The sequence below is a fragment of the Oryctolagus cuniculus genome, chromosome 15 (assembly GCF_964237555.1).
Source record: "Oryctolagus cuniculus chromosome 15, mOryCun1.1, whole genome shotgun sequence".
NCBI classification, from domain to species: Eukaryota; Metazoa; Chordata; class Mammalia; order Lagomorpha; family Leporidae; genus Oryctolagus; species Oryctolagus cuniculus.
In genome coordinates this window covers 30,326,286-30,457,036 of record NC_091446.1, presented here as the reverse complement: position 1 = coordinate 30,457,036, position 130,751 = coordinate 30,326,286, and the positions used below count along the sequence as shown (strand labels likewise).

At 44.6% G+C, this 130,751-nt stretch overlaps 3 protein-coding genes, 1 long non-coding RNA gene and 1 pseudogene across 13 annotated transcripts; 3 read left to right on the top strand and 2 right to left on the bottom strand.

The window, feature by feature from the left end:
• Positions 1-21,482: 21,482 nt before the first annotated feature.
• On the top strand, positions 21,483-67,325 carry ENTPD7 (ectonucleoside triphosphate diphosphohydrolase 7). Its single transcript, XM_008270324.4, has 13 exons — positions 21,483-21,654; positions 21,951-22,052; positions 23,062-23,244; positions 38,311-38,516; positions 38,754-38,904; positions 45,386-45,489; positions 48,953-49,009; positions 49,143-49,276; positions 55,345-55,511; positions 57,718-58,042; positions 60,678-60,763; positions 62,959-63,120; positions 64,861-67,325. The coding sequence occupies exons 2-13, from the start codon at positions 22,045-22,047 to the stop codon at positions 65,090-65,092; spliced, it is 1,815 nt and encodes a 604-aa protein (XP_008268546.1). The 5' UTR covers positions 21,483-21,654; positions 21,951-22,044; the 3' UTR covers positions 65,093-67,325.
• LOC138845323 (uncharacterized) lies at positions 52,028-54,480 on the bottom strand. Its single transcript, XR_011382330.1, has 2 exons — positions 54,371-54,480; positions 52,028-52,137 (listed from the first exon to the last, which is right to left on the bottom strand). It is a non-coding gene; the product is annotated as an uncharacterized lncRNA (long non-coding RNA).
• A 6,311-nt stretch (positions 67,326-73,636) lies between the features above and the next one.
• COX15 (cytochrome c oxidase assembly homolog COX15) lies at positions 73,637-88,712 on the bottom strand. 2 transcript variants are annotated; one of them, XM_070057421.1, is made up of 9 exons: positions 88,499-88,712; positions 86,918-87,108; positions 84,194-84,316; positions 82,749-82,935; positions 79,571-79,738; positions 78,613-78,694; positions 77,151-77,305; positions 75,532-75,645; positions 73,637-74,315 (listed from the first exon to the last, which is right to left on the bottom strand). In XM_070057421.1, exons 1-9 carry the CDS (start codon positions 88,586-88,588, stop codon positions 74,184-74,186), a joined length of 1,242 nt encoding a protein of 413 aa, XP_069913522.1. In that variant the 5' UTR covers positions 88,589-88,712; the 3' UTR covers positions 73,637-74,183. The 2 variants fall into 2 exon arrangements, with proteins under 2 accessions (XP_069913522.1, XP_069913523.1); XM_070057422.1 differs by having other exon boundaries at positions 88,227-88,705.
• Positions 88,713-88,724: 12 nt separating this feature from the next.
• On the top strand, positions 88,725-122,395 carry CUTC (cutC copper transporter). Of its 9 annotated transcripts, none has more exons than XM_002718638.5 (9): positions 88,725-88,920; positions 92,361-92,432; positions 95,941-96,000; positions 102,181-102,390; positions 103,018-103,053; positions 106,086-106,219; positions 115,532-115,559; positions 120,780-120,885; positions 121,935-122,395. In XM_002718638.5, the coding sequence occupies exons 1-9, from the start codon at positions 88,860-88,862 to the stop codon at positions 122,047-122,049; spliced, it is 822 nt and encodes a 273-aa protein (XP_002718684.1). In that variant the 5' UTR covers positions 88,725-88,859; the 3' UTR covers positions 122,050-122,395. The 9 variants fall into 9 exon arrangements, with proteins under 9 accessions (XP_002718684.1, XP_069913524.1, XP_069913526.1 ...); XM_070057423.1 differs by having other exon boundaries at positions 88,788-88,920; positions 102,181-102,246; XM_008270321.4 differs by having other exon boundaries at positions 88,806-88,929; positions 102,181-102,246.
• LOC138845476 (phosphatidylinositol-glycan biosynthesis class F protein pseudogene) lies at positions 106,884-109,207 on the top strand (annotated as a pseudogene).
• Positions 122,396-130,751: the final 8,356 nt, after the last annotated feature.

Sequence of the window (130,751 nt, the reverse complement as noted above, 5' to 3'; positions counted from 1 at the left end):
TTATTTATTTGAAGGAGTTTGACACCGAGAGATAAGGAGGGAGGGGAGAGGTCTTCCATCTGTTGGTTCACTCCCAATTGTCTGCAATTACTGGAGCTGCACCAATCCAAAGCCAGGATCTTCTTCTGGGTCTCCCGCATGGGTGCAGGGGCCCAAGGACTTGGGCCATCTTCTATTGCCTTCCCAGGCTGCAGCAGAGAGCTGGATTGGAAGTGGAGCATCCAGGACTCAAACCAGCACCCATATGGGATACTGGCACTGTAGGCAGCATCTTTACCCACTATGCCACAGTGCGGGCCCCATTAACTCTGATTCTGGTAGGGCATATGGGCATCGCAGAGATTTAGCTGCTCCAAACATCTGCCCTCCTTTTTTCCTTCTCATTCAGTGGTCACAGATGGCGTATCCAAATCCAGTGATCTTTTTCTTATTCCCCCTTTTCTTGACTGAGAGATAGTGCTTGCTTCCCTTCGAACCATCCCTTCACTGAAACTTCTTGCTAGCTTTAGAAATCACTGTTTCATTCTGTCTTTTAGAATTCTCAAACTCAGCACTTCTGTAGCCATTGAGGTGAAACATTCATCAAGGTTTAATGCTTCTTGTTTGTTTCTAATGCAAGAACTTTGCCAATTCAAAACTGACTTCCTATCAGAGCCCTATCACTAGTTCCCTTGTGAAATACTTTTTAACAGATGTTTTCATACAACATCCCTTTGGTAAATACTGAGTATCAGTTTGTGCCTGGCACTGCACGTGAAGCCGGGGATACAGGACAGAGTCAGTGCTCTCATGGTGCCTACTTTTTAATGGGGAAGGGGACAGGGGACAGAAAAACAAAAATATTAGATAGTTTGGTTAGCAGAGTTGGGTGGGGTCCTTCATACAAGGAAGAATTCAGATGTGAGACAGAGAAGAGTGGTAAGCAAGGTAGAAGGATTTTATGGAGTAGGACACCTATCAGAACAGATGGGACAGAATCAGAGAGAGTGCCCAGTCACTCAGACTGGGGGAAAGCAAGGTTCAATGGAGAGAATGCACCCAGCAGGCCAGGCAGGTGGCTCAGCAGAGAGCTGAGTGCTGAGAGCACAGTCTGTATTCAGATGGGGTTTATAAGGGGAAGGGGTCCAGTGCTTCCCTCCCGCTTCTTCATTCTCCTCCAGGACAAAGGGTTTGCTGAGTGTGAATTAGGTGAAATTCTTCCCAAGGTTTCACAACTCAGTGCTGTCAGACTGGGGAGCCCCCTGGCTGGGCAGAGGAGCCTCCCCTACTGAACTACCTTGGAGGAAGGATGTAAAGGTTTTATTGCTCCATGTTATCTGGCCAGGTGACCCGCTTGGTGCTGAGGAGAGAGGATGCTCCCTTGTGAGACCACCTGTAAGTTATCAGGGTCTGGGAAGGACTTTGGAGTGTAAAGTCCTGGGCTGCTTCCAAGCTTCTGCAGAGGCTTTGTTTTCCTCAGGCCCCTCACACACACAGGCCAATATCTAACTTCCTACCTCTCAGTTCTAGGTGCTATGCGGTCAATGGAACTAGAGCACTGTGCTGAAGTGTGACTACTGAGAGGCTACATTTGGACGGCCAGAGGACATGGTGCATTCGGAATGACTGGCAGGAACCAGTCATGACAGACGTGGAGAAGAGCATTCCAGGAGAAGAAACAGTAGATGCAACAATCCTGAGAATAAGGTTGGTGCGTGAACCAGTGAGAAGGCCAGCGTGGCCCGAGCATGATGAGTGTGGGGGAAGGTGATACCAGATGAGGTTGGAAAGAAAAGCAGGCGGTGAGTATCTGCCTTAATACTGACTCAGAGTGTCCATTCCAAATTCATTCATTCTACTCGCCCGTCCATCTCTGTCTCACCCCACTGTAACTCATGTTTTTTTTTTTTCCTTTTTAGTGATTTATTTATTTACTTGAAAGAGTTACAAGGCAAAGAGAGAGAGAGCGCGCGTGCGAGAGAGAGGTCTTCCATCTGCTGGTTCACTCCCCAGATGACTGCAGTGCCTGGGGCTGGGCCAGCTGAAGCCAGGAGCCAGGAGCTTCATCTGGGTCTCCCTTGTGGGAGCAGGAGCCCGAGGACTTGGCCATCTTCCTCTGCTTTCTCAGGTGCACTAGTGGGGAGCTGGATCAGAAGGAGAGCGCCAGACTCAAACAGACACCCACAGGAGAGTTGCTGCAGGCAGCGGCTTTACCTGCTACACCATTGCATCCAATGCTTAACTCTTTCAAATAGTTACAGAGAGAGGAGAGACACAGGAGAAATCTCACATCTGCTGATTCACTTCCCAGATGGCTACAGTTGCCCAGACTAGGTCTGGTTGAAGCCAGGAGCCAGGAACTTGATACGGGTCTCTCAAGTGAGTGCAGGTGCCCAAACACTTCGGCCATCTTCCACTTCTTTTATTAGGCCAGTAGCAGGGAGTTGGGACAGAAGTGGAGCAGCCAGGACTCAAACGAGCACCCATATGGGATGTAGGCACTGCAGGTGGCGGCTTTACCCACTATGCCGTAGCTGGATTTAAATCCTAAGCAACACATGCTCTTCCCTAGAATGTATTTCTTCCTTTGTTCTTTTCAAAATTCTCATTTTTGAAGGTCCAAAATTGGTCCCACTTTCACCTCTAGCTTACATTACCCTGTTTTCCTGAACTGCTATCACACATGGCTTGAGGTATCAGTGTGGTATTGAATGATATTGAGGAGTGGGTGTTTGGCACAGTAGTTAAGTCGTAGCTCGGGATACCTGCATATTGGAGTGCCTAGTTCAAGTCCTGGCTACCTGATTTCCAATCCACCTTTCTGCTAGTTTGCACTCAAGGGAGCAGTAGGATGCTGGATCAAATACTTGTATCCCTGACTCCCATGTGGGAGACCCAGATTGAGTTCTGGGCTCCTGGCTTTGGCCTGGCCCAACCCTGGCTGTTAGGAGCATTTAGGGAGAGAACCAGCAGATGGAAAATCTGTTTCTGTCTGTCTTTCTGTATGTGTCTCCCTCCTACTAATAAAATGAAAATAAAGAATTTTAATGAGATTGATTCCAGCAGCTGTACTTAAAAATAAGACTGATTTCTTCCTAGCCACTTAGAGAAATTGATTCCTAAAGGAGAATGAGTAGACCATGAGTGCAGTAGGAATTCCTGGGGCAATCAATGAGGATTGAAGGGCTTAGGAGATAGCATTATGTGTTTCGGCAGTTTTCTTTTTCTTTTCTTTTCTTTTTTTTTTTTTTTTTTTTTTTACAGGCAGAGTGGACAGTGAGAGAGAGAGACAGAGAGAAAGGTCTTCCTTTGCCGTTGGTTCACCCTCCAATGGCCGCCACGGCCAGCGCACCGTGCTGGTCCGAAGGCAGGAGCCAGGTGCTTCTCCTGGTCTCCCATGGGGTGCAGGGCCCAAGCACCTGGGCCATCCTCACTGCACTCCTGGGCCACAGTAGAAGGCTGGCCTGGAAGAGGGGCAACCAGGACAGAATCCGGTGCCCCGACCGGGACTAGAACCCAGTGTGCCGGCGCCGCAAGGCAGAGGATTAGCCTATTGAGCCGTGGCGAGGGCCTTTTTTTTTTTTTTTTTTAATAAAGATTTATTTATTTATTTGAAAGACAGAGTTACACAGAAAGAGGAGAGGCAGAGAGAGAGAGAGAGTGGTCTTCCATCCAATGATTCATTCCCCAATTGGCCTCAACGGCCGGAGCTGCACCCATCCGAAGCCAGGAGCTTCTTCCAGGTCTCCCACACAGGTGCAGGGGCCCAAGGACTTGGGCCATCTTCTACTGCTTTCCCAGGCCATAGCAGAGAGCTGAATGGGAAGTGGAGCAGCTGGGTCTTGAACCCATATGGGATGCCAGCGCTTCAGGCCAGGGCATTAACCCGTTGCACCACGGCGCTGGCCCCTCGGCAGTTTTCAAACTGGATTGTGTGTACAGAAAGACTTTTCAAGGGACATGTGGAGAACAAAGCTTCAACAAATCAATTTGCTACTCCACGTTTGCATGTATTCTTTTATATAACTCATTTCCTGAAAAAGCAGTCGAGACGGTTCATTCCTTCCCCCCCCTGCCCAGGCTGTCCTCCCACCTTACAAAAAAGGTATGATGTCACCCATCCTCCATCTCACTCTGGCTGATTCCCCAGGTACATAACAATCTCCAGGTTGTTAGACAAGTCTGGTGTTGACAAAGCCTCAGTCAGTCAGAGTGGAACCAGAGACTTCATATCTTTTCCTGACTTAACTCTATTTCTGTTAAGGGTAAAACAAGGCTTTAAAGAATGCATGTTTTGGTCCTTGTGGGATATTACATGTATGTATAACTGTACAGTGGAAGAGTGGGGTTTTAGTTAACTACATCAGCCATTCCAACCCCTGTCTGTTGTCAAAGAATATCTTGCTTCCGAGGGGGTTACCCAGACAGCAGAGCCAAGAAAGCATAATTACTTGTTAAAGATGGTAAAGCCTTATATCATTCAGGTGGCACACACGAGGCAAGGTCTGTGCTTTATCCATCTTGGGACTCAAATATTCAAGATTCATCATTTTTAGTTTCATGCTGGGAAGTAATAATGTGGAACACAATGAAGTTTTCCCTCTCATCAGAAACAAAGAGGGGTGGGCATTTGGCACAGTTGTTAAACTACTGCTTAGGACTTCTGCATCCCATATCAGAGTCCCTGCGTTCAAGTCCTGGCTCCACTTCTGAAACAGCTTCCTGCTAATGTGTACCGTGGGAGGTAATGGATAACGGCTCAAGTACTTGGGTCCCTGCTACCCACGTTGGAGACCCAGATTGAGTTTCTAGCTCTCGGTTTCAGCCTGACCCAGCCCTGGCTTTGTAGGCATTTGGGGAGTGAACCAGTGGGTGGAAAAAATCTCTGTGTCTATCTGTTTCTCTCTCTGACTCTTTCAAATAAAATGAAAATAAGTCTAAATAAAACCCTTTCCTTTACAAATAAAAAAGAATCAAGAAAGTGCAGAGTGATAGGCTATTTCTCATTTACTCATATCTCAACTTGGGTCTCAAGTTTATATATTTTGCATTACTTCTAGAATTATAGAGAAAACATGTGTTTACATGTTTCACAGATCAACACCATTCCTTTAAGTAAAAGGAAACAATGTCAAAGGTAAATTTATATTTTATATTTTCTTGAATATTCAGGCTTGCAGTAAAGATATTTTCATTTTCCCTCATCGAAAGATTATCAGTTATATCACTTCATACTCACTAGAATATTTATAATCAACAAACAAAACAATTGTTGAAAGGTAACAAACATTGAGAATGTCAGGAAATTGCTGGTAGGAATGCAAAAATCATTCATCCATTGTGGAAAAGTTTGGTGGTGCCTCAAAAAGTTACACATAGAATCACCATATGACACAGCAGTTTCACTCGTAGGTAGACATCCAGAAGAACTGAAAATAGGTATTCTGTACATGTACATGCATGTTCATAACAGCACTTTTCACAGCAGACAAAAATGAAAACAGCCCAAGTGTCCATCACATAAGAATGGATAAATTGTGTGTGTGTATGTGTGTGTATATGAAATGAATATTATTTAGCCACAGAAAGGAATGAAGTAGTGATACATGTTATAATGTGAATGAACCTTGAAAACCTCAAGTGAAGGCAGCCAAATTCATACAGTTACATGTGACTCTGCTTATGTGAAATATCTGGTATAGGTATTATCTATAGACCCAGAATGCATATTGGTGGTCCAGAGATAATATGGACTGAGGAGTGGGAATAACTGCTTAATGAGTATGGGATTTCCTTTTGTAGAGATGAAATGTGTTGGAAGTTGGTAGCAGTAGTGGTTGCACAGCATTATGAATGTACTCAGTGCCACTGACATGTCCAATTTAAGCTGGTTATATTATGCGAATTTCACCTCAATTAAAAAATGGAAAGATTGACTAGTACCCAGAGATGAGCTGAATATCCTTTCAAATGCCTCTGTAACTCAAAGAACAGCTCTAAGCCAGTCATAATATCACTCCTGGGTTGCCTTGCATCAGTCTTCAAGAATGATCTACAAGGTGATCGCGAAGACTTCTTTTTGATTGATGAAAATGTTTAAGAAGTATATTGTGGTGATGTTTGTACAACCCTTGTCTATATCAAAGCCCATTGAGTTAGGTGAATTTTATGATATGTGAATTACATTTCAATAAAGCTTTTTTTAAGTGAAGATCTAATTGGAATACATTGACAGTATCTTTTGGAACTTTAACTTCATCACATTTTAAGAAATAAACTGTTTCTTTGCAAGTCTTTTTAGGGGGGATGGTTACTGCAGTCATACCATAACCCTTTTTTAGAAGTTTCTCCAAAATGAACTTTTTTAAAAAATTTATTCAAGAGGCAGAAAGATAAAACGAGAGAAACGGAGACAGAGAGACACAGTGAGCTCCCATCCAGTGGTTCACTTCCCAAATGCTCAGAGTGGCCAGGGTTGGGCTAAGTCAAATATTGGAACCCAATCCAAGTCTCCCTCATGGGTGGCAGGAGCCGAGTTACTTGAGCCACCACCTGCTGCCTCCCAGTGTCTGCATTAGCAGAAAGCTGGACTCAGGAGCTAGAGCCAGGAATCAAATCCAGGCATTCTGGTATGGGACACAGGACTGGTGTCTTAAGGCTTGACAAAGAAAGCTACCAATTTTGATCTAAGAAATAGATTTCATATCACTTAGGGCTCACAGACAAAAATCTAGGAAAATTAGTTCAGCTTCATTGTGCTTGTCAGGTAGGGAGTTTCAGTTCATTTCATAACCATTCTCAAGTCACTACACATATAGTTAGGGGGAAATTAGATGATTTAGTAAATCCATAGTCATTTAGGCACAAAGTTTCTCACTGCCACTTTTATTCTGTTGATTTATTCATTTCTGTAATAGTCATATTATCTTGATGAAACCTGTTAATTCTACAAATAATGCCCCCAAATAATTTTTTATACCTATTTGTAAGATTTGTACCTACTAGTCACATAATAGTATCTCTTCTTTTTTTCTTTTCACCAAGAAGATAAAACTGCTTTCTTTAAAGTACTTACTTATGTACCTAGCAAGACAAAATGTCTCCAAAGTACAGTATAGGATAAACTTCCCTGAACTTTAAAAAACCATTTCACTGGCCGGCGCCGCGGCTCACTAGGCTAACCCTCCGCCTTGCCGCGCCGGCACACCGGGTTCTAGTCCCGGTCGGGGCACCAGATTCTGTCCCAGTTGCCCCTCTTCCAGGCCAGCTCTCTGCTGTGGCCAGGGAGTGCAGTGGAGGATGGCCCAAGTGCTTGGGCCCTGCACCCCATGGGAGACCAGGAGAAGTACCTGGCTCCTGCCATCGGATCAGCGTGGTGTGCCGGCTGCAGCGCGCCGGCCACGGCGTCCATTGGAGGGTGAACCAACGGCAAAGGAAGACCTTTCTCTCTGTCTCTCTCTCTCTCACTGTCCACTCTGCCTGTCCAAAAAAAAAAAAAAAAAAAAAAACCATTTCACTGAGAATTCATTACTCCTCAGATGTTGTGTTCTGTTAAATTATAACATTTAATGTCGAGCTTATGAGTTAAGTATTGAATTTATAAATCAGTAGGTAATATTATTATGCTACTAGTTTCTTCACATCTGTAATCTCTTCTTAGCACTTTAAAATGACCTAAATTATTGAAATAGGACTTTGTTCACAGTCAACAAGAAAAATCGTGAAATGCATAGATTCCAATTTTATAGGGTTTGTAACCTAAATTTCATCTAATTTTAGCTACCAAATCAAAATGCTTTTAAATGAAACAGTAACAAGAACAATAATCATCACTTGACAAGTTTTGATAAAAAATTATTCTCAGAGATTCATTTACTCATTTGAAAGACAGGCTTACAGAAAAAGAGGGAGAGACAGACAGATAGATCTTCCATCTGCTGGTTCACTCCCCACATGGCTGTCATGGCTGGGGCAGGAACAAGCAAAAGGCAGGATCCAGGAACTCCATCAGGGTCTCTCAGGTGGGTGGCAGGGGCCCAAGCACTTGGGCCATCTTCCCTTGCCTTTCCAGGCACATTAGCCAGGAGCTGGGTTAGAAATCAAGCGGCCAGGACTCCAGTCGGTGCTCATATGGGATGTCAGCATTGCAGGCAGCAGCTTAACCAACCGCACCACAATGCTGTCCCCTGGTAAAATCTTTTGGGTGATATTTCCAGAGGTAAAGTGGCTATTCCAGTGCATTTGTATTGTTCTGACAGAAGAATTGAGTGAACAGATTTGGCAAAACTCCATCCATTTACTCATTTGTGTCAAAAGTCCTTGGTATTCACAGCTATAATTCAAAAAAAAAGTTGAAATAGAACTCTATTTCACTTTAGCAAAAGAAAACAGTCACCTAATGGTCCATGATATAATTTATAATGTTTCAAAAGCCTCATCCATCTATTAAGAGTGTGGTTCATTAAAATTTTACTTTTTATATAGATAATTATTCATCAAAGTCTTAATTTGATTTTGATGAATAGTTATCTTAGTTACATTATCTTCCCATTATTTTCATGATCTCCCTAACTTGACTGTTCTCTCAGCATATGCCTCAGGCATTCTCTTTTATAGAGCTTACAATGTTGTAGTTTTGCATGTTTTTTAAAGTTACTTCATTAAGATTGGTATCACCAATAGCAAGGCCCATCAGGGAGAGGAACTTTTTTTTTTTTTTTTTTTTTTTTTTTTTTTTTTTTTTACGGGCAGAGTTAAGCAGTGTGAGAGAGAGACAGAGGAGACAGAGAGAAAAGTCTTCCTTCTGTTGGTTCACCCCCCCAGATGGCTGCTACGGCCGGCACGCTGCGCCGATCCAAAGCTAGGAGCCAGGTGCTTCCTCCTGGTCTCTCATGCGGTGCAGGGCCCAAGCACTTGCACCATCCTCCACTGCCCTCCCGGGCCACAGCAGAGAGCTGGACTGGAAGAGGAGCAACTGGAACAGAACTGGCACCCCAACCGGGACTAGAACCCAGAGTACTGGCGCCACAGGCAGTAGTGAGCCGCGGTGCCAGGCTGAGAGGAACATTTTAAAAAAAAAAAATGGTTGTTTATTTATGTTTATCTACTTGAAATGCAGAGTGATAGAGAAAGAGAGAGAATCTTCCATCTATTGGTTCACTCTTCAAATGCCTACAACAGGCAAGTTTGGGCCAGGCCAAAACAAAAAGCCTGGAATTCCATAAGGGTCTCTCACCTGGGTGATCAGGATCAAAGCACTCAAGTCATCATCTGTTGCCTCCCAGGATGTATTAGCAAGAAGCTGGGTCAGAGTGGAGGAGCCAGAGCTCAAACCAGGAACTCCAATATGAGCTGAGAGTGTCCAAGCCTAACTTTCTGTACCAGGACATCCATCCGAGAACATCTTTCTTACTTATTTTCCCCCCTTGCACCATTTTATCCTCAGAATAGCATAGAACTTGATACATTGTAAATCCTCAGAGGAATTTTTTTGTGTTAATAAATAATGAATGAAATACTCATGGAACCCGAGTCTGAGCTGCTATCTCTCCCCTTAGATGGTGGCAATGACTGGTCCAATGAGCTCCATTTTCCACCCCCTCCCCCCAATCCCATCCTAACCTTCCTAGATGTCCTGCAGTAGTAACCAGGAACACCACCCAGAAGAAAGCAGGGAGCAAAACTCATCCCTTTTCTAATGTTGGCCTTAATTCTGGGAAGTTCTCTTGAAAGTAATAGGCCCAACAGTAAGTTCAGGAGGTAGTATTAGAAATAGAGCCCTGCCAGACCAGGAAAAGCACCTGGCTCCTGGCTCCTGCCATCGGATCAGCGCGGTGCGCCAGCCGCAGCGCGCCGGCCGCGCCAGCCATTGGAGGGTGAACCAACGGCAAAGGAAGACCTTTCTCTCTGTCTCTCTCTCTCACTGTCCACTCTGCCTGTCAAAAAAAAAATAATAAAAAAAAAAGAAAAAAGAAATAGAGCCCTGCCCTACCACCACTCTGTGAGAGTTTATTAAAAAGTAGAGACACTACAAATCCATTTTTTCCCTTTTCTTACCCATGGTTCTCAGAGTACCCATGTGATTTGTAAACATGTAAATATCTAGACCCTTTCTTAGATCTGACCTAACAAGTCATACATCTGGGGGTGAGGAACGGGAATATACAATCTTCTTTTTAAAAATTTATTTATTTGGGCCAGCGCCGCAGCTCAATAGGCTAATCCTCCGCCTGAGGCGCTGGCACACTGGGTTCTAGTCCCAGTCGGGGTGCCGGATTCTGTCCCGGTTGCCCCTCTTCCAGGCCAGCTCTCTGCTGTGGCCCAAAAGTGCAGTGGAGGATGGCCCAAGTGCTTGGGCCCTGCATCCCATGGGAGACCAGAAGAAGCACCTGGATCCTGCCTTCGGACCAGCCCGGTGCACCGGCCGCAGCACGCCAGCCGCAGCGGCCATTGGAGGGTGAACCAACGGCAAAGGAAGACCTTTCTCTCTGTCTCTCTCTCTCAGTGTCCACTCTGCCTGTCAAAAAAAAATTATTTATTTGAAAGGCAGAATTGTAGAGAGAAAAGGAAGCAGAGAAAATCTTCCATCTACTGGTTCACTTCCCAAATGGCAGCAATGGCTAAAGTCAGGAGGCTGAAACTCCATGCAGGTCTGGCACAGGGATGGCAGGTGATCAAGTACTTGGAGCATCTTCCACTGCTTTGCCAGGCATATCAGCAGAGGGAGCTGGATCTTGTGGAGCAGCTGGGTCTCAAACTGGTGCCCATATGTGAAGCTGATGTGGCAGGTAGCAGCTTAACCTGCTGTGCATTTTACACACAAGTTATCCTAAAATAGGTGATCCACAAACCACACTTTGAGAAATACTGCTTTGTTGTCACCATACCAGATCTAAACACCTGGTTTGGCTATGACTCAGCAGGGCCAGCAAAGCTCAGTGGTGTTAGCCAATTCACTTAGTCTTTCCAACAGCATGTTCAAGGTTTGAACTAGGTGCTGAGGATACAAGGATGAGCAAATCTACACAACCCCTAGTAGAGCTGAGAGTCTGCTGAGGAAGACAGGCACCAACCAGACTCACAAAAGTAAAATTACAACTATAGGGGTGGTGGTGGGGTGTTGGGCAGCTCTGTGGCGTAGCTAGTAAAACTGCCACCTGCAGTGCCGGCGTCCCATATGGGCATCGGAAAATCCCACTACTCCATTTCCCATCCAGCTCTCTGCTATGGCCTGGGAAAGAGTAGAAGATAGCTCAAGTCCTTGTGCCCTACACCCGGGTGGGACACCTGGAAGAAACTCCTGGCTGCTGGCTTTGGATCGGCCCAGTTCCAGCTGTTCCAGTCATTTGGGGAATGAACAACCAGGCAATGGAAGGTTTTCTCTCTCTCTCTCTCTCTCTCTCTCTGTCTCCCTCTCTGTAACTCTGCCTTTCAAATAAATAAATATTAAAAATTAAAAAAAATTGAATGGGATGTTTTTAAAAATATTACCACTGGGATGTGTGCAAGGAAGGAAGGCACATAAATGTAGTACATGATAAACTGACATTCACTGTGAAGGTGATGTAGTCTTGGAATTTATGTCATTCAGAGAAATTGGCATTTGAAATAAGATTTTAGAGCTAAAAAGGGTTAATTAGGTTATGTCAGATAGAGGGGAGGTAAAAGGGATAAGAGAGGCAGAATTTTCTGGACAAAAAGAACATTTTCTTGCAAAAGACCTGTAATGAGAGGATATGGTCAGTGTTTAGGAGGCCAGGGGAAGCGTAATTTGAGCTGAGTCCTAGGAAGTAGGTAGGGCCAAACCATGAGAGGCTTTGAAAATAATGTTTAGGGGATCAGTTCATATCTTAGGAACAATGGGATCCCATTGTGGAATTTTAAGTTGGAGTTGGATAACATAGTCACTTTTTCATTTTGAAAAGGTCATTTTGGTTGATGCGGGAAAAGAGTGAGGGCAGCATTTCTAGAAGTTGGTTGGTTATTCTGAAATAAGGATGTTACATAAGGAACGAACTCTAAGGAACACAACTTCCTCAAGGTCACACAGCTGGTAAGTGGTAAAGCCAGGCTTGAAACACAGATCTGCCTGACTTCAGAGAATAGACTGTTAAATACACTGTCTACTGCCTCTCTAATCAAGATAATAAATCCCCAAAATGGAGTTAGTCAAAATAAGGTTTTTTGTTTTTTTTTTTAAAGAAGAAACAGAAAACCTTATCTCTGACTCATCCCACCCTTGCCACCTTGTAGCCCTGCCTCCTTCTTCAGACAGCTAAAGTTCCCTTCACTGACCTACATTTGTAAAATGATAATAGTAATAAATAAGATATCATTGGATTGAGGATTTGATTTAAAAAGGAATATTAAGTGATTAGTATACTATTAGGCATGTAGTTAGAACTCAACAAATGCCGATTGTTATTATTACTTATTTTTCATTTATAAGTATCCATCCACCATCACAGAAATCAACAGTTGTCTAACATCTGAGCAAGAAACGCAGATGTCCACCACTAGTCCCAACCTTTTACTTGTTTACACAATCAACTTGTTGCTAAACTGCAGCACCAAATGTAGGATAGCTCACAAATAAACCTCCTTTTCTCATAATAACATCCTTATTTTGTGCCCACTGTCAAATGTGATTTAATTATTGTCAGAACTTTGTATTGTGAGAAGTAGACTATATCCTTAAGTAGAATGGCTAGAATAACAAAGCTTTCCTTGAATGTAATGGTCTGTTGTCCTTGACATACAAAGAAGATAAGCTATCTGCAGGGGACTAAAGTTTGAGTTATTTACGTAACTAGATATGATGTATTTGTAATGCTCTGTGGTACTGAGTTCTTTTATTTTATTTTACTTATTTGACAGATAGAGTTAGACAGAGAGAGAGACAGAGAGAAAGGTCTTCCTTCCCTTGGTTCACCCCCCAAATGGCCGCCACGGCCAGAGCTATGCCAATCTGAAGACAGGAGCCAGGTACTTCTTCCTGGTTGCCAGTGTGGGTGCAGGCACCCAAGCAGTTGAGCCATCCTCCACTGCCTTCCCGGGTCACAGCAGAGAGCTGGACTGGAAGAGGAGCAACCGGGACTAGAACCCAACGCCCATATGGGATGCCGGCGCCTCCGGAGGATTAACTAAGTGAGCCACGTTGCCAGCCCCCTGAGTTCTTTATAAATACAGGATGCATTATCAATGGAGGCAGCAAACATTGACAATAATGATAGCATCATCACTAACAGAACCTGTAAGCCTTAGTCCCTGTGTTGTCTGTGTGTGTGATTTTCTTGGCTGATCTTCAGGTCCTATTCCAATTTTTTTTTTTTTTTTTACTACATTTTATTACAGGCACTTTCCTGACCCTGTTACCTGATCTGCCCTATGCAGTACTCATTTCTATATTACCACCTTTTAATCTGCCAGCTCATTCTCTTTATACCTTTATTTTTCTTTCCTTTACAGATTAGTCATTATAGACTAGTATATGAAAGCTCAGGCAGTCACATCAACTGTACCAAAAGGTAATCAAATGTTTTAAAATGAAAAACTATCTTCACAGTGACAAAGGGACAGAAAATCACCTTTGTGTTTAATTCACTCACCTCAAGAGTTACTTACTGGGCTCTTGTTATATATGTGCCCACGACTGTACTAAGGGGTTGAGAAGGATGAAGAAGCACAGAGAGTGCATGATTTGGCTCCTAAGTTAATGGTACTAAGAGGATGTGAACTTAATTCAATGATGGTGTTTAGGAGCTGGTCCTAGTGGGAAGTCCTTAGGTTATTAGAAGTATACCCTTGGAAGGTAGTTTTCAAAAGAAGGTTCATATAAAACCTGAGTTGGGCCCAGCTGCTCTTTATGCTTCCTGACTCACCATGTGAGCCCACAAGTGTTCTGCCCTACTCATCTACCACTCATCAGAGACCAAACAACGGGGACACCCAACTTTGGACTTGAACCTCCAGAACTATGAGCCAAATAAACCTTGTTCCTTCATAAGTAGCTAGTCTCAAGTGTTTTCTTATAAAAATGAACGCTAATACAAGTTGTGGCATGACCTTTTCTCGAGTTAAAGGTGCATGGTGATTAGTATTCAGAACAGATGACTAGGGGCACGGGTAGAAGCATGAATACCCGTTCACAGGCTGCTGTGATAGTTGTGATAGTCTGAACCAGAGTGGCAGCAATGAGGCTAGTGAGAAATGGTTGGATTCATTTTAAAGATCATGCCAACAGGTTTTGCTGATGGACTGGACGTAGAACATGAAAGGAAGAAAAGAATTAAGGATAACTCCAAGAGTTTGGGTCTCAGCATCTGGAAGAATAGTGTTTTTACCCCATTCACCAACAGTGTATTCTCAAACATGTTAGTCTTTACCAGCATGGTAGTTGAAAATGGTATCAAGTATAGGTTTCCCCCTACATTTTAATTGTGAAAATTGCCAAGCATACAAAAATGGGAAGAAAGTACTCATCTCATGTTGATTTAAATAATAAGATATTTATTAGCTCAAATAATTGAATGTCCAGAGATAGAGTAGGTTTGGTTTGACTCAGTGGCTTAACCATGTCAATAAAAATCTGGTGGTTGGAGTAGCTAGAGGAAAAAGGAAGGGAAATTTTCCCTTCCTATACTGTCTAATAAAAGCAAACACATTTTTTTTATTTGCCCCAGAAAACAGATCTCCATCTGGAATTGGGCTATGTGCCCACTCCTGAGATAATAGCTGTGACCAAGGGATGATGGGATTTTGCCTGTTTCCTTCGGTTCAGTTTGCATGTCCCACTCTAAGAGCTAGGAGAGTAATCAGAATCTTCAAGTGACATGAACTACACATAAAGAAGGTTGCAAATAAAATAGAGATGGATATCAAGAGAAGGCAGTATATGTCTTTACCATGCCTCTGTTCCAAGAACTATGGGCATTTTAGAGTTTGTCACACTGAATCCCCATCCCAACCCCCCTGGGCCTGCTCTCTTCAAGGAGGGGTCTTTCACTTCTAATGTCTTGTGGCATTGATTTCCTGCATTTGTCAAATATTTGATCATCCTAGTTTTAATTTTCTTCCTACAGTTGTCCTTATTTATTTTTGCACTGCTGCACTTTCATTGCTTTAAGTAGCGCAACACTGGCTTTGGTGTTATTAGATTTTATTGAAGTTTGCGATCATGGAGAGAATTATAACATAGTACAGAACTCAAAAAACTGGATACTACATGTCAACGTCATTATCCAACCTCCCTTGCTGACCATCGTGATTTAAAACATATATCTGCAAATTGCTTGATAATTCTCCCTTTACAGGGTGTAGCCTAATTCCCTCCTCTTGAACCTGTGCTGGGAGTTAGTGACTCACTTTTAACAAATACTACATGGCAGAAGTAAGATTTCTGAGGCCAGATCATAAAAAAGCTAGAGCTTCCACCTGGCTGGCTCCCTTTATGGGATCACTCTGGGAGAAAGCAGCTGGCATGTCATGGAGACACTCAAGCAGCCCTGGGAGAGTCTCCTGTGAAGAGGACATGACGCCTCCCCCAACAGCCAGCGTTAACTTGCCAACCATGCCGCTATTCCATCTTTGAAGCATAGCCTATGGTTGCAGCTAAAACGTCAAGGGGCTATAATCCCAGTTGCCTGCCTGCCTCCCTCCCTCCCTCCCTCCCTTCCTTCCATTTATTTATTTATTTTGAAATGGCAGAGTTACAGGGGAAGAGAGAGAGAGAGGAAGAGAGAGAGCTTCCATCTTTCATCTGCTGGTTCATACCCCAAATGGCTGCAATGGCCAGGACTGGACCAGGCTGAAGCCAGGGGTCAGCAGCTCCATCTGGATTTCTCACGTAGGTGGCAGGGACCCACACACATTAGCAGGGAGCTGGATTGAAAGTGCAATAGCTGGGACACCTATGGAATGCCAGCATAGTAGGTGGTGGTTTAACCCACTGTGCCACAACAACTGTCCCTCTTTTCAATTGAAATTAAATTTATTTATTTGAAGGGATGGGGGAAAGAGAGAGCCAGATCTTCCATATGCTGGTTCACTCCCCAAATGCCAGGCTGAAGCAGGAGCCAGGAACTACATTTGGGTCTCCCACATGGGTGCCAGGGGCCAAAGTACTTGACCTACTGCTATCATCTGCTGCCTCCCAGGATGCACATAAGCAGGAAGCTGATCAGAAGCAGTGAGGGGACTCAGTGCCAGACACTCCTATAGGGGAGGTGGGTGTCCCATGCTGTGGCTTAACTGGTTGGACCACAATGCCTGTCCCAAGGTATCACATTCCTTTAAAAAAAAAAAAGTTGTATTTATTTGAGAGGTAGAGTTTCAGAGAGAGGGAGAGACAGAAAGGTCTTCTATCTGCTGGTTCACTCCCCAAATGGCTGCAAGAGCCGGAGCTGAGCTGATCCGAAGCCAGGAACTAGGAGCTCCTTCCGGTTCTTGCATGCAGGTGCAGGGACCCAAGCACTTGGGCCATCCTTCGCTGGTTTCCCAGGCCATAGCAGAGAGCTGGATCAGAAGAGGAGCAGCTGGGACTAGAACCGGAACCCATATGGAATGCTGGCACCGCAGGTGGAGACTTAGCCTGCTACACCACAGCACTGGACCATATTCTTCCCTCCCCTTCCCTCCCCTCCTCTCCTCTTCTCTAATATTTATTTATTTGAAAGCTAGAGCCACAAAGAGAGTGGTCTTCCGTCCACTGGTTCACTCCTCAAATGGTTGCAAGGCCGCAGCTGTGCCGATCTGAAGCCAGGAGCCGGGAGCTTCCTCTTGGTACAGGGGTCCAAGGACTTGGGCCATCCTCCACTGCTTTCCAGGCCACAGCAGAGAGCTGGATTGGAAATGGAGCAACCGGGACTCAAACCAGCACCCACATGGGAAGCTGGCACTGCAGGTGGCAGCTTCACCTGCTATGCCACGGTGCTGGCCCTTGGACTATATTCTTAAGATTATTTCTGGAGGCAGAAAAGAGGGCCTTTCCTTTATCATTATGTAAGCTTTATGGACTTACAGGAGGGCACTTCAAAAAGTTTGTGGAAAATGGAATGAAAAGATAATGCACATTTTGCATGAAGCTTTTGAAACTCCCACTTGTGTCTCTTTTTAAGAGGAAGAAACCTTTCCCAGAAATGTCTTCCCTCCTGCCTGCCATTCCCCTCAACAATGGACTTCTCTTCAATATAATTGGCTAAAACAGTTATATACTCATGTTTACACCAATATTTGATAAGGATATGGGCACCCCTGCGTTGATTTACACAAATTACAGTTTACTCCCTGGGGCTGGGGTCAGAAGCCTGTATTCTTCAAACATATGGTCAAGCCCTGGAGTGTGGCTACTCAACAAGTTAACAAAATGGGAGAGTACTGGCTTTTTGGTAGGCAGTCAGCAGAACCTGCTACACAGTACCAAGGAAATTTGGACTAAATCCCATTGGGATGTGAAACCACTGAAGGAATTTTAAACCAGGATGTAGTACGACTAGGTTTCACAGTGACATGGGAATGGAGGGACACCCAGGAGGGGCTTGGGTCTGAAAGCAGGGTCATCAGCTAGATGGCTTTGTACAAACATTTGGGAGAGAACTTTAGGCACTTGAATTTAGAATGCCCAGGGACAAACTGGATGGAAACAGAAAAAGAACATAGAATGAAGAGATTCTGGAATTACTCCCTTCCAGGTATATGCTTGGGTGAATCACAGGGTATTTTGTCAAGGATGAGGAAAAGGATGGAGGAGATTTGGATGGATGAGAGCGGACAAAGAAGTACCTTCAAGACATAGCAAGACAGATAAGTAAACTTGGAAGAGTGAAGGCCACATCAGAGGTTAGGACAGGATGGGATATTGAAGGAAGGTGAATGCAAAAGGGGCAGTGACATGAAGCATTCAGCTGACATCTTGTATGGGGTTAGTGTGGGTGATTCTGCTCAGGGCCTGGTATCAAGCACATCTTGAGAAAATTGGCAGGGCCAGCACTGTGGCATAGCAGGTGAGACTACCGCCTGCAGTGCTGGCATCCTATATGGGTGCCGGTTCAAGTCCTGGCTGCTCCACTTACAATCCAACTCTGCTGTGGCCTGGGAAAGCTATGGAAGATGGCCCAAGTTCTTGGGCCCCTTCACCCAGAAGAAGCTGCTGGCTCCTGGCTTTGAATTGGCGCAGCTCTGGCCATTGCAGCCATCTGGGGAGTGAACCAGCGGATGGAAGACCTCTCTCTCTCTCTCTCTCTCTCTCTCTCTCTCTGCCTCTGCTCTCAGTAACTCTGCCTTTCAAATAAATAAATAAATAAATAAAAATTGGAAGTGCAGTTGCAGACAGCCTTTAAAGAGCAGTTAAAAACCTGTTTTGAAATATGGGTTTCTATAATTTGTTTCAACATGTTGAGTTGCAGTAAACGAAATAGAGAAATGGTCTCAACCCTTTTTAATTTGGTCTGCTGACTGGAAACCTCAGAGCTCAGCTCTGTGAACTGTTAATCAGATAAAGATTGAAGGTTTTTGTAAAAACTCATGCTTAACAAATGCCTGAAGGTATATGGAGTTATTACAGGAAGTATTGTCCAAGCCAGATTGTTAAAGTTTTATGAAGAAAATGTAATGAGAAAGTGTTGGCATTAAAATATAGGTTTCGGTTCTGTTTTTATGACAGTGATTACATTTACATGTCCTGAATGTAAATTAGAGGGTGTTTCAAGGTACCTTGGAATTTTAACTTAATGTGATTCATAAACCATATGAATTAAGCATTGTTTAAAAAACAAGAATTCTATTTCTATTCAAAAGCACCTGTTTTGTGCACTGGAGTTTGAACTATACATAGGTTACAAGTTAGAACTCAAAGAAGGCAGCTTTCAGGAATTTCAAAAAATATTCTGGGGCTGACACTTAGGAGGTGGCTTAGCAGGTAAAGCAGCTGCCTGCAGTGCTGGCATCCCATATTGGTGCTGGTTCAAGTCCTGGCTGCTCCACTTCCGATCCAGCTCTCTGCTGTGGCTTGGGAAAGCAGCAGAAGATGGCTTAAGTGCGTGGGCCCCTGCACCCCTGTGGGAGACCCAGAAGAAGCTCCTGGCTTCTGACTTCAGATAGGTGCAGCTCTGACCACTGAGGCCAACTGGGGAGTGAACCAGAGGATGGAAGACCTCTCTCTCTGCCTTTCCTTCTCTCTCTGTGTAACTCTTTTTTTTTTACAGGCAGAGTGGACAGTGAGAGAGAGAGACATTTAGAAAGGTCTTCCTTTTGCCGTTGGTTCACCCTCCAATGGACGCCGCGGCCGGCGCGCTGCGGCTGGTGCACCGCGCTGATCCGATGGCAGGAGCCAGGTGCTTCTTCTGGTCTCCCATGGGATGCAGGGCCCAAGCACTTGGGACATCCTCCACTGCACTCCCGGGCCACAGCAGAGAGCTGGCCTGGAAGAGGGGCAACCGGGACAGAATCCGGCGCCCCGACCGGGACTAGAATCCCGTGTGCCGGCGCAGCAAGGCGGAGGGTTAGCCTAGTGAGCCGCGCGCCAGCCCGTGTGTAACTCTTTCAAATAAATAAATAAACAAACAAACAAACCCTTACTGATACAAATTCGTAGTTAATTCCTACTCTGTGCAACTACTCAATGTGGATTCTGGGTGCGCAGATAAAACATAACACTTGAAGCAGAGTGGGCAGTTGATGGGGGGAACCTTAAGAACTCAGAATTAAAGAAGAAAGGCAAGTTAGAAAGCCCAACCAGGTTGGGAGACAAGTAAAGGGGGAAAAAAACAACAGCCACGAGCAACTGAACATGCAAACCACGGCCAGATCTTCTAGGACAATTGAACTCCGACCCACAACCTTTACAGCAGTCATCCAAGACGCAGAGGACCGCGGCCAGCCACTGGCAGTCTCCCTCCAGCCTTTGCCTTCTCCTCCCTTAAGCTTAGGAGCTACTGGAGACAGCCTGATCCGATCTGCTCGCTGAACCTATCTCCTAAGATGTCTGCTTCTGGTTTGCTGGCCTCCAGCTTCCCCTGGTTGACACTCTCAAGTGAGAGCATAAACAGATTTTTTATTTTTATTTTTTTGACAGGCAGAGTGGACAGTGAGAAAGAGACAGAGAGAAAGGTCTTCCTTTACCGTTGGTTCACCCCACAAATGGCTGCTACGGCCGGCGCGCTGCGCCAATCCGAGGCCAGGAGTCAGGTGCTTCTCCTGGTCTCCCATGCGGGTGCAGGGCCCAAGGGCTTGGGCCATCCTCCACTGCACTCCCGGGCCACAGCAGAGAGCTGGCCTGGAAGAGGAGCAACCGGGACAGAATCCGGCGCCCCGACCGGGACTAGAACCCGGGGTGCTGGTGCCTCAGGCAGAGGATTAGCCTAGTGAGCCGCAGCGCTGGCCCAGATCTTTTATTTTTATTTATTTATTTTTTACTATTAAACTTTCCCGATCCCCTGAGAGTCCTTGGGTCTCCGCAAATGCAAATGATGGCGACTGCCTCCCTCATTTATAGCAAGCTTTGAATAAACAAACGCTTCGTCCTCATTTGGGTGGTCTTCCTCGTTTCCTGTCAAGCTTTCGCTTACTGATCTAGCGTTTGGCGTGTGTGGAGGCAGACAGTCTCCGCCTCCAAGGACATGCTGTCTAGTGGGACAGTCACCTCCTTGTCACTAAGATTCGGGGTGGTGGGGCCAAGGGCACGCACAGGGGAGCTGCAGTCGAGCACGGCTCTTCGAGGAAGAGGGCCCTACGGCCGAGCCGGAGTCGGTCTGGCTCAGAGGCAGGCGGGGACGGTAACTCAAGGCCCCGGGCGGCAGACGGAAGCCACCAGGGTGCGTTGCTGGCGCAGGTACGCGGGGAAGACGCGACGGGGGCGGGTCGCGGGCGGTGGACTCTATGCCGTCCAAGGGGCTCCCTCGTGGGAACGGCAGGCGTGGGCAACATTAAGGAGCCGTGGCCTCCGTCCGTGGGGCTGGAAGTCCGGGAGGCCAGCGACACTCAGGTTGGACACACACGGCAGACATTCGCTGGATGCTGACTGAACGTGTGCACGCGCTTTGCTGTACACGTCCCCGTCTGCGATGCGTCTGTTTTTCCGCACGGGAGAAGACAGTGAGGCTGGGGCCTCAGGGAGGGCGACGTGGGCGGTATGAGGTGGCCCAACTGCCATTCTGCGGGTGGGCACGAACCTCCAAGAGGGTGTGGGCAGGGGACGCATTTCTGTGGCGAGCACCCCGAGGTCGGACCCAGCGGAGCGGCGCGGCCCCGGCAGCCGCAGCCGCAGCCGCAGCGCAGGAGCAGCCGGCAGGGAATTCGCGCCACCGTGAGGGCGGCTGGCGCGCTACCGCGAAGCCCGTCTCAGCCCGCCCGCCCCTCTAGGCAGGGCCTCGGCACGACGGCTTTCCGATTGGGCGAGCCCCGAAACCCCGGGGCGGGCATTAGAGGCCAAGTGCTCTTAGCGATTGGCCATCGCGACGGACGGACGTGCTGCCGGCCGAGCTGGTTCGCCCGCGGGGCCGCTGCGTGGCGGGGCGGACCTCTCTGGCGAGTCCCTTGTCAGTCATTGGTTCCGTTCGGTTTCCTTGGGGACGTGGCGGCGCCGCCGGCTCGGGCCCTCCTTCCGGCTGGGATGCAGGCAGTGGAGAGAATCTCTGCACCAAATGGAGCGGTGCAGACTGTGCCGGCGGGCCGCTTGATCCCGTGAGTGCGATCGCGGGAGGGTGGCGGGACCAGGAGGAACGGGGAGAGGGAGCAGGGACACACCCCCCCCCACACCCCTCGCGCGCCATCCCGAGGAACGGCCGGTTCCTGGAGGACAGAGCTGGCCACGAGATCGCCCCGCTCCCAAGATGCCAGGTCTCTGGGCCTGAGGAGCGAGAGCGGGTGGATCCAGAGTGGGAGCCCGGGGAGCGAGTGGCTGCCGTGGAATTCTCGCGGAGGGCAAGTCTCATGGGCACTGGTAGAGCTAAGTCTGAAACCCAGCCAACTCTCTGCAGGCTGCAGACATAGGAGATGCCGGGGACGAGGAGGCCACCTTCTCAGGGCAAAAGGAAAAGGAGGTGACAGGCATTGAGACGGCTGAAGGGACCCATGGCTAGGTAAGGCTTCCTGCACTTTCCCGGGCTGGGGGCCCTGCGGGCAAGTCGGAGACTGTGACAGGTGAGATTTGCCCAGGGGTGCACCTGCACTTTGCATCCTGGTCGGGTGGATGCACAGGTGATCAAAGTTGTGGTCTTTTGAGGGCAGCCAGTGACCCCCAGGGTGGTGGAGTGAGTCTGCTCGTTCGGCTCTGCAAAACGCGGGGTTGTAGTTTTCAAATTTCCACCTGAGTGGAATTTGGTTCGCCCTCAAGAATGTTAAACAAGGAGGGGTTTTTTTTTTCTTCGTTTTTGTCGTGAACTTTAAAAGCAGATGGACTGAGGTGCTTTTGAATCAATATAGGAAGTGAAGTTTGCGGCTGCTCACACGTACTCTGAAGCTTTTAGAGAAGATGGGTGTGAGTCTCTGTGCACAGCTGTCCAAGGGGGAGGGAACCGGAGGTATGGTACACTTAACGTCTGTGTGAGACCGAGGGAATGGCGACGCTCAGACACAGTGCCCTGGAAAGCACACGTATATTTACGTCGGCAACTGGGTGGCAGTGGTTACCTCAGAGAGCGTGAAGTCAGCACAAAAGGTGGATTTGTCACTGCATAGTTTTAAACGGATTTTTTCTTTTAAAAAGCTCATTCGTATTAAAAGATTCTAAAGCATCAGCTGAATGAGTGTTCTGACTCTCCAGTCTCTTTCATGCCAGCACTTCTGCGGGGAACGGTACAGCCGCGGGATTCTCCGGGTTCCCTTGGGTGATATGTTCTTTTCATTAGCATGAAATAAATTCGTTGAATTGCACTCAGAAGTGCGGTTTGGAAGAAGAGCAGACGCAGCTTTTCTGATTTATACAGTAGACGCATCAGGAGCAATATAGATCCTTTTCTCAAATTCAAGACTGAGGAACACTTAGACTTTTGTTGGCACAAATTTTTGCCTTTATGAGGAGGTCTTTTGTGCAACGTAAAAGCCCGTGGTGGAGACTTTGCAGACTTACTGATGCTTGTGTCATTTCAGGATCAGTTTTTCCTTCCTCTGCCCAGCCTCCTGGTACTTCACTGTGCCCACGGTGAGCCCCTTTCTCCGTCAGCGGGTAGCGCTGCTAGGGCTCTTCTGCATATCCTGTCTCCTCTTACTTATGTTCATCATGGACTTTCGACATTGGGGTGCTTCATTACCACGGGACAGGCAGTATGAGAGGTGAGTCAGCTTTAATCACTTTGATCAGCTTTGGCACTGAAGTTGTAAATATTTTGATAAGCTGTTTAACCTTTGATCCTTTTGGGGGATCCTCTACTTTTATGAGTGAACTTGCATGCTATTTCTGACAGAATGAAGATCTCAGTCCCCATTTTGATGACGTGCAGTGTGGCTCAGGAATGCACATACTGCATTTTAACCATGAAAGGCGCCTTTCTGTTCCCTTGTTTGGGTGGACTGAGACTTTTCGGGTGTATAAATGTTTAGGATTGCTATATAGTCTTAATGAATTGTCCCCTTTGTCAATGGTAAGTGATTCTCTTTGTCCTTTGTTTTATTCTTTGCTCTGAAATCTACTAGTCTGATCTTAAGATAGCAATTTCAGGGGCTGGTGCTGTGGCATAGCGGGCTAAGCACCGTCTGTGACATTGGCATCCATTATGAGTGCTGGTATGAGTCTCAGCCGCTCCATTTCCCATCCAGCTCTCTGCTAATTCACCTGGGAAGGCAGTGGAAGGACTCCTGGCTTCGGCCTGAGTGAACCAGCGTATGGAAGATTGTTCTCTCTCTCTAACTCTGCATTTCAAACAAATCATATTAAAAAAAAGCAGTGTCAGTTTTCTTTCTTTTTTTCTTTTTTTAATTTATTTGACAGGTAGAGTTATAGACAGTGAGAGAGAGAGACAGAGAGGAAGGTCTTCCTTCTGTTGGTTCACCCCCCAAATGGCCACTATGGTCAGAACTGTGCCAATCTGATTATAAAAGATTTAAAAAAAGATAAAAGATTTATTTATTTGAAAGGCAGAGTTAGAGAGAGAGGGAGAGACAGAGAGATCTTCCATCTACTGCGTCACTCCCCAAATGGCCCCAACGGCCAGAACTGCGTTGATCTGAAGCCAGTGTCTCCCGTATGGTTGCAGGGCCCCAAGGACTTGGGCCTTCTTCCCCATTGTCTTTATGTTTAAAGTGGACTTTTTCAAGGCAGTGTTTAGGTGAGTTTTGCTTTTTATCCAGACTGACAATTTCTGCTTTTTATTTTATTTTCTGTACTTTTCCTTCCCTAAAACTCATTGTTTTGAGTTGAATTCTGTGCCTAGCTTCTGCCTCTGGCCCCAGCTCAGCCCTTGTCATTGCAGGCATTTAGGAAGTGAACCAGTCAACAACTCTGTTTTTCCTGTCTCTCAAATAAGTAAATTTTTTAAAAAATCAAATAATAATAATAAAGTAGTGAGACCAGCACTGTGGCATGGCAGGTTAAGCCATTGTCTGCGGTGCCGGCATCCCATGTGGGCACCTGTTTGAGTCCCAACTGCTCCGCTTTTCTCTGCTCCCTGCTAATGAGCCTGGAGAAACAGCAGAAGATGATCCAAGTGCTTGGACCCCTGGCATCCATGTGGGAGACCCGGATGAAGCTTGTGTCTCCTGCTTCAGTCTGGCCCAGCTCTGGCCATTGCAGCCATTTGAGTAGTGAACCAGTGGATGGAAGATCCCTCTCTCTCCCCACTCCCTGTCTCTCTCTCTCTCTCTCTCTAACTCTGCCTTTCAAATAAATGCGTAAGTGCATAAAATAAGGGTTGGGGCCCTGCAACCATGTAGGAGACACAGAAGTTCCTGGCTTCAAGTGAAACTAATTGGAATATTTCCATAGAGAGACGATGCAGACCTTAACTTGAGTGATAGCAACAATTATGGAGAGAAGTAAAAGTGTTTGAGTGGTATTTGGGAGGCAAAGTAACCAGATGGTTCTCGTTTGTACCCCAATTGGCTAGATCCGATTAATAATGGTTAGGTTGACATGAAGGAACTCTGTGGGTGAGACTCCAATGGAAAGATTGTCATCAAAGGAGGAGGTACTTTTCTCTGAAGGGAGGAGAGAACTTCCACTTTGCTTATAGCCTGGTCAGAGTTTGCTTATAGCCTTGACAGAGTTTGTGGATTCAAAAGGCTTCCATATCCTGGGAAGCTTATGTCAAGGTGATCACTGACGTCATACACAAAAATGTTATTTGTTAAATTAACAATACGAGTCACTGTGCACTAACTTCCCACGCAGGACCTCTGTTCTCAAAGAGTTGCATTATGAAAATTAACAGTAAAACGTGTTCTCAAAGATTTATTTTGTTTTTAGTATATTAAGTGGAGGACATTCTTATGTCTCATAATTTTATTTATACCTAAGTGTCCAACTCCATTGCTTGTTTTCTTAGGTGCTTCTTTAATTAATGATAAAACTTGTTCTCAAAGAAAAAAAATACTGGTTAAGTTGAATTAATTGAAACAATTCCTGTATATCTATGGAACACTTAGACCACGTACCATTGTGATGACTGTCGCAACATCCTGATGCCCTGTAATAATGCCCGGGGTGAGCATCCAGCAGCCACTTGACCTAGAGCTCACTGTTAACTCAGTGAAAGGTTATGTACATATTGCCACAAATTATCATATATCATTTATCTTCCCTCCTGACAGCCTCCAGGAGTCATGGAGGAAGCAAACATTTGCTGCGAGCTTGCTGTGCTCTAGGCACTGGGGTACAAAGATCAATACAACGTGGCTCCCGGAGTCATGAAGTTCGTTATCTAGTCAGGGAGACCAATAAGAAGGAATAATTATTTCCCAGTGAAAAAACAGTTTAGTTCAGCTATGTAGAATCAAGATCAAAGACTCAGCAACTGTACACAGTTAAGAATCAGGAACAAAGGATCAGAAATTAATCAGCAGAGGCCCATGAGTAACTTCATTTGCTGTCACTAAGTTCATATCCGAAAAGTGCATGTACTTCACTGACAAGATAGGCTGTCACGTAAGGCCTGCTTGCTGTTATTTTACACGCTGCTGTGATTAGCACATTCTCTCTTGTCTTGACCCAGCAGGATGGTGGTGCTGGTGGGATGGGCTGTGTCAGTAGATGTGGGCACACTGATGACAATGATCATAGTATCTGGGATCTTGACAGTGAGGAGAGAAGAAATTTATTAAAAATAGACTCATGGAGGCCGGCGCCACGGCTCACTAGGCTAATCCTCCGCCTAGCGGCGCCGGCACACCGGGTTCTAGTCCCGGTCGGGGCGCCGGATTCTGTCCCGGTTGCCCCTCTTCCAGGCCAGCCCTCTGCTGTGGCCAGGGAGTGCAGTGGAGGATGGCCCAGGTGCTTGGGCCCTGCACCCCATGGGAGACCAGGAAAAGCACCTGGCTCCTGGCTCCTGCCATTGGATCAGCACGGTGCGCCGGCCACATCGCGCTGGCCGCGGCGGCCATTGGAGGGTGAACCAACGGCAAAGGAAGACCTTTCTCTCTGTCTCTCTCTCTCTCACTGTCCACTCTGCCTGTCAAAAAAAAAAAAAAAATAGACTCATGGAACCAAAATTCCTACAGATTATTTTTATACTGGCCAATAGTTCTGTGTATTTTGTTAAAACTTTTATTACACAGTGTAATAGTTTGTTAATGATGACCTTAAATCAGTGATTTTTCAACCTGTCTGTCTGTATCACTTGGAGATCCTTTAAAAAATGCAAATACTTGGGGCTCTCCTGGAGGTGATTCTAGCCTGCAGCCTGGACTGAGTGCCATTGCTGTGTGGCTCAGTTATACAGAGTTACTTGTGAAGGTATTGTGTAGAGGAAAGAGGATTGATTTTAGAGCTAATCAGACCTAGCTATTTGCTAATTGGGTGATCTTAGGCAGGTTTCTTAGGTCCTGAAATTTTATTTTCTTTATGAATAAGTGGGGTTAAAAATTGATGCCTTGCAGTCTTATATTGAATGACAAGACTAAAGCATGTAAGACTGCCAGGTGCTTTGATTGACTGATCAAATGTTAATATTATTATTTGAAGTAATCTTGATTGTTCTGTGCACTGAAGATAATGGGCAGCATTATCTCCATTTAAAATTTTGCTTCCATAATTTCTTTTTTGTGGCAACTGCACTGATGAGCATAAGCTGATGATAAAATGATAAAGCAAATAATTAGGAATTGATGGGAACATTTATCACCTTTAGTTCAACAGCTTTAAAAATGTTTTTCCTAAAGATTTACTTATTTATTTGAAAGTCAAAGCTACAGAGACAAGAGACCAAGAGAGATTTCATCCATCTGCTGGTTCGCTCCTCTAATGGCCACCATGGCCAAGACTGGGGGAGGCTGAAAGCCAGGAGCTTTGTCTGGGTCTCCCACAAGGGCGCAAGGGCCCAGGGACTTGTGTCATCTTCTGCTGCCTTCCCAGGAACATTGGCAGGGAGTTGGATCGAAAGTGGAACAGCCAGGATACAAACTATCACCCATATGAGATGGCGTGTTGTGAATGATGACTTAACCTGTTATACTGCAGTGCTGGCCCTGAAAAATGTCTTTTGTAGCTATTGAAAAGTGGTGCTTTCATGTTTCTCCGTCATCTGGAAATAGTCAGATGTTCTGTGTCAGCGATCTGTGCAGTACCAGTTTTCCTTAGGAGTTTCAATTCTACTTAAAGCAAGGTGAAAAAAGGTGTTATTTTGATTAGAATAAAAGTGATAAGCTTTGTAGATCTGTAGATAAAATTAAGGGTTCTTATATATAGCAGTTCAGAGATTTTTGCTGGTGAAATTGAAGGCATTGATTTACTTACCTATCTTAATGGGGTCTATAGTGTTGATAAGCAGGGCTCTAAATTATAAATGTTCCAGACAACTCAGATTAATCTGGTTAGGAGTTTAGCAATAACCATACAGAATGCTTTTCTGGCCTGTGTTGGTATCATCAGTCATGCAGAACTACTTTAACTATAATGTCATTATGTTTGTTTCTGGGTCTTAAAAGAGTCGAAGAATATAATGGCATTCAGCAAACAGCTGGTAGCCCCATACTAAGAGGAGGCACTTTAATTGACTTTTGACACATCACTCAGTTCCATCTGAACTCTAAAAGTGGTATAATTCATGTTGATTCTGTAAGTTAGGTCAGTTGCAGATCTAATGCTGTTAACATTTTCAAGATAATGGAAGTGAAAAGCCACTGTCTTCCACCTCTACCTTGGGTGATGTATTTGTGGCTCACAAACTTTCTTCTTTTCATTGATTTAGCAATGACTAGAGGGAAATCATGTTTCTCAGGATGTGTGTGCGAGTATTTATGATATAGAAGTGAATATGTGTGGTGGAGAATCAGACCTCTTTTGGGAAGGCGGATATGAGGAATTCCAAAGCTTTGGAACTTTTCCCTTGGGCTTTAGGTCCTCTTTACAGATTGGCTTAGTGCAGCATTAGCAAAGCCAGAGGGTACAGCAATGCAGATAATTGACCATGATGATTAAAGCCAACACTGCAAATTATAAATGAAAAAAGTCCAGGAAAGAACCAGTGATCCTCTCATGTTATGAGCCTAAGGAGAGAAAGACTTTCAGGCTGTTGAAATGGCAAGATGCCTGATTAGGTTATAAGATGTCAGAGTTCCAGAACAAGGTAATATTGTTACTTCCCACAGGGGAAAACTATTCATCAGTTACTCATTTGTATGCAAAATAAGAAAAATGGAGACTTTCTGTTGCCTATAGTGATTGATCAACAACTGAGCTGGAAAGTGCAATAAAAGTGCCATCTGGTCCTACCTTCCTTATGGGTCTAATGTCAGTTAAAATGTTTTGCCAGTGCACACATGGAGACTTCTAAGGGAAGCAATTTAATTGAACCAAAATTAGAGCTGGAAAATTGCCCATTCTGGCAGGATTCAGAGAAGATAACATGATACTTTGGAAGGCAATTGAAATTTTCTAAGAGACCCTTGTTTTTTTTTAAAGATTTATTTTATTTATATGAAAGAGTTACAGAGGAGAGGCAGAGAGAGAGAGAGATTGACAGAGAGAGAGAGGTATCTTCCATCTGCTGTTTTACTCCCCAAATGGCTCCAAATGGCTGCAATGGTCAGGACTGGGCAGGTCTGAAGCCAGGAGCCAGGAGTTTCTTCCAGGTTTCCTACGTGAATGCAGGGGCCCAAGGACTTGAACCATCTTCCACTACTTTCCCAGGTGCGTTAGCAGGGAGCTGGATCAGAAATAGAGCAGCTGGGGGCCGGCGCCGTGGCTCAATAGGCTAATCCTCCACCTTGCGGCGCCGGCACACCGGGTTCTAGTCCCGGTTGGGGCACCGGATTCTGTCCCGGTTGCCCCTCTTCCAGGCCAGCTCTCTGCTATGGCCAGGGAGTGCAGTGGAGGATGGCCCAGGTGCTTGGGCCCTGCACCCCATGGGAGACCAGGAAAAGCACCTGGATCCTGGCTCCTGCCATCGGATCAGCGCGGTGCGCCGGCTGCAGCGGCGGCCATTGGAGGGTGAACCAACGGCAAAGGAAGACCTTTCTCTCTCTGTCTCTCTCTCTCACTGTCCACTCTGCCTGTCAAAAAAAAAAAAAGAAATAGAGCAGCTGGGACTTGAACCGGTTCCCATATGGGATGCTGGCACCATAGGTGGTGGCTTTACCCATTATGCTACAGTGCTGGCCTCTGAAACCAATTCATTTTTAAGATAGCCATATCAAAATATGGATAAATGATTTTTTATAAAAGATTTATTTATTTATATGAAAGTCAGAATTACAGAGAAGAGGCAGAGAAAAAGAGAGAGAGAGATCTTCCATCCACTGGTTCACTCCTGAAATGGTTGCAACAACAGTCAGACTGGGCAGGTCTGAAGCCAAGAGCCAGGAGCTTCTTCCAGGTCTCCCATGTGGATGCAGGGGCTCAAGCACTTGGCCAACTTTCGCTGCTTTCCTAGATACATTATTAGGGAGTTGGATCGGAAGTGGAGCAGATGGGACTCATACAGGTGCCCATATGGGATGCCTGCACTGCAAACAGTGGCTTTACCTGTATTGCCATAGCACTGGCCCCAAGAAATTATCAATAAACCAACAGCTCTACACAAAAGTTTATGGAAAAATGGAATTAAAATATAAGTTTGTTTTAGTGCAAAAATATTGAATCCGTGATACAGGGTCTTAAAACAAGTTTCTGGCAAATAAGTGTTATAAAGAAGGATGACTGGGGCCGGCGCCGTGGCTCAATAGGCTAATCCTCCACCTTGCGGCGCCGGCACACCGGGTTCTAGTCCCGGTCGGGGCGCCGGATTCTGTCCCGGTTGCCCCTCTTCCAGGCCAGCTCTCTGCTATGGCCAGGGAGTGCAGTGGAGGATGGCCCAGGTGCTTGGGCCCTGCACCCCATGGGAGACCAGGGTAAGTACCTGGCTCCTGCCATCGGATCAGCGCGGTGCGCCGGCTGCAGCGGCGACCATTGGAGGGTGAACCAACGGCAAAGGAAGACCTTTCTCTCTCTGTCTCTCTCTCTCACTGTCCACTCTGCCTGTCAAAAAAAAAAAAAAAAGAAGGATGACTGGATTTCAAAAGATTTTGCACTTCTGGTGCTGTGGTGCAGTGGGTTAAGCTAGCATCTGCAGTTTTGGCTTCCCATATGGACGCTGGTTCAAGTCCAGGCTGCTCTACTTGTGATTCAGCTCCTTGCTAATGCACCTGGGAGAACAGTAGAAGATGGCCCAAGTCCTTGGGCCCCTGTACCCAAATGGGAGACACAGAAGAAGCTCTGGTTCCTAGTTTCAGTTTGGTTCCTGGCTTGTGGCCACCTGGGGAGTGAACCAGTGGACGAAAGATTTCTGTCTCTCCTCTGTTGCTATAACTCTGACTTTAAAAAAAGAAAAAAATCTTAAAAACCACTGATGAATACTTTAAAATATATTTTTTGCGCTAAAATAAACCAGATTTTAATTCGATTTTCCATGAATTTTTTTGAAGAACCCTTGTCTGGTGTGAGCTTTGGTACTGTATTCATCAGCTTTTCTTCACTGTAATGAAGTACCTGAAGCATTCATTTTATGAAGAGAAAATATGTAGTTAGCTCGCAGTTTTGAAGGTTCAAGTCCAAGATCAAGAGCTCTATTGTTTTGGCATCTGGTGAGGGTAGCAAATGGCAATGGCAGGGTGAGTACAGAGGGTGGATCACATGGATAGCTAGAAAGCAGACAGAGCTGCTAGGCCCAACTCTGGCTTCATTTAAAAAAAATATTTATGTATTTATGTGAAAAGCAGAGTGACAGAGGGAGAGCCAGGGAGAGAGAGACCTTCCATCTGCTGGTTTACTCCCCAAATGCCTGCAACAGCCAGGCCAAAGCCAAGAGTTAGGAACTCCATCCTGGTCTCCAACATGGATGGTAGGGGCCCAAGTACTTGGGCTATCTACTGTTGCTTTCCCAGGTGTATTAGTGGGAAACTGGATAGGAAGTGGAGCAGCCAAGCACACTGATATGGGATGCTAGCATTGCAAGTGATGGCCCAATTTGCTGTACCACAACAATCCCCACTACCCCCGAGGCTTTTGTAACAACCTGCTGTGGAAACTACCTTCCAAAGGCATGCTCCCAGTGACCTAAGGAGCTCCCACTCCAGGGGCTGGCGCGTGTAGCTGGTAGAGTCACCGTCTGCAGTGCTGGTATCCCATATGGGCGCTGGTTCGAGTCCTGGCTGTTCCACTTCCAATCCAGCTCCCTGCTATGGCCTGGAAAAGCAGTAGAAGATGGCCCAAGTCCTTGGGCCCCTGCACCCGCGTGGAAGACCTGGAAGAATCTCCTGGCTTCTGGCTTCAGATTGGCACAGCTCTGGCCGCTGTGGCCAACTGGGAAGTGAACCAGTGGATGGAAAAACCTCTCTCTCTCTCTCCCTCTCTCTCTCTCTCTCTGCCTCTTCTTCTCTTTCTGTGTAACTCTGACTTTCAAATAAATAATTTTTTTTAAAAAGGACCTCCCACTCCAAAACATGGTAATTGGTAAGGTTGCACCCTATTGGCATTAACTAATGACTTTGGGATTTAAAGTTCTGTTTGAGTTCAAACCATTACAAAGACCAAATCACTTGGCACTGTTTATAGGGAATAATAACACTTCACATTCCAGGACAGAAGCATGAACTCTTTTTAAATTGTAGATATTACGACTCAGCATTGTTGAGTAGAGATTACGTTTAATTTTTTTAAATTTATTTTTCTAAAGAAGATTTATTTATTTGAAAGGCAGTTACAGAGAGAGAGAGAGAGAGGAAACTTTCATCCACTGGTTCAATCCCAAAATGACTGCAGATGTGGGGGCTGAGTAAGGCTGCAGCCAGGAGCTTCTTTGAGTCTCCCATGTGGGTGCAGGGGCCCAAGAACTGGGACTATTCTCTGCTGCTTTCCCAGGTGCAGTAGCAGGAAGCTGGATTGGAAATGGAGCAGCCTGAACTCATACCAGCACCCATATGGGATACCAGCACCGCAGGCAGTGGCTTAACCTTCTATGGTACAACACTGACCCCAACTTTTTAAAATTTTTAACATTTTATTTATTTTTATTTTATTTGACAAGCAAAGAGATCAGTCTTCCATCTGCTGGTTCATTCTCCAAATGCCTTAGGTCAAGCAGAAGCGAGGAGCCAAGAGCTCCATCCATGTTTCCCACAAGGGTGGCAGGGCACCAGGTACTTAAATTGTCATCATCTGCCTTCCCAGGTCCTGGTATGGTAGGAAACTGGATTGAAAGTGGAGCTGGGACTCAAACCAGGCGGTCTGATAAGTACTGTGGGCACCAGAAGCAGCATCTTGACCATTGCTCCGTACACGCACCCCGTGTGAGCTCTAAGAACTGGGGAGCAATGTCAGAGAACAGGTAGAAAAGCAGATGGGTGTTAGAGCAGTGGCTTTCAAAGCGTTTACTGACCCTTGGGATCCCTGAGATCTTTCAGGGAGTCTGTGAAGCCAAAACTGTTTTCATAACAATGCTAAGATATATTTGCTTTTTTAAAGATCATGTTTAATAACACATATTATAAAGTTTTTTTTTTTTTGGAAGTAATTAAGCTTTCATTTAGTGGGGGAAATGCATAGGCGAGTGAGGGCCCTGTCTTAAAGAGAGAAATCTGGGTTCATACTGAGTGTCAGGAGCCAGCCATGTGGAGGAGCATGTAGGCCAGGAAGCATGAGGCAGGTGGCCTGAAGGCCATGCCCCCTTCAGGTACAGGGGCAGCATGGGCCCACAAAGGCAAAAGACGGAAAAGGAAAAGGGCTGAGCCTACCATGTTGCAGGCTTCTAAGCCACTTTCTTTTTTTTTTTTTTTTAAACATTTATTTTTTTTTATTTTTTTTTTTTTATTTTTATTTTTTTTGACAGGCAGAGTGGACAGTGAGAGAGAGAGACAGAGAGAGAAAGGTCTTCCTTTGCCGTTGGTTCACCCTCCAATGGCCACCGCTGCAGCCGGCGCACCGCGCTGATCCGATGGCAGGAGCCAGGAGCCAGGTGCTTTTCCTGGTCTCCCATGGGGTGCAGGGCCCAAGCACCTGGGCCATCCTCCACTGCACTCCCTGGCCATAGCAGAGAGCTGGCCTGGAAGAGGGGCAACCGGGACAGAATCCGGCGCCCCGACCGGGACTAGAACCCGGTGTGCCGGCGCCGCAAGGTGGAGGATTAGCCTATTGAGCCAGGCGCCGGCCTCTAAGCCACTTTCAAAGGGGAGTGGTTAATTGACCTGATTGGTCGGTGGGCACACAGGTGTGGTCAGGTAGGGTCATGAGGTCACACAGGGGTGTGGTGAAGGCGTGGTCTCCTAGCTCACAAACATAATCAATTTTATCCCTTAATCCTAGGGGATGTTGAAGGGCGTAGACTCATCCATCTTCTGTGGCTGCTTCCTGCTTATGAGGGGCGTAGTGCAGGTCCTGCCTGTCCGGGGTCCGGAATATCATAGAGTTTCTCAGCTGCTTTTCAGAGTACAGTCCAGTAGCATTAGGTTTATTTACTTTGCTGGATCAGTTCTCCAGAACAGATCCTGCAGCTTTGAAACTCTCTACTCATTAAACGACTCTACTCTGTCCCCAGGCAGCAGCCCCAGTTAACCATCACTCGTGCTCTCTGATTCTGTGAATTTGACCGCTTTAGACACCTCTCAGAAGTGTAATCAACAAGAATTTGTCTTTTACGACTGGTTTATTTCATCTTGTATGATGTCCTTGGGGTTGTCCATGTTGCAGCCTGTGGCAGCTTCTGCTTCATTTTAAGGCTGGATAGTATTCCGTTATATGTGTACACCATGCTTTATTTATCCATCCATTCAGTGATGGGCATCTGGGGTGCTTGCTCCTTTTGACTGATGTGATGCTGTTTGCCTTTTTCACTGAGTTGACATTTGCTCAGATGGTACAAAAGCAATGCTGGTGCCTTGGCCTAAGTCAGGCTAGAGGCACCAGATTGGCCAGGTGGTTTCTATATTCTTTATCCCCACACAATTGCAATGAAAGAAAATCTAGTTCCACTTACGAGTGCCTTTTAACATTCTGTATTATGAAATGTGAAGTAGGCATTATTATTATTATTATTTTTGACAGGCTGAATTAGACAGAGAGAAAGGTCTTCCTTTCGTTGGTTCACCCCCCAAATGGCCGCTACGGCGGGTGCGCCGCGCTGATCCAAAGCCAGGAGCCAGGTGCTTCCTCCTGGTCTCCCATGCGGGTGCAAGGCCCAAGCACTTGGGCCATCCTTTACTGCCTTCCTGGGCCACAGCAGAGAGCTGGACTGGAAGAGGAGCCACCAAGACAGAATCCAGCGCCCCAACCAGGACTAGAACCCCGGAAGCTGGCGCCGCAGGCAGAGGATTAGCCTAGTGAGCCGCGGCACCGGCCATTTTTAAGATTTTAAAGAAGGGACTGGCACTGTGGTGTAGTGGGTAAAGCTGCCTCCTGTGATGACAGCATCCCAGATGGTTGCCAAGTCCCGGCTGCTCTACTTCCAGTTCAACTCCTTGCTAATGTACCTGGGAAAGCAGCAGAAGATGGCGTATCCACTTGGGAGACCTGGAAGAAGTTCCTGTCTAATGGCTTCAGACCAGCTCAGCTCCAGCTGTTGCAACCATTTAGGGAGTAAACCAGTAGATGGAATCACCTCTCTGTCTCTCCTTCTCTAACTCTGCCTTTCAAGTAAAATAAGTAAATCTTAAAAAAAAAAAAAAAAAATATTTTAAGGAGATTCTGAGGCCCAGAAGTTTGAAAACCAATGCAGTAGTGAACAGTTATTCATTAAGAAAAATGGGATGGGATTCAAAATCTTGTCTGAGGCATGGAGAGGGATTGGTTCTCGGAGACAGGAGAGCAGAGAACATCCTGTGAAGCGTGTGGAATAGGAAAATTGCTGCGATGGAAAATGAAGTCACTTTGGGCTGGGTGGCTTATCTTGCCTTGTTCTTTTTTATCTGTGGCCTCTCATGAGGTCAGTATTTGCAAGAGTCCTGTAATTTGAATCCAGACTTCTGCCCCACTGCCATGTGATAGATGTGAGCTGTTACGAGTTGATTGGTGGATTCTGAGCCCAGTTCAACCCAGTAACTCGATTAGAACAGGGAGGCCTGTGGTGAAAGGACACCTTTAGGACTGCAAAAATTCTCGTGAGCAACAAATGTTTGCCACCTGCTTCATTTCCGGCAACTCACTGCCATTACAAATCTAGAAAAAAATTCCTACCTGACCCCTACCCCTCATCCCTCCTCGGGTACATATTCTTTCCTGTACTTACTTCACAGATAAGGGAAGAGCCTGAGAAAGGCGCACACAAAGGAAGTGATGAAGTTCAGACTCAGACCTTTGTGCACTTCATGGTAACACTTTGCTGATTTCGTCTCCCTGCTGTCAGCCAGATATCTTGGAACACAATTGGAAAAACATCCCAACAGAAAATACTGATGTCCTAGGGCTTAGAAGCACTCTCCCTTCTCTCACTTTTTGAAATAGTCTAATAGTTTATTTACTTATTTAAAAGATGAATTTGAAAGGCAGAGTTACAGAGATGAAGAGGCAGAGACAGAGAAAGTCTTCCATCTGCTGGTTCATTCCCCAAATGGCCACAATGGCCAGGGCTGGGCCCTACCAAAGCCAGGAGCTGGGAGCTTCATCTGGGTTTCCCACGTGGGTATAGAGGCCCAAGCACTTGGGCCATCCTCTTTTGCTTTCTTAGGCTCATTAGCAGGGAGCTGGGTTGGAAGTAGAGCAGCTGGGACTTGAACTGGCACCCATAAGGGATGCTGGCACTACAGGTTGTGACTTAACCTACTATGCCACAGCTCCAACCCCAATAGTTTATTTTTAAGATTGGGTGGTTGGGGACAGCATTGTGGTACAGTGGGTTAAGACACTCCTGTTTGAGTCCTGTCTGCTCTACTTCTGATCCAGCTTCCTGCTAATGTGCCTGGAAAAGCAGAGGAAGATGGTCCAACTGACCCCTGACACCCAGATGGGAGATCCAGATGGAATTCCTGGCTCCTGACTTTGGCTTGGCCCAATCCATTGCAGCCATTCTTGCTCTTTCTAACTGTCTTTCAAGTATATAAATAGATCTAAAAAATAAATAAAATTGGGTGGCAGATACATAGGCATTTGTTTTTATTACTTTTTTTTTTTAAAGATTTTATTTATTTATGTGAGAGATAGAGTTACTGACAGTGAGAGAGATAGAGATAGAGAGAAAGGACTTCCATGCACTGGTTCACTTTCCAAATGGCTACGATTGTCTGGAGCTTGGCCGATCCAAAGCCAGGAGCCAGGAGCTTTTCCTGAGTCTCCCACATGGCAGGGGTCCAAGCGATTGGGCCATCTTCCACTGCACTCCCGGGCCACAGCAGAGAGCCGGCCTGGAAGAGGGGCAACCGGGACAGAATCTGGCGCCCCGACTGGGACTAGAATCCGGTGTGCCGGCGCCGCAAGGCGGAGGATTAACCTAGTGAGCCACGGCGCCGGCCAAAAGATTTTATTTATTTATGTGAGAGATAGAGTTACTGACAGTGAAAGAGAGACAGAGAGACAGAGAGAAAGGTCTTCCATGCACTTTTTCACTTTCCAAATGGCCACAATTCTCTGGAGCTTGGCCGATCCAAAGCCAGGAGCCAGGAGCTTTTTCCGAGTCTCCCACATGGCAGGGGTCTAAGCGATTGGGCCATCTTTCACTGCTTTCCCAGGCCACAGCAGAGAGCCAGGGACTAGAACTGGCACCCATATGGGATGCTGGCATCACAGGCAGAGGATTAATCTACTGCACCACAGTGCTGGTCCCCTTTATTATTATTTTGTATACTCCATACATATTTTATAAGTATTCTTTTCATATCTACAGCAAAGAATATTATTGTTGTGAAATACATTTTTATTAATTCAATTCTAGCAGTATATGTAAAAGCAAAGAACAAATACCAAAAACCCAATGAAAAATATTACTATCCAGACATATTACTTAAATGATAATCATTTCACAGTATTCTCTATGCTTATATACGAAGGACAGATAGAAATGATTAATATTGTCTCAGTTACTTAATGTGCACAACAAGCCACCCAAAAGCTTGTTATAATAGCAAACAAAAATAATTTTTCAGGTCTTTAAGTTCTTTAATGCTTGTTAAAAGGTTTGCTACCCAGCCTGTTTCAAATCTGCTCCCCAACATGGGGACACCTTTTTATTTTTTTATTTTAAAGTCAGAGTTACAGAGGCAGAGAGAGAGAGAGAAAGAAAGAGAGAGAGAGATCGATCGATCGATCGATCGATCTTCCATCTACTGGTTCACTCCCCAAATAGCTACAATGGCTGGGGCTGGGCCAGGCTGAAGCCAGGAACCAAGAGCTTCTTCCAGGTCTCCCACGTGGGTGCAGTGGCCCATGTAAATACAAGTAGGCCATCTTCTGTTACTTTCCCAGGCACATTAGCAGGGAGTGGGATCAGCAGTGGAGCAGCTGAGACTTGAACCAACACCCCTATGACTGCAGGCAGAGGCTTAAACTTCTACGCCACAGTGCTGGCCATGGAGACACCTTTTAGTTACCTAATTTTTGTGACCCATAGGAAAGCAAACCAGCCATTGCCTCATATAGGTCAACAAACATGGGCAGCATTGTTCAATTCCTTTATTAGGGTTTGTTGTCCCACGTGTGTGGTGCATGTGGGCACTTAATGAAGACCCATTAAATGAGGTCAGTGGTGGGCCTGGCTGCTTGGCACCAATTGCTCTTCCTGCCTGTTGTAGGTATTTGGCCCGAGTCGGGGAGCTTGAAGCTACTGACACCGAAGACCCAAATCTGAGTTATGGACTTGTTGTGGACTGTGGCAGCAGTGGCTCCCGGATTTTTGTTTATTTCTGGCCGAGACATAACGGGAACCCCCATGACTTGCTGGACATCAAACAGATGAGAGACCGTAACAGCCAACCAGTGGTTAAAAAAATCAAGCCAGGTACTGTGGAAATATATTTTTGTCAATCTTGTTTATCCAGGCATCAGAGAGGAAAGAAGAAAAGGGATAGAAAAATGCTACCCTTAGTTTTGAGAGTCTGGGTAAGGAGAGAGATACTGTCACCTCCTCCTGTCAGGTAAATAAATGTTTAAGATCTGCTGCAACATCTTACAGGGTATCCGTTCTCTGAGACTTATGGAATCTGCTTTTTAAAGAAAGTGTTTTACTTTACCTCAGGAATCTCTGCCGTGGCTGACACTCCAGAGCATGCCAGCGATTACCTGCGGCCTCTGCTGAGCTTTGCTGCCGCGCACGTGCCTGTGAAGAAGCACAAGGAGACCCCGCTGTACATCCTCTGCACCGCGGGCATGAGGCTGCTCCCGGAGAGGTGAGATGCCAGCAGGCGGCGCCGGAGTAGAACGGGCAGCTCCAGGCGGCGTCCCCCGTGGGCCCCTGGTCTGCACAAGGGATGCGGGGACCCCTCAGCAGGGTCACAGGTGGCACCAGAACACTTCCTGCTCAAAGGCAGGGTCGAGTCAACCCTGAACCCAGCCGTGGCACCATCGCTTGTTCACTGCTTCGTGCCGTTTGCTTCTTTGGGGATAAGTATCTATCTGAGGCGGCAGAGTGATTCTTCATTTGGATTGAGGGTTGGGAGTGGTGATTGAGGATTGGATGACAGTACTAAGTTTGGGTCTTGAGACACCTAGAAGAACCTAACTGCAGAAGGGCAGGAGGAGGGTGATCGGAGGAACTGGATATGGCGGAGCAGGAAGGAGAGCTCTGGTGGGAACCCCGCTTCCCTGTGACTCGGCCTGGGTCCCTCTGTGAGCTCCTGCAAAGCTCAGTCTCTGTTGCTTTCTCAGCCCCCATCTGTCAGTGGGCCCTGGCACTTCAGCCTGACTTCTTGCCACCTGACCCCTCTTCTCCCATTAGAAGAGAAGTAGGACCAGGAAAAGGAGGTTTTCCTTGGATCCGACCCCTCCTTGTTTGTGATTTCTCCCCTTTGAACTTCCTCGGTGCCTTCACGCTTACGTGCCTGGGGTGAAAGTGAGCTCCCTGAACTTGTTTAAAAGAATGTGATTTTATTGTGGTAACAGTAACACTGTATCTTGAGAGCTACCCTCTTAACAGAATTTCCAGAGTATACTACATGCTGTTGATAGTGTATATAACGTTGTATAGAAGAACTCTAGAGCTTATCATCTTGCTTAGGTGAAACTTTATGCCCATTTATTTCCCTTAGCACAATGCCAAGATTCACGTGTGCTGTCACATATTGCAGAATCTTTCTTTTTAAAAGCTGAACAGTATTCCGTTGCATGTGTATACATTATCCATTCATCTGTGGGGGACACTCATATTGTTTCTACGACTTGGCTGTTGTGAATTATGGTGCTGTGACCCTAGGAGAGCTGGTATCTCTCTGAGATCCTCATTTCAAATTTTTTGGATAAATAACCAGAAGTGGGATTGTTGGATCATGTGATAGTTCTGTTTTCATGTTTTGGAGTCACTCCCACACTGTTTTCCATAGCTGCTGCACCATTTTGCATTCCCACCAACAGTGTGCAAGGGTCCTAGTTTCTCCACATCCTCACCAACACTTGTTGACAGGTATGAGGTGATATCTCATTCTGACTTTGATGACTGATGACTCATAATCTTGAGCATTTTTTTCATATGTCTGTTGGCCATTTGTATGTCTGTAGAGAAATGTCTACTGAAGTTTATTGGCCATTTTTAAATTAAGATATTGGGGTTTTTTTAAAATTGAGTTACAGGAGTTTCTTAGATGTTTTGAAGATTAATCTCTTATCAGCTTTATAGTCTGTAAACATTTTTTCCCATTCTATAACATCCCTTTTTAATTTACGGATGGTTTCCTTTGCTGTGCAGAAGCTTTTTTTTTTTTTGGACAGGCAGAGTGGACAGTGAGAGAGAGAGACAGAGAGAAAGGTCTTCCTTTTGCCGTTGGTTCACCCTCCAATGGCCGCCGCGGCCGGCGCGCTGCGGCCGGCGCACCGCGCTGATCCGATGGCAGGAGCCAGGAGCCAGGTGCTTTTCCTGGTCTCCCATGGGGTGCAGGGCCCAAGCACCTGGGCCATCCTCCACTGCACTCCCTGGCCACAGCAGAGAGCTGGCCTGGAAGAGGGGCAACCGGGACAGAATCCGGCGCCCCGACCGGGACTAGAACCCGGTGTGCCGGCGCTGCTAGGCGGAGGATTAGCCTAGTGAGCCGCGGTGCCGGCCCTGTGCAGAAGCTTTTTAGTTTGATATGGTCCCGCTTGTTTTAGTTGTCTGCACTGTTGCTGTCATGTCAGTGAGATCATCATCAGCTTAACTTTAGAATCTCCATCCTCCTGCCATGTTCATAATCTCAGAGGCATCAGGTCTTTTTAAAAATTTTTTATTTCATTTGAAAGGCAGAATTGCAGAAAGGAGGTGGGGGGGGGGGTAGAGAGAGAGACTGAGACCTGACACCTGACACCTGTTGGTTCACTCCCCAAATGATTGCAATGGCTGGGGCTGGCCCAGGCGCAGGCCAAAGCCAGAAGCATAGAACTCCGCCAGGTCATGCACATGGGTTGCAGGGGCCCAGGTACTTGGGCCATCTTCCCCTGCTTTCCCAGGCACATTAGCAGGGAGCTGGATCAGAAGTGGAGCATCTAGGACTCAAACCAACCCTCGTATGTGATGCTGGCATTGCAAGGTAGCTACTTGCCCGCTGTGCCACAACACCGGCCTCCAGGTCTTTTCTTTTTAGCTTAAGTATTGTCCCTTGATAAATACATGTGGCCTTTCTTTCCTTAAAGCAATAACAACAAAAACCTCAAACATATACTTAGGGCTCCCTGCTGCTTACACCACACATACTGGATAAAATAACATATATCAATGTTTCTTTCTGTGGATTTCTTTCCTTCTGTTTAGACACACAGTTGCTGTGGAGAAGCAGATTATTTATATAGCCAGTTGTCAACATGAGAGGTCTTCTAGTTATTTCCTCATCCATCTTGGTCTTTTAAAAAAAATATGTTCTGTTTTTATTTACTTTTAAAACCAAACTTTAATTATAGCTGCAACCTTACGTCACTGAAGGAAATCTTAAAGTAAACAAAGCATAACGCTTTACAGTCCTGCTACCCTGTCAGCATCATTTTTTTTTGCTGCATTCTGTTCTCTCTGCACATCTATATGTGATTTCTACAAAATTGTAATTATACTACACATGCAATTTAGAATTTTTATTTTGGACATAAGTAATAGTCACATCATTCAGAAACTGTAGGAACCCTGGAAAGAGGGTAGATGATAATCGAGGGATGTCAGATCATGGAGTCTGAGTGGCCTAAAGTCTCAGAACCGAGGAAGGGGAGGGCTGCGGAGAAAAGCTGATGCGGGGCTCAGGAAGGCGGAGACAGCAGCAGGGCAGTCAGAGGAAGCTGGCTGGTGGTTTGGCCACCTCTTGTTGGTCTGGAGCAAAGGAGACGATGACCTCATCCCTGGCACTGCTCAGCATTGCCGCTGTTTGTCACAGAAGTTTCTAGCCCAAGAAAACCTGCTGAGTAGTCACAGTCCATTGGTCTAAGATGTTAGCTGTCAGTGTGGAAGCTCTGAATATTAAGAATTTTTAAAGAGATTTGCCGTTTCTTCTCTTTTAACTTGTTTTCTGATCACCTGTCTTGATAATGTGTGTCTCCGTCCTGGGCTTGTGAAATCGTTGCTGCCTCTGAGGCCGAGCTGGTTGTTGACATAACAGTAACTATCGCTGTGAGAACCTGTTTTGTAGAATGAATGCTTCTGCTTTATTAGCTTCTGTGATTCAAAATGAGGTCGAATCACCTGGAGTGTATTTTAAGTATCAGCGCTTGGTTTTGTTTCTTTGCCAGATGACTGGACTAACAGATTTTTTTTTTTTTTTGGTAGTGAAGATGCCCTTTAAAAAATAAAAAAGTAATACAAAGCTGTACTTAAATTAAAAACATGTTTGGGAAGGGGCAGTGTTGTGGCACAGTGGGCTAAGCTGCCACTTGGGACACCTGCATCCCACATTGTGCTGGTCTGAGTCTTGGGTACTCTGCTTCAGATCCAGCTTCCTGCCTATGCACCCAGGAAAGCAGCAGATGATGGCCCAAGTACTTGGGCTTTTGCCACCCACGTGGGAGACCCCAGTGGAGATCTGGGCTCCTACCTGGCCCAGCCCTGCCCATTGCAGGCATTTGAGAAGTAAGCCAGTGGGTGGAAGATCTCTCTTCTCTCTGTGTGTTTTCCTCTCTCTTTATCATTCTGCATTTCAAATAAACAAACTTTTTTATTAAAAAAAAAGATCACTGCAAAACTAAAAAATTCAGTATATGTGTATACATATACATATATACATACATATGAAAACATTGGGGTCGGTGTTTAGCCTAAGGTTCTAAGTGGTTGAGACACCACCTGGGACACCCGTGGGGTTAAGTCCTGGCTCTGCTTCCGATTCCAGCTTCCTGCTGATGCACATCTTGGGAGGCAGCAAGTGATGGCTCCAGTAGCTGAGTCCCTGTCACCCATGTGGGAGCTTGGATTGAGTTGTTAGTTCTCACGTTCATTTTGGCCCAGCCCTAGCTGTTGGTGCTATTTCATTAGTGAACCAGCAGATGGGAGATTTCTCTATTTATCAAATAAAATAAATAAATAGATAAGAAAGGCTGATAATTGAAAAACTTTATCATCAGACATTTCTAACATATATTAAGAGTAGAGGGGCTGGTGCTGTGGTCTAATGGGTACAGCTGCTGCCTTCAGTGCCCATATCCCACATGGGCGTGGGTTTGAGTCCCGGCTGCCCACTTCTGATCCAGCTCTCTGCTATGGCCTGGGGAAGCAGTAGAATATGACCCAAGTGCTTGGGCCTCTGCACCTGCGTGGGAGACCTGGAGGAAGCTCCTGGCTCCTGGCTTCACCTGGCTTCAGGTCAGCTCAGCTCTGGCTGTTGTGGCCATCTAAGGAGTGAACCAGCAGATGGAAGACCTCTCTCTTTGTCTCTCCCTCTCTGTGCCTTAAACTCTACCTCTCAAATAATCTCTTTTTTTAAAAAAGAGTAGAGGGCACCAATGTTGTGGCATAGCAGGTAAAGCTGATGCCTGGTGACACAGGCATCCCATATGGGCACCAACAGGAGTCCCGGCTGCTCCACTTCCGATCCCTGCTAATGGGTCTGGGAAAGTAGTGGAAGATGGCCCAGGTGCTTGGGCCCATGCACCCACGTGGGATATCTGGATGAAGCTCCTGGCTCCTGGCTTCAGCCTGGCCCAGCCCTGGCTGTTGCAGCCATTTAGGGAGTAAACGAACAGATGGAAGATCTCTCTCTCTCTCTCTCTCTGCATCTACCTCTGCCTCTCCATCTCTGTAACTCTTTCAAATAAATAAATCTTAAAAGTAGAGAGAGCAGTATAGTGAGCCCCCATTTACCCATGACCCTGCTGAAACAGTTACTAACATCTGGCCATCAAATGTTTTGTAAATAAAGAAACAATATTTCTTTTCTTTTCTTTTTTTTGATTTTGTTTATTTGAGAGGTAGAGTTACAGACACAGAGAGGGTGAGATAGGCAAAGTCTTCCATCTGCTGGTTTGTTCTCCAAATGGCTGCAATGGCCAGAGGTGGGCCAATATAAGGCCAGAGGTGGGCCAATATAAAGCTAGGAGCCAGGAGTTTCTTCCAGGTCTCCCACATGGGTGCAGGGGCACTTGGGCCATCCTCCACTGCTTTCCCAGGTCATAGCAGAGAGCTGGACTGGAAGAGGAGCAGCCGGGACAGAACCGGCGCCTCAACTGGGACTAGAACCTGGAGTGCCGGCGCCGCAGGCGGAGGATTAGCCTAGTGAGCCGCAGTACCCGGCCGAGGGTGCTTCACTCCAATCCAGCTCTCTGCTGTGGCCTGGGATAGCAGTAGAGGATGGCCCAAGTGCTTGGGCCCCTGCAGCTGCGTGGGAGACCTGGAACAAACTCCTGGCTCCTGCCTTCGGAACAGGGCAGCTCCGGCTGCAGCTGCCATCTGGGGAGTGAACCAGTGGATGGAAGAGCTCTCTCTCGCTCTCTGCCTCTGCCTCTCTGTAACTCTACCTCTCAAATAAATAAGTAATTCTTTTTTTTTTTTTTTAAAGAAATGTGGAAAAGGAGATTACAAAGTTAATTATTGGTTTTCATGAAGGATTCTGTAAAATCCTGTGGCACTAGCAGGACTTCTTGGGTGGGAACATGAAGCATTGTTTCCAGTTTATGCCCAGATCTCAGGATGAGGTTGTGTTCCTTCTTTTAACAGCTTTCTTTCACAGCAGTTAGGAATAATGTAACTGCATCTATTTTATAGATTGTGAAACTGTGCTGTAATGTCCTGTGGCTTATTCATCCTCAGTGGTGAAAGACGTAGGGCCATAGTCTCATCTTTCAATACTATTTGAATTATAACATTATAGATGAGAAAAGAATTACTACTGCCATATTGCCTTCTGTGTAGGAGGCTATACTTTGGAGGGTGTTTAAACATGTTACATGGCTCTCTTTCTGTCTCTTGTCTCTCAGTCTTTCAAATAAATAACTTAAAAAAAGAAAATTAGATTGTCTATTTCTTCTAGTTGAGGTCTACAGAAGGGAAATGATCGACCTTTTGTCTTGCACTTTTTCACTACTAATGTTACCATTTTGGTCTTTATATTCTGTTTCTTTGAAATTTAAAGAGGTATCAGAACGAAGAAGGGCTCAACAAGTGGGTGGGGTGGGTGAACGGTGATGTCATTGCAAGGCTAAGGGAAGCGACAAGTTGAGCAGTTTGTGAGAAGAAAGTGTGTGATTAATTTTTGAACTTTTTGTTCTCTCTTGCAGGAAGCAGTTGGCTATCTTGGGTGACCTAGTGAAAGATTTACCACTGGAGTTTGACTTCCTCTTTTCTCAGTCTCAGGCAGAAGTGATCTCTGGGAAGCAGGAAGGTACTGGGCCTCTAGGGGGCAACTGACCTCTCAGCCAGCCGTTGCATTACTCCTCTAATGGGTGTTCAGGGTTATTTTAAATGTCTGATTTTTATCTTTGTGCCAGTAACTTTATTGATCCTGTTATACAATTTTATTATTTGCATATTCTACATCAGTATCTTAAAATGCTGTTTCTATAAATCACAAATTTATATGTTTTAACTTAGTACAAAGCAATATGTGTATAAGCCTGTGTTATTGTTTAATGATGATTCCAAATAGATCTTTGGTTAGCTAACTCTACTTTTTAAAACATATATAGTTTTAGGAGTTGCCCCAAGTTTTCCAAATTCAACTGTAAGGTGAATATTTAAATTAAAGTAAAGGGAAGGTTTAATTGGAGGGAACGATCAGGATGAGTTATTTTGTTATGAGTTCTTTCTTTATTGTAATTACTGTACAGCATTGATACTCCCCTAAAAGCTTACACTGTTAGGTTTGTACTTTTGAGATGGAGTTAAATATGTGTCCTTATGCAACCCAAATGTGGCCTCTATGACAAATTATGTTTCTGTTTCTTAAAAAGAAGGAAAGGTGGGCATTTGGCACAGTGGTTAAGATGCTGCTTGGGATGCCCACATCCGTTTTGGAGCATCTGGGTTTGAGTTCCCGATCTGCTTCCGAGTCCAGCTTCCTGCTAATGCTTACCCACGAAGCAACAGGTGACTGCGCAAGGACTCAGGTCCTTGCAGTCCATGTGAGATATCTGGATTGAATTCTAGGCACCTGTCTTTGGATTGGTTCAGCCCTGGTTGTTGTATGGCATTTGACAAGTAAATCAATAGATCTTTTGCTCTCTTTCTGTCTCTTGTCTCTCAGTCTTTCAAATAAATAACTTTAAAAAAAGAAGTAGATATTACATTTCTTCTAGTTGAAGTCTACAGAAGGGAAATGATTGAACTTTTATCTTGTATTTTTTCACTACTAATGTTTCCATTTTTTTTTTAATTTTTAATTTTTATTTTTATTTATTTGACAGGTAGAATCACAGACAGTGAGAGAGATACAGAGAGAAAGGTCTTCCTTCCGTTGGTTCACTCTCCAAATGGCTGCAATGGCTGGAGCTGTGCCGATCTGAAGCCAGGAGCCAGGAGTTTCTTCCTGGTCTCCCATGTGGGTGCAGGGGCCCAAGCACTTGGGCCATCCTCCACTGCTATCCCAGGCCACAGCAGAGAGCTGGACTGGAAGAGGAGTTACCGGGACTAGAACAGGCGCCCATATGGGATACCGGCACCGAAGGCAGAGGATTAACTTAGTGCACCACAGCACCGGCCCCTCCATTTTGTTCCTTTTTTTTTTTTTTTTTTTTATGTTTTTTTGACAGGCAGAGTGGACAGTGAGAGAGAGAGACAGAGAGAAAGGTCTTCCTTTGCCGTTGGTTCACCCTCCAATGGCCGCCGCGGCCGGCGCGCTGCGGCCGGCGCACCGCGCTGATCCGATGGCAGGAGCCAGGAGCCAGGTGCTTTTCCTGGTCTCCCATGGGGTGCAGGGCCCAAGTACTTGGGCCATCCTCCACTGCCCTCCCGGGCCACAGCAGAGAGCTGGCCTGGAAGAAGGGCAACCGGGACAGAATCCGGCTCCCCAACTGGGACTAGAACCCGGTGTGCCGGCGCCACAAGGCAGAGGATTGGCCTAGTGAGCCGTGGCGCCGGCCCCATTTTGTTCTTATATTCTCTTTCTTTGCGAGAATTTCTGTTTTTGCATTCATTGAAGATTGTGCATATTCTTGGTTAGATAACTATTTTAATATCTTCGGTAATTCCAATCTATGTATCATTTCCGGGTTGGCACCTTTCGCAGTCTTTTCTCTCATGAGATGATAGTTCCTTGGTTCTTTGCATGCCAAGTAATTTTATTTTGTATCCTGGACATTTTGAATATTCTCTTATGAACCTCTGAGTCCTATTTCAGTCATGATGAGGAAAACATTGATTTTGTTTGTTTGTTTTAAAGGCAATTAATCTGGTTAGGATCATGCCTCAAGTTCGGACCTGCCTTCTGTGGGCTGTGATTCTGTTAGTTCATTTTTCAAAGACTGGACATTACTACTGGATTTGTCCCGTCCGTGTCAGTCAGTGGACAGTCTGGAGCCTGGGCAGTGGTCCTGCCCTTAGTTCAGTTCTCAAAGTCTTTGGTTTATTGTTTAGGGTCAGATGCAAGCACATTTAGCTCGGAGGTCCAGGGGTCCATACACAACTGTACTCTCTCTCACGGTCCTCCAGTCAGAAAACCAGGCTTTAGTTTGTCCACTCCGCCGCTCACTTCCTGTGATTGCGTCTGCACCCAGCACCAGGTGGTGGGAAGACAGGGAGAAGAATGTGCAGTATGAGTGCACTCCTGACACTTGAGCTGTAGCCCTTCTAGTCAGAGGAACAGTCACATCCTTTAGAATTTCAGCTACCTGCCAGACTTCATTTCTGGTGCAAGGATGCCTGGGGTAGGAGAGGATATAAGATTTCGGAAAGAAAGGGGGAAAATAAAAGCAGTGATTTTTCTATTCCCTCTCTTTGGAGTCCCTCTCTCTGCCCCTTGGGCCAGGAAGCAAGATCTTGTAGTTCTTTCTGTCCACAACTGGTGCTCACTTTCATGTTTCAAGCTGCCCTTGAGTCCAGGCCAAGCAATATCTAAGGAGGAAAAAAAAAGCGACACTCACTGATGGTTTGGTGATATTTATATTTTGATCTCTTTCCCACATCACTCACTTTCAGAGTTCAGAAAGCTGCTCTGTGCGTCTGTCGAGTTGATATTTGCATTCAGTGAGGAGACAGCTTGAGGTGTGCTTATTTCCTCCATCTTGCCCAGAATGAGAATTCCAAGATTGACATTTGTTGACATTTTTTTCAGAAGAATTATTTCTTTATCTGAAAGAGTTACACAGAGAGAGAAGTAGAGGCAGAGAGAGAGAGAGAGAGAGAGAGGTCTTCAATTCCACTGGTCCATTCTGCAATTGGCCACAATGGCTGTAGCTGTGCCGATCCAAAGACAGGAGCCAGGGGATTCTTCCAGGTCTCCCACATAGGTGCAGGGGCCCAAACACTTGGGCCATCTTCTACTGCTTTCCCAGGCCATAACAGAGAGCTGGATTGGAAGTGGAACAGCTGGGACTCGAACCAGCACCCATATGGGATGCTGTCACTGCAAGCAGTGGCCTTACCCACTACACCACAGTGCCGGCCCAACATTTTTTAGCACATATTTTTGCAATTAATTTGTATTCATTGCAGGAACTTGGGAAGATGTAAATAATTATAAAAGGGAAGAAAATCACAAGATGAAATATTTTAAATCTATACACTGAGATTGTGGAATAAAATACTACAGTTACTTTTATCCAAGAAAGGAAGGAACAGTTATAGGGAGAGGTGTATACCTGATATAGTAATAGAGAATTAATAATAAAGTCTTTTATATTTTTGCTTAGGGGTTTATGCGTGGATTGGAATCAATTTTGTTTTGGGAAGATTTGACCATGAGGATGGTGAGTAATAATGTCTTCTTATGTCAGTTCTTTAAGTGCTGAAGGTTTAAGTTTTAACCTATCAGTAGTGTGTAAGTGCTAATTTTCAGTTGTCTTTTCTTTTTTTAAAGATTTATTTATTTGTTCCTTTCAGAATCAGAGGCTGAGACTTCCCAGGAGTTGGCAGGAGGACGCAGAAGGACAGTAGGGATACTGGATATGGGAGGAGCCTCTCTCCAAATTGCTTACGAAGTTCCTACCTCAACCTCTGTCCTTCCTCCAAAACAGGTATTTATGTTTTACGGAAATTCAGTTGCTACGTATGCCAGTTTTTGAGGAGGAAAGAACACTATCTTTGGACCAAACTGCCTTGGTCCAAATAACTGTTCATATACTTTCTAGCTTATGTTGTGTGGAGTGGGTTACCTCTCTGAGCCCCAGTTTCCTCCTTTGTGAGAAAGGAAAAATAATAGTATCTACCTTCATTGTGCAAATGAAATAGTATAGCATGTGTAAAACATTTAGCAAATGCCTAGCATGTGACAAGTCTTTGGGACATCTTAGTAGTTAGAATTAGTACTGTGTATCTCCTAAGGTTGTGAGGATTAAGCATGCAAGCACAAACCCTGGAATGTGGTATTTGGTACACACCTATTGTTCAGTGAATGTTATTCTCTTTCTTTTTACTGATGGTTCCATCCCTCTGCTGTGTTTTTGTTTTTGTTTTTGTTTTTTTAAAGTGGTGAAAAAACACATTTAGAATTAGCCTGCTCAATTTAGATGATCCCAGTTTTGTCAGGAACATCCAAAGCATCGCAATCAGGAGCCATTTGAACACACGTCTTCTCTCCGTCAAGTCTGACCAGGGTGTTGACGTTGGCTACTTCAGTGTAAGAGAATCCTTCGCAACGTGTTGGATCTGGTGCTCATTGGCCTTGACATCCACAAGGGACACAAGTGTGTTGCTGTACTCTGTGTTCTTCATAGCAGACTCAGTGGCCAGGGGGAACTTGATGGTGGCACAGTGGTCAAGCTTCTTTCTCCTGGGGGCGCCCTTCCCAGGATATTGGGGCTGCCGCTGGAGGCGTAGTGCCTTGGGACGCTGGAACGTGGGAGACGTGTGGATCTTCTTGTGTGTGTGTGTGTGTGTGTGTGTGTGTGTGTGTACGCCTTTCAGCATGGCCTTCTCAGCCTTCAAAGCCTTTGCTTTGCTTTAGGATGGGCAGGAGCTTCCTTCTTCACCTTCAACACCATCTTGGTGAAAAGCTCTTCTGCTTCTAATATTCCTTACTCTATTAGAATGTGAAGAATGTATTTTGAGGGAAACGTTTCATCATAGAGAATGGAGAGAAATAGACACTTTTGAGCCCCTGTTAATGTGCAAGGAATAAGGGGTGTTAGCCACACTGTCATAATCTTATCAGTGGAGTCAGTGGTAAAAGGCAGATCATGACAGTGCTGTAATCTGGTCTAAAGCAGGGCTCTCATCCTTGGCACTCTTCATGTTTAGGCCTGGATAATTCTTTGTTGTAGGTGACTGTCCCATGTGTCATCTGATGTTAGCAGCATCCCTGGCCTCTACCAGATGCCAGTAACAATCCTCACTCCTAGTTTTGATAATCAAAAGTGTCACAGAGAATGCTGAATGTCCACTTTGGGACGAGAGTGGTTGACCACTCTGGTTTAAACAGGGTTGTGGCCGGCGCCACGGGTCACTAGTCACTAGGCTAATCCTCCGCCTGCGGCGCCGGCATCCCGGGTTCTAGTCCTGGTCAGGGTGCCGGATTCTGTCCCGATGGCTCCTCTTCCAGGCCAGCTCTTTGCTGTGGCCCGGGAGTGCAGAGGAGGATGGCCCAGGTCCTTGGGCCCTGCACCCACGTGGGAGACCAGGAGGAAGCACCTGGCTCCTGGCAGCGGAATAGCACAGCGCGCTGGCTACAACACGCCGGCCATAACGGCCACTTGGGGGGTGAACCAACGGAAAAAGGAAGACCTTTCTGTCTCTCTCTAACTCTGCCTGTCAAAAAATAAATAAATAAATAAATAAATAAATAGGGTTGTGACAATTTGGTTGGATCCTGACAGGGTTGACCACATTTGCAAAAGCTTAAATGAGAGCCGTGCTGGCTTCACGGAAGGTAACGTATTTGCCTGGGCCTTGGATGCTAGCAGCTGTACATAGTGGAGGTTGAGGAGAACTGTGTATATGGAGGCACAGCGAAAGCAGTAAAGAGCCCAGAACATCCTGGAACTGTTGAACAGCCTGCTGCGGTGTAAGATTCTCAGGTGTGGTAATGGATAAGGCTGGGAAGGTAAGGTGCACTTAGATCAAGAGGAGCCTTGAGTGCCATGCTAAGAAACTGGCTTTTGTAGATGGTGGGGAACCAGCAGAGGTTTTTGAGTAGGGCAATCACATGGGCTTCAGTTTCATCATCTGTAAATCATTCAACTCTGAAGGCTCTTCCCAGCTCTGAATTTTATGACTGTGTTAACTGTGTGACTATGACACCGATAATTTGGGTGTCATTAGGAGAAAGAAATACAGGTCAGGGACTCTTGAACAGGAAATGATAAGGGACTGAACTCACCAGTGTTAAGTGGAAACGGAAGGGAGCAGACTTTCAGCGGTATTTTGGAGTGATGGATAGAAGTGGTGTGGGTAGGGCAGGGAGGGAGGCCAGCGATGCTGAGTGTCCCGCCTGTATAACTAGCAGGGTGAGAAGCCCAATCACGTAGAAAAGGCCCACAGTAGAAAGGGCGATGATATGGTCCTGAGCGTTTCGGTGTGTGTGTGTGCACTTGAGCTCTGAAGTCCTGAGACCGAGTTCGATGTTGGGTTATACTGCATTTGTAACAGCCTAGAGTCATACGTGTCAAAAGACCCACAGGACTGCTGGAGACGAGTCTGGCAGTTTGGAGTGAGACTGGGGATTTGTGGACCTGACTAGCTTGTGTGACATGCTAGCCTGTGTCAGTCAGTTTGTATTCAGCAGGTAAAGTGATGGCATGGTTCTGATGCTAAGAAATAGGAGTCTCACAGAGGCTTAAGGTCTTAAATGATTTTGTGTGTGTAAATATTTAGAAAACAACAGTGATATAGAAAGTATACTTGTGAGCAACAAATTCAGTCCACCAGATACTTCAAAAACCTGTAGGAAGATGGAATGAAAAAAGTTTATTTTGGTGCAAAATTTTTGTAATCATGTATAGTTTTTTCATAATATGGATTTTCCATTAACCTTTGTAATAACTCTTGTATAGATAGCAAAGCAATGATTGTTTTTGTCTTTTTTTTTAAAGTAATGAATCTTAAAGATGGATCTTAGTTTTAGTAAAAAAAAAAAAGGAAATGAAACATATCATGGACTTAAGAAAGCTCATGGAAAGTGGAATTAAATTTGGGTGAAAAAGATTTTGAAATTCACACTTTTTTTAAAGATTTATTTTATTTATTTAAAAGACAGAGTTACAGAGAGAGGTAGAGCCAGAGAGAGAGAGGTCTTCCATTCTGCTGGCTCACTCCCCAAATGACCACAACAGCTGGAGCTGAGCCAATCCAAAGCCAGGAGCCAGGAGCTTCTTCAGGGTCTCCCATGTGGGTGCAGGGGCCCAAGGACTTGGGCCATCTTCCACTTCCTTCCTACGCCATAGCAGAGAGCTAGATCGGAAGTGGAGCAGCCAGAACTCGAGCCAGTGCCCATAAGGGATGCCAGCGCTGTAGGCTAGGGTTTTAACCCACTGCGCCACAGCACCAGCCTCCCCACATAGTTTTTATATGAATTTTCCATGAACTTTTTGAAGTACACTTGTACAAAGATATTTTTTAAAGCTAAATATTTCTGCCTGCCTCCCAGCCAGAGGGAAGGCATATAAGGAAGACCATTTGCATGAACTCTGTGGCCACTTTGTTGCTCACCACTTTCCCAGCATCCATAGATGGCTTCACCTTTTTTCCTCAGCTCTGGGTCAGAAGCTCCCACTGCCCTCTGCATGCCCCCAGTGGCCAAATGGCAGACATTTTCTGCCCATCTGGATGGTGGGTACCCTTGTCCGCCCTATGCAGCCTCACCAGCATGCCCCAGCTGCCATTAGTGTCCAGTTTGGCTGCTGGTGCCTTGGGAGCCACGTCCACCAAAGTCTTCCAGAACTTTTTCATCACCCTTCAGAAGAATCCTTTATTCCTCAGAACTGACTTTCCATTCTCCCCTCTGCCAGCCCTGACAGCCTCCAGTCTACTTTCTGTTCCCACTGAATTTGTCTGTATTTAAATGGAGTCATACAACTTGTAGCCTTTTGTGTCTGGCCTTTTTGATTTAGCAAAGTGCTTTCAAGATTCACCTATGTTGCAGCATGTGTCACTACTTCATCCCTTTTTATGTCTTGAGTAACAGCCCATTGTGTGACCTTGCCACATTTTGTTTATCCGTTCACCTGTGGACATCTGGAGTGTTTCCACTTTTGAGCTATTATGCATAATATTGCTATGAAAATTCACTTACACACTTTTGTTAGATACAAGTTTTCAGATCTTCTGGGTGTACCCCTGGAACTGGATGTATTGGGTACAGTACAAATTAAAAATAAATATAATCCAAGCCAGCGCCGCGGCTCACTAGGCTAATCCGCCTGCGGCATCAGCACTCCGGGTTCTAGTCCCGGTTGGGGTGCCAGTTCTGTCCTGGTTGCTCCTCTTCCAGTCCAGCTCTCTGCTGTGGCCCGGGAAGGCAGTGGAGGATGGCCCAAGTGCTTGGGTAACTGCACCTGCATGGGAGATCAGGAAGAAGCACCTGGCTGCTGGCTTCAGATCGGTGCAGCGCACCGGCCGTAGCAGCCATTTGGGGGGTGAACCAACGGAAGGAGGACCTTTGTCTCTGTCTCTCTCTCTCACTGTCTAACTCTGCCTGTCAAAAAATATATATAAAATCCAAGAAGTTATCCCCTTCTGGCAACAATGCATGTAAACAGAAACTATACGTTAAGCTCACTAGAATAGTTGACTGTGTCAGTGAATGGGAATGGGAGTGGGCTTGGGGGACAAAACAAAGGAAATAAAATATGAAACAAGAGATGCTTTACCAAGATGACATGCCATGAACTAAGGACTGTCGTGGACGATCCCAGCAGTCAGCTGGCAGGTGGCGGGAAGCCCAAGCATATTGCTCCCCACCCCTGCCTTCTGCCAATCAGGTAAACTGTTCTCAGGTGTGGCCCAGGCCCACCTGGAAAGCTACCCTGGCTACGTGACCTTCAAGCTGATTGAAGAGGCATATTGGCACCAGTGTCAGTTCTGTCCTAATGTTAGTGTTCCCCAGAATTAGTTATGCCCCTTCTCCCTGCCCTTTAAAAGTATACGTGGCTGTGAATAAAGTCCAACATGCTCACCAAAACTTATCTCCAGTGCTCCTTGTGGGAAGGACACTGTCACCCTGCTCTCTCAGACGGTGTGGCTTTGCAGGACAAGCCGCAGACTATCATTAATTGAACCTTTGCACCTGAGGTTTAAGAAAAGAAAAAAAGAGCACCTTTTTTAGGGGCCGGCACTGTGGCATAGCGGGTAAAGCTGGTGCCTACAGTGCCAGCATCACATATGGGTGCCAGTTCGAGTCCCGGTTGCTCCACTTCTATTCTGCTCTCTGGGAAAGCAGTAGAAGATGGCCCAAATCCTTGGGCCCCAGCAGCTATGTGGGAGATCCAAAAGAAACTTCTGGTTCCTGGCTTTGGATAAGCATAGCTCCAGCCATTGCAGTCATCTGGGGAGTGAACCAAAGATGGAAGACCTCTTTCTCTGTCTTTGCGCCTGCCTCTCTGTAACTCTGCCTTTCAAATAAATAATCTTAAAAAAAAAAAAAAGCACCTTTTTATTGGAGGTAAAATAAAATTGAACTTTCTCTGTCCCAAATCTTTTATAAGGAATTTGAGGGCTTCCCGAATAGTTTAGAAAAGATTATAAAGAAAATCTCATGATTAGCCCCTAAATTCCTTAAAGTTATTTCTGTAGTAAAGGATAGTTTCCTATTTATAAAAATAACACATTCCCATTGTGGAGAATGGCAAGACACAGCAATGTACCAGCAAGCAAATGATATCATCTGTGATAATTCTGCCTCCTATTTAACTAGGGATAGTAACTCAGTCTCTAATTTGGTATTTAGTCTCTAATTTATACATTTTTTGGCTTAGTCTTGTAATTTTATGTCTTTGTTTGAAGTAATGCTATGAGGAAGAAAGAATGCTACAAGCTATTTTAACGAGTAGTCACAGAAATTGAAGCCTGGTGTATTTGCAGTACTATTGCTTTCTAGAAATTAATCAAAAGTAAAATTCCTTTTTTTTTTCCTCTTACCATTGCATTCTAGGAAGAAGCTGCCAAGATCCTGCTGGCTGAGTTCAACCTTGGCTGTGATGTGCAACACACCGAACATGTGTACAGGGTTTATGTCACCACCTTTCTGGGTTTTGGAGGCAACTTTGCCCGGCAGCGCTATGAAGAGCTTGTGCTGAATGAAACTCTTAACAAAAACAGGTGCGTTTGATCTGGGACCTGGATTTCTGAGCTAGAATGTCGTCAGGTGTTAGATACTACGCTTGATCTTAGCCAAAAGGTGGAGAAGCGATATGTCCTCAGGAATTAGGAAGAAATACCAGCATTTATGTCCAACTGAGACAGAAGCATTATGGCTTTCTCCTTTCTGACCTCCCCTGCCAAGTGGTAGTACCTGCTGAAGACTCTGTTTCGGCAGTGAAGACCCTCTTTCAGCAGTTCCTCTCAATCTGAGTGAGGGTCCCTTCTGACCTTTCTGGTTATGATTCATAAAAAAGTGTAGCTTATTGGAATATCTCTTGCTGTGCCCCACATTCAAACATGACATCATGGAATAGGTGGGGCCAATTAGATTGCTTGTTTAAAATGTTTAGTATATGTAGCTACTAGCAGCTCCTTTTGCATGGAAGTGTTTGTTGAATTATTTTGGAGTTGCATCTTATGTGAAAGTCAGGCTCTGTAGTATGCGTAAAAGATAAAAAGTATGTGTAGTTAAAATTAAAATCTCGGCAGGCACCGTGGCTCACTTGGCTAATCCTCTGCCTGTGGCGCTGGCACCCCAGGTTCTAGTCCTGGTTGGGGCGCCAGATTCTGTCCCAGTTGCTCCTCTTCCAGTCCAGCTTTCTGCTGTGGCCCGGGAGGGCAATGGAGGATGGCCCAAGTGCTTGGGCCCTGCACTCACATGGGAGACCAGGAGGAAGCACCTGGCTCCTGGCTTTGGACTGGTGCAATGTGCCGGCCGTAGCAGCCATTGTGGGGGCGGGGGGGCGGTGGTGGTGAACCAACGGAAGGAAGACCTTTCTCTCTGTCTCTCTCTCTCACTGTCTAACTCTATCTGTCAAATAATTTAAAAAAGAAAAAAGAAAATTTGTCTTGGGCCTTGTTTATGTAAGTCCCAGTCACTAAGAGCTCAAGGTGTACTAGAGAATCCTGGTACCACGGATGATGGCTGCGTTCAGAGTAAGCAGTAGTGTGCTTGCATCCTGCAGGTGTTCCTAACTCCATAGAGACATTGCTTGGATTGAGCACCCAGGTGGCTTCTGCAGGCTTTCTGGCTTTTGAAGACCATCTGTCGGAGAGTGTCACATCTTTCTATTTTTCCCTTTTTCGTCAGCTGCTGTGCTTTCCTTTCGGTTGCCAGCTGTCTTGAGTTCTTTCTGTCTGCTGTTCTCTGCTGCTTCCCATCTTCTTGCCAGCTGTATCACCTCCTTCCCAGGCACTGGGGGTTTCCTGCCAAGTGTCCAAGTCATCTGTGTATTCCCGGAGATTGATGAGCTAATGGCATATCGTGTGTAGCTGCCAGTCTGCTGGAGAGACCTGTGCTGCCTGGCTGGCAAAACTTCATGGCTCTCTTCTGAAATACAGTTGTGTGACAGTTTTCCTTAGAGTTGGAGCCGTGTCTGCGAAATAGTCAGGTTCCCGTTGGTCAGAGCACATCCTCGTTCCCTTCCTCGGTCATTACCCTCGTGAGCACGTCTCCATCCCAACAGACCCGCTCTTGGCCGCACGTGTGTTGTGGAGCTGATGAATTATGAATTGCAGTTGGCAGAGTTGTTTGGTCTCCTTTCATTTCTGTCCTTGGCCAGAGGTGCACATCAGCCTCCCTAGGAAGGAGAACCCATTTGCGAGGCAAGGACAGACTTGAAGTAACTGGAACTGCGATGGCTGTGGTGGGAAAACCCACCCTCTCCTCCCCACTCAGGTTTCCCGTTCTGCAGGTTCTTCTTGGAGCTGGTGCTTCAGTGGGTCTGTGCCAGCAGGCCCGTGCTCTGTCACTATTGCCGGCCGTTGCCGCTGTGTGCCACCATCGTGGTCTCCTTAGGAAACCTCTTCCAGCCCTTTCTGCTTTACCTCCTGCCTGTTGTATTTTTGAACCTGAGACACGTTCACATGGCTAGGGCATGTGGGAATGAAGACAAGAGGGAGAACAGCTGGTTCTCCAGTCTCACTCTACTCTGGGAAGCATACACGTTGATACAAAGTTGAGCAAAGTTGATCACAGCCTTCTTTCTTCCTTTTTTTTCCCTGCCAAATGAACTGGCGTCAGTTAAATGTGCATAGTAATACTCCACCCTGCCCTTGTAGGGAAGTCGTGAAGAACAGTGACAAGCCGTCTGTGAAGCACACTATATTTCTTAGAGGAGGTTGAGTACAGTGGTGACATGTTTTGTTTTGGTCATTGTGGCAGATTACTGGGCCAGAAGACAGGTCTGAGCCCTGACAATCCATTCCTGGACCCCTGCCTGCCCGTGGGACTCACAGACGTGCTGGAGAGGAATGGCCACATCCTGCATATTCGAGGAAAAGGGGACTGGGCGACTTGTGGGGCACTGCTGAGGCCCCTGCTGGCTCGCTCCAACACCAGCCATGCCTCCCTGAATGGCATCTACCAGTCGCCAATCGACTTCAACAACAGCGAGTTCTATGGCTTCTCAGAGTTTTTCTACTGTACAGAGGATGTGTTGCGCATCGGTGGCCACTACCACGGGCCAACATTTGCCAAGGCTGCTCAGGTAAACGATGGTAAAGATGACTCATGCTGGCTGCACCCCTTTGTGCCAGGCCCCACAAAAAAGGCTTTGCATGCGTGATCTCAGTTGATTCTTTGCAGGGGCCCTCTGTGTCTTCAAGGTGAGGAATGTCCCACGTGTACTGCCTTCTCGCTGTTAGTTAAGCTTTCTGTGGGTGTCATATCACCCAAATTATCACCCAAACATAAAACTGTTGTGGCAGCTAATGGTTTTCCTCTAACAGTCTTGCTTAATGTGTATGGCCAAACACTGTCATTTTCAGGTATTTTTCTCTTTGCTGGGTGTACTTAATTTTTATGTGCTTTGGGATATAAAACTGTCACACAGGTGAGCAAGAATGTTTTATTTCTCTTGGTTTGAGCTATTACACCAGAGTGATATGGGGTCACTTAGAATATTAGAAAGGTGTTGTGAAAAGCAGTGATTGTGGAAGTATTGTTCAAATTTAAAATTAGGAAGGAGTTAAAATTTCACTTTGAGCACATATAGGGTTTAAGTATCTTATAAACGTAAATCATTAGTTACCTGGTAAAAATTTAGCCACTTTCTATAGTTCCCTGTATTCATTTTGTCTTCTTTTTTAGTTTTTTTTTTTTTCTTCAAGATTTTTTTTTTTTAAAGTCAGAGTTACAGAGTCAGAGGGAGAGATAGGAAGAGTGACAGATCTTCCATCCTCTGATTCACTCCCTGGATGGCTTCAGTGACCAGGGCTGAGCCAGGCTGAAGCCAGGAGCCAGGAGTTTCATCTGGGTCTCCCTGGTGGGTTTCAGGGGTCTGGGTACTTGGGTCATTTTTCCACAGCTTTTCCAGGCCATTAACAGGGAGCTGGATTGGAAGTGGAACAACCAGGACTTGAACTAGTGCCCATATGGGATGTGGTGGTTTTACCCGCTATGTCACGATGCCAGCCCCTCTTTGAGTTTCTGTATAACTCTCTGATCTCTTTCATCAGAGAAGCTTCAGTGAAGAGTCTGTCCTCTTGTATTTTTATTCTTTCATTTCTTCTTAAAATTCTCTAGGGTTCTCTTGGTCTAAGACTTTCAGTAGAATAATATTTGCAATACCTGTACTATTCTGTGCTGAAAACGTATTGTGGAACACCTGGTTTACGTTTGCTCTTTCCTTTCCAGCCCCAGGAATTCCCTTTATTTCCTTTCCTTTCCAGAGTCCAGGGCTCCCTGACTGTCCAGGACCCAAATCTTGCTCTTCTCTCAAAACAGCTTCAAATTCTATTGCCTTGAACACTAAAGGTGCTAGTGACTTAGTAAGTTATTCTTCCCAGGTAAAAGAGATGACTCTGTTCCCTTAGTGTTTTCTGTTCTGACTCAGATGCTATCCGCCCAGCGCCACCTTTCCTTGCCACCCTAGCCAGAATTACAGTCCTTCCCTACTTTATTTTTTCTCTGAGCATTACATCACTTTGTGTATCTAAAATATACATATGTGTGTGTGTGTACATACGTACATGTGTATGTTTGTGTATTATCTGTCCCCAGTAGGCTGTAAGCCTCATGAGGTTTGGGATTTTATCTTTTTAATCCAGTGCTTGATCCTATGGCACTTAGAATACTCTTGGCACAAGGCAGATTAGCCTAGTGAGCCGCGGCGCTGGCCCCTCCTAGGCTTTTGATACTGCTCTTCCTAGTCCTGACCTTAACCTCTGCAGCCTCAAGGGCTCAGGAGCTAGCTTGGCTGGTCTTGTGCAAGATGTAGAGGCAATGGGAGTAGAGAGGGGTCCAACACTCTGCAGAGAATGAATGTGCCATTTCTGTTTTCCTTCCTAAGCTGATAGGCCACAGTTTACTTTAGAAATGCAATAGCAGCCGGCGCCGCGGCTCAATAGGCTAATCCTCCGCCTTGCGGCGCTGGCACACTGGGTTCTAGTCCTGGTCGGGGCACCGGATCCTGTCCTGGTTGTCCCTCTTCCAGGCCAGCTCTCTGCTGTGGCCAGGGAGTGCAGTGGAGGATGGCCCAAGTGCTTAGGCCCTGTATCCCATGAGAGACCAGGAGAAGCACCTGGCTCCTGGCTTTGGGTCAGCGCGGTGTGCCGGTCACAGCGCGCCGGCCGTGGCGGCCATTGGAGGGTGAACCAACGGCAAAAGGAAGACCTTTCTCTCTGTCTCTTTCTCTCTCACTGTCCACTCTGCCTGTCAAAAAAAAAAAAAAAAAAAAAAAAAAAAAAAAAAAAAAAGGAAGGAAGGAAGGAAGGAAGGAGAAAAAAGAAATGCAATAGCCAGGGCTGGTGCTGTGGCACAGTAAGTTAAAGCCCTGGCCTACAGCTCCAGTATCCCATATGGGTGCGGGTTCAAGTCCCGGTTGCTCCAGTTCCCTGCTGATGTGCCTGGGAAAGCAGTGGAAGATGGTCCAAGTGCTTCGGACCCTGCATCCATGTGAGAAACCTGGAAGAAGCTCCTAGCTCCTGGCTCCTGGTTTCAGCCTGGCCTAGCCCTGTTCAGCAAATGGAAGACCTCTGTCTCTACCTCTCTCTGTAACTCTGCCTTTCAAATTTTTAAAATAAATCTTTTAAAGAAAAGGAAATGCAACAGCTGTGACTGTGGGGAAGTTAGGGAGTTTGCCTCCACTCTCATGTTGTGCCGTTTCTCTGTGATCGCTCCAGGATTACTGTGGCATGGCGTGGTCAGTTCTAACTCAGAGATTCAAGGATGGCCTCTTTTCATCCCATGCAGACGAGCATCGACTCAAGTAAGTAACTGTTCTCCCCCAGATGTAGCCCTAAAGTGTGCGTGGATGGAGCATAACGGAGAGAGCAAGCACTTCGTGCCGCTTGGATTTAACATGAAAGAGAATTTGATGATTTCAGGTTTTATCTGACGAGACAGGGGCCCAGCAGCCTCTTCTGGAGAAGCCAGGGGAACCAGTGGTTCCCAAAGAGAGTTCTCTGCGTGGCTGGATGCCAAAAGTGTTGGTCTTTTTAAAAACTAACCTTTTTTTAAAAAAAAGATTTATTTATTTATCTGAAAGGCAGAGTTACACAGAGGCAGAGAGAGAGAGAGAGAGAGAGAGTTACAAAGAGGTCTTCCATCTGCTGGTTCAAATGGCCACAATGGCTGGAGCTGGGCTGATCCAAAGCCAGGAGCCAGGAGCTTCTTCCAGGTCTCCCACGCAGGTGCAGGGGCCCAAGGACCTGGGCCATCTTTGACTGTTTTCCCAGGCCATAGAGAGAGATGGATTCAGTAGTAGAGCAGCTGGGACTTGAGCCAGGGCCCATATGGGATGCCGGCACCGCAGGCAGTGGCTTTACCTGCTACGCCACAGCGCCGGACCCTGAGAATGTCAAACATGCAGCAAAGTGGAAAGAGTAGTAACATATTGTCACTGCACCTCAACAGACCTCAACATTTTGTCACTTTAGCCCACTGGTCCTTCTGTTCTCTAAATGTTTTAGTTTAAAATTTAAAAATAGACACACAGGACAGGAAAGTGAACTCCTGTATGCCTCTGGTAACAGTGACCAGTTCCTGGCCAGTCTCACATTTGTTTCCCCCACTGTGCCCCTCTGATCACAACTGGGTTATTTCTTTTTTTTCTTTTTTTCTTTTTTTTAAGATTTATTTATTTATTTGAAAGTCAGAGTTACAGAGAGATAGAGGCAGAGAGAGAGAGAGAGAGGTCTTCCATCCACTATTCAGTCCCCAGATGGCCACAATGGCCAGAGCTGAGCCGATCTGAAGCTGGGAGCCAGGAGTTTCTTCTGGGTCTCCTGCGTGGGTGCAGGGGCCCAAGGACTTGGGCCATCTTCTACTGCTTTCCTAGGCCATAGCAGAGAGCTGGATCAGAAGTGGAGCAGGCCAGTGCCACGGATCAGTAGGCTAATCCTCTGCTTGTGGCACCGGCACACCAGGTTCTAGTCCCAATCGGGGCACCAGATTCTGTCCCGGTTGCTCCTCTTCCTGTCCAGCTCTCTGCTGTGGCTCGGGAGTGCAGTGGAGGATGGCCCAAGTGCTTGGGTAACTGCACCTGCATGGGAGACCAGGAGAAGCACCTGGCTCCTTTCTTCAGATCAGTGCGGTGCGCTGGCTGCAGCGGCCATTGGGGGGTGAACCAACAGAAAAGGAAGACCTTTCTCTCTGTCTCTCTCTCTCACTGTCCACTCTGCCTGTCAAAATAATAATAATAATAATAATAACCCAGGGACTGCAGTGGCAGGTAGGTAAAGCCACCACCTGCTGTGCTGGCGTCCTATATGGGCGCCAGTTCGAGTCCCGCCTGCTCCACTTTTTTTTTTTCTTTTGACAGGCAGAGTAAACAATGAGAGAGAGAGACAGACAGAAAGGTCTTCCTTTTCCGTTGGTTCACCCCCCAATGGCCGTGTGGCCAGCGCGCTGCGGCCAGTGTACTGTGCTGATCTGAAGGCAGGAGCCAGGTACTTATCCTGGTCTCCCATGCGGGTGCAGGGCGCAAGAACTTGGGCCATCCTCTACTGCCTTCCCGGGCCACAGCAGAGAGCTGGACTGGAAGAGGGGCAACCGGGACAGAATCTAGCACCCCGACCAGGACTAGAACCTGATGTGCCAGTGCCGCAGGCGGAGGATTAGCCTAGTGAGCCGCGGTGCCAGCCCAATCCCTGGGTTATTTCTAAGCCAATCCCAGACATCATATTATCAACACCTACAAGAAATTTCACTGTGTTCTCAGATAGGGGCTTTAAAAAAACAAAACAAAAAAATAAAGGAAAAGGAATAAAAGATAACACAATATTATCGCCTAAATGTAGCCTTCACTTTTGTGGTAGATGGAGGGGAAAATGAGCTCCAATGTGGTTCCTCCTAGAGATGAGGAAGTGAAGTGGGGAGAGCAGGTGTTTAGACAGTGAGTGTTGCAAAGGAAGAGCATTGCAAATTATTTTTTTTTAATGGAATTGATTTGTTGTCTCACAGATATCAGTGTTTTAAATCAGCTTGGATGTACCAAGTCCTACATGAAGGATTCCACTTTCCTTATGACTACTCAAACCTGCGGACGGCTCAGCTGGTATATGACCGAGAGGTTCAGTGGACGCTGGGAGCCATTCTGTATAAAACCCGGTTCTTACCACTCAGGTAAAGTGAGACTGACCTCACTGATACGTTGAGCCCACAGGATGTTAGCCACAGCCTCAGACTAGGTGCCTCAAGTGAAGCCCACCCCTACCCATGTTTGCTTCCACATGAGCCGCTGTCACTCACTCACACACAAAGAGGGCTGAGAAGGCTTGGTCTGGAATCTGTTCCTCAGCTTTGCCATTTCAGAACCCAGCTGTGTTTGTTCATCCACAGCAGATGCATCTTTAGGATTAAGCTGTTACTAACTACTTCCAAGATGGTGCCTGACCAGCTAAAACATCATTCTTAAGTTACCCGGGAAAATATATTTGACTAGAGAAGTAAAGTAGGCTGTCCGTTTTGAGCAGTCTTTCCGCATGGGTAGAGTCACTTCAGAAATTTTGTCAGTGGCCCAGCAGAGGTTTTGATCGGCCCAAATCAGAATGAAGGACCTGAGATGCTTTCAGAGGAGATGGGGTCACCAAGCCCTGGCAGCTGGGTACAGTGCCTTAGTGTAAGATACTGGAGACAGTTGTTTGGGAACTCTTGCCCCTGTGCTCCTTCAGACAAACCGAGATGAATTTTTAATCTTTGGTGCTTGTTCCTCTAAACTCTCAGGAGCCAGGCAGGTGACAGAAGTGAGGGAAGTGGGCTGACTGAGGCTGTGAGGAAATGGAATGTGTTTCCCCAGCGAAGGGACTGGTTGACCTTCCAGCATTTTCCAGGTCTCATTTGTCCAGAGAAGCCAGAAATCTACATTGTAATTTACATGAAGTCTTCCATTTTGGGGGAAAAAACACTCTTCAGATCAAACAAAACAAAATGAATACAGTATCTAGACCACCACAGAGCAGCTCCTGTTCTAGGCAGAGCACTGGATGACCGCACTCTGGTTTATATGTCTCTTTTTTTTTTCCTGAATTATAATATAATTGATCATGTGATAGCTTCCTCTAAGATATAGCCTAGATTGCAAGGGAACACAGCAACCTTTTAAAGAAATTAGACACATTCTTAATTTCTTGATTGGATTGAGGGGATGCCCGAATTCTCATTAGTACTGCATTTACACACTGTATTTTATGGTTTGTATTACAGAAGACCAAGCTTGTGTTTCTGTTAATTTTTTGGCTTCAGTTTCTTTCTTTCTTTTTTTTTTTTTTTTTTTTTTGACAGGCAGAGTTAGACAGTGAGAGAGAGAGAGAGAGAAAGGTCTTCCTTCCATTGGTTCACCCCCCAAATGGCCACTACAGCCGGCACGCTGCGCCAATCTGAAGCCAGGAGCCAGGTGCTTCCTCCTGGTCTCCCATGTGGGTACAGTTACCCAAGCACTTGGGCCATCCTCCACTGCCCTCCCAGGCCACGACAGAGAGCTGGCCTGGAAGAGGAGCAACCGGGACAGAATCCGGCGCCCCAACCGGGACTAGACTCTGGGGTGCTGGCACCGCAGGCGGTGGATTAGCCAAATGAGCCATGGCGCCGGCCTTGGCTTTAGTTTCTAAGGCCTTTCAGTTTTGTCCCAAGATTCTGGAGAGGGTGAGCCTGTGAGCCCATGAGGCTCTTTCTGTAGGCAGTGGAGAGCGGGGAATCAGCAGCCCTGGAGCTGGGGGTGTTCTTCAGCTTGGCCTGCTCTGTGTAGCTGGCATCAGAGAATGTGAGGATGGAGTCCAGGCACCAACTTTTCGGGACCTGTCAAACCAGAGTAAACGGTGCTCTGTGAAACTAATGGTTCTTTCTGCCTTCAAACTCTTTTCCCAGGGATCTTCGGCAGGAAGGTGTCCGACAAGCCCATGGTAGCTGGTTCCGTCTTTCCTTTGTCTACAACCACTATCTCTTCTTTGCCTGCATCCTGGTGGTGCTACTGGCCATCATCCTGTACCTTCTACGGCTACGCCGAATTCACCACCGGCAAACCCGAGCCTCAGCTCCACTGGACTTACTGTGGATCGAAGAGGTGGTGCCCGTGATCGGGGGCCAGGTGGGGCCGTGAGCTGGAGCAGAACCAGGGAAAGTCGAGTCCCCCGGACTTGCTGCTCATTGACTTCCTCCACTTCCTTGTGTTGGCCTCGGATGCTGCTTTGCTTGACCTTGTGGACGTTTTTCCTTGGAATTTCTACCTTAATTCCTTCTCAGTACCCAAGTCCTCTTCTCTGAGAGAAGCTGTAATTTAGTCTGTGAGGAACTAAATGATGAAAGATTGGTGCTAACAAAGGGGACCACATGTGGTCCACTGGAAGCAAGCATCTACCCCTCTACCTGAGAGGGCTGGGTTTCCCGAGGTTCCAGCCTTCCTCCCCCTTGCCGAAGCATGGAGTTTGGCATTGGGAGCCTGGGAGCTCCTAAGGGAGCTGGGAGCCTGGCTGAAACCAAACTTGGAGCATCTGACACAAAGCTGTGGAGCAAGTACAGTGGCTCCTTCTTTCTCTGTAACAGAGATATCAATTATGTGGAGATCCACAGTCTAATAGGGATCCAAGATCTTAGCAGTTCAGTGGACCAGATAGGAATTTCCAGGCAACCAGAATGACACGGCTTCCTTGCTCATTAGACAAAGAAGCCATGGTGGGTGTGATCTGAGATCCCTGATCAAGTGTTGCTAATGTTAGTACACGACTTTAAAAGGTTAGAGCCCTTTCTAAATGAATGGCCCATTGAAGATTTTAAAATATTTTATCTGATGCCTGGTATGACCAGGATAGAACATTTCCATGTCTATGTGCCTCACAGGCTGTTTGGGCATTAACTTTGTTTTTTGAGCCTTAAGTGTGCTTTTAGGATGGAGAAACTGTGATGGCGACCAGGGATCTGGACTGGTCTGGTTTCAGGTCACTTCCCTAGGGCATTTTTTTTTTTTTTTTTTTTTTTGAGGCCCTGTACAGGAAGACTGAGAGAAAATTCAGTGCTAAGACCAATATGTAGCTTGAGAAGGGATGTATTTGGGTTTTGAAAGAAAGAAAAAAAAGGATAGTTATCAGGAGAGTGAGAAAAGGCAATAAAATTAAAGTTCTCATTAATTTTTATTTTTGTGAAAGAGACATTTCTCAGTTTTGTAATGTCTGAAAGGGAGCAGATTCTAAACTTTGAAATAAATAGATGAATCTGTTAATAAGCCACCTGGAAACCTTCAGGACTTCTGTTAAGAGACTGCTCAGTCACAGGCAGCACTTGCATTGCTGAGGAGAGAGGAAAAGCCATAGCAACCCCATTTTTATCCACTACCTGCAGGAGCTTTGCTTCTCCTCGACAGTTAGCCTTTAAATTGCACAGATTTCTTTGCTTCAATGTCTGCCTTCCCTCATGGACCCTTCTTCATTGTTTACCCTTTTCTGAAAACAGTTTTGAATGTCCTGTCTACAAGTAAGCCTCCAGGGTTCAAGTGGCTTTCCTTTCTTTTTGTCACCTTTGCTTTCTAGAATTAAATGAATAGGGGAAAGGATCACTGATTTAAAAAAAAAAAATCAAATTCTTCAAAAATAAATTTCACACTTGGAGCAGAAAGGAATTAGATATAAAAAAGAAAAATTAAGATCCTCCTAGAAATAAACTATGATGAAAATGTACTGACCCTTGGTTGGTAGGTAAAAGGGTGACAAGTCTTAAATTGTTTTCAAACTGTATAAACGTGGATCTAGCAAATGTTCTTACAGGTTCCTCTGGAAATAACTCTTACCTTTCACCAGGTCTTACATCACAGCAATTTCCTTTAATTTTTAAGACTTTGAAATTGCCTTGATTTCCTTTTATTCTTCTTGTCTTTGTGTCCTGTGAATGAGCCCTCGTCTGTGAATGCTGCTCAGAAATGATGTCACATGTTTTTGCCAGCCATTGCCTACTCAGGTAATTTTTCCTTTCCCCTTGCCTCGGTTTCCAAATGCTATTTCGAGTTTTCTTATGATGTCTAGTTGATGATCTAGTCAAGAGCTGCCTGGGCGGGTAACAGTGATCATATTTATGTGCTTAAAATGATATTGTAGCAGAGATGTAATGATTAGTCCAATTTGAAAGTTCTTATTAGTAAAATTATTCTTTGTCCTGGTTGTAATAATAATAGTGACTGTTTGTTAAGCACTTGTTATGTACTACTCTGTTAAGATTTTTATATGTATTATTTAATCACTATGACAACCTTTCAGATTGATACTACTATATTCTTTTTATAGTTGAGAATCTCAGGACACCTATGTCTATTATTTTTTCAATATAAATTTATTTCTTTTTCTTAATTTAGTTTCATTAGTCTTTGAGTTTTTGTTTGTTTGTTTGTTTGTTTTTTTTTAGTGTGTTACCTCCTGTTTATTATTGTGGGATCTAGGCTTCTCTTTATTACCATGAGTAAGACTTCCCAGAGTTCCATTGTATAAATATAAGGAAAAAGTTTCTCATAGCCCTCAGAACTGAGGTATTGATTCCTGTGCTTCTTCCATTGCTCCCAGTTAGTACATTTTAAATGAAATATTACTAGCTAGGAACAGAAGCCTATTCTGCTTCTTCCTTGCTGAGGGCCAATTACTTACATATTCTCATATTGCTTCCTATTCATAATGAAATAGTCCTGTCTATAGGAGCACAGATCTATCTTGCCATACCCTTTACTCTTTTAGATTTTAAAGACTTCTACTTGCATTTTTCTACATTTTGAGTGGTCCGCCTGTGAAGATCATTATTTGGTGTCATAAATCACATTCTACTGGTTCCTTTGATCTTCCAACCACTCCTTATAATAGCAACAAAGAACCTGGACTGTGTTAGTACATTTGTTATTACAGAGACAGAACAAGAATGGAGTCCATGGCTTACAGGAGCGATGCGTTATTAGTCATTTGATGGTACAGCCCATCCCTTTACCCTGTATTCCTGTTGACAGAACATAATGAAAAAATGTATAATTCCCACTTGTGTGGCATTACATTCTTTTAAGTTGCTCCAAGTCAAATTATCCATCCTTCTTTCTTGTCCTTAGTTCCTTGAATTGAATTTCCTTTGAGGAATTTTGATCACTTATACCAATCTTATATTTCTTTTCTAAAGGTCACCCAAATTATTCTATCCCTCCATGTCTTTCCTTTAATTTCAGGCCTTAGTGATGATTGAAATGTGGTTGACTGACAGTCTGCTGTGTAGTTGCCAAGCTGGTCCTTTTAGGCATTAACATTATCACATCAAAATAAAATAGCTTATACTTCTCACAGGTATTATCTAAACAGTGCTCCCCTCCCCATTTACCTGTCTCATGGTTTTGTGTCTTGGCTTTTGTCAGGGGTGAAAGACAGGTGGATATATGATTTAAGGGAAAGAACACTGGACTTGACATACAGCAGGCTTGGATTCTAGTCCTGGCTCTGTCATTGAGTAACTTTGTTGCCCAGGCAAGTCACTTGCCCTGTCTGGTTTAGTTCCCTTCCATAAAATGAACTGATTAGATATGATAAGGAACTCAAAGGCAGGAGACAAGATAGAAAAGTCATACAGGGGGCCAGCGCTGTGGCGTAGTGGTAAAGCTGCCGCCTGCAGTGCCGGCATCCCATATGGGTGCTGGTTCAAGTCCTGGCTGCTCCACTTCTGATCCAGCTCTCTGCTATGGCCTGGGAAAGCAGTGGAGGGATGGCCCACGTGCTTCGGCCCTGGCACCTGCGTGGGAGACCTGGAAGACGCTCCTGCCCTCTGGTTTCAGATGGTCCCAGCTCTGGCCGTTGCAGCCATTTGGGGAGTGAACCAGTAGATGGAAGACACCCCGTGCCCCGTGCCTCTGCCTCTCTGTAACTCTGCCTTTCAAATAAATAATATATATGGGGGGGGGGGGCGCGGGGGAGCCATTGTAATCCATAAGCTGTACTTTGGAAATTTATATTCATTAAATAAAAGTTTAAAAAAAAGAAGGTAAAAAAATATATATAAATAAATAAATAAGAAGTCAAACAGTTTTGGGAAAAGGATTTGGGCTTTTGGTTTAGAAGACCAGGCTGCCCAAAAGAACCTCCTATTTTTTAAGGTTGTTATTTAATTTTTATTTGAAAGAAAGGCAGACAGAGGAGAGATCTTCCATCTACTGATTCATTCTCCAAATGCCCACAACAGCTGGGGCTGCCAGGAGCTTTGGAACTCAGTCTGGGCCTCCCATGTGGGTGGCAGGGACACAAATACTTGAAGCCGTTGTCATCTGCCTCCCAGGATGTGCATTAGCATGAAGCTAGAACTGGAAGTAGAGCTGGGATTCAAATCTGGACACTCAGATACGAGATGTGTTATCCCAATTGGCATCTTAAATGTGGTCCAAAAACACTTGCCCCAAGCCACCTATTTTTCCATAGCTTCTAATGATATGGTTGATAGGAATGACACTTCCATAGCAATCACTTCTGGCTTCAGCCTGGCCCAGCCTTGGCTACTGTGGCCATCTGGGGAGTAAACCAGAGGGATGGAAGATCTGTCTCTCTGTGTCTCCCCCCCTCACTCTGTAACTCTGCTTTCAAATAAATAAATAAATCTTTTTTAAAAAGTACCAAGTTGTCACTAGTTTCTGTAGTGCTTTTATATTTTTAGATGTCTCTTTTACTTAATTTTGTAAATTTTCTTTTTATAAATATTTATTTATTTATTTGAAAGTCGAAGTTACAGAGAGAGAGGAGAGGCAGAGAGATAGGTCTTCCATCTGCTGATTCACTTCCCAATTGGCCACAAGGGCCGGAGCTGCACCGATCCGAAGCCAGGAGCCAGGAGCTTCTTCCTGGTCTCCCATGCAGGTGCAGGGGCCCAAGGACTTAGGCCATCTTCTACTGCTTTCTCAGGCTGTAGCAGATAGCTGGATCGGAAGTGGAGCAGCTGAGACCTGAATCAGCGCCCTTATGGGATGCTGGCACTGCTGGCAGCGGCTTTACCCACTACACCACAGCACCGGCCCCTGTAAATTTTGCTTGCCATAACATCCAAGCAGTTTACATGAAGGGTAAAATCCAAATGAAGGGAAAAATACCAACTAAATCTACCTCATTAAAGAACTTGGTTATATTCTTGATATAGAGTCCCTGAGAGAAACAAAGTACTGTTTCTTTGTGCTGTTTTTAGTCTTCTCAAAGTAATTCAGAACTAGTATCAAAGTTCCCTTTTTGCTGTGGTATGTAGTATAACTTGATTTCAACTGGGATTAAAAATTAAGGCACAATCTGACCATTGGGACTGTATGCTATTGAAACACTTGTGAGAATTTTGTTGGTATTGCAAAAAAGACCACTGTTAAAAGATAAGAACTCAAAACCACCAAGTGGTGGCTCTTTTGATTAAGCACATAGAATAGCAACCATTTTTGCCAACAGTGACTACACCTGAAATTGCATACTTTTAGGTAGTGTTCTGTATTCCTGCTGGCTCTGTTCTTGGCTTTCTCATGCCATGGATCTGAGATCTACGCTGAAGAGGTGTAGTATGCTGTTTGGGTGTCCTGTCAACCTTCTGCAGGTGGCTCATTAAATCTCCACTTTTAAGGCTGTCTTCTCTTTCTCTTTTCTAAATGTCGACAGAATTCCCATATATTACTATGTATTTTCCTTCGCCCGATCAGGTCATTATTTCCCACTTTGTCAATATCATTGTTTGAGAAACAGGGAAGGGATAATTTACCTGTTGATCATTTTCTCTAGAAACCTGGGCAATAAAGAGACCCCTGTAAGTGTAAGATTGATTCCTCATACTAGACAGGCCTTTAGTTTTAGAATATAATCAATCGTTGCTTGCCATTTGTATAAAGACCAAAGTTGGAAACTGTTGTGAATCATAGGCTGTTCATAGCCACGCGTGGACAGTGTGAGGCAGACTGATCTGAAGACATGGCTGCCTCTCCCTTTAAGTGGAGCAGCCCCTGGCATACCCTCGTGACCTGCCACCTCTCCCTTTCCATTCTAAGGCAGCCCTACTACTTTCCTAAGTGGCCCCTTCTGCAGAGCACCTGCCCACGTCTGGCCCGCTGGCAAGGAAGGCCCTGCCCCAGTAGGTCTCTAAGTCCTTCTTTGCAAGCAGGCATCACAGATCAATACTTGGCTCTAGTACTTCTGTGATTATGTTGCGTTTGGAATTCTTATTCTGTAATTTGCCTGCATCTCCTCCGCTATTTCTACCTTGAGCTGTGGCCTCTGCACTATGTCGAAGGGCCTTTCTATTGTAATCCACAACTAAACACTCCACACTTGAAGAGACCAAAGGCCGCCTGAACTGCATTGCTTCTGGGGGCTGTGAAAATTGTTTTTCTAATGTTTCACATTTAAGTAAGAATAAATATTGCTGAGTTGTTGAAATTCTCCCTGGTGCACATTTAAGTCAGCATTCAGGAAAATGTGCAATGCCTGAGATGATGCAGTCTCTCTTAGGCAGGGACAAGGTATGTGCGTTACCCATGCCAGTATATAACCTATTAGTCCCAGGGACCAGGATAGCTGCAGATAAACCGATTATCCTAAAGTGGCAATCATCAGTGTCGGTGTATCACTTCCAACCTAACTGGAAGTTGCTAATTGTTACCTGTGTCATGGGGACATTTGTCAGTGTAATTTAAAGGCAAAAAATTCTAGATCTACTGAAAAAACATTCTGATTTCCTTCATGTTTTAAAAACAGTTGACAGAATTGTTGAGAAATTTTCAGAAATATTAAGGAGCATTTATTTAATTTTATAGGTATGTGATAATTCTTTTGAAGGAGCTTGTTTGGGAAATCAGTCTGTAATTTTTTTTAATACTAATTCATACATTCATTGATTCAGTATCTGGGATGTGTCTGGTGGTGCTGGGCATAACATACATAATTAAGATAATCTCCATTCACCAGGAGCTCATGGATAGCACAATGCATTTACATAGCTAAATGCAACCAGATGCTTTTCTAAACTTAGTCATCATCTGTAATAAAAGAAAAATGAAGTAAAACGTCTGAAACTTGGAATTGATGAGCTGCCATTTCTTGGAGGAACTGCAGTAGCATGTGGGTCTCTGGCTGGGGTGGTGCTGCCCTCTGCTGAGGGTTTTTACTCAGGACAGCCTGGGTTTGGGGAGCAGGAGGTGATGGGGGGGGGGGGCAGGTGGGGAGATTTCCCTTTCTTTAAAGAATGTTTCCTACCTACAAGACAGAATGCGGCACAGCAGATCAGCAGCAGCTAGGGTGGGTGGGCTAGCAATGGGAATAAGCTGGCCAGAACTCTAAGCTCACTAGGCTATTGGGAAGCTGGGTCATTGGTTGGTCCTCAAATGAACTTTAAAAAGTGCCTATTGCACCCAGAGATTGCCAATTAATTGGTCTTCACGAGGGTTAGGTTTAGAGACTTTTAAAAGGTTTCTAGAGAAGTTGGGGACCTCCTTTAGGCAAAAGCTTAAACCTACCAGGGTCCAGGAATTTTTTTTTTTTTTTTTTTTGACAGGCAGAGTGGACAGTGGGAGAGAGAGAGACAGAGAGAAAGGTCTTCCTTTTTGCCATTGGTTCACCCTCCAATGGCCACCGCAGCTGGCACGTCGCGGCCGGCACACCGTGCTGATCTGAAGGCAGGAGCCAGGTGCTTCTCCTGGTCTCCCATGCAGGTGCAGGGCCCAAGGACCTGGGCCATCCTCCACTGCACTCCTGGGCCACAGCAGAGAGCTGAACTGGAAGAGGGGCAGCCAGGACAGAATCTGGCGCCCCGACCAGGACTAGAACCCGGTGTGCCGGCGCCGCAGGCGGAGGATTAGCCTAGTGAGCTGCGGTGCCGGCCGGGTCCAGGAATTTTTTAAAAATTTGAGACAAACTGTTTTTGTGTTGCTAAGAACCACTGGAAAACAGTATACTGTAGGTGCACTGAAACAGAATTTTGGAAATGAAAAGGAACTGAGATCATCTAGTGCAGATTGTGAATTGGCAAACCATGTATCATTCTCGGTTCCCAGACCCATTAAGACTGCCTAATATTTGTAAAAGCTTGACATTAGTTGCCCACACTAAACCGCGAGCTTTCTCCTAAAATTCCAGGTATCTGGCTTCTTTAAAAAGCCAAATCTGACGACCCTGGACCTGCAGAGCAGCAACAGAATGAGCTCGTGGTGGCTTAGCCCCTGCACTGGGTGGGGCACTTGCTCCCCAGCCACTGTCTTCACCAGCCTGACCCCAGTGGGCACTTGATTTGGTCCATCCTACTCATGCCTTCTAGATAGAAAAGCTACTTTCTAGCAACTTTGACCTATGGCTCCCAGCGCTGCAGTACAAAGTAAATTCACTCCCTCTTCTGCATGAGGGCTTCTGTCTCCAGGACATCAATCCAGTGAAACATCCCTAATTCCTGTGGCTGTTCCTTATGTGACAGTGGTTCTAAACTCCTCACCATCTTCCTCTGCAGACACACCTATTGGTCAATGTCCTGCTTCAATCTGGTACCCAGAGTGAAATGGCTGTGGCTGTGACACTTCTGGTAACACCTGAAACATCACTGATTTCTCTCAGTGTTTTGAAATATGGGCCCAAGGTCACTGGAATCCCCAAGTCTTTTTTATATGGAATGATAGAAAGCCAAGTCTCTTCACCCAAACTTCTATAAATTACTTTATTCAAATGACTACACTGAATCCATATAATCTGTTTAATTTCAAGTCCTTGTGCTTTCTGGTGAGCTCTCAAAAGCAGTTTCAGTCCTAGGAAATGAATCATGAGCCAAAGAGCACTCTGGAGCTGTTTTGAGTTGCCTCTGTCATCTATTATATTAGCGATGCTGGACTTTTCCATCTTCAAATCTGACATCCAAATCACTGATTTAAAAAATAAAGTTTTGGCATGGGCATGTGGTGTAGTGGTTTGGTTGCTACCTGGGATGCCCACGTCCCATCATCAGAGTGCCTGGTTCAAGTCCTGCTACCCCACTTCCAGTCCAGCTTCCTGCTGATCTGCATCCTACAAGGCAGCAAGTGATGTCTCAAGTACAGCAGGTGATGTCTCAAGGTTCCTGCCACCCACATGGATTGAGTTCTGGGTTCTGACTTTAGCCTGCCCCAGCCCTGCCTGTTGTTGGCATTTGGGGAGTGATGCAGTGGATGAAAGACGCCTGTCAGTTTTGGTCCTAGGACGCTGATCCTCTGTGAATTACTTTGGGACTCTTCGGAGTTCGTGCATGAGCCAAAGGGCTCCGCTGAGCAGAGCCAAGGAACCTGACTGGTGAGTGGCAGCCAATGGAGTCGGCACATACATCAGCAGAGTGCTGATGCCCAAGCCCACCTGTTAGGGGAGAAAGCAAAGGAAAAGTAGTAACCACAGGTCCAGATGGATCATGACAGGGTGTGGGCCTCCACCTGCTCCCATCAACACATTAAAAAAATACAACTTCATTCACAAGTGTACTTAAAACGAAGGGAATTCAAACAAGATAGAGAAACCTTAAAATTCCCCATAGTAATTCTTCGCCTCAGTTCCCCAAAAATAGTTACTGTGACCAGTTTCTGCTCATTCCTACTTTAGTGTAATTGTTGACAAAGTTTTGTGTTTTAAAAAATAGGCTAATGCTTTTGTTTTTCACTTAATAAATCTTAAGATACTATTTTAGTGGCACAGTAGGCATGTATTATCATTGTTTAGTTAAACACGATGTTTTCCATTTTCCTATCACAGCAATTCTACAGTGAATTTCCTTACACAAGACTCTTTACACATCAGTGTGTGTTTCTAGAGCAGACACTAATAACATACTGGACCACAGGATTGTATGTTTAGTGTTTAAAAGAAATTGCCAAATTGTCCTCTGAAAAAGCTTTGCCAACTCATGCTCTCACCAGAAATATTTTAAGATAACTATTTTCGGGGGCCAGCACTGTGGCTCACTTGGTTAATCCTCCGCCTGCGGCACCGGCATCCCATATGGGCGCCGGGTTCTAGTCTTGGTTGCTCCTCTTCCAGTCCAGCTCTCTGCTGTAGCCCGGGAAGGCAGTGGAGGATGGCCCAAGTACTTGGGCCCTGCACCCGCATGGGAGACCAGGAGGAAGCACCTGGCTCCTGGCTTTGGACTGGCACAACGCGCCGGCCGTAGCGGCCATTTGCAGGGGTGGGGGTGAACCAACAGAAGGAAGACCTTTCTCTCTGTCTCTTTCTCACAGTCTAACTCTATGTGTCAAATAAAAAATAAAAAAAAAAAGATAACTATTTTCCTGTACCCATTCCAATACCTGATTATCTCCTTTTTTTTCATTTATTTCCAATTTGCCACAAAATGGTAGTCATTGCTTTAATTTACTCCTGATTAGGAGAGAGACCAAACAGCTTTTCATGTTTACTGGCCATTCTGATTCTTCTTCTGAGAATGGTGTTTTGATATTCCTTACTTATTTTTTGGTTATTAACCTTTTAGTCTGTTTTAAATATTGAACATAGTTTCTCCTATTACGCCACCTCTCCTTTTTACCTTTCAGAGATACCATCAGACCAGAGAGGTGGTTTATACCTGTGTATATGCCAACGCCAGCAGTGTCACTGCTGCCATCCGGGTCCTTCGGGGAAGGGGCATTCTCCGGGAGAGAAAGTAGAGCGCGGTGATGGCAGTGACTGAAGTGATTCCCTGTGGGGAGGAAAGACTTCACAGTGCCAGCTCTGCACTCACCTGCCAGGAACCTACCTTACAGGGCTTCTCCTCTGGAACCACCAAGCAGCCATCAAGTCCACTCCTGTCCCAGCCTGCACTTCCCGCAGTCCATTCCAGGGGCCTCTTCAGCTTCCCCTTAAATGTTGGTGTTGTCCTCCAGGGCTCCACCAAAGTTTCTGCTTCTGTCACTTAACACTCCCTCTCAGTAATTTTTTTTTTTTTTTTAAGATATTTACTTATTTATCTGAAAGGCAGACCTACCAAGAGGGAAAGGTAAAGGTGGATATCTTCCATCTGCTAGTTCACTTCCCAAATGGCCACAAGGGATACGGCTGGGCCAGGCTGAAGCCAGGAGCCAGGAACTTCATCCACCTATGTGAAGACCAGGACAGAGTTCCTGGCTTCTGGCTTAGCTCTGGCCCAGATCTGGCTGTTGTGGCCATTTGGGGAGTGAACCAATGCATGAAAGAGTCTCTCCCTTCCTCCTCCTTTCTTTTTTTTTTCTCTTTCTCTTTCTCCATCCCTATCACTCTGCCTTTCAAATAAATCAATATAAAAATTCACATATCGTGTGGAGGTGGGGACTAAGCCCACATAGGGTAAGTGGCCCCAGCCCCAGCCCCCTTCTGGCCCAACACTCACTCTGACGGTTCTACTTGTGTCCGTCGTGTTATAAACGAGGCAGGAAGGAACTTTTGGTTCCCTCTGATCTTTCTTCACCTTTATTACCAACCTTAGCAAGTCTGTTCCTTTAAAACATTTCTCAGGTCCCATCCTCTTCACAGCCTTGCCCCCACTGCTCTGCCTGGCATCTCTGCCTGGCACTGGTGCTTCTGAGCTCTGGGTGCTGATATCGTCCTGCTCCGATCCATCATGCCCAGGCTGCCAGGCCAGTCTTAACATGGCTCATAGCAGATGCTCACTATACACAAGGATACCTCAAAAAGTTCATGGAAAATAGAATTAAAAGATGAGTTTACTTTGGTTCAAAAATTTTTGAAATCCATGCATAGAGGGATCCTCAAAAAGTTCATGGAAAATGTATATTATGAAAAAAACTATGCATGGATTGCAAATATTTTTGCACCAAATAAACATCTTTTAATTCCATTTTCCACCAAGTTTTTGGAATACCACCATACTAGCATTAATAAAATGAAAAGCTCCTGGCTCCTCTGGGTTCTAGTTCAGCACTGACAGCCAGTTACCGCACTCTTCTCACCACATTTCTGCTGAAATGACTCTCTGTGTGTGTGGGACTGAGGAAGGCCATCACCTGCCAGGTGGTAAATGCCACATTCGAACATTAAGAAGCTGGAAATGTCCCGAAAGCTAGGATTTGCTTGAAACAAGTGGAATAATGAGGCCAGAAACATCAGATCAGACAACTGGTCCTGGCATTTCTGGTCCTGCTCCACTGACATCCCATGGCCTGAGCAAGGCGCCGTATACAGCAGCAGGAAGCCGCCAGCTGTGCTTACCAGAATCCGGTGGTCAAACTGCACCATGGTGGGATTCTCAAAGACATTCCTCAGCACCGGGGAGAAGGTGAAGAGGTCCTCTGGGATCCAGGAGTCTCCCATTTTGGGGAAGGAGTTGTAAACAAGCCCAGCATCCAGCCCTGCCACAAAAGCTCCTGTGTTCCAAAGTAAAGAGAAATTTATTAAAGTGAGAGGAAGAGACCGCATCCTAGTTCTGACATAGAAAAGCCCATTATCCCAGAGTTAGACAAAGAATAGAGAATAATAAAACATCTACAATAGGACTTTTCGAACACAGAAATATACATCACAATCACTTTGGGAACTTTTATAAAAAAGAAAAACTGCACCAACACCTGTCCCCACCCTTAGACTCTGGCAGCCTCCGCTGGTGCTTGGAGGAGGCACATTTGGTAAAATTCCCCTAATGACTCGGAGTCATCCCCCCTGATTACCACTGATCTGTTTTAGAAATGTTCTTTCCCCAGATGGCTACACGATTCACTCCCTCACTTCTCTGGGTCTCCTCTCAGTGTCACCTGTGGGGATCTCGCCAGATGATCCCACAGAAAACGATTCTCCCCTTCCCCGTCTCTCTCCACCCCCTTATCCTGCCGCTTCTTCACAGCACTGAATACCATCTGAAACTATCTGACTTCCCCAAGTGCTCAATAAATATTTATTGAAAGAACAAAGAAATAAAAAAAAAAAAAAACAAAAAAAACTTAAAACCACTGGTTCGAATCAGTATTATTTTTACTTTGAGCAGTGCTGGCCAACAGAACTTTCTGTGGTAATAGAAAGGAGCTCTCGGAATGAGCTAGCGTGACTGAAGAACTAACACTTCCATTTCATCTTAATTTAATCCATGAAGTGACTGATTCTGCTACTGGATAGTGCAGTTCTAGACAGGCACAGGTGGGGGTGTGGTTTACATGTGAGGAAAAACCTGTGCTGGTCTCTGCCCCAGTCAACTCCCTATCTGACCAGCTTTGAAGGTAGGACTTTCATCGGACCCATCTTGGTGTAATATTAACAATAATGTTTACGTAATAATAACAGCTAATGCTTATGTAGCCTTTGCTATGTTCCAGGTACTGCTGTAAATACATCACATGTATTACTCATACCACTGTCATCATCAGCACGTTACAGGTGAGGTCACTGAGGCTCAGCGAGTTACACAGCTCACCAAGGTCGTACAATTCAGAGGTGGGGAAGCCAGGATTTGAACGTAGGCAGTTTGGACGTAGGCAGATGTTCAACAGTCCTGTTCAACTGCCAGGAAAGTGGGATTTTTTGGAAGGGAGAAAGGACTAGAAAACATGGTGAAGATGGTGGGAATGAGAGACAGGTGTGAAAGGGAAATAGGAAGAGGCAGAAGGAAGTTGCAAAGCATTAGGGAAGAGACCCCACCATACAGTGGAACAGAACAGGCCACCTTTGACAAGAAGAGTCATACCTGAGAGAGCTGTGAGAAACACTAGACCTGCTGTTCCATGAGCAAAGCGTCTTAACCACAGGAGCTGGCGGGTTTCAGGCAACTAAATAAGAGAAAAATCCTTCAGAAAAACTATTGCAGGACCTCTGAGAGGCAGCAGGAGCTGGAAGGCCAAGCCCAAAATGTGGTATATACAATGGGATATTGGTCAGCCTTCAAAAGGAAGGCAATTCTGACACATGCTACAGCATGGATGAACCTGGAGAACAAGTCAGTCACAAAAAGACAAATACTGAATTACTTATATCAGGTATCTAGAGGAGTTACATTCATTGACACAACAAAAGTAGCATGGTAGTTTCCAGGGACTAGGGGAAGAAGAAGGGGGAGTTAACATTTAATGGGTATGAAAAAGTTCTGGAGAGGGGTTGCACAAAAACATGAATGTAGTCACATGCTACTTAATGATGTTTGGGCCCAAAGATGGATGGCAGGACAGTGGTCTAAGATCATAATGCGCGGTGACTTGGTAGCTGTGTTGGTTTATCTAAGTATACTCTATGATGTTTGCCCAAGAGCTAAATCACCTCATGATTCAGTTCTCAGGGTGTATCCTCATCGTCAAGCGATGCTTAGCTGTACTTAACACTACTGAACTATACAGTTAAAAAGGGTTAAGATAGTAAACTCCAGTATTTGTTATCACAGTTCTTAAAAATAATGCAGCCCTATGTTAATTTTACTCTCAGAGATTTGTTCCAGCTCATCAAAATAAACACACATTTTACTCTGCAGTTCCAAAACTATCCAATGTCCCAAAGTTCAGTGTTCCTCTAAACTTTGGAAATAATCTAGTTTGTGGTAGTAAGATACTCCTTTAAGGGAACCTATGAATTTGGACCTGGACCCAGAACTTCTGTTTCCCTGATCCCCTCAGCATCTATATGGAGGTGGCAGCAATACACGGATGGATGTTCACCTTGTGCTGAGGAAGCAGCAGTGACAGTGAGGTCCACAGGCTGGCACAATAAAGAACAAGGGCTGAGCCCAGGTGGGCAGCGAGGCGGTACTGGCTAACCCGAGGGATGTCATAGGAGTCAGGTTTTTCTTCTAATCCACTTTTCACCATATACCATCCCAACAGACCCTAGAACCCAAAAGAGTAGGCCATTAAACAAGGTTGGAACTGTCTGGCTTTAATCAGAAGCACATTATCAGGAGTATTCCATATCAAACCCCTCCTTTCCCTATTCTCCCATATACTCAAGATATACAGCACCATTAGTGCTTAACCTCTGTTTGCATTAGCACTTGACTAATGTACAATTCAAATATAGAAAAGGGCACAAAAATCTATCCGCATGCAAAACCCTACAAACAGTTGATAGATTTTTAACATTATGTAATCCAGGAACAGGAGTTTGGCCCAGCAATTAAGATGCTGCTTGGGATGCCCACATCTCCTACTGGGGTGCTTGGTTCTAGTCCCTACTCAGTTCTGATTCCAGCTTTCTGGAAGGCAGCAGAGGATCAAGGGCTTAGATCCTTTCATCCACATGGGAGACCCGGATTGAGTACCAGGCTGGTGGCTTCAGCCTGGCCCAGTCTTGACTGTTGTGGGCATCTGGGGAGTGAACCAGCAGATGCAAGATCTCTGTCTCTGTCTCTCTCTGCCTTTCAAATAAATACATTGTTTTAAATATTTTTTAAAAAGAGAGTTGATCTTATGAAAATTTTAGAAAAGCTTAATAAAAGTAACTTTCTCAAAACAACTATAGTCCAGTTAAATGAAAATAAGACAATTATAAAAGTATTGGGAACAATAAAAATTGTAAGGCTTTGCATGCAGATTACTTTGCAAATCTCTAAGTTCCCACTCTTCTTTAAGGAAAATGAAACTGGAAACCATAATTTGTATATTTATAAGAGATTTGAAGTTGAACTCCAGTGTTGGGACTCAAAGAAATGATCTTGACCTTTTATTAATTTTTTTTAAGTTAGTGATGAAAGTACACATTTAAGTTGAAAAGTTTATAGTATGGGCCGGCGCCGCGGCTCACTAGGCTAATCCTCCGCCTAGCGGCGCCGGCACACCGGGTTCTAGTCCCGGTTGGGGCACCGGATTCTGTCCCGGTTGCCCCTCTTCCAGGCCAGCTCTCTGCTGTGGCCAGGGAGGGCAGTGGAGGATGGCCCACGTGCTTGGGCCCTGCACCCCATGGGAGACCAGGAAAAGCACCTGGCTCCTGGCTCCTGCCATCGGATCAGCGTGGTGTGCCGGCCGCAGCGCGCTGGCCGGGGCGGCCATTGGAGGGTGAACCAACGGCAAAGGAAGACCTTTCTCTCTGTCTCTTTCTCTCACTGTCCACTCTGCCTGTCAAAAAAAATAAAAAAAAATAAAAAATAAAAAAAAATAAAAGTTTATAGTATGTTCTATGATTCTTTGCTTTAGTTGGCTTTTTCAATTAACCAGTCGGCTGATAGTTAATCATATCAGGTAAGATACAATCCTTGCAACCCCATCCTCCCAAGCCAGTAGAATCAGGTCAATTAGGTAAGATTCTCCTATGAACTTCAAATATTTACTCTTTAGGAAATCATTTTGGGCATTTCTTTACCCTCTCAAGACTTCCCTGGATAGTCTAGTTGGTTTGATTTCATCTGCATGAGACACTGGAAGCTGAAGAACACCATGTGATCCACCATCCCCTGCCTTCTTCCTCCTAGAATCCTATTCAACGTCTTCTGTTTCTGCCTCCCTGGGAATTTTAGTGTTTTAGTTCAAAAATATTAACTCTCATTTTGTTCCATCTACCTTTCTCTAGTTACAATGAGACTTATTACTGTTTAATTTGTTATCTATGTCTATGGCCTCTACTCTCTCATTTCCCTCTTTAATCCCATCTAACTGACTCCTTACCACTTCTGAGTAAAATGAACCTACTGATCAAATTTTGATATTTCTTTGATGTTCTGATACTCTCCTTTATGTCCTCTATAACTGGTAACAGATACTTCTATGTGTCTTCTCTCATAATTCCTTTTCTTGGCTCTCAGTTTTACCAAGCTCTTAACTATGTCTTTCAAAGTTCTTTTCCTTAAGAGGAGTTCAACTTACATGATTTTAATCAGCATTTATACTTGACTATCTCTCAACTACATCTGTATTCTAAGATCCTACATCCTATAAAATGTTTCTCTTTTGGAACTTTCCTTTTTTTTTCTTCCTAAAAAATATATTTATTTGAAAGGCAGAGAGAAAGAGACAGACAGATTTCCCATCCACCGGTTCACTCCCCCAAATGCAACAGCTGGGTTTGGGCCAGGCCAAAGCCAGGAGCTGGGAACTCAATCAGGGTCTCCAATGTGGGTGGCAGGGACTTGAGTCATCATCTGCTGCCTCCCACGAGTACAAGTTAGCAGGAAGCCAGAACAGAAAGCAGAGCTGGGACTTGAGCCAGGCTGTCTAATATGGGAAGCAGGTGTCCCAAGCAGCCTGCCCCCTGGAATTTCCCTATTTGCTTCAGTAATTGAAGTACAGGGTCCCACTTTCTCACACAATAGTGACATTCACATAAGAAAAAACAGTAAGTACTATTATTATTATCCCCACTTACAGGTAAGAGAATCATAGCTTAAAGAGATAAGCTAATTCGGCCTAAGTGGCAGAGCTAGGGCTTGAAGTCAAGCCAGTAACACTAAAATGCATACTCTTATCCACTCTGTTAGAGTGCCTCAAAGATTACTTCCTTAAAGATTATGCCAACGGGCCGGTGTTGTGGCATAGCGGGTAAAGCTGCTGCCTGTAACACCGGCAACCTGTATGGGCACCAGTTGAGACCTGGCTGCTCCACTTCTGATCCAGCTCCCTGCTGATGTCCCTGGGAAAGCAGCCCAGGAAAAAAGTGCTTGGAAAGTACTTGGGGCTCTGCACTCATGTGGGAGGTCTGATAGAATCTCCTGACTTCTGGCTTCGGCCTTGCCCAGCCCAGGCCATTGTGGCCATTGAGAAGTGAACCAGTGGATAGAAGATCTTTCTGTCTCTTCCTCTCTCTGTGTAACTCTTTCAAATAAATAAATAACTCTTTTAGAAAGAAAACAATGCCAAGTAGGAAGTTCCTGGGAGCATCTCTGGTTTCACAACCTTGAATAAGTCTTACCTGGAAGCAGACTAAGCCACAGAGGGCAAGAACACGTCCTTTCATGCCACGGTTGAGCCAGCCCTTTCTCCAAAAGTAGGCAGCAGGCAGGATGTATGCAAGGCCTACAATGCGACCCCACATCCGATGTGAGTACTCCATGTACCAGATGAATTTGAATTCTGCCAATGTCATGTTATGATTCAGGCTGGGTAAAATGGGAAGTCAAAAATGAAAAAAGAGGAAACATCTATGTGATTATTATTTCCCAATGGAATACAGAAACATTCTCAGTCTTGTAGCCTGGTTCTGCCCTCTTCCTCAGAATGACTTTGTAGGGGCCAGTGTTGGGGTGCAGCAGGTTAAGCTAACACCTGAGACACTGGCATCCTATATAAGCAGTGGTTCAAGTCCCAGCTGCTCCACTTCTGATCCAGCTCCCTGCTAATGCACCTGGAAGACAGTGGAAGATGGCCCAGTGCTTGGGCCCCTGCTACCCAGGTGAGAGACCCAGATGGAGTTCCAGGCTCCTGGCTTCAGGCTGGCCCAGCCATCTGGGTAGTGAACCAGCAGACAGATGCACTCTGTCTGTCCTTCTCTTTGTAACTGCTTTTTAAATCGATCAATCTTCTTTTTTCTAAAGAATGACTTTGGAATTGTAGCTGTAGAATAAGCAAATGACTAAATATAACTGAACTGAAGATCAAGAAATAAAGAAATCTGGGGGCAGGTGTTTGGTATAGCAATTAAGACACCACTTGGGATGCCCACATACCATATCAGAGTGCCTAGGTTCAAGTCCCAGCCCTATTCTCAATTCCAGCTTCCTGCTAATAGGCACGCTGGGAGGCAGTGGGTGATGGCTCAAGTAGCTGGTTCCTGTCACTGATGGAGGAGACCTGGATGGAGTTCCTGGCTCCTGGCTTCTGCCTGGTCCAGCCCTGGCTGTGGTGGGCATTTGGGGAGTGAACCAGTGGATGGGAGATCTGTCTCTTGGCCTTTGAAACAAATAATTTTTTTAAAAGAAAAGAATCTAACTATTCTGAAGTTTTGTTTTTTTTTTTAAAGATTTACTTATTTATCTGAAAGAGTTACACAGAGAGAGGAGAGGCAGAGAGAGAGAGAGAGAGAGGACTTCCATCTGATGGTTCACTCCCCAGCTGGCTGCAATGGCTGGAGCTATGCCGATCCGAAGCCAGGAGCCAGGAGCTTCTTCCAGGTCTCCCACACGGGTGCAGAGGCCTAAGGACGTGGGCCATCTTCTACTGCTTTCTCAGGCCATAGCAGAGATCTGGATCAGAAGTGTAGCAGCCAGGTCTCGAACCAGTGCCCATATGGGATGCCAGCCCTTCAGGCCAGGGTGTTAACCCACTGTGCCACAGCGCTGGCCCCCTGAAGGATTTTAAATAAACAAAAAACTGAACTGGCATAGTGGGATATTTACCCCAATTTTCTCTAATACTTACATTTTAAATTCAGGAAATTGCTGGTATTTTTTGAATTCTGCTTCCCACTCTTCTTGGCTTGTAGGTGGCTTCATTTCCTTTATTAAATGCCAGTCTACCATTGAGAGGCCAGACTCTGTTAACCTTGGGATAAGGAAAAATTTTGGAGTATGTATGTGATGAATTACTCAGAAATGGCTTATGGAGATAAGGAGGTTGGAATTTCACCCCACTGCAAGTAAACACATCCTTTCACTGTTTTTTTTCTTTCAATACCTTTCTCTCCTACTACTTAGAATTTTTTCAGAGACAACTGTTATCAGGTACAAATTTCTTTAAACTCTTATTCTATTCTTTCACTCAACTCTTCCCACTTTTTTCTTTCACTAGCATTCCTTCACAGTCAAAACTAACCCTTACATCAAGAAATGTTGACTAAATGCTTAACCAACTTTATTTATACAGGGGAAAGAGATTTATTACAGTATATAGGTTTAAATCCCTGAGTGAATTTAAAGATATAAAACTCAAATTTGTTGCAGTTTGCCATAACAGTCTACATAACACATGAGGAATCTTGACATAAAAGCAGAGAATATGTACAGAATTTGAGGGAAACATCCTTTATTAAACCAGAAAGCATCTTCACCAAAAGGAGTTAAGGTTCCTAAAGTAAAACCTGATTTTAGGCCTGAGGCAGGAAACATACAAGATGAGCCTGGAACATCTTATCACAGAAGAAGCAAGGAAGCTATCCAAGGTAACTAGGGCCCTGTCAAAATGATGTCAGAGCCAAATTAAAGAGATTCCCACTAACTAAAGATGAGACAATGTGAGCAAGTCATCAACACCATCATCACAATGGACTGAAAATCAGCGAATGTGTTTAAACCTGTGAACTCATAATGCCACTTTAAATCTCAAATACTTTATTTGTTGCCTTTGTAAGACCTTAGAAACCATTATTTTGAAAACCGGTAAATAAAGAGAAAGCAGCAAATATTTATCCTGCCTTCCTATGTAAACAGTGCCTTGGGATAACCAAAATGCTGATGGGAAAAGTTTCCCTTTACTAAAATATTGAAATTTTGCAACTCTAAATAATGGACCAGGCAATGGTAATCAATGTGTTGACATCTGTAATAGACATCAGATATTCACAAATGTGCTAATCACCTATGAACCATTTTACCCTCTCATTCCCAACCTGAAGCTCATGAAGCAAATACCTATTGTAGGAAGTACAGAGAACAAACAGACTTGTTAAACATCACCACAGAATGCAGTCAGCAAAATCCAGAGGAACCATGGAATGAATGACTTGGTTTCTTCAACAATAAAAAAGTCTACAAAGCAGAGGAAGCAAGAGAGTCTGAATCTGTAATGTTTCTTTTAAAGAGACATGAACTCATTGTGACATATGGAATTTATTTGGGTTTAATTTAAACTGGGAAGAAAGTTTTATGGTGGGTGTTTGGGGCAGGCAGTGGTTAAAGACACCACTTGGCGGGGCCGGCTCCGAGGCACAGTAGGATAATCCTCCGCCTGCAGCACCAGCATCCCATATGGGCGCCAGTTCTAGTCCCAGCTGCTCCTCTTCCGATCCAGCTCTCAGCTGTAGCCTAGGAAAGCAGTAGAGGATGGCCCAGGTTCTTGGACCCCTGAACCTACGTGGGAGATTTGAAAGAAGCCCCTGGCTCCTGGCTTCGGATCAGCGCAGCTCTGGCCGCTGCGGCCATTTGGAGAGTGAACCAGCAGATGGAAGACCTTTCTCTATCTCTCCCTCTCACTGTATGTAACTCTACCTCTCAAATAAATAAATAAAACTCTGAAAAAAAGATACCACTTGGGACACCCATGTCCTATATTGGAGAGCCTGTTTGAGTCCTGGCTCCATTTCTGATTCCAGCTTCCTACTGATGTGCACCCCAGGAGGCAGCAAGTGATGGCTCAAACACTTGGGTTTTGTTAGTCCTTGCCACCCACATGAGACCTGGACTGAGTTACAGACTCCTAGTTTTAGCCTGGCCTGGCCCTACCTGCTGTGGGCATTTGGGGAGTGAACCAGCAGATGGAGCTCTCTCTCTCTCTTTCTAGCTATCTGTCTTTCAAAAACAAACAAAAAAAATAATAAAAGAAAAAAGGTATGAGACAATTTGAATATTGACCGCAGAACAAAAATATATACAAGCAATACACAGCTAAACCAGTCTTCACGAAAGATTCCCAATAAAATACTAAGCCTAGGGCTGGTTTTGTGTGTAGCTGCTGCTGGCTCCAACACTTCATATCAGAGTGCTGGTTTGAGTCCCAGCCACTCTGCATCTAATCCAGGTTCCTGATGATGTGCCTGGGAAGGCAGTAGAAGACAGCCCAAGCACTTGGGCCTCTGCTACTCATGTGGGAGACCTGTTTGGAATCCCCTGGCTCTTGGCTTCAGCCTGGCCTAGCCCCAGCTATGGCGACCAACTGGGGAGTGAAGCAGCAGATGGAAGATGGATCTCTTTCTGGATGGATCCCTTTCTCCGTCACTCTGGCTTTCAAATTCACAAATAAATAAAATCTTTTATTTAAAAAAAAAAAAACAAACCACTAAACTATTCTATAGAAGGGTAAGTGATCAGCCATGTTCCCTCTTTAGGGCCTCAATTTCTTGTTTTGTAAAACAAGAGGCTACCTAAATGATCCCTAAGGTCCTTTTCCTCTCAGTTACCTGTGCTTCTACCGATGACCCAAATTACTCACCTTGTTATTCCACCGAGAATAACTGCTCCAGCCACTGTCCCACTGCAGACCAGGAGCCATCGGCCCACCACTCGCTCAGCAGCCTTTGAGGGAAGGGAATCTGTACCACTTCCAGACCGCAAAGCTACTTCAGGGATGGTACTGTACTGCCCTGGCTTCAAAGGGCGCCTGATGCCACAGCTGCAACCACACTAAGGATGGAGACAGACACATTACAGCTGGAGAAACAGGGAAAGGCTGCTGTCCACACTCAGCCCCACTGGCGAGAATGAAGTCCCTGAATGGCTGTATCCCAATGCTCTGCCTGGTAAACCGTCATCTCCTATCTGGATTACTGCATCCACCTTCCGACTGGTTTTCCTGCCTTGCACCGATCCATCCCCACATTACATGCATTGTCTGGTCTCCGCATACTTCCTCCAGACACCTAAATAGGGATTATTTTCTCTCTCCTCTAGGTCTTTAAACATGATTTCTCCCTGTCCTTTGACTGTTATCAGAAACTGCGAATCTCAGTTTGTCTGCCACCTCCTCTGGGAAGTGTTTCCAGACCCTGCAAGGTCAGCAACAGGTCACTCTCACCGCACTGCCATGTACCTTCCCGTTCACCTGTGGAGGGTCTGGTCGGTCTTGTTCTTTCCCTCCTACTTCCATAGTTCCCTTCCCTAACAGACCCTTAATAATATTCAGCAAATGGATTAACTATCACTTGCTCCGGGGCAGCAGCCTTGTAGTATCTTTTCCCAGTACCTGACACACAAAAAAATCATCCAACACGGAGTGGGTGTCACCCTTATCGGAGCACTTGGGTTGGGATCCTGGCTCCCACTCCTGATTTCAGCTTTCTGCTAATGCACACCCTCTAAGGTGCAATGATGGCTCCAGGAGCAGGGTCTCTGCCACCCACGTGGGAGACCTGGAATGCATTCCTCCATCCAAAACAAGGCCCAGCCCTTAGGGACATCTGATTCTGTCTCTCAAATAACTTTGTAAAAAATCACTCAGTGATTATTAGTTAAGTGAATACATGCCCACTTCTGCCTCTGTCTTTAAGAGTAAAAGGATCCATGTTCAGTTTCCTACTTCGAATTAACTGAGCAACTGAGCGGCGCGGCGGCCATGGGAGGGTGAACCAATGGCAAAGGAAGACCTTTCTCTCTGTCTCTCTCACTGTCCACTCTGCCTGTCCAAAAAAAAAAAAAAAAAAAAAAAGACTCAATGTCCTTCTCTACAGAATGGGGTTATAAAGTGGTTCCTAATCTGACTGTTTTGGGGGATCTTAGCAAAACTAAAACTAGAAATTACTGACCTTTATACCACGTGCTTAAGGTTTGATGTACCTTGGTTATACAGCCTTACGGAGTAGGTAGTGTTATTCCCATTTTACAGATATATAAATTGAGGTACAGAAGGGTTAACTTGGTGAACATCACACGGTTAGCAAGCGGAAGGTTAGATTCCTGCTTAGGCCTCTAGACACAAGGAAATACGGATGCAATGAAGGGAGTACAGAAATCTGATGTTTATGCCGGCCCTTTCACCGCACACCCGCTCCCGTGATCCAAGTCTGCTGCGGTGTACCTGTGCTCCGGGCGCTGCCTTAGGAACCAGCAGCGGGAGACCCCGGCCCCCCAGCAAAGCCTTCAAGGACGGCACAAGCAGCCGCTGCATGGTGACAACCGCGCACAGCTGCCGCCGGCCAAAGCGCCCTAGGGTCTCCCTTCTCCGCTACCGGGAGGGCGAGTACTTCCGGGCCATGCGGAATCAAGCGAGCAGTCAGTGCGCCTGCGCCGACGAGTCCGCTTTCGCGGGGGTTTCTGGGTCGCGGGCATCGGGGCCGCGCAGGGCCGCGCGCAGCCACTGAGAACGCGCTCCTTGGGTCGCGCGCGGCGGAACGAGGCGAGGCGTGGAAAGCCGAGGCGAGCGAGGGAACGCGGGAAACATGAAGAGGCAGGGACTCTCCTCGGAGCGGAAACTGGCGCGGATCTCGTCGGGGAAGGCCGGTGCGGAAGGTGACGGGGGAGGGCGGCCGCCGACGGGGCTCCTCGGCGCTGGCGGGCGTGGGTCGTGCCTTGTCGCGAGTTCCCCCAGAGTGGTCTCCACAGCTTCTCGCGGCGCGGCACGTTCTACCCTGGCGGCTTTAAACGTGTGGAAACGCGAGGCCGCCAGGAGCCGCGCCAGAGCGGCCGGGCCGTGGAGCCAGTTGTGCGGGTTCGAGTCCGGCGCCCCAACGTGCCGTCGTGCGACCTGTGCCAGGGGAGGCACTTCTCTGGGCGACGCGCCGCGCCCCGCGTGGCCCCCCGAGGGTAGCAGCAGCGCCCGCACCCTCGCCAGGACGCTGCCTCCCCCGGCCGGCCCCGGAGCCGCCGCTGCCCAGTGGCGGGCCCCGCGTTCTTCCCGCCGCGCCAGGCGAGGGTGGCATTGGCTGGTGCCAGGGAGTTCATCAGAGCCCGCCTCCTCCTCGGCGAACTCTGGGTGCTTCAGACGAGCGTTTCTCGCACCTTTTGCTCGCAGGACACCCTTTGCCCTCTTGAGAACTATTAAAAACCCCCCAAAGGTGTTTTTCTTTTTGTCGATTACAGCTACCAGTTTTGGCCATATCAGAAAGAAAAAGAAAATTTAAAACATTTTTGTTAGTTGAATAAGTAGAAAATAACCACAGTAAGCCCATGACATGTGAACATAAATATTGTTTTGAAAAATAATCTTCCTAAACAAAACAAAAATAGCCAAAGAAGGCCAACGTTTTTGGTGTTTTTGCAAATCTACTTGATAAGCCGTCTAATGGATGACAGCTGGATTCTCCACCTACTTTACATTAAATCTAACATGTCAGGTAGCTTCCTGAAAACTCCACTCAACTTGTGAGAGAGAGAGAAAAAGGAACATAAAGTGTTCATATTATTTAGGAACCATTGGCACCCCACAGACCCTTTCAGACTCTCAGAGGTCTCCAGAGCTCCCTGACCCACCACACTTGGAGCGCTGTGGCTTCAAACAAATTATTTTCCTTCTTTCATTCCTGCAACTAATTTTGTTGCTTAGGACGATGGCCTTGCTCTGCCTTCTATGAGAGCCTTTAGTGTCCACCTGCACCCAGGCCTGCCTGCCCCGGGACCCTTGTTTGTGTGAGGCAGATGGTCACCACTGCCTCACTAACTCCACTTGGAGCTAGTGCAGTGGTGCTGGTTAACAGCGTAGGTTGACATTGGCTCACTTTGCAACTGTTAGGCATCTTCAAAGGCAGTTATAATTTGATGTTAGCAGTGACAGACTTTTGTTTGTTTTTCAAAGTAAAAATTGCCTCTTTTAGAATTGTAAAAGCAATATTAGGTAGAAAAGTCAGCATAGAAAAGTAAAAATGAAAATAATTCCAGATTCTACCACCCAGTGAGTGGCGAACATTTATTCAGGTATCATCACATGAAGATGCGTTCAGTTTCTTAATTTTAAAAAAAATGTGCTTAATGATAGAAAAAACTCAAAAACTTTTTTTTTTTTTTAAACAGGCAGAGTGAACAGTGAGAGAGACAGAGAGAAAGGTCTTCCTTTGCCATTGGTTCACCCTCCAATGGCCACCGTGGTCAGCACGCTGCGGCCAGCGCACCGTGCTGATCCGAAGCCAGGAGCCAGGTGCTTATCCTGGTCTCCCATGGGGTGCAGGGCCCAAACACTTGGGCCATCCTCCACTGCACTCCCTGGCCACAGCAGAGAGCTGGCCTGGAAGAGGAGCAACCAGGACAGAATCCGACACCCCGACCGGGAGTAGAACCCGGTGTGCCGGCGCCGCAAGGCAGAGCATTAGCCTAGTGAGCTGCAGCGCCAGCCTCAAAAACTCTTAACATCACACTTTTTAGTGTAATGACATGATTTTTTAAAAACAGATTTATTTTATTTGAAAGGCAGAGTCACACAGAAAGAGATCCTTCATCCACTGGCTCACTCCCCAAATGGCTGTATCAGCTGGGACTGGGGCAGGAGCCAGGAGCTCCATCCGGGTTTCCCATGTGGGTGCATGGGCCTAGGGACTTAGGCCATCTTCCTCTGCTTCTCAGGTGCGTTAGCAGGGAACTGGATTGGAAGTGGAACAGCTAGGACCTGAACTGACGCCCATATGGATCTAGTGTTGCAGGCAGTGGCTTAAGCCACTACACCACAATGCTGGCTCCAAGACATGATTTTTATAAATTTGTAATTATTCATCCTTGAATCAACATTTGAATAGCTTTTGTATCATGATAGACACTACTTATTGTTGACTTATAATCAAGATTTCTTGCATAAAGATTTTACTTAAGAACTTTACTTCCAGTAAGAGTGATCAGACACCTAACTGCGTAAATAATACAAGGAAGAAGTAATTAGTGGATTTTTTTTTAAAGATTTATTTATTTGAAAGAGTTACTGAGAGAGGTAGAGACAGGAGAGAGGTCTTCCATCTGCTTGTTCACTCCCCAGATGGCCACAATGGCCAGAGCTGTGCCGTTCTGAAGCCAGGAGCTTCTTCCAGGTCTCCCACATGGGTGCAGGGGCCCAAGGACTTGGGCCATCTTCTACTGCTGTCCCAGGCCATAGCAGAGAGCTGGATTGGAAGAGGAACAGCCAGGACTAGAACCAGCGCTCATATGGGATGCTGGCGCTTCAAGCCAGGGCTTTAGCCCACTGTGCCATAGTGCCGGCCCTGTAATTAGTGTTTTAAAGAGAAACATAACTCATGAAGACTTGTATGAGTTCAGAAGAGGGAGATACAATTTCCTTCTTTGGGAAAGAGAAAAAAATCATGGAAATGTGATTTGTCATGAGCTTTAGCAAATTGAGCATTTGAAGATGTTGCTGAAAGGACTGCGTGAGGAAGCTGGAGTAAACAATATCAGGGATGGGGATTGGAGATAACTGGAAACATAAAGAAGAAATAGTGCATAGTTTATTGATGATAACATTTTTTGAATTCTTAGTGGGTCCTATATACCGTACATGAACCATATCATTTAATTCTCATTACTCAGGTAGAAAGTAAAACCTACTTTGTTTTATAGAAAACTTGTCTAGGATCAGACAGTAGAACTGGGATTTGAACTCTGTCCCTGCTTTTCAACATAATGTTCCTTGTAAAGGAAGTTTAAATGTATTCTTTAGGCATTGAGAGGCATTGGAAAAAACTAAGTTGAAATGCTATGTTGAAGTCTGTGTTTTAGGAGAATTAATTTGGCACTTAGTATGTATTTTTCTGGGTGTAATTTCTTATACATATGTCTGTGTACCTATTTCATAGCCCTGAGACATAAATTTCATAATTAATGTAGTATTTACTGCACTCATGTGTCCTAGTTTACTCTTTTGTTTCTCCACTATTGGAATTTTGGCAGCAAAATGTAAAATATTTGTGGCAGATTGGTCTGGATGGATAGTACCCTAGTGAATTTGCTTTGTTTTTGTATTTTAGGAGCAGCAAATGGATCTCTCATGGAAGTGTGTGTTGATTCAGTGGAGTCAGCAGTGAATGCAGAAAGAGGAGGTAGGAGAAATTGGAGAGTGTGTGACAGTTGGCAGTTTTAAGAGTCTGAAAATGAATCCCGTGAACTGACCTCAGAAGCCCTAGTAATGCTTTCAAAACAAGCAACTAGAAAACCTAGAAAATTATGTCTCTCCTCCCTTCCTCATGCAGCTCATCCTTTGAGTCAGGCGTCTGACTTCCCCTGATCAACTGGTTGTGCTGAGATTGCGTTTGTCAAGAAAGGCAGGATGCATGCTTCTTTTTTTTTTTTTTTTTTTTTTTTTGACAGGCAGAGTGGACAGTGAGAGAGAGAGACAGAGAGAAAGGTCTTCCTTTTGCCGTTGGTTCACCCTCCAATGGCTGCCGCGGCCAGCGCGCTGCGGCCGGCGCACCGCGCTGATCCGATGGCTGGAGCCAGGTGCTTCTCCTGGTCTCCCATGGGGTGCAGGGCCCAAGCACCTGGGCCATCCTCCACTGCACTCCCTGGCCACAGCAGAGGGCTGGCCTGGAAGAGGGGCAACCGGGACAGAATCCGGCGCCCCAACCGGGACTAGAACCCGGTGTGCTGGCACCGCAAGGCGGAGGATTAGCCTAGTGAGCCGTGGCGCCGGCCGCATGCTTCTTTTTTATACTGATTTTTAGAGTAATGAATTTGTTTTCTATGCTCCAGTAAATTCTTATATCATTATGAACCTAGATTTAGAATTAATCCACTGTAGTTATTTTACTTACTGATGCTGAAAATGTCGTATCTGACTGTTAAGAACCTCTTCAAGCTGGTTTCTGAGACCCTTGGACCTGATTCCAGTAGTGTGATAGTCCTTTCACTTTCAGGGTTCCATTATTCTTTTTTTTTTTTTTTTTTTTTTTTAAGATTTATTTATCTATTTGAAAGGCAGAGTTAGAGAGTGAGAGAGAGAGAGAGAGAGATATCTTCCATCCTCTGGTTCACTCGCAAATGGCCACAACTGCTGGAGCTGGGCCGATCAGAAGCCAAGAGCCTGGAGCTCCTTCTGGCCTTCCCACATGGGTGTAGGGCCTAAGGACTTGAGCCATCTTCTGCTGCTTTCTCAGGCACATTAACATGGAGCTGGATCAGAGGTGGAGAAGCCAGGACTCCAACCAGCGCCCATTTGGGATGTCGGCACGGCAGGCAGCGGCTTTACCCACTACCCTATAGCACCAGCCCCTAGGATTCCATTATTCTTGAATTTTTTTTAAATTCTTGAAATTAGTGAGTTAGTAAGTTTGCTTTTAAAAAAAATAAATTATTTATTTATTTATTTGAAAGAGTTACACAGAGGACAGAGAGAGAGAGAGAAGTGTTCCATCCACTGGTTCACTCCCCAGATGGCTGCAACAGCCAGAGCTGCGCCAATCAGAAACCAGGAGCCAGGAGCTTCCTCTAGGTCTTCTCACGCAGGTGCAGGGGCCCAAGAACTTGGGCCATCTGCTGTTGTTTTCCCAGGCCATAGCAGAGAGCTGGATCAGAAGTGGAGCATCTGGGACTTGAACTGGCACCCATATGGGTTGCTGGCACTGCAGGTAGAGGCTTTACCCACCATGCCACAGTGCTGGCCCTGCCTTTTTTTGTGTGTGTGTGGTTTTTTTTTTAAGATTTTTTTCAGGATTATTTATTTATTTGTAAGAGTTATAGAAAGAGAGGGAGAGACCGAGATCTTCCATCTGCTGGCTGTTTCACTCCCCAGATGGCTGCAACAGCCAGGGCTGGGCCAGACCAAAACCAAGAGCCAGGAACCCAAGTCCTTGGGCCATCTTCCAATTCTTTTCCCAGGCCATTAGCAGGGAGGTAGATGGGAAGTAGAGTAGCCAGGACACAAACTGGTGCCCATATGGGATGCTGGCATCACAGTCAGCAACTTAATGCACTATGCCACAATACCAGCCCCTCTTTTTTTTTTTTTTTTTAAGATTTATTTGCTTGTTTATTTGAAAGAGTTACAGAGAGGCAGAAGCAGAGAGAGAGAGAAAGGTAGGTCTTCCATCTGCTGATAGCCACAAAGGCCAGAGCTGTGCCGATCCGAAGCCAGGAGCCAGGAGCTTCTGGGTCTTTCATATGGGTGTAGGGGCTCAAGGACTCGGTCCATCTTCTGCTTTCCCAGGCCATAGTCGAGAGCTGGATTGGAAGAGGAGCAGCTGGAACTTGAACTGGCACCTATATGGCATGTTGGCGCTACAGACTGGGGCTTTAACCCACGGTGCCACGGTGCCAGCCCCCAGTCCCTCATTTTTTTAAAGATAGAATAATAAAAGGTTATTTTGAGGGGATGGCGCTGTGGCACAGCAGGTAAAGCCACTGCCTGCAGTGCTGGCATCGCATATGGGCACTGGTTCAAGTCCTGGCTACTCTACTTCTAATTCAGCTCCCTGCTAAGGCCATGGACAGTAGCAGAAGATGGGCACCTGCACCTACATGGGAGACTCAGAAAAACTTCCTTGTTCCTTGTGGCCATTTGGGGAGTGTGCCAGCAAATGAAAGACCTCTCTCTCTCTGCCTCTGCCTCTCTGTAACACTGCCTTTCAATTACGTAATTAAATCTTTAAAAAAAAAAAAAAAAAAAAAAGTTCTTTTGGAAAAGATTATGTTATTTTTTTTCAATGTTCCACTCTGGTGAATCCAGAAATTCTTCATTTTAAATAATTTCTCTGTAATAAAAAAATTTTAAGAAAGATAGCTTAACTTTATTTATTTATTTTTTTGACAGGCAGAGTTAGACAGTGAGAGAGACAGAGAAAGGTCTTCCTTTCTGTTGGTTCACCCTGCAGATGGCTGCTACAGCCAGCACGCTGCGCCGATCCAAAGCCAGGAGCCAAGTGCTTCCTCCTGGTCTCCAATGTGGGGGCAGGGCCCAAGCACTTGGGCCATCCTCCACTGCCTTCCTGGGCCACAGCAGAGAGCTGGCCTGGAAGAGGAGCAACCAGAACAGAATCCTGTGCCCCAACCAGGACTAGAACCTGGGGTGCCAGCGCCGCAGGCGGAGGATTAGCCAAGTGAGCCGCGGCGCCGGCCAAGAGAGCTAGCTTAACTCTAAATAATACAATGTGGGTTGCAGAATATAGTTGAGATTAAAAATAGTCACTTCTGGGGGCTGGCGCCATGGCTCATTTGGTTAATCCTCTGCGGTGCTGGCATCCCATATGGGCACCGGGTTCTAGTACCTCCTCTTCCAGTCCAGCTCTCTGCTCTGGCCCAGGAAGGCAGTGGAGGATGGCCCAAGTACTAGGGCCTCTGCACCCGCATGGGAGACCAGGAGGAAGTGCCTGGCTCCCGGCTTCAGATTGGCTAGCTCTGGCTGTAGTGGCCATTTTTGGGGGGGGTGAACCAGTGGAAGGAAAACCCTTCTCTGTCTCTCTCACTGTCTAACTCTATCTAAAGTCACTTTAGTTTTATAATTTATTTCTCTTAGACAATTTCTGAGACTCTCCTAAATTTAGAAAAAATATAGAAACTTTGCTGCCTAAGAGCTTGTTTTTAAAAATTGTTTTAAGCAATGCTTTTTTATCACAGGTGCTGGTCGGATCGAATTATGTTCTGGTTTATTAGAAGGAGGAACCACACCCAGCATGGGTAAGTGTTCCTTTTGCACAGGTTTTTGTCACAGGAGTTTATAGAACTTGGAGGCAACTGATAATCAGTTTCATTGGAATCCTTTATTAATGTTATATTACCTTTGTTATGAGCATTGTATCAGCTGGAATTGCTTATGATTGTAAATCAACAAAATTATAAATTTGATAAAACATGCTTATTCCTCACATATCAAAAATTGGAAGGTAGGAGCTGGTGTTGTGGTGCAGTGGGTTAAGCTACTGCTTGGGACAACCACGTCAGCATGCCTGGGAGACAGTAGATGAAGGCTCTTTCCTTGAGTTTCTGCCATCCAGTGGGAGACCCTGTTGGAATTCTGGCTCCTGTGTTCATCCTGGCCCAGCCTTGGCTGTTGTGGGCATTTGGAGAATGAACCAGTGAAGGAAGATCTTTCCTCTTTCTCTGTCACTCTGCCTTTCAAATAAGTACATAAATCTTTAAAAAAAAAAAAAAAAAAAGTTGAAAGGTACTTTTGTTAATACAGGTTCAGCTGCTCTGCAATAACATCAAGGATCAGGCTTTGACTTTTTGTTTTTCTTTTTGACTTTTGTCTTTATTTTCCCTTTCCTAGTCTTCCTACTATTATAATATATCTTCTACATGTGTCAAAACTCCATGTTATATTGTTATTTTTTGTTTGAGGAGTCAGTTATTTTTATTTTGTTTGAAAGGGGGAGAGAGAGACAAGCAGGGTTCTCATATCCACGGGTTCACTTCCCAGATGCCTGCAACAGTCAAGGCTGAGCCATGCTGAAGCCAGGAGATAGGAACTCAGTCCAAGTCTTCCACATGGGTGGCAGAGATCCAACTTCCTGAGCCATCACCTGCTGCCTCTCAGGGTGTGCATTACTAGGAAGTTGGACTCAAAAGTGGAGCCAGAACTTGAACCCAGGCCTATGATATGGAATGTGGGCATCACAAGTGACAGCTTAACTGCTTTACCAAATGTCTTCTCTCAATTATCTTTTAAAAAGATTTAATTATAAGAAAATAATCACATATTTACCCATATGTAGTTACCATTTCTGTTCATTGTTCTTGTTGATCTGTATTTATCTGGTTTCATTTTCCTTCGCCTGAAATACTTTACCAGTTTTTACAATGCAAGTGTGCTGGTGATGAATTCTTTCACCTTGTGTATCTCTGAAAATATCTCATTTATTTTTTAAAGATATTTTTGCTAGGGACTGGTTTTATGGCACAGCAAGTTAAGCTGCCATTTGGGATGCTGGGATCCCATATCAGACACTGATTCTAGTCCTAGCTGCTTTGCTTCCGATTCAGGTTCCTGCTAATGTGCCTTGGAATGTGGCAGATGATGGCTCAAGTAGTTCAGCCTCTGTCACCCATGTAGGAGATCTGGATGGAGATCCTGGCTCCTGGCGTTAGCTTGGTCCAGCCCTGGTTGTTCTAGCCATTTGGGGAGTGAACCAGTTGATGGAAGCTTTTGCTCTTTCCCTCTCTCTCTGTTGCTCTGCCTTTCAAATAAATATATTTTTAAAAAATTTTTGCCAGGATGGCACTGTGGCATAGTGGGTGAAGCCACTACCTGAAGCGCCGGCATCCCATATGGGCACCGCTTCAAGTCCTGGCTGCTCCACTTCTGATCCAGCTTTCTGCCATGGCCTGGGGAAGCAGTGGAAGATGGCCCAAGGCCTTGGGCACTTGCACCTACATGGGACACCCGGAGGAGGCTCCTCGCTCCTGGCTTTGGATTGGCCCAGCTCTGGCCATTGTAGCCATTTGAGGAGTGAATCAGCAGATAGAAGACCCCTCTCTCTCTCACTCTCTCTGTCTCTCTCTGTCTCTCTCTGTCTCTCTCTGTCTCTGTCTCTACCTCCACCTCTCTGTAACTCTGCCTTCCAAATAAATAAATAAATCTTTAAAAAAATTTTTTTGCTAGAAATAGAATTCTAGGCTGACAGGCCTTTTTTTGCTTTCAGTTCTTTGAAGATTTTTTTTCCTTCATTGTAGTCTTATTTGTATTGTTCCTATAAGAAATATATCATACATATCTTTGTTTTTCTCCATGTAATATGTGTGTTTTCTCTGGTTGCTTTTAAGAGTTTTTGTTTATTCCTGGTTTTGAATAATTAGGTTATGATGAAACTGAGCAGTTTTCTTTATGTTTCTTGGACCTGTGTATTTATACTTTTTATCACATTTTAGCATTCAGTCTCCTCCACTCCTTTACGAGACTTCAGTTAGACTTAGATAAGACTGATAGAAATCGTTTTTGTTTTTGTTTGTTTGTTTGTTTTTGACAGGCAGAGTGGACAGTGAGAGAGAGAGAGAGAGAGACAGAGAGAAAGGTCTTCCTTTGCCATTGGTTCACCCTCCAATGGCCGGCGCGCTGCGGCCAGCACACCGGGCTGATCCGAAGGCAGGAGCCAGGTGCTTCTCCTAGTCTCCCATGGGGTGCAGGGCCCAAGTACCTGAGCCATCCTCCACTGCACTCCCGGGCCACAGCAGAGAGCTGGCCTGGAAGAGGGGCAACCAGGACTAGAACCCGGTGTGCCGGTGCCGCAAGGCGGAGGATTAGCCTAGTGAGCCGCGGCCAGCATTTTCTTTATCTATTTGTTAATAGACACATTTATTCATTGTTGATGTATACTTAGGTTGACTTCATTTCTTGGCCATTACAAATAGAACTATAATAAAGATGGGAGTATAGATCTCTCCTCATTTTGGGTGGATATATGCCCAGTAGTGAGATTACTGGATCATAAGGTAGCCCTATTTTAATTTAAAGATATTAAACAATCTGATGCCAATAGTTTTGACAACTTTATGTGAAATGCACTTATTTCTTCAAAATACAAATCCAGAAAAATGACGTGGAAAGAACATTTTGAATATCTTTTGTGAATGTGTTTAAAATTAAATTCAGTTTTAAAATCTTCTCCAAGAGATAACGAAAATCTGGGGCCGGTGCTGTGGTGTAGCAGGTAAAGCAGCCTGCAGTGTTAGCATGCCATATGGGTGCTGGTTCAAGTCCCAGCTGCTGCACTTGTGTTATGGTCTGGGAAAGCAGCAGAGGATGGCACAAGTGCTTGGGCCCCTGCACTCATGTGGGAGACCCGGAAGATGCTCTTGGCTTTGGATTGGCCCAGCTCCAGCTGTTGCAGCCATTTGGGGAGTGAACCAGCGGATGGAAGACCTCTCTGTCTCTCTCTCTGCCTTTGCCTCTCTTTAACTCTGCCTTTCAAATAAATAAGTAAATAAATCTTAAAAAAAAAAAAAGAGAGAGAGATAATTAAAATCCTAAACAGTTTCACTGGTGAATTCTGAACATTTAAAGAAGAAATAATAGCACAATAATATGTTCTTTCAGAAAAGAGAGACAGATCAAACACTTTTGAACTCCTTTTAAGAGACAATATAACCCTGATGTCAAAACTTAGTACAAGAAAAAAAATGACAAAGTGACAGAACGATAGACCTAATTCATAAGGTGAAAGATACCTTAAGTAAATATTTAACAGATTCGGAAAGTAAAAGTAAAATATGAATCATATGTTTTTCTTCTCTTTGTTTTGTATATCTGTTACACTATTGAGATTTTTTATTTTGTGTGTTTTCTGAATGATCATTATCATCCTTTCATTTCTAATGTACGACTCCTTGAAGCATTTCTAATAGTGATGACCTCCTTCAGTTTTTGGCTGTCATGGAAAGTCTATTTCTCATTCATTTCTGTAGGATAGCTTTGCTGAGTACAGTATTCCTGGCTGGCAATTTTTTTCTTTTAGGACTTTGATTATTTCATGTCATTCTTTCCTGGCCTGTAAGAGTTCAGCTGATAAGTCCAGTGTTACTCTAATGTGTATTCTTTTGTAGATGACACAATGCTTTTCTCTTACTGTTTTAAAATTTCTCTGTCTCATATTTTTGACACGTATCTTTTCCAAGATTTGGAAAAATTTTCCGCAATTGTTTCACTGCATAAATTATTTTTAAAAGATTTATTTATTTATTTGAAAGGTAGTCACAGAGAGGCAGAGGCAGAGAGAGAGGTCTTCCATCTGCTGGTTCACTCCCCAGACAGCTGCAACAGCCAGAGCTGAACCAATCTGAAGCCAGGAGCCAGGAGCTTCCTCCAGGTCTTCCTACGTGGGTGCAGGGGCCCAAAGACTTGGGCCATCATCTACTGCTTTCCCAGTCCATAGCAGAGAGCCAGATCGGAAGAGGAGCATCCAGGTCTCAAACCGGCGTCCATATGGGATGCCGGCACTTCATACCAGGTGCCTCAGACCAGGGCCACAACGCCAGCCTCACTGCATAAATTTTTCTATGCTTTCTCCTTCTCTTCTTCCAGAACACCCATAGTGCAAATGTTTGCTTGCTTAATGATAAGCCTTGAAAGTTTTCTTTTTTCTTTTTAACTTCTCTAACTTCCTCATCTTCCTCCTCCTCCTTCTGATTGATTCTTTTTTTATGATAGAGATTTCTTTGCTCAATCTCTTAATCATATCATGAGTTATGTTCCTAATGTCATTGAGTTGCCTTTATTCTCTTTTATCTCCTTAAGGTGGTTATTTTGAATTCTTTGGCAGTTCATCAATTTCTCTTTCTTTTTGGTCTGTTCCTTTGGAGGCAGTATGCTATTTTTTTCATGCTGCTAGTGACCTCACTTTGATGGTTTGTGCATCTGATGGGTCACTTAGTTTTGGCAATTTTATAGGGTGACTTTTGTGGTATGTCCTAGGGTATTGGTTGGGTATGCTGTGTTGGCTTTGGTTTTAAATAGAACTATCATTAATTGGAAAGGAGAAACTGGATCTTGGGGACTATACTGGCAGAACATTGAGCATGGTAGTTAATACAGTTTCAACTATCACATACCAGTTAAAGGTTTCTGAGTCATAGGATTTTTGTTGAGTCAGCTGACAAGTGCTTTTAAATCGCAGTGTCTTCTATTTTCGAACTCATTCTTTTTAACTCTTACTTTTACTACTACTTCTCTTCTACCATATACATATTTTTCTCAGTGTTCTCTTTAGATCATCTTTCTCTGGTTTCTTCAGTTAACTCTTGCATTTCTTCTAGATGTAATGTACAAGAACAGATATAAATGATCAGTAATATTTTATTGACTTCCTAGAGCTTTTGTTTGGCTCCCATTTGAATTTTTTTTTAAAGATTTATTTATTTATTTGAAACTCAGAGTTACACAGAGAGAGAGAGAGAGAGGTCTTCCATCCACTTGTTCACTCCCCAATTGGCTGCAATAACCAGAGCTGTGCTGATCCAAAGCCAGGAGCTTCCTCCAGGTCTCCCATGCCGGTGCAAGGGCCCAAGGACTTGGGCCATTTTCTACTGCTTTCCCAGACCATAGCAGAGAGCTGGATGGGAAGTGGAGCAGCCAGGTCTCGAACTGGCACCCATACGGGATGCCATCGCTTCAGGCCAGGGCGTTAACCCGCTGCGTCACAGCACCAGCCCCTGAATTTTTTTTTAAGAATGATTTATTTATTTATTTGAAAGGTAGAGTTATAGAGAAAGAGAGAGGCAGAGAGGGAGAGAGTTCTTCCATCTGCAGGTTCTCTCCCCAGTTGGCTACAATGGCCAGAGCTGCGAAGATCCAGAGCCAGGAACCTCCTGTGGTCTCCCACCCTGGTGCAGGAGCCCAGTGACATATGCCATCTTCTGCTTTCCCAGGCCATAACAGGGAGGTGGATCGAAAGTGGAGCAGCCGGGGCTGGCGCCATGGTGCACTGGGTTAATCCTCTGCCTGCGGTGCCGGCATCCCGTGTGGGCGCCGGTTCTAGTCCCGGTTGCTTCTCTTCCGGTCCAGCTCTCTGCTGTGGCCTGGGAGGGCAGTGGAGGATGGCCCAGGTGCTTGGGCCCCTGCACCCGTGTGGGAGACCAGGAGGAGGTACCTGGCTCCTGGTTTCAGATCGGCTTAGCTCCGGCCGTTGTGGCCATTTGGGGAATGAAGTAGCGGAGGGAAGACCTTTCTCTGTCTCTCTCTCACTGTCTGTAACTCTACCTGTCAAATAAATAAATAAAATCTAAAAGAAAAGAAAGAAAGTGGAGCAGCCAGGACTTGAACCTGTGCCAATATGGAATGTTGGCACTGCAGGCGGCAGCTTTACCCGCTACACCACATTGCCTGCCCCTCCCATTTGAATTTAAGTCTGCTTTCTATTCTTATAGGTCTCCTTCAAATAGTGAAACAGAGTGTTCAGATCCCAGTTTTTGTGATGATTCGGCCACGTGGAGGTGATTTTTTATATTCAGATCGTGAAATTGAGGTGATGAAGGCTGACATTCAGCTTGCCAAGCTTTATGGTGCTGATGGGTTGGTATTTGGTGCATTAACTGAAGATGGACAGATTGACAAAGAGCTGTGTATGTCCCTTATTGGTAAGAATTTGTAGCTCTAATGATTATAACTATGCTCCCAATAGACAGGAATGTCGTCACAAAACTGACGTCTCAGTCATCCTGCAGGCACTTACATTAACTTATTTTAAATAGTAGTTAATTAGATATATAGAGGGCAGATATGATACAGCCTGCCTCACTTTCCTTAGTTGGTGGAGGTCAGATTCTGCTACTGTTTCTATAGAGTTTAATGGAAATTTACCTTGGTTCCTTTAGCAGGGACCAAAAATTTCTGAAGTTAGTACAGTTGGTGAAGATAGGAAGATGTGGAGAGGGCAGGATCAAACTACCTGTATTACTTGGCCAAAGTGTTTTTTGAAGCTTCTCAGAGGGGCAAGTAATAAATACAATCCTTATAGATGCCGGCTCATATCATTTTTATTTGTGTCTCTAAGGAGTAGATGACCATTAATACAAAAATCAGAGGCCAGTGTAAGATAGTACTTGAATATTGTTAGACTGTCATTTTATTATTATTTTAGTTTACTATCTCTATTTCTTAGAAGAAAATGCAGAGATGTTTCCCTAACATGGAAAATTCTATATTATATATAGTAACCAGTGATGACCTCTTTGTTCATGTTGTATATGGCTTTCTTTTTATAGCTCTTTGCCGTCCTCTGCCAGTCACTTTCCACCGAGGTGAGTCATTTCCATTTTAGAAGTTCTGTTTATTGGTGTCAAATTTCTAATTTCACCAAATGCCACAACCTTTTCACGGTACATAACTCTATAGTGTTATAGTGTTGCCAGTTGGTTTCTTAGATCTTGGGACTAGAAGTTGTAAATTTAGAGATGTGTAATTTCTTAAGAAATTTTAAGCATTAGTTATGAGAAGTTGTTAAAATTAGGTGGTGGTTGGGGATATAATAGAGAGGGGAAAGATAAGCACTCCCTGTAGTTGCATGTATCACAGCATTGCAAGTAAGAAACCTGAGAGTCATTTTAACTAGATTGTTTTAGGTCATGTGCGGCCCCCAAAACATTAAATCACTGTAGCTAGTGAAATGAAATGTTCTGCCTGGCTTAAACCAGATAAAATCATTTCTGGAGCTAGGAGTAAGGTAGTTTTCTCAGATATAGACTTTCTGAGGGGAGAGAGGGTGACATCTGAAGAATTAGGTGTGATTAGGAAGGGGATAGAAAAAAATAGATGCTAGTCAGTGGACAGATGTCCACCATGGTGTGCAAGATTACTGATGATTATTGATAGCTTATCTGCTTCATATAAAGAATTCTTTCCTATCTATAAATCAGGTAGTTGTAATTTCCTTTGGCTAAGCCTTGGAAAAGAGAGGAATTCATGTCCGTTTTTCCTTCAGAGGACACTGCCATTGCATATGAAAAGAAATGTCTTTGGTTCAGGTTTCTTTTCGACTTGCTTTGTTTGAGAAGTTGTTGAATGTTTTACTTCCTTTTGTGTAAGTCTTCAAATATTAGGCCAAGAATGAATATCAGCATCTGCTTCTGTTTGTAGAAATAAAGTAATTTTTATCCTCATAAACTGCTTTCTTTGACTTGCTATTAGCAGTGCTTCTTACAACCTAGCACTAACTAAAAGATGGTAGATTGCTCAAAAGTCAGCATCTTGAGGCTTAGCCACAAAACACCATTTTTTTTCTTTAAAGATTTATTTATTTATTTGAAAGGCAGAGTTACGCAGAGAGAGGAGGATAGGCAAAAGAGAGAGAGAGGTATTCCATCTTCTGATTTCACTCCCCAAATGGCCGCAACGGCCAGAGCTGTGCTGATTCAAAGCCAGGAGCCAGGAGCTTTTTCCAGGTCTCCCACATGGGTGTAGGGGCCCAAGGACTTGGGCCATCTTCCACTGCTTTCCCAGTCCATAGCAGAGAGCCGGATCAGAAGTGGAGCAGCCGGGATTCAAACCGGCGCCAATATGAGATGCTGGCACTGCAGGCGGTGGCTTTACTTGCTAGGCCATAGCATCGGCCCCACCATTTTTTAAAAAAGAGTTATTTGTTTACTTGAGAGGCAGAGTTACAGAGAACGGGAGAGACTGAGAGAGAGGTATTCCATTTGCTGGTTCACTCCCCAAATGGCTGCAACAGCCAGAGCTGGGCCGATCTGAAGGCAGGAATCAGGAGCTTTTTCTGGTTTCCCACATGGGTGCAAGCACTTGGGCCATCTTCCACTGTTTTTCTAGTCCATCAGCAGGGAGCTTGTTTGGAAGTAGAGCAGTCAGGACTTGAACCAGTGCCCATATGGGTGCTGGTGCCGCAGGCAGAGGTTTAACCTACTCCTGCACAGTGCTGGCCCCACAAAACACCATTTTTAACTGTGGAATGTAATTGTTAGTGAACATGTACTTGAAAAAAACGTAGTTTAAAATTTTGACATGCGGGCGGGCGCCGCGGCTCACTAGGCTAATCCTCCGCCTTGCGGCGCCGGCACACCGGGTTCTAGTCCCGGTCGGGGCGCCGGATTCTGTCCCAGTTGCCCCTCTTCCAGGCCAGCTCTCTGCTGTGGCCCGGGAGTGCAGTGGAGGATGGCCCAAGTGCTTGGGCCCTGCACCCCATGGGAGACCAGGAGAAGCACCTGGCTCCTGGCCTCGGATCGGCGCCACGCTGGTGCCAGCCACAGCAGCCATGCGATATAATTTAAAAAGTAATCCAGATATATAGAATATATTTTTCTGTTCTTAAACTAAGAAAATGACTTAGTTTCTGTTTTCTTTCCTACAGTAAATTTACAAAAATATTTTCATGTTTTCAAAATTTGTAGAGTTTTTACATTATGCTAAGTTCCACACTTTTTTCACTCATGTGTTTTAATGAGTTAGTATTATGGTAGAATCACTGGTAAGAACATGCTGCCACTGAAAAAGGAATCTCTCTGGTAGATTTAGCTGCCTACAGACATGACAAGGTATAAAGAAGAGGGCTGTCACAGAGGACCATTAGCACCTAATCCACTCTAGATCAGAATTTCCATTTCATGTAGTGATGCTGAGAACCAAAGCAGAAGTATTAGATCTTCTGTTTCAAGATTCCTGGTGTTTTGTGCTCTGATGGTTCTCAGCGTGGGGCGAAGGCTATCAAAAGTGGGGTAGAACTAAAACCTCGTATAGTTTGTTGATCTGTACTTTGAGTATGTTGGTAAATGGATTAGTACAAAATATTAGCCAAGATGAGAATGTGAACCAAGGCCTTTTGTAGATCTAGTGAGTGTACTGTTTCATTTACATAGTCCAGTTTATCTGAAGGCTTAGAGCACTTACCTAAGTGTGAGTCACTTGACTGTCACCATTACAATCTGAGTGCTACCTGCACAAATTTATTGATAATACTTTTCTTTAAATAAAATCTTAAATAAATTTATTTTAAAGATAAATATAATTACTGAAAATTGGAAACTTTCACTTCTTACCTGAATTTAAGTAAATATACTTACTAAAATGCATGCTAGTTGCATGCAAGCTATGGTATGCTGAAGAATGGCTCTTGGGGGAAAAAAGAGCTGTGATTTGTAGCATTTTATGATTTCTGTAGTTTATACACTGCCTTGACATTTCTGATTGCCAGTGGATTAACAATCTGACTTGCAAAATTCCTGAATATTTAATTGTTGTCTATGGCAAAAGCTAGATCTAGCAGACTGCCATCCTGCATTTGTAAATATCCATTCAAAATTCAAGTCAGTTTTATTTCTTTCAGCCTTTGACATGGTTCATGATCCAATGGCAGCCCTAGAGACCCTCTTAACCTTGGGATTTGAGCGAGTATTGACCAGTGGATGTGACAGTTCAGCACTAGAAGGACTACCCTTAATAAAGCGACTCATAGACGAGGTACATGCAATTCCTTTTCTTTCTTAGAAAAATCCTATTATTCTGTTCAGCTAGATTGTGAAAGTAAATATTACTGCCTTTGTGGTTATTCCGCAGAAAAAAGCAAGCAGACAGTAGTATATTTATGTAATTATTCTTGCACATGAGCGTGTTATAGTAACCAAGGCTGTTAAGATAAAATTATAGACGGTGCTTAAGGATGTGATCCAACTTGGATAACAACAACAGATTTTACCTTTTCTGTGCCATCAGCACTACATCATTTTTTAAAAAATCTTTCATTTTTAATTAATTATTTTTAATTTTTTAGAAAGCTTTTATTTAATAAATATAAATTTTATAGGTACAACTTTTGGTATATAATGGTTCTTCCCCCCCATACCCACCCTCCCACCCCCAAACTGTCCCACTTCCTACTCCCTCTCCCATCCCATTCTTCATTAAGATTCATTTTTAATTATCTTCATATACAGAAGGTCAACTCTATACTAAGTAAAGATTTCAACAGTTTGCACCCACACAGACACACAAAGTATGAAGTACTGTTTGGAGACAAGTTTTACCATTAATTCTCATAGTACAACTCATTCAGGACAATGGCCCTACACGTAGAGCAAGTGCACAATGACTCCTGTTGTTGATTTCACAGTTGATACTCTTACTTATGACGTCGGTGATCATCCAAGGCTTTTGTCATGAGCTATGGAAGCCTTTTGAGTCCACATACTCCGTCAGTATTTAGAAAAGGCCATAAACAAAATGGAAGTTCTCTCCAGAGAGAAGTACATCCTTCTTTGATGGCCCCTTCTTTCTACTGGGATCTCACTCACAGAGATCCTTCGTGTAGATCATTTTTTGCCACAATGTCTTGGCTTTCCATTCCTGAAATGCTTTCATGGGCTTTTCAGCCAGATCTGAATGCCTTAAGGGCTGATTCTGAGATTAGAGTGCTATTTAGGTCATTTGTCATTCTGTGAGTCTGCTGTGTGGCCTGCTTCCCATGTTGGATCATTCTCTCCTCTTTCTTTCTTTCTTTCTTTCTTTCTTTCTTTCTTTCTTTCTTTCTTTCTTTCTTTCTTTCTTTCTTTCTTTCTTTCTTTCTTTTTTTTTTTTTTGGACAGGTAGAGTGGACAGTGAGAGAGAGAGACAGACAAAAAGGTCTTCCTTTGCCATTGGTTCCCTCCAATGGCCGCTGCGGCCGGCACACTGCGCTGATCCGATGGCAGGAGCCATCGGATCCTGGTCTCCCATGGGGTGCAGGGCCCAAGTACTTAGGCCATCCTCCACTGCACTCCCGGGCCACAGCAGAGAGCTGGCCTGGAAGAGGGGCAACCGGGACAGAATCCGGCGCCCCGACCGGGACTAGAACCCAGTGTGCCGGTGCCGCTAGGCGGAGGATTAACCTAGTGAGCCGTGGCGCCGGCCTCTCCTTTTTATTTCTATCCGTTGTTATTACCAGACACTTGGTCTTATTTATGTGATTCCTTTTGACACTTAATCCTATCTATATGATCAGTTACACACTTAATAAGATCACTTTAACATGTAAGATGGCATTAGTACCTGCCAATTTAATGGAGTCCCATAGCAAATTTTTAGTTTTACCCTTAGGTGTAAATCTGTGGAAACATTTGTCAAAATGAGCATTACATCAATTTTAAGCCATATCTTTTCATTTTAGTCTGTTAGTATACTCAGAGGATCCCATATAGAATTTATGAGGTAATCATCATCTTGAGGTAAATTCCAAATATAAAAAATATCCTTTTTCTTCTTCCCACCTGTTAGTGTAGGAGAAAATATGTTTTTCTCTTGTATGACTTCCTAGTGAGCTGGCATGATTTGTAGAGCAGTTAGAGAATGGCTTTGTAATTGTAATATCTTTTTCTGAGGCATTCTAAGTCTAGACTTTGAGATGAGAGTTTTCTATGTTTGAGACTTAGATTAGACACCTACTTGCTGTGTGATGTTGAGTAAGTCACTAACCTTTAAGCCTCTGTTTCTCAAATGTGAAATTGAGATGTGTTTAATGTTTCCTTTGCAGAGTTTCTCTAAGAATTGGTAAAGATATGTAAGACTCTTAGCACAATGCTTGGCATACAGTAGTAGGTCTTAATACATAATTTCTACTATTATCACTGCTATTACAATGTTACTTAGTGTTCCTATGTAGATTCTATTTTTAATTTTCTGTAGCCATGGAAATAATTTTCAGAGATTTAGCCTAAGACATTTATACCTGCATGAGGACCCAACCCGTCATGCCTGATGGTGGGAGGCAGTAGCTCCCCTTCATTTTGCAGCTGGAGAGTTAGATAGTTGCCCAAGAAAGCACGATTAGAAATACTGATATCAGGAGACTACTGTATACTCATCTTTTATGAATGCTTTCAGTTATCCTGAACACTTTGATTCCATCATTATTCTTGGAAAAACTTCTCAGTATTGGAAACAGACTTGACGTGATTGTGCATCTATTCTGTTTTTCTAACTGCTGTCAGTCTAGTATTGTATTTAGTAATGAAACCTAATGCATCCTCCAAGAGGAGTTAATCATCACATAAGGTAGCCAGGTTTTTGAAATGTTGCATCTACTCTCATCTACCATGGCTAAGAGTTTTCAGTAGAAATGGAGTTTCATCCATTTGAGTAACTAGTCCCCAGATCACTATAGTTTCTAGTTTTTTAGGCACATGGCTTGGAATATTTCCTATTTCCCTGGATTGGGAAAGACCAAGGCAGGTATGGCCCATATCCTGTACACTGGGAGTGACCGTTGGTTACATGGCTGGCCTTGTTATTTCACCACTCTGAATATACTGGAATGGAAAGCAACTTATATACCGGAATAATTAGTTGGAACAAAGGGAGAAGATATTTCTTCATACAGATTCCATTATGGCTCTGCAGAAACATTTTTGGTAAAGTCAAGTCTTTCCATGTATAATATTGTGTAACAACATGATGTGATTGTGGTTTTTTAAACTCTGAAACCCCTGGAAGATTGTGTCTTATAGTTGAAATGAAGTATTTATAACAAAAAAGAAAAAAAATTTAACTTAAGGATCTGATGTGAGTTTGCCACTCTGGGACTTAACTGATTTTACAAATATATATTAAATGTATATTGGATTGGGGCAAGGGGAGGCAGGGATTTGGCCTAGCATTTAAAACACTGGTTAAGGTGCCTGTGTGCCATACTGCTGTCCTTGGGTTTGAGACCTGGCTCCAGCTCCTGACTCCAGCTTCCTACTTTCATAGGCCCTGGGAGGTAGCATGTGATGGCCCAAATACTTAGATCCCTGCCTCCCATGTGGGAGACCTGGATTGAGTTCCAAGCTCCTGACTTGGGACTGGCCCAGCCGTGGTCATTATGAGCATTTGGAGTGTGAATCAGATGGGAATTCATTCTGACTCCTGCTCTAACTCTCTTCCTGTCTCTCTGTGAAATGCATACATACATACTTACTTACTTACTGTATATCTGGGGTATGCATTTTGTGCAGTGGTTTAGATACTTCCTGGGATGCCCACATCCCATATCAGAGTGCCAGGGTTCAGGACTTGACTCTACTCCCAATTCCAGCTTCCTGTTAATGTGCACCCTGTTTAGCAACAGGTGATGACTCAAGTACTTGAGTCTCTGCCACTCACATGGGAGACCCAGATTGAGATCCTGGCTCCTGGCCTGGTTATTGCGGGGTGAACCAACAGATAGGGTTAATATCGTCCCCCCTCCCACTCCCCTGATTTTCAATAAAAGCAACTTTTTTTTTTTTGAAAGGCAGAGCGGACAGTGAGAGAGAGAGACAGAGAGAAAGGTCTTCCTTTGCCGTTGGTTCACCCTCCAATGGCCGCCGCGGCCGGCGCACTGCGGCCGGTGCACTGCGCTGATCCGAAGGCAGGAGCCAGGTGCTTCTCCTGGTCTCCCATGGGGTGCAGGGCCCAAGCACTTGGGCCATCCTCCACTGCACTCCTGGGCCATGGCAGAGAGCTGGCCTGGAAGAGGGGCAACCAGAACAGAATCCGGCGCCCCGACCGGGACTAGAACCGGTGTGCTAATAAAAGTAACTTTTTAAGAAGCATATGTGGCCAGCGCCATGGCTCAACAGGCTAATCCTCCGCCTAGCGGCGCTGGCACACCAGGTTCTAGTCCCGGTAGGGGCGCTGGATTCTGTCCTGGTTGCCCCTCTTCCAGGCCAGCTCTCTGCTGTGGCCTAGGAGTGCAGTGGAGGATGGCCCAAGTGCTTGGGCCCTGCACCCCATGGGAGACCAGGAAAAGCACCTGGCTCCTGGCTTCGGATCAGCACGGTGTGCCGGCCGCAGCGTGCCAGCCGCGGCGGCCATTGGAGGGTGAACCAACGGCAAAAAGGAAGACCTTTCTCTGTCTGTCTGTCTCTCTCTCTCTCACTCACTGTCCACTCTGCCTGTCAAAAAAAAAAGAAGCATATGTATTATGGAGCTGGCATTGTGAAGCAGGTTAAGCTGCAGCCTGCGACATCCATTTCCCGTATGAGTGTCAGTTCAAGTCCTGGTTGTACCATTTCCAATCCAACTCACTGCTAATATGCCTGGCAAAGGTGGGGATGATGGCCAAGTGGTTGGGCCCTTGCCTTACATGTGGGAGACAGAGATGAAGCTCCTGACTCCTCGCTTTGGCCTGGCCCAGCTGGCTGTTGAAGCTATCTGGAGAGTAACCAGTGGATGGAGATTCTCTCTCTCTTTCTCTATCTCTGTGTGTGTGTGTGTTGTTTCTTCTCTCTCTCTAACTCTTCTTTTCAAAATAAATAAATATATATAAAAGATTCATTTATATATATGAATGATAGAGGGCATTTGTACTATGACCACCAAGTAGTAGATGTGTATACGTAGTCACTGTCCATACAGTGTAGTATTCAACACATACTTTTAATAGGGTCGGCAACTTTTTTTTTTGACAGGCAGAGTTAGAGAGAGAGAGAGAGAAAGGTCTTCCTTTGTCCATTGGTTCACCCCCCAAATAGCCGCTACAGCCGATGCACTGTGCCGATCCGAAGCCAGGAGCCAGGTGCTTCCTCCTGGTCTCCCATGTGGGTGCAGGGGCCCAAGCACTTGGGCCATTCTCCACTGCGCTCCCGTGCCACAGCAGAGAGCTGGACTGGAAGAGGAGCAACCAGGACAGAATCCGGCGCCCCAACTGGGACTAGAGCCTGGGGTGCCAGCGCCACAGGCGGAGGATTAGCCAAGTGTGCCACGGCGCCAGCCAGGTCAGCAACTTGTTAACAGTGTACTGTTTTAAAAAGGTGCTAGTGGGGGGCCGACGCTGTGGCATAACGGGTAAAGCTGCTGCCAAAAGTGCCAGCATTCCATATGGACTCCGCTTGGAGTCCCGACTGCTTCACTTCCGATCCAGCTCTCTGCTATGGCCTAGGAAAGCAGTGGAAGATGGCCCAAGTCCTTGGGCCCCTGCACCCGCATGGGGACCTGGAAGAAGCTCCTGGCTTCAGATCAGCGCAGCTCTGACCATTGCAGTCCATTGGGGAGTGAACCAGCAGACGGAAGACCTCTCTCTCTCTGTCTCTCCTTCTCTTTCTGTGTAACTCTGACTTTCAAATAAATAAATAAATCTTTAAAAAAAAAAAAAGGTGCTAGCAGGAACATTGGTGAGGAATTCCAGATTTAGGGAATGGAGGTTGGCAGTAGTTAGAGAAAACTTCTTAGAAGAGAAGACATCCAAACTGCGTTTGAAGGATATTTGAAAGTCATCCATGTAGAAATGGGGAGTAGGGAGAGGGAGGAAATTGTCCCGTGAAGAAGTAGCATATGTAAAAGCCTAGTCAGGGGTGGGTTTTAGGCAAGTAGTCAAGATTCCACTTGGGATGCTCTCAGCACATATCAGAGTGCAAGTTCAAGTCCTGGCTCCTATTTCTAGTCTATTTTTCTGCTAATACTCACTCTGGGAGGCAGCAGGTGATAGTTGAAGTCTTTGGTCCCTACCACCCATGTGGGAGACCTGTTTTGCATTTTGAGCTCCTGGTTTCAGCCTGGCTATTAGGAGAGGGAACCAACAGATGGAAGATCTCTTTTTGTCTGCCTCTTTATACCTGTTTCAAATAAAATGAAAAGAAATTGAAATTAAAAAATTCTAGGAACAAAAAGCAAGTATAATTTTAAGACACTGAAGAATAACCAAAATGTTGAATGTTACAATGGTACCCAGAACCTTGAAAACCTTATTAAAATGTTTGTGTTTTATCCTTGGTATGCTGAGGAAGCCTGAAGCATTTTAAAATAGAAGAATTGATGAGTCAAGTTTCTGGCTTATAAAGGTTACTCATTAAGGAATAAAGAATAAGATATAATTGCCATAGTAATGTATTACACTTCAAAATATCCGTGTGTGTGTCTGTGTGTGTGTTGAGTAATTTGTGTTTTTTATGTTAATTATAAGTAAACAGAAAGAGCTGGGGTAAATATTTTCATAGACTACTGTTAATTCTTGAAGTGACTACCTAACAGTATAATACACTTATTAAAGCATAGACTTGGGGAATAGAATTCTGGTTTAAATCCTGTCTTTGTACCTTGTTGACAATGACCTTAGACAAATTATCTAACTATCCTAAACCTCAATTTCCTCAACTGAAAACTTGGAATAATAAAAGTATAATTTATCAGCCGGCGCCGCAGCTCAATAGGCTAAACCTCTGCCTTGCGGCGCCGGCACACCGGGTTCAAGTCCCGGTCAGGTTGCCGGATTCTGTCCTGGCTGCCCCTCTTCCAGGCCAGCTCTCTGCTGTGGCCCAGGAGTGCAGTGGAGGATGGCCCAAGTGCTTAGGCCCTGCACCCCATGGGAGACCAGGAGAAGCACCTGGCTCCTGCCTTCGGATCAGCGCGGTGCGGCGGCCATTGGAGGGTGAACCAACGGCAAAGGAAGACCTTTCTCTCTGTCTCTCTCTCTCACTATCCACTCTGCCTGTCAAAAAAAAAATATATATATATATATATAATTTATCTTGTTTTGGAACGCCTCTACTTGGAACAAGTTAATACAACATTTCCCCCATCAATGGAAGTAATCAAGCTCTCTAAAAACATTAATAAAGGATTTATTCAGAGCAGAATATGAGTAACATAGATAGGCATGGGAAACGCAAGCTCTGCAGGTTTTAAGGACTCTTAAAGTGTTCCAGTGTGGTCAAATTTTAGTCAAAATTTATATAATCCGTGACAGTAAATTTTCCTTTTTTTTTTTTTTTTTTTTTTTTTTTTTAGGATTTTATTCCTTTACTTGAAAGGTAGAGTTACAGAGAGGCAGAGGCAGCGAGAGAGAGAGGGAGAGAGGTCTTCCATCCACTGCACTGGTTCACTCCCCAGCTGGCCACAATGGCTGAGCTGGGCCAATCTGTAGCCCAGAGATTCTTCCAGGTCTCCCACATGGGTGCAGGGGCCCAAGGACTTGGGCCATCTTCCACTGCTTTCCCAGGTCATAGCAGAGAGCTGGATTGGAAGTGGAGCATCTGGGAGTTGAACTGGCGCCCATATGGGATGCTGGCACTGCAGATGGTGGCTTTACCCTCTGTGCGACAGTGCGAGCCCATAAATTTTCCTTTATTATTACACAGTAAACACCAGAAAAAGTGTTTTAGATAAGCAGGAGCAGTTTTCTCACAGTTTGGAGGTTATTGTTTTGTTTTCTTCATTTTATTTATTTGAAAGGCAGAGTTACAGAGAGGTAGCAAGAGCGAGAGCGAGAAAGATCTTTCACCTGCTAGTTCACTCCCCAAGTGGTGGCAATGGCTGGAGCTGGGCTGATCTGAAGGCAGGAGCCTGGAACTTCTTCCAGGTCTCCCACGTGGGTGCAGGGGCCCAAGGAGTGCTGAGGACTATTGAGATCTGGAGCCCTGTAGATCTGGCCTGACCTGTGTACCACTCCCTTAATTTAATGTGTTAATCTTTGGTAAAAACTTGACTGGTAATCAGAGAAACTGAACTAAAAAAGCACAGCTAGTGTCTGATAAAGTCCACATGAAAGGTTTTAGGGATAGGGACTTGGTTTCATTGCTACCTAAAATTTTTATTATACGAATATATTTGTCTTTCTTGACTAGGTAAGCTCTCTGGGAGTGGGAACTTATTTTTGTTCACCGTATGAAAGAAGAAAAACTTTTATTCTGCCTTCTTTGTCTTTTTTTTTTTTAAGATTTATTTATTTGAAAGAGTTACCTCTCCTCTCTGTGTAATTCTGACTTTCAGATGAATAAATAAATCTTAAAAAAAAAAAAGGTTTATTTATTGTTTATTTATTTGAAAGGCAGAGCTACAGAGAAGCAGAGGCAGAGATAGAGAGGTCTTCCATCTGCTGGTTCACTCCCCAAGTGGCCACCATGGCCAGAGCTGTGCCAATCCGAAGCCAGGAGCCAGGAGCTTCTTCCAGGTCTCCCACGCAGGTGCAGAGGCCTAAGCACTATGGTCATCTTTCACTGCTTTCCCAGGCCATAGCAGAGAGCTGGATCAGAAGTAGAGTAGCCAGGACTTGAACTGGTGCCCATATGGGATGCTGGCACCACAGGTGGCGGCTTTAACTGCCATACCATACCACAGCACTGGCCCTGGGCCTATGATTTTTAATTGATATGCTAAACTAGGGAATTTAGTACATTATGCTATGCTCTTTTTTTCCCCTAGTGAAATCTTTTTTATATTCATTTACATCTACCCCTTTGCATACTAGCAACTTAAATTAGTATTATTTTTCAGTAAGGCTTTTCTTAACGTGGTATGCTTATTCAATATTTATATTATATCATCCTATTCATTCTGTTCATAATAGTATGAGTCTTTAAAGCAATATGATAAAATTTCTTTCTGAGTAGAAAGTTAATTTGCTGGACATCTTACTTGCTCAAGATCCAAAGAAATCGATAGATAGATTAATTAATTTGAAAAGCAGAGCTGCAGAGAGAGATCTTCCATCCACTCGTTTGTTCCCCAAACGGCTGTAAAGCCAGGGCCGGACCAGGCCACAGTCAGGAACCAGGAACTCTACCCTGGTCTCCCACATGAGTGGCAGGGGCACAAGTTCTTGGGCCATCATCTGCTGCCTTCCCAGGCACATTAACAGGGAACAGAGCAGCCAGGACTCAAACCTGTACCCCGATATGGGACATCAGCATCACAAGCAGCTCCTAGAGAAGATGAAAATTAAACATTAGTGGTGATTTTAAAATTTAATGTACTTTGATACATGTTTCTGTTCTCACTGCCATATTGTCCCACTTAAGAGAAAGATATTAAAATTTACTTGTTTATTCTTTTTCTTTTTTTCAGGCAAAAGGCAGGATTGTGGTAATGCCAGGTATTTATCTACCCATTTGCCAGTATAAAACTGAACTCTAGGGGAGGAAGGGCAAAGGAGGAAGGAATGTGGGAGAAAGTATTAGTACATAGTGTTTAGTGAGAAGAATAAAGAGCTTAATTAAAATATTTGGGAGATCCATGTTGGAATTTAAAATTTAGTTACAGAGAACATTCTAAAAAATTAGCTGAGCAAGGAGCACACAGGAAGTAGATTGGGATTGGAGTTTCTCTGTTTGTACTCCCATGGGGTAAAATTTTATGAGTTTGGATATTCATCTCTGGTAAGGTAGCCCAAGTTTGATGCTGCTATGTTAGGGCCAGATATCCTAATTGTTAACAGGATATAAGTGTTTAGACAACATAATATTCTCTGTGCTTAAAAATATCACTAGATTTCTTTCTTGTACCCAGAATAATTTGATCATATGCTTCTGATGATAACCAGATCAATTAAGTAGAAATGAATAGATGAGGACATTTTTATTTTTTTTAAGATTTATTTCATGTTTTGAAAGGTAAGAGTAACACAGAGAGAGGGATGTTCTATCTCTCCGTAAATGGCCACAATGCCAGTGCTGTGCCAGGTATGGATACAAGGGCCCAAGCACTTAGGCTGTTTTCTGCTGCTTTTCCCAGGTCATTACCAGGGAACTGGATCAGAAGTGGAGCAGCCAGTACTTGAATTAGTGCCTGTATGGGATACTAGCATCACATGTGGTGGTTTTACCTTCTACACCACAATGCCAGCCCTGGGGCAGTTTATAAAGAGTTAGGTAAAGCAACCTAGAATCAGAGTGAAACAAATAGAAAGGCAATATTAAGTTTTTTTGCTTTTTATCGTTAAATTTTTCAATATTTTTTAAAAAGGTAGAAAATAGCATAATGAATACTCATATGCCATTCCATAGATTCTACATTTTACCACAGTCCTATTTTTAACACTGAGAAATTTAAGTTAAAAATATGACATTTGATATTTATGCATCTGTAAAAAATGAAGACATTTTACTATAACCACAATACCATTATCACACCTATCAAAGTAAACCCTAATTCCCAAATTCCATTTAACACTCAGTCTGTACTTGTCTTTCTCCAGTTGGCCCTAAAATGTTTTTTCTAGCTATTCTGTTCAAACTAGGAGCCCTTCAAGGAACAAATATTTCATGTGGTTATCTTTCTTAATATCTTTCAATATAGAAGTTTTTCTTTTTCCTACTTTCTTAGAAAAAAAATTACATTTAAAAAGGTTGGACTACTTACTGTGTAGAATGTCCTACTTTCTGGATTACTGTTTTCTCTTGACATTGTTTAGCTTGTTCCTCTAGTCTGTATTTCCTGTAATCTAATAGGTCATAAGGTTTGATTGGATTCTGGATAATTATTTTTGGTAAAAATGCTAATGGGTGATTCTCTATACCTCTTATTGAACCATCTCAAAAAGCATTCAATCTCTGGTCACCTTAACTACTAGTGATGCCAAGACTGACCAGTGTTCAAAATGGAGACAACCAGACAAAGGGCAACTTTTTTGAAAGACAGCGTCACAGAGAGGCAGAGAGAGAGGGCTTCCATCCGCTGCTTCACCCCCCAGACAGCTGCAACAGCCAGAGCTGCACCGATCTGAAGCCAGGAGCCAGGAACTTCTGCCAGGTTTCTCACATGGGTGCAGGAGCCCAAGGACTTGGGCCATCTTCTACTGCTTTCCCAGTCCATAGCAGAGAGCCGGATCAGAAGTGGAGCAGCCGGGACTTGAACTGGTGCCCATATGGGATGCTGGCACTGCAGGAGGCAGCTTTACCTGCTGCGCCACAGCGCCAGCCCCAAGACCAACTTTTAAAAGAGGGCCGTTGGGACATGCATTTAGCACAGCAGTTAAGTCACTGATTGAGATGCCCACATCCAGTATGGGGTGCCAGGTTCAAGTCCCAGCTCCTCCACTTCCACTCCACCCTGCTGCCAATGCTCAGCCTGGGAGGTGATGCCCAAGTACTTGGGTCCCTGCCATCCATGTGGGAGACCTTGCTCCTAGCTTCGGCTTGGTGCAGCCCTATCTTACAGGCATTTGGGGAGAGAACCAGTAGGTGGAAGATTTCTCTCTCTGCCTTTCCAGTATAAAGAAAAATCAATAAAGATTTTGGGGGGCTGACATTGTGGTGTAACAGGTATAGGTGCCATTATCTCTTATAGGCACAGGTCCATGTCCCTGTTTCAGCTCTTTGAATTCATCTCCCTGCTAATGTGCCTGGGAAAAGCAAGGGAAGATGAATCAAGTATGTGGGTCCTTGCCACCCACGTGAAAGACCCAGATGAAGCTCCTGGCTTTCACCTTGGTCCATCCCTGGGTGTCACGACCATTTGGGGAGTGAATCAGAAAATGGGAGATTGTCACTGTCTCTTGACTTTCAAATAAGTAAATAAATCTTTAAAAAATAAAAAGTTTTGAAAAAGAGGCCATGTTGGTGCTAGTGCTTGGCCTTGTGGTTAAGACACCCACATTCTGTGTTGGAGTACCTAGAGTTTGAGTCCAGCTCTGCTGCAGATTGCAGCTTTATGCTGATGTGCACTCTGGGAGGTGGTGATAGTGGCTCCAGTAATTCTACCCATGTGGCAGACCTGAGCTGAGTTCCTGGATCCCAGCTATAGCCTGGCCCAGCCCTAGCCATGTAGGGGATATTGTCAGATACTTAGGAAGACATTGACCTATAGCCAAGTCCCTAAAACATAAGTACGTAGAAAACATGTTGTCTGTCCAGTTGAATCCCTTTATAGATTAGCCAAGGAATGTTAGAGACTCTCTGAGTCTGCTACGTTTCCATTTAAGACTAAATATATTTAGTCTGGACAACTAATACCCAGAATTAGACAGCTGTTAGCTTAGAGTGCCTCTGCCTAATTTGTAGCTATTAAGTTATCTGCTGTGCACAAGGACTACTTAGGACACAAAATCATACAAGAAGCTACGTCCTTAAATTGATAGTTTTGTCTTTATTTTGTTTTTAAGATTTATTTATTTATTTGAGAGGCAGTTACAGAGGGAGAGAAAGAAGTCTTCCATCAGCTGGTTCAGTCCCCAGATGGCTGTAATGGCCGGAGCCGGACTGATCAGAAACTAGGAGCAAGGAGCTTCTTCTGGGTCTCCCACATGGTTGCAGGGGCCCAGGTGCTTCGGCCGTCTTTTACTGCTTCCCCAGGCATATTAGCAGGAAACTGGATCAGAAGAGGAACAGCTGGGACACTAACTGATTGCCCGTATTGATGCCAGTGCCATAGGCAGAGGCTTAACCTACTAGGCCACAGTGCTAGTCCCAAGAAAGTGATAGTTTTAAGTCAGAGTATGTTTTATATATAGAAATATTTGTGATGAATTTATTTAACAGCCCTAATGAAGTGAATACTAATCATATGTCAAATATAATTATATGTAATATGCTAATTATGGCAGAAAATAGAAATGAATCTGAAGTAATGTACTTAAAGAGTTTACAGAGTAAACTTAAATTACTACAGTTTCATCTAAATAACAATTAAAAATTTGTAGGTCAGTCTAAATGCCTAATGAGTATTCATCATTGGAAATACAAAAGTAAATAGGGCATAGTACTTGCCCTCTAGAGGGACTCCTTGTTTAAGCTCCAGTTTTCTCACTGTAAACATAAGAATATTGATCTAGCTGTTTTCTGAGATCCTTTTTTAACTATAAAGCTGTGTTTGGAAAATGAAATAACCAGTAAAGTTAATAATCACTGAGCAACTTGTGTGTCAAAGGGCAGGTAGTTTGTTATTCTTCGGAGGGAAATAACATCTTTATCTCTTAAACCTTACAACATGCTTATGTTATCCCTTTTTTAATTGATGAAGAAATTGAGGGTCCACAGATTAAATAATTTGTCTAAGATTGCCCATCTGTGAAGAGCTACAGTAGTGAGCCAGAACCCCTCTTTAAATCTGAAATCTCAGATGCCTTAGGGCTTTTTACTTCTTAGGGGCAGTATTACTGCACCACTCAGAAAAAAAGAAACCAAATGAATGAGTCTCAGAATATGTAAAGGCACTTTATTTCAGCAACTTGAATAGCTTGAAATACAAAGTACACATTTGATGTCATTAAAAAATATTTATTGACTGCATCCTACATATTAGGAGATGAGGATATAAAGATGAGTACACTAATTTCATATTTATAATCCATTTGTACCAATTCAGATTATGGTTTTTTATAAATACTTAAAAGATTGTTTATCAAAACAAATACAAGGTTACTTCAGAAAGTTCTTGGAAAATGGAATTAAAATGTGAGTTTATTTTTGGTTCAGAAGTTTTTGAAATCCCTGTTGGTTTTTCATAATACACATTTTCCATGAATCTTTCTAAAATTTATTTATTTATTTTTATTTATTTATAGAGAAAGGCAAACAGTGAGAGAGATCCCATCCACTGGCTTGTTCAGTAGCCATCAAGGCTGGGCCAGGCCAAAGCCAGAACTGTGAATTCATCCAGGCTTCCACACAACCACCCAAGCCATCAACAGCTGACTCTTAGGTACTCATTAGCAGGAAGATGGAATCAGGAGCAGAGACAGAACTCAAACCCAGGTACTCAAATATCAGATGCAGCTGTCTTAACTATTGTTGAAACAACTAGGCCAAATGTCTACCCCTCCATGAACTTTTAAGGCCTTAATATCAGCCATCATTAAGTACTTAGTTGCATAGTTTTAATAAAGTAGAATCGATTCTTCTGTAAAATGAAACTTGTAACCAAGTAAACTAGAACACCTTGCATTATTTCCATTTCCAGTGAAGTTTGAATCCTAAGCGAGAGAGAATCTTTGAGGTTCTGTCTTTCAGACACATCTCTGAGGTTATACTTTTGCAGCTTCTTTCTCATTTTAGTTTTATTTTGCTTTAATTGGGCAACAGAGTAGGGATGGAAAACTCAATGACTTTCCTGGTCCCAGGGCAGTCTTTTTAAATTTAGTCAGTAATGTACAGCATTGTTAAACTGCGTCGTACACTCATAGATTCTATGACCTTTGTAGTTCTTCTCTAGGGTCTGTAGGCTTTTCTGATCTCATTTTAGCTCAGTAGGGAAAGAATAATTCTTGAAATCAATGAGAAGTTTAAGAATGAGGATTTTAAGTAGAGAAAAAAGTCATTTTTATTCATTAAATTTTGTGAAAAATTCTCCTTAACATGGCACTTACTCTTTCCAACAGGGGGTGGCATAACAGACAGAAACCTACAAAGGATCCTTGAGGGTTCAGGGGCCACAGAATTCCACTGTTCTGCTCGGTCTGCTAGAGACTCAGGAATGAAGTTTCGGTAAAAATGTATTCTTTGATTAATACAAGAAGGGATGAGATTAATCTTCTCTTAATTGATGTCATGATTAGTGAATGGAGTGTAGTTATTAGTGTATAATTATTATAGTTGTTTTGTAGTTGAAAAGCATTTCTAAAACTGTTCTTGTCCTGCCTTAAAGTAGCAGGACCTGGGGCCAGCATTGTGGCATAGCAGGTAAAGCTGCCTGCAACACTGGCATACCATTTGTAACCCAGCTGCTCCTCTTCCAATCCGCCTGGGAAAAGTAGCAGAAGATGGCCCAAGCGCTTGAGCTCCTGCCAGCTGTGTAGGAAACTCAGAAGATGCTCCTGGCTCCTGGTTTCCGCCTGTCCTAGCCCAGTCCATTGGAGCCCTCTGGGGAGTAAACCAGCAGATGGAAGATTTCTCTTTCTCTAACTTTCAAATAAATAAATCAATAAATCTTTTAAAATAAAAAATAAAGAGTCTTCTGAACTTAGGTGAACCTGTGTATCCTTAAGTTATTGCTAAACTCAGATGTGTTAATAATAAACTAATTCAACAGCCAGGCTACAAATGAGTCAGTTATGCACATATGCCCATTCACCTTTGCTTCGCTTCAGCAGAGTAACTGTGGTCTAAGGATAAAAGAGTCATCACCATTGTCATTCCTACTACTTTTAATATTTAGTCAGTTTTCCTTCACCTTTGATCTCTATTTTCAATTACTTGAAATTACACCACCATTAAGGAATTGAAACTATTTGTTGGCTTTTATACTTGAAAAAGTTCCTGTAATTTAATAGTAGTTGAATGCCTCTTTTTACAAGTTAGGGAAAATGAAGTTTGAAAAGAAGCAACTTCAGAACTTATTTTTCCACATATAAAGTCAAGTATACTATCTAATAGTTTTAGCTATTAGGTATTTCAAGTAATTAATGAGGAAAATTATGAAATGGTAGTCCATGGTTCTTGACCTACTCTTGTTCTTGAGCCATGAAATAGTCTATAAAATGAGAGGGCTCATTTAACAGTTTACAAAATTATCTGTTCCTTTATTTCTTTTGCAGAAATTCCTCTGTTGCTATGGGAGCCTCGCTTTCTAGCTCAGAATATTCTGTAAAGGTAACAGATGTGACCAAAGTAAGGACTTTGAATGCTATTGCAAAGAATATCCTGGTTTAGCCAGACCTCTCTGAGACACATGACGATCTCTGGATAAAGGTAGAAGTATAACCTACAATTCCTTATGAGACAGCTTTAACTTACTTCTCTTCACATGGCCATGGAGAATGTTTTCCAGAAGAAAAAGAACTTGAAACAGGATACAATCACTTCCTTTGCTTAATCTTGCCAGCCATTGCCGTCATCATGATTAAATCTGGTCTGTGCTTTCTCTGCAGACAGACTTAGCTTGTGGTGAACTGGGAAAACTCAGCTGCAAGGTACGAATTTAGAGTGTGACTTCAGGATCAATTCAATAGCAACGTTTTGCTTTTTCATTTATAAAATAAAAATTTCCACTCTATTATGATATGGCCTCTTATTTTTACCCTGAATGCATTCCATAGCCAAGTATGAAAAGGAAGATTTTGTTTTGCTTTTTACTTCATTTTCTCATCATGATGTACTTATTATATATGCTGTCCTGGATGAGATGTTAAGGGTACAAAGTAAAATGATACAGCATAAAAATTCCCAGATTTGAGTAGCATATAAAAGTTCCTAAATTCAGTATCATATGCACTTGCACATATTTGGAATTTTGGCCTGACCCTCCCCCATGCTTGGACTTCTCTATATGATCTTCCTTAGAGACAAAAGCAGGCCATGTTATCATCTCCATTTTAAGTGATATACTCATGTTAAAGCACCAGATACATGGTAAGCACTCATTAAATGTTGGTTCCTTTTTCCCAGATTGGCTTTCTGGTATTAATCTTTGATAGTTTAAAAGCCTTTCCCAGGATTCCAGGCATTGAGTGATAAAGCCAGCATTTACTCTGTACCTTCCACTACGTGAATATGAATATATGAAGCATAAAGTAATCCCTACCTTGATTTTTTCCGCTTACGTCTAGTTTTTAAAATATGTACTAGGGCTAGCTCTGTGGTGTAGTGGGTAAAGCTGCCACCTGCAGTGCCGGCATCCCATATGGGTGCCGGTTCAAGTCCCGGCTGCTCCACTTCTGATCCAGCTCTCTGCTGTGACCCTGGAAAGCAGTAAAACAGGGCCCAAGTCCTTGGGCCTCTGTACCCACGTGGGATACCCGGAGAGGGTCCTGGCTCCTGGCTTCAGATTGGTGCAGCTCCGGCCATTGCAACCATTTGGGAAGTGAACTAGTGATGGAAGACTGACCTCTCTCTGCCTCTGCCTCTGACCCTCCTTCTCTCTCTGTGTAACTCTGACTTTCAAATAAATAAATAAATCTTTAAAAAATATTTACTGAGGGGCCGTCACTGTATTGTAGCAGGAAAAGCCATGGCCTGCAGTGTTGGCATCCCACATGAGCACCATTTCAAGTCTCAGCTGCTCCACTGCCAATCCAGCTCTCTGCTATGGCCTGGGAAAGCAGAAGATGGCCTGAGTGCTTGGACCCCTGCACTCAAGTGAGAGACCTGAAAGAAGCTTCTGGCTCCTGGCTTTAGATCAGCTCAGTTCCAGCAGTTGTCATCTGGGGAGTGAACCAGCAGATGGAAGACCTCTCTGTCTCTGCCTCTCTGTAACTCTGCCTTTCAAATAAATAAATAAATCTTTTAAAAAATTACTGATAATTTCATGTGTGTAAGTTCCTTATCAGCAATATTTCAAGTATTTTGAGGATAGGGAGGCATGACTTCAGATTTTTGTATGAGTGGGTCTTCAAAAAGTTTGTGGAAAATATGTATTGTGGAGAAACTATGCACATGTTTCAAAATTTTTTAAAAATAATTACTTGGGAGGCAGTTACAGAGGGAGAGAGAGAGAGAGAGATCTTCCATCCACTGGTTCACTCCCCAATTGCTGCAACAGCTGGATCTGGGCTGATCCAAAGCCAGGAGCTTCATCCAGTCTCCCACACAGGTACAGGGACCCAAGCACTTGGGCCATCTTCTACTGCCTTTTCAGGCCATCAGCACGGAGATAACCGGCATTCAATCCGAGATGCTGGCACCTCAGGCTTAACCTGCTATGCCACTGTACTGACACCGATTTCAAAATTTTTTAATGAAGGGGCCAGTGCTGTGGCACAGTGGGTTAACGCCCTTGCCTGAAGCGCCGGCATCCCATATGGGCACCAGTTCTAGTCCCAGCTGCTCCACTTTTGATCCAACTCTCCGCTATGGCCTGGGAAAGCATAAGAAGATGGTCCAAGTCCTTGGGCCCTAGCACCCGCATGGGAGACCAGGAAGAAGCTCCTGGCTCCTGGCTCCTAGCTTCGGATCGGTGCAGCTCTGGACGCTGCAGCCAAATGGGGAGTGAACCATCAGATGGAAGATCTCTCTCTCTCTCTCTCCCTCTCCTCTCTCTCTGTGTAACAATGACTTTCAAATAAATAAATCTTTAAAAAAATTTTTAATGCCAAAATAAGATGCCCTTTTGGTTCCTTTTTTTCAGTGGAGCTTTTTTATTCAGCATTCACTGTAGCAAGTATTACCCTTGGATAACTTTTTTTTTTTTTTTAAGATTTGTTTATTTATTTGAAAGAGTTACACAGAGAGAGGAGAGGCAGAGAGAGAGAGAGAGAGGTCTTCCATCTGATAGTTCACTCCCCAATTGGCTGCAACGGCCAGAACTGTGCCGATCCAAAGCCAGGAGCCAGGAGCTTCTTCGTGGTCTCCCATGTGGGTGCAGGGGCCCAAGGACCTTGGCCATTTTCTACTGCTTTCCCAAGCCATAGCAGAGAGCTGGATTGGAAGAGGAGCAGCCGGAACTAGAACCAGTGCCCATATGGGATGTGGGTGCTTCAGGCCAGGGCTTTAACCCACTGCACCACAGCGCTGGCCCCATGATATCTTTTTTATTTTTTTATTTTTATTTTTATTTTTTGCCAGGCAGAGTTAGTGAGAGAGACAGAAAGGTCTTCCTTTTGTTGGTTCACTCTCCTAATGGCCACTACAGCCAGCGCTGCACCGATCTGAAGCCAGGAGCAGGGTACTTCCTCCTGGTCTCCCATGCAGGTGCAGTTACCCAAGCACTTGGGCCATCCTCCTCTGCCCTCCCAGGCCACAGCAGAGAGCTGGACTGGAAAAGGAGCAACCAGGACTAGAACCCGGGGTGCCGGCGCTGCGGGCAAAGGATTAGCCAAGTGAGCCATGGCACCAGCCCCCCATAATATCTTTTTTTTTTTTTTTTTTTTTTACAGGCAGAGTGGACAGAGAGAGAGAGAGACAGAGAGAAAGGTCTTCCTTTGCTGTTGGTTCACCCTCCAATGGCCACCGCGGCTGGTGTGCTGTGGCCGGCGCACCGCGCTGATCCGAAGGCAGGAGCCAGGTGCTTCTGGTCTCCCATGGGGTGCAGGGCCCAAATACTTGGGCCATCCTCCACTGCACTCCCTGGCCACAGCAGAGAGCTGGCCTAGAAGAGGGGCAACTGGGAAAGAATCCGGTGCCCTGACCGGGACTAGAACCCGGTGTGCCAGCGCCGCAAAGCGGACAATTAGCCTAGTGAGCTGCGGCACCGGCTTCCCCCCATAATATCTTAATACTAGCCAATTGCCTGCCCCTCAACTAAGTTTTTGAAATACCCTTGGAGCTCTCGTTTGCTACCACACTGTATATTTGTAGTATTGATTATCTTGCCTAGTAGAAGAGCACTGAATTGGGAATTAGAACCTCAATTCTGGTCCTGATTCTGTCACTGACTTTGATAACTATGCTGGGTATTTTTTGTTTGCTCTTCCAGATCCATTCTCCACAACGGCCCACATCAGTGGCTTTCATGCCCTTCAACTTCTGGTTGGGCCTGGCCAATGGAAAATATCACAGGAGATGGCAGGGTGGAAAGTTCTTCCCTACCATATTGTTGGGAGTTGGCTGTGTCCCTTTAGGGATCGTAGCTCCTATCAGTTGTTCCTGGACCCACCCTTTCTGGGTTCTGATAAATAGTCCTTTCCCTTTGCCTCTTCAGGCTTATAGATGGTGATAATGCCAGATTGTTATTAGACCTGGCTTACTGCACTATTTATTCCTTGTTGTTTTCTTAAACCCATACCCATACCTTAATATAGTTCTTTATTAAACTTTCCTCAAATTGTCCTATTAAAGTATATCATCTGTTTCTTACCAGGGCCTTAACTAATAAGTAATCTACAACCTTTCAAGAATTCAAATTCTCTATTTGTAAATTCTTCCCAACTTCAGCACGTGTTTGAACCATCACACACTGCTACTTGAATGCTACAGAGTGTTACACTCCATAACAAAAGGATTCTATTCATAACTTCAAATAGAGGTATCTTTGGGGGCATTTATATCTTTTCTATAATTCAATGTATTATCTTCGATTCTGTTCCCAAAGCAACATGATGCCACTTTCTGGTATAGAGTTACTTTTGGGCTTTTATGATTTTTTCATCCCTACACACATTGAGCACTTTTTTTTTTTTTTAAAGATTTATTTATTTGAAAGAGTTACACGAAGAGGAGAGGCAGAGAGAGAGAGAGAGAGAGAGGTTTTCCATCCACTGGTTCACTCCCCAGTTGGCTGCATCAACCGAAGCTGTGCCGATCTGAAGCCGGGAGCTTCTTCTGGGTCTCCCACGTGGGTGCAGGGCCTCAAACACTAAGTAAACCAGCAGACAGGATATCTCTCTGCCTTTCAAATAAAAATGAAAACTAAGAATTATAAAAAATTATCTGGTTGTAAACATATTTAATGGTGAAATAATAGTAAACACTTATGAGATTGGGAATGAGACAAGGATGCCCACTATCACCATTTCTAACACTTTACTGGCAATCTTAGTACAAAAAGGCAAAACAAAAATTTAATTTTTTTTTTTTTTTTTTTGGACAGGCAGAGTGGACAGTGAGAGAGAGAGAAAGGTCTTCCTTTTGACGTTGGTTCACCCTCCAGTGGCCGCTGCGGCTGGTGAGCTGTGGCCAGCGCACCGCGCTGATCCGAAGCCAGGAGCCAGGTGCTTCTCCTGGTCGCCCATGTGGGTGCAGGGCCCAAGCACTTGGGCCATCCTCCACTGCACTCCCTGGCCACAGCAGAGAGCTGGCCTGGAAGAGGGGCAACCGGGACAGATTCCGGCGCCCCGACCGGGACTAGAACCTGGTGTGCTGGCGCCGCAAGGCGGAGGATTAGCCTATTGAGCCACGGCACCGACAAAACAAAAATTTTTAAAGATTGGAGAGGAAGACATAAAACTATATTTTTTGCAGACATTGTATAAAGAAAATTTTTAAAAAATTTATTAGTTACTAGTGAATTCAGCAAGGTTATTGGGTGTAGTTAACATAAAAATTTCATTCCTATATTCCAGGAAAAAAATTAGAAAATGAATTGTAAATGATATAAAAACATTACGTATTTGAAATATGTTCAGTTTATTTTATGTGTTATACCTCAGTGAGGCTGTTTCCAAATGATACTATGTGTAACCACATATTACAATATCAGTACTATATTGGATGCCTAGTAAACTAATAAAATTTAATTTCATGTGAACATTTTAATACATGCCTGGCTTAGTAATTTTCGTACTTCTCATTCGTTCTCTCTTCTCTCAGAACACAGTACTTCATCAGCATTAGCAGTTTATAATACGCTGGGATACCATGGGAAATTAAGTCTGTGTGTTGTATTTTTTTTTTAAGATTTTATTTATTTGAGAGGTAGAGTTCCAGACAGAGAAACAGAGAGAAAGGCCTTCCATACAAATGACTGCAGTGGCTGGGGCTGGGCCAGACCAAAACCAGAAGCCAGGAGCTTCTTCCAGATCTCCCATGCAGGTACAGGGGCCCAGGCACTAGGGCCATCTTCCCCTGTTTTCCCAAGCCATAGCAGAGGGCTGGATCAGAAGAGTAGCAGCCATATGGGATGTTGGTGCTGCAGGCAGATGCTTAGCCTACCATGCCACAGCATTGGCCTCTGTGTTGTATTTTAGGCTCTTCATTATACTTTACTCTGGAATGGTCTTTTTTCCTCCATGAGAGCATGTACTTAAGCAGGAAGCTCATATTTGTATTTTTCCCACAGTATTTCTTACATGGTAGATGATTAAAAATATCTGTTAATATAAATTTATTTGATAGTAGATTATAGTCGGTTATGTTGATTCTGTTGATATCTGAGATCTTCTAATCCATTGAAACAGCATTCATTTGATTGCTAACTGAAGAGTAGTTCACCCAGTTCTTTCCATCAGGGGAAAATTTATCAGATAGACCTTTCCTTTCCTCTTGCATCCTTAAATTCCAGTTCTGGTAAAACTGGAGCCAAGTTTTTGTTTTAATTCATTGGATCTAAAGTTTTAGGAACCCCTTTCTTTCAAGATACAATGTTTACTTTTTTCCCAGAATTCATCAGGTCTTCAGGTCATTTATAATTTGGTTTCTTATGATCCTTTGTGCCTTAAAAAGGGCTCACTGGTGGCTCATAAACCAAAAGTTCGAAAGCCCTGTCTACAAAAATAGGAATATTTGAAAGTTAAATGCAGATTATGTATTATTAACTGTTTCCCTATGTTTCTCTAGTTCAGCTGAAGAAGTTATAATTAGCTTTCCAGTATTCTATCAACTCCTTTCCCGAAGTGTGGTTATCAAACTAACAGCATCAGTGTCATCTGGGAATTTATTAAAGATGAAAGTTTTTGAGCTCCATTCCCCTAAATCTATGGAATCAAACTCTGTAATTGGACCCAGCAATCCATCAGTTTACCCAATCCTATAGGTGATTCTGAGAGATTTCAAAGAATATATAGTACAAGGGTACTTCAAAAAATTCATGGAAAAAGTGCAGTTAATTTTGGTGCAAAGCATTTGAAGTCTCTGCAGTTTTTCATAATATGCATTGTCCATGAACTTTTTGGAGATCTCTGTGCACAGATGCCAAATGTTTGTACCAAAATAAACTTTGTTTTTCCACAGATGTTTTGAAGTACCTTTGTGTATAGTGATACTAAAATTTCAGAAGTGACAAGTATTGGGAGAAAGTCTTATTAGAGGAAGACTAGTGAAACAAGCTAGAATATGGTACTGACAGAGAAAAAGTCATAACTCCAAATGATAGTTAAAGATAACCAAGTGGGGGCCGGTGCTGTGGCATAGCAGGTAAAGCTGCCACCTGCAGTGCTGGCATTCCATATGGGCGCTGGTCGGGGTCCTGGCTGCTCCACTTCTGATCCAGCTTTCTGCTATGCCTGGGAAAGCAGTGGAGATGGTCCAAGTAATTGGACCCTGCACCTGCATGGGAGTCCCAGAAGAATCTCCTGGCTCCTGGCATTAGATCGGCCCATCTCTGGCTGTTGCAGCCATCTGGGGAGTGAACCAGCAGGTGGAAGACCACTCTCTCTCTCTAACTCTGCCTTTCAAATAAATAAATCTAAAAAAAAAAAAAAAAAAAAAAAAAAAAGACAACCTAGTAAAATGTGGTTTACAGTGGATTTAATGTGAACTTATTTTGGCTAAAATATCTACGGCATTGTATGAACATCATCAAGGAGTGCAAAATCAAGGAGTGTGAAACATAGTTCAGATGTTTCAGGACCAAATGTTAAAATAGGCAAGTATTCACAGTCTTTTCTGCCTTCTCCAGAGAATTCATTAGTTTTTATTCTTGATATGATAAGGCCAATAGCTGGAGAGGAAAATTGGAGAAGTCTGGAGAGGCTACATGATTTTCTTTGGAAAGGGTACAGAGCAACCTTGGAAAGAAGAGATCCAGAAGGAAAGATGGGATGGGAGTGTGTACTTGATTTAGTAGATGATGAAGAGCCATTAAAGGGACACCTTCTTTTAGGAAAATCAGTATGAAACACAGAGATGTGGAAATTATAAAGCTACTGTAAAAGTTAGGCAGACTTCACTGGTGAATTCTTCAAAACATTTAAAGAGGAATTAACATCAGTCCTCAAAATTTTCAAAAAATAAGAAGAATACTTCCCAACTCTTCCTATGAAGCCAGTATTCTCTATTTCCAAAGAGAAAAAATCCTAAATATTGATAACCTTTTGCCAAAGTCCCCAACAAAAGACTTGCAGACCAAATGCAACAGTGTAAAACAGATTACACACTATGACCAAATGGGAGTTGGCCTAGGAATGCAAGGCTACTTTAACGCTTTAAAATGAACAAATGTAATACACCATGTTATTAAAGGACAAAAATCATATTGTCATCTCAGTTGACAGAAAATCATTTGAAAAAATCTAGCACCCTTTTGTGATTAAAAACTCGGCAAACTTGGAGTAAGAAATTTCTCAACCTGAAGAAGAACATCTATTAAAAAGAAAAAAAAAGGAGAAGCCCATGACTGAGATTATACTTGATACTTTTTCCATATGATGAAGAGCAAAACAAAATGTCCACTCTCATCACTTCTACTGAATATTGTGCTGGAGATTTTAGCCAGAGCAAGTAAGTGAGAAAAACAGAATCCAGATTGGAAAGGAAGAAGTAAAACACTGTTTACAGGTGACATGATTTTGTATATAGCAAATACTAAAACATCCACGTACAACCTTAAAATTAATATACAATTTCAGCAAGTTTTTACAAGATCAATATGCAAAATCAGTTGTATTACTATACACCAGCAAGAAACAATTCTAAATAATTAAAAATTCGTGCTGGCACTGTGGCTCAGTGGGTTAATGCCCTGGCCTGAAGCGCCGGCATCCCATATGGGTGCCGGTTCGAGTCCCAGCTGCTCCACTTCCCATCCAGCTCTCTTATATGGC

Excerpts from the sequence above, each read along its gene's own strand:
- COX15 (XM_070057421.1), bottom strand. The coding sequence starts at position 88,588 with ATGCAGCGGCTGCTTGTGCCGTCCTTGAAGGCTTTGCTGGGGGGCCGG. Across the intron at positions 78,695-79,570 it reads TGCTGCTTCCTCAGCACAAG|TTGCCTGAAACCCGCCAGCT; the intron begins GTGAACATCCAT and ends TCTCTTATTTAG. Across the intron at positions 77,306-78,612 it reads GTTTCTCACAGCTCTCTCAG|GAGCTTTTGTGGCAGGGCTG; the intron begins GTATGACTCTTC and ends TTTGGAACACAG.
- ENTPD7 (XM_008270324.4), top strand. Across the intron at positions 49,277-55,344 it reads CTGTCCTTCCTCCAAAACAG|GAAGAAGCTGCCAAGATCCT; the intron begins GTATTTATGTTT and ends ATTGCATTCTAG. Across the intron at positions 60,764-62,958 it reads GCAGACGAGCATCGACTCAA|ATATCAGTGTTTTAAATCAG; the intron begins GTAAGTAACTGT and ends GTTGTCTCACAG.
- CUTC (XM_008270320.4), top strand. The coding sequence starts at position 88,860 with ATGAAGAGGCAGGGACTCTCCTCGGAGCGGAAACTGGCGCGGATCTCG. Across the intron at positions 96,001-102,180 it reads AGGAACCACACCCAGCATGG|GTCTCCTTCAAATAGTGAAA; the intron begins GTAAGTGTTCCT and ends CTATTCTTATAG. Across the intron at positions 106,220-115,531 it reads TAAAGCGACTCATAGACGAG|GCAAAAGGCAGGATTGTGGT; the intron begins GTACATGCAATT and ends TCTTTTTTTCAG.